The sequence below is a fragment of the Danio rerio genome, chromosome 4 (genome assembly GCF_049306965.1).
Source record: "Danio rerio strain Tuebingen ecotype United States chromosome 4, GRCz12tu, whole genome shotgun sequence".
Lineage (NCBI taxonomy): Eukaryota > Metazoa > Chordata > Actinopteri > Cypriniformes > Danionidae > Danio > Danio rerio.
In genome coordinates this window covers 61,900,944-62,045,122 of record NC_133179.1, presented here as the reverse complement: position 1 = coordinate 62,045,122, position 144,179 = coordinate 61,900,944, and the positions used below count along the sequence as shown (strand labels likewise).

At 38.4% G+C, this 144,179-nt stretch overlaps 7 protein-coding genes, 2 long non-coding RNA genes and 4 other non-coding genes across 27 annotated transcripts in view; 10 read left to right on the top strand and 3 right to left on the bottom strand.

The window, feature by feature from the left end:
- zgc:173615 overlaps positions 1 to 686 on the top strand; it is a 23,588-nt gene extending 22,902 nt beyond the window's left edge. Inside the window, exon 3 of the mRNA XM_073948752.1 lies at positions 1 to 686. This exon is cut by the window's left edge and continues 5,928 nt beyond it. The gene's annotated coding sequence lies outside the window, so the exon portion shown is untranslated.
- Positions 687 to 9,615: 8,929 nt separating this feature from the next.
- On the top strand, positions 9,616 to 29,288 carry LOC110438418 (NLR family CARD domain-containing protein 3-like). Of its 5 annotated transcripts, none has more exons than XM_073948235.1 (12): positions 9,616 to 10,121; positions 15,636 to 15,686; positions 16,017 to 16,121; positions 16,707 to 16,791; positions 19,242 to 19,437; positions 20,001 to 21,774; positions 23,609 to 23,782; positions 23,897 to 24,070; positions 26,379 to 26,552; positions 27,738 to 27,784; positions 28,282 to 28,485; positions 28,595 to 29,288. In XM_073948235.1, the coding sequence occupies exons 2-12, from the start codon at positions 15,643 to 15,645 to the stop codon at positions 28,636 to 28,638; spliced, it is 3,021 nt and encodes a 1,006-aa protein (XP_073804336.1). In that variant the 5' UTR covers positions 9,616 to 10,121; positions 15,636 to 15,642; the 3' UTR covers positions 28,639 to 29,288. The 5 variants fall into 5 exon arrangements, with proteins under 5 accessions (XP_073804336.1, XP_073804334.1, XP_073804337.1 ...); XM_073948236.1 differs by having other exon boundaries at positions 9,940 to 10,121; positions 15,575 to 15,686; positions 28,282 to 28,352; XM_073948234.1 differs by having other exon boundaries at positions 9,940 to 10,121; positions 15,575 to 15,686.
- A 6,301-nt stretch (positions 29,289 to 35,589) lies between these two features.
- Positions 35,590 to 43,393, top strand: LOC141381788 (uncharacterized). Of its 3 annotated transcripts, XR_012402446.1 has the most exons (3): positions 35,590 to 35,724; positions 36,055 to 42,684; positions 43,015 to 43,393. XR_012402446.1 is itself a non-coding variant. In XM_073948063.1 (2 exons), the coding sequence occupies exon 2, from the start codon at positions 36,563 to 36,565 to the stop codon at positions 42,413 to 42,415; it is 5,853 nt and encodes a 1,950-aa protein (XP_073804164.1). In that variant the 5' UTR covers positions 35,590 to 35,724; positions 36,055 to 36,562; the 3' UTR covers positions 42,416 to 43,393. The 3 variants fall into 3 exon arrangements, 1 of the variants encoding a protein (XP_073804164.1); XR_012402445.1 differs by having other exon boundaries at positions 35,590 to 42,684; XM_073948063.1 differs by having other exon boundaries at positions 36,055 to 43,393.
- Positions 43,394 to 56,190: 12,797 nt separating this feature from the next.
- Positions 56,191 to 67,045, bottom strand: LOC137489667 (uncharacterized). The gene is made up of 3 exons (XM_073948946.1): positions 67,006 to 67,045; positions 66,336 to 66,474; positions 56,191 to 60,148 (listed from the first exon to the last, which is right to left on the bottom strand). Exons 2-3 carry the CDS (start codon positions 66,418 to 66,420, stop codon positions 59,427 to 59,429), a joined length of 807 nt encoding a protein of 268 aa, XP_073805047.1. The 5' UTR covers positions 66,421 to 66,474; positions 67,006 to 67,045; the 3' UTR covers positions 56,191 to 59,426.
- A 2,327-nt stretch (positions 67,046 to 69,372) lies between these two features.
- Positions 69,373 to 79,251, bottom strand: LOC103909914 (uncharacterized). Of its 4 annotated transcripts, none has more exons than XM_073948539.1 (3): positions 79,036 to 79,251; positions 77,681 to 77,830; positions 69,373 to 73,560 (listed from the first exon to the last, which is right to left on the bottom strand). In XM_073948539.1, the coding sequence occupies exons 2-3, from the start codon at positions 77,763 to 77,765 to the stop codon at positions 72,329 to 72,331; spliced, it is 1,317 nt and encodes a 438-aa protein (XP_073804640.1). In that variant the 5' UTR covers positions 77,766 to 77,830; positions 79,036 to 79,251; the 3' UTR covers positions 69,373 to 72,328. The 4 variants fall into 4 exon arrangements, with proteins under 4 accessions (XP_073804640.1, XP_073804642.1, XP_073804641.1 ...); XM_073948541.1 differs by lacking the exon at positions 79,036 to 79,251 and adding an exon at positions 78,274 to 78,449; XM_073948540.1 differs by lacking the exon at positions 79,036 to 79,251 and adding an exon at positions 78,362 to 78,449.
- Positions 79,252 to 82,276: 3,025 nt separating this feature from the next.
- On the top strand, positions 82,277 to 114,578 carry LOC137487246 (uncharacterized). 6 transcript variants are annotated; one of them, XM_073948417.1, is made up of 4 exons: positions 82,277 to 82,319; positions 83,231 to 83,380; positions 105,729 to 105,875; positions 111,307 to 114,578. In XM_073948417.1, exons 2-4 carry the CDS (start codon positions 83,296 to 83,298, stop codon positions 112,761 to 112,763), a joined length of 1,689 nt encoding a protein of 562 aa, XP_073804518.1. In that variant the 5' UTR covers positions 82,277 to 82,319; positions 83,231 to 83,295; the 3' UTR covers positions 112,764 to 114,578. The 6 variants fall into 6 exon arrangements, with proteins under 6 accessions (XP_073804518.1, XP_073804517.1, XP_073804519.1 ...); XM_073948416.1 differs by lacking the exon at positions 83,231 to 83,380; XM_073948418.1 differs by lacking the exon at positions 105,729 to 105,875.
- A 4,021-nt stretch (positions 114,579 to 118,599) lies between these two features.
- Positions 118,600 to 123,403, top strand: LOC141381958 (uncharacterized). The gene is made up of 2 exons (XR_012402869.1): positions 118,600 to 121,292; positions 122,323 to 123,403. It is a non-coding gene; the product is annotated as an uncharacterized lncRNA (long non-coding RNA).
- trnak-uuu (transfer RNA lysine (anticodon UUU)) lies at positions 119,737 to 119,809 on the top strand. Its single transcript has one exon. It is a non-coding gene; the product is annotated as a tRNA-Lys (tRNA).
- Positions 119,928 to 120,009, top strand: trnas-cga (transfer RNA serine (anticodon CGA)). Its single transcript has one exon. It is a non-coding gene; the product is annotated as a tRNA-Ser (tRNA).
- trnas-uga (transfer RNA serine (anticodon UGA)) lies at positions 120,951 to 121,032 on the top strand. Its single transcript has one exon. It is a non-coding gene; the product is annotated as a tRNA-Ser (tRNA).
- Positions 121,980 to 122,061, top strand: trnas-uga (transfer RNA serine (anticodon UGA)). The gene has a single exon. It is a non-coding gene; the product is annotated as a tRNA-Ser (tRNA).
- Positions 123,404 to 136,165: 12,762 nt separating the features above from the next.
- The window catches only part of LOC110438419 (uncharacterized), an 11,570-nt gene continuing 3,556 nt past the window's right edge, over positions 136,166 to 144,179 (bottom strand). The window contains exon 3 of the mRNA XM_068217680.2: positions 136,166 to 139,279. Within this exon, the coding sequence (XP_068073781.1) occupies positions 138,054 to 139,279 (1,226 nt within the window). The 3' untranslated portion in view covers positions 136,166 to 138,053. The remainder of the gene's footprint in view (positions 139,280 to 144,179) is intronic.
- Positions 136,639 to 144,179, top strand: part of LOC141381913 (uncharacterized) — a 560,761-nt gene continuing 553,220 nt past the window's right edge. Inside the window, exons 1-2 of the long non-coding RNA XR_012402819.1 lie at positions 136,639 to 138,284; positions 138,621 to 138,912. This is a non-coding gene — a long non-coding RNA (uncharacterized lncRNA). The remainder of the gene's footprint in view (positions 138,285 to 138,620; positions 138,913 to 144,179) is intronic.

The window sequence follows — 144,179 nt, the reverse complement described above, 5'->3', positions numbered from 1 at the left end:
TCAAATGCATTACACGACATGTCTATGTAACCGGTTCAGTGTTGTGTTTTCTTATTTTTATGAAGGAATAACCAGTCGGAGATCTGCAGTTGTGACGGCTCTTTACTCACTGAGAATAAACCAAAAGCACAGCTTTTACAGTGTGTCTTCGCCCTTACAACTTTTCTCTCCCATGCGCAGTCAGTGCAGAAAGGGGAGAGATGGAGAGAGAGATAGAACAAAACTCCAAACAATATTAACAGAGTGACAACCCAGCTAGAAATTTTATGTTCCCTGAGCATTCTTAGAACGTCCCCGTCGGTGTTAAGGACGTTCTGAGAATGTCACAATGTTGAGTTCTTTTTAACGTCCAAGGTTTGGAGGACGTTATTTGGGAGACCTTTACAGAACATTCAGAACGTTCTCAGAATGTTTAGGGGACCAAACCTTATTGGAAAATTTGACATTCTCAAAATGTTCTCATAACTTGCTTGTTGGTGTTAGGGCCGTTGTCTAGTAACGTTCCCAGAAAGACAAGATGTGGAATTCTTTAAAGGTGTGAGGGACGTTATTTTGCGGACCTTCACAGAATGTTATTTTCTTGTCCTGAATGTTAGAGACAGAAAGAGCTCAATCAATAAAATGTTACTAAAATTGGCTTTATTGGCAGAAAACATAAAGCATTTGTCAAACAATTTAATTTTTAATATGCTGTGTCCGTGTGTGTTTGTGTGCGTGTCTTAGTCGGATTCTCTATCGTCCAGTTGTCTTTCTGCTGCCTGAAACAAAGCATAAATAACAATATTTACAAATAAGTTCACTTACTTTGTATTTATTTTATTTTTTTACTTTCAGGTGTACACAGTGGTGCTTGAGTCTTATAAAATAATTCAAAATTAATATATTTTAAATTTAAAAAAATATATAAATCTCCATATCTACATCCCACTTATATATTATTAAAGAACTGCCACTCAAATATCTTTTGATAAGAAAACGGTGTTACACACTCCACTGAAGATATCCATAAGCCTACATAGTTATTTTCGTTTGTGAAGCGCAAAAATTTGTTTCCAAACTACTTATAAATTTAATTCTAATTTCCAGCAAGTGAATAAATAAACAATAATATAGAAGTGTGGTCAGAAAACTGAGTTGTTATTTCACAAGGGGTTTTAATTCGTTTTTGACAGTACAGTGGATATTTTAGGCTATATACTACACTACCTCCTATTAAACGTTGACAAAATATATTGTCATTAAAAGCTAAAACTTTTATAAACAAAAGCTTCAGTTCTTTTTCCAGACTCTACACCAGGGGTCACCTATCTCGGTTCTGGAGGGCCGGTGTCCCTGCAGGGTTTAGCTCCAACTTGCTTCAACACACCTGCCTGGGTGATTCAAGTATACCAAGTAAGAGCTTGATTAGCTTGTTCAGGTGTGTTTGATTAGGGCTGGAGCTAAAATCTGCTGGACACCGGCCCTCCAGGAACAAGTTTGGTGACCACTGCTCTACACAGTAAAATCATCAGAGTTAAATTTACTCAGTTCAGCAGTACAGCAGTTAAAGTTAATGAGACAATGATGGGGTTAATTAAGTGATGATTGAGCACTGATGATGAACACCTGCTGTTAATAAGCACAAACAGAGAAGAGAAACACAGAACTACATCTACCTTCAGTCACAGCCGTATATTAGTGGTGGGCAAAGCGAGGCTTCGTGAAACACTGAAACAGTCGAAGCAAATGTGTCGAAGCTTCGAAACCTCACTCCACAGTGACATCTAGTGGTCATTTTTTATGTATTGCTTACATAAAAAACATACATATCCTTCAAGTAACATGGTACAGTGGTTAAGGTGTCAGACTTCCATGCGGGGTTAGTAGGTTTCGAATCCAGACTATTGCAGTTGTTTTGAAATGCTTTGATACCAATTGGTAATGCTTTGCTCTTGTATCGTTTTGTTTCAACATTGGTCTGATATCCGAATGAACAATTTGTGAATAAATATGTCGTTTTTGTCTTAAAACAGGGTTGTTGCTAGATCAAAAACGGTGGCCTGAAGTTATCAAGAATTATTTATATTATTCATTAAATTTCCTATTTATTGTATTTTATTAATGTCTACCTAAACCCAACCATACTGTAAAAATATTTATTATTGTTTTACAGTGTTACAAAAATGATGCTAAATCGATGGCGTAACTGCAGCTACATCCTATTTAGGCTACACAAAACAGAAACATGATTAAAATACATAAAACCATGATTTCAGAGTATTTGTACAAGTCGGGATTCGAACCCAAAACATCATGCAAAGTATAGAACCAATAAGCAAACACACAGTGCTCTAAGCCATATGAGACAGAGATTATTTAATAACCTTGGCAGTCAAATGAGGATTCGCCAGGTCTCGAAACGTTTCTAAGCTGATCGATGCTTTGAATCGCTTTAGTCACGTGACTAGGTGTTTCGAAACACTTTAGTCACGTGACTTGGGTGCTTCGGATCATGCTTCGGTGCAGTGTTTCGAAACACTTGCGCTTCAGGATCTCGACACTGTGTCGAAACATCAGTTTCACGTCAGCCATCCCTACCGTATATAAAATAAACTAAATAAAACACATCAAATTTTTCTAAATCTCAGCAGAGCATCATTAAACAACTCCACAAACAGCAGCTTTACTTTTTAACAACCTGTTTGGCCTTATTTCTGCCACACTCCACAAAATTACATATAGATAATATTAATAATTAACTAAGTCATTTTTTACAACAGCAATAAAAAAATAAAATAAAAACACTTTTTGTGTTTAAGCTGTCACCATTGAGGAGAACAGTAGCTGCTTTACTTGGACTCTGACTCGATTACTGCTGTTAGCTTCTCTTTGCTTGCCAAACAGTGTATTATGGCAAACATTGTATAAAGAGAGCAGTTGTGCTCTGGATAATTGATTCTGTGGTGGTTTAGTCACTGGTCAAATCAGTAAAATTGGTTTTGTCTTAATAAGTTTAAATAATGTTGTATCACAAAATGAGCACTGTATTAAGAAAACAGAGCTCACCAGTACTTTTCTTCAGGTCATAAAACACATTGAACATCTGACACACTTAAAACACACAGACATAAAGAATCAGAGTACGCTTCTCAACTATGGTGAATTTTTTTTTCTCCTCTACAGTGCATGCTGGGAACTATGGATGCATGTTGTATGATTGTCTTACCATGCACTGCAGCCAAAAATAAATAAAACTCTAACCACTGTTGAGATAGATACTCTGATTATTGATGTCTGTGTCTCTGAATTGATTCAGATGCTCAATGTGTTTCAATAAATCCAAAACCACAGCTGAGGTCCATTCTCCTGATAAAACGAGTAGGGGGTAACTGCAGCCTGGAGAAATGGGCGTGGTAAAAGGTAGGGGCGTGGCAAAAGGTTTTTCATTGGTCGGAAGTTTTTTCCGGTAGGGGCGTGGCAAAAGGTTTTTCATTGGTCAAAGTTTTTATTTCCGGTCAAATGCGTTGGCAAATTAGAAAAACATATTACTTAAGCTGCTTGTTTAGCTTAAGGGTGGATCATTCTACTTTATGCTACTGGTGTTGAGAATAAAGAATGAATTAAATGTAATCACAAGTTTCATTAAAATAATTGCTAAATCAGCATTCTTAAGGATACAAATGCTTAAATATCATTAGACAAATGATATGTTTTGGTTCTTTTTACTGGCTATTATAAATGCACTACTTAGAAAAGCATTTTATTCAATACTATTTTAAATTGTGACTTAGTTGTTTCCCAACTGTGTCACTGAAATTATTGCCTAAAATAATTTAAATTAAAAAGATTTTGAAAAATACATTTTATGTCGGGTAAATATATATTGTTCAAATATCACAGATTTATAACAAAGTTAACTCAATAATAAACTTATGTTAAGTGATATTAATCAGTTTAATTATCAAAAAACAAATAAAACAATTTCTTAAAAAACATGCCTTCCACTGACTAAAAATCCATACATACCTCAGTTCATGACAATCCATTAAGTACAAATCCATCCATTCATCGTGTAGTAGCAGTGCATAGAGCAGAAGCCATTAAACTCTTGTCTGAATGCTCTGTACATCCCTTTTCCTCCCATTGCCACAGTATCCAATGGTGTTTATGTAGAGCCAACCACAGGATTTACATCTGGAGAGCTTGAACTCCACTCTATATTTGACCAAGTAACAGTGATGAATGCTCCATCCCCTTCATCATAAACATCTAAACGAACCTTTCAGAACAGGTCTGATGGTAGCTGAATTAAAGACTAAAGACAAAACACACACACACACACACACACACACACACACACACACACACACACAAAATAATAAATGACAACTGTAAAAATGAAAACTAAAAAAAAAAAAAAACTATAAAATAAATTGAAAAAATAAAATAAATTTAAACATACATCACTAAGACCTCCTCTTGGATCCATAGCTGAAGGGAAATGCATGTATACATATTTTGTAAATATAAAATGAAATGTGTATGTATATACACATATATTTGATACTTACAAACATAAGCTGATTGTCAGGTTTTAAGCATTTAAGAGCCTTTATGACACTTGTGCTATTTAAGTCCCATCATTTAGAATGACACTAAAGAACAACTATGATGGAATGTAATTCCATAACTGGGAAAGTATAATGTGTAAATTAATTAGGTTGTAAGTTTGATTAAATAAGTAGTAAATTTCATTGCACAGCAATTTCAGTGTCTTTAAACTCTAAGAATAAAAAACAAGCCTACAACTGCAGCAATCCACAATAAATGGTATTGTGCTGCCATCTAGTGGAAAATTTAGTTTAAAAAGTGATTTCTGCTACATTGGTAGTTGTAAATTGAAAAGCAGTGTTTGAGACATTTTAAATATCATAATGCTCACATACAGTTATATATATATATTCAATTCAATTCAGCTTTATTTGTACAGCGCTTTTACAATGTAGATTGTGTCAAACAGCTTCACATAAATGGTCATAGTAACTGGATCAGGGTAGTTCAGTTTTTAGTGTTTAAGTTCAGTTCAGTTTAGCTCAGTTCAGTGTGGTTTGAAATCATTGCTGAGAGTCCAAACACTGAAGAGCAAATTCATCGATGCGTAGCTTTTCAGATCCTGAACCATGCAAGCAAGTGATGACAGCGGAGAGGGGAAAACAACTTTACAGATAGGAGGGTGAAGAAAAAAAAACCTTGAGAGAACCAGACTCAGTTCGGCATGACCATTTTAATTTCTCCGCTGGCCAAAAGTCTTGTGCAGAGCTGCAGTCTCAGCAGTGGAGGCTGGAAGCTGGCCTCAGCGAAGACTCGTCTGTCCCTGGAGCGTCACTGGAATCAGTCTCGTGCTCTCCACTCCCCTATGACCAACAGCGCAGCAGCAGCTCAGGATACAGCCTGGTCCCGTATATGGACACCTTGGGATCATCTCGTCGCTGGTCTTGGGTCCAATCAGTGACTCCGCATAATCTGAGAACCTCGGGATGAGTATCCCCAGGTGGAAATGGAGAATAAAGAGAATAATTAGCGTAGCTGCTATTCATAGTGTATATAAGCAAGATGTAGAAACTTGTGTGGAAACCCGCTAGGTGATGCATTGAGTGTATGCTTTACTAAACAGATAGGTCTTTAATCTAGTTTTGAACTGGGAGAGTGTGTCTGAGCCTCGGACGTTATCAGGAAGGCTATTCCAGAGTTAAGGAGCCATAAAGGAGAAGGCTCTACCTCCTTTACTCGACTTTGCTATTCTAGGTACTACCAGAAGCCCGGAGTTTTGAGATCTTAAAGAGCAAGCTGGATTGTAGCGAGACAGAAGGTTGGTTAGATAAACAGGAGCTAGATTATTTAGAGCTTTATTGGTGAGAAGTAATATTTTAAATTTAATACGAAACTTAACAGGCAGCCCATGTAAGGAGGATAAATTGGGGTGATTTGATCAGATATGATATAGTCAGATCTCAATCCAATAGAGCACCTTTGGGATGTGGTGGAACAGGAGATTCTGCAGAAACTTGCGTAATGCTATCATGTATATATGGACCAAAATCTCTAAGAAATTTTCCAGTACCTTGTTGAATCTATGCCACGAAGTATTATGGCAGTTCTGAAGGCAAATGGGGTCCAACCCGATACTAGTAAGGCATAGGTGTCAAAGTCAATTCTTGGAGTACCGCAGCTCTGCACAGTTTTGCTCCAACTGTAATCAAACAAATCTAAATATCTAAATCTAAATCTAAATAATCGAGGCATTCAAAAGAGTCTTGATCACCTTGATTATTTGGATCAGATGTGTTAGATTAGGGTTGGAGCAAAACTGTGCAGAGCTGCGGTCCTCCAAGAAATGACCTTGACACCTCTGTAATAAGGTGTACTTAATAAAGTGGCCAGTGTGTGTGTGTGTGTGTGCGTGTGTGTGTGTGTGTGTGTGTGTATATATATATATATATATATATATATATATATATATATATATATATATATATATATATATATATATATATATATATATAAATAATATAAATAACCAACTTGTTAACTTGCTATATTTGCATTAAACTTACAGATGCCCAAGATAAGCTCTATACATTTCTGGTTCTTTTTCGTTCTTAAGGAGACCTTGAGGGAAGACAAAAATTAATTGCAAAGTGCTAACTGACATCACTTTAATTGTATGAAAAGATTTTTTATTTACCCTGAGTCTTCAAGCAAGAACCCACACCACAATCTCCTTATGCAAGTCATATAGCCTGTTTTAAATAAAAAGACAATTACTAAAAAGATAAAAAATTCTTCTTCTATACTGGCTAACAAAGTGTTGAGCAAAGACTCACCTCAGAATAGTCAAACCCAACCTCAGGTGCAATGTACAAGGCTAAAAGTAAAAGATGTTATTTAGTTCTAAAATTATGCAGTTGTCATTGTACATTGTAAAACTTACCAAAAGCAAAGACTTCACAGTTATTGGAGAAACACTACATTGGAATGTCCTGGGTAATGTTATAAAATGTATATAAACATGTAAACAAATATAAAATATAAATGATAAATCTGCAAGAATCATCATCAAAAAGTCATGTATTAAAATCATTTAAAGTAAAGCATGTTTAAAATAAGAAGTTTCAAATGTAACAAAAAAGTAACATCCCTTATGCAAAGATGAAAAATATGAAATTACTTGACATACAAATTCATATTTGAATTTTACTTGCATAAAATGTGTCATATATGCAACAAATATTGTGAAATGTTGCAAAAAAGTCCACTTATGTTTTCAACCATTGGAATTACAAATATGTACATGCATGTTCCTAGCCTATATTTTATACTATGATTTTAGTGCACTTTTTTTTTCTCTAAGTGAACATATTTGTTATATTTCTAAATGCATGTTCATAAATGACAAGTGTTAGATGTAAAATAAACATGAATGTTATATATAAGGCTAATTTGCACGTACACATTGGCATGTGTCAGATTTCTATGAGCGATCGCTGTTCACGTATTCACATATGACCCAAACAAATTATATTAAAATGCATACCGCAAAATAACTAGTACTTACGTTTGTGATAAACTGTGCGAGGTTTGTGATTTTGCAGATGAGTGTTTATCATGTGTAAAGCTCTCAAAATATTCACACAAAACAGACACCTAAACATATTACCAACCTGTTTAAATCGTAAATCTTAATACACGTCTGTTTACAGCAGTCAGGTGATTGCTGATTGGCCAAAACATTTGACCGAAAAGAAAACCTGACCAATAAAAAACCTTTTGCCACGCCCCTACCGGAAAAAAATTTCGACCAATGAAAAACCTTTTGCCACGCCCCTACCTTGTGCCACGCCCATTTCTCCAGGCTGCAGTTACCCATACTAGTTATGACTTCGAGGCTGGATTACTGTAATGCTCTATTTGCTGGCTGCCCAGCATCCTCTATTAACAAACTTCAATTAGTACAAAATGCAGCAGCCAGAGTTCTTACCAGGTTTAGAAAATATGATCATATCACCCCAATTTTATCCTCCTTACACTGGCTGCCTGTTAAGTTTCGTATTGAATTTAAAATATTACTTCTCACCTATAAAGCTCTAAATAATCTAGCTCCTGTTTATCTAACCAACCTTCTGTCTCGCTACAATCCAACTCGCTCTTTAAGATCTCAAAATTCAGGGCTTCTGGTAGTACCTAGAATAGCAAAATCAAGTAAAGGAGGTCGAGCCTTCTCTTTCATGGCTCCTACACTCTGCAATAGCCTTCCTGATAACGTCCGAGGCTCAGACACACTCTCCCAGTTCAAAACTAGATTAAAGACCTATCTGTTTAGTAAAGCATACACTCAATGCATCACCTAGCGGGTTCCACACTGGCTTCTGCATCTTGCTTATATACACTATGAACAGCAGCTACGCTAATTATTCTCTTTATTCTCTATTTTCACCTGGGGATTCTCATCCCGAGGTCCTCAGATTATGCGGAGTCACTGATTGGATCCAAGACCAGCGACGAGATGATCCCAAGGTTTTCATATCCGTGACCAGGCCATATCCTGAGCTGCTGCGACTCTGATGGTCATGGGGAGTGGAGAACATGAGTCTGATTCCAGCGATGCTCCAGGGACAGACGAGTCTTCGCTGAGGCCATCTTCCAGCCTCCACCGCGGTGACTGAAGCTGTGCACAAGACTTTTGGCCTGCGGAGAAATTAAAATGGTCGTGCCGAACTGAGTCTGGTTCTCTCAAGGTTTTTTTTCTTCACTCCCATCAGGTAAAGTTTTTTTTCCCTCTCCGCTGTCGCTACTGCCTCGCATGGTTCAGGATTGGTAGAGCTACGCATCGATGAATTTGCTCTTCAGTGTTTGAACTCTCAGTAATGATTAAATCACACTGAACTGAGCTAAACTGAACTGAACTGAACTTAAACACTAAAACCTAAACCACACTGTTCCAGTTACTATGACCATTTATGTGAAGCTGCTTTGACACAATCTACATTCTAAAAGCGCTGTACAAATAAAGCTGAATTGAATTGAATTGAATTCAGTCTGTATCACCATATAACACGAGGGATTTTCTATCAAATAGAAACATTACTTCATTATACAAAATATTTCAATATATATTTCAATATATATATATATATATATATATATATATATATATATATATATATATAATATATATAATATTGAAATATTTTGTATTATGAAGTAATGTTTCTATTTGATAGAAAATCCCTCGTGTTATATGGTGATATAACACCATAATTTATAACACCATAATTTTTTGAAAGGAGAAGTCCACTATTTCAGTCCAAATAGTGGACTTCTCCTTTCAAAAAATTAACCGTCACTCTCGAGGCTCTTCACCACCAGTCCATGACGATGTCCTTGTCAATGACGTCACCAGAGGGCTTTTATTTATGATTATTAGTTTAAAATAAATTATTAAACCATAACAACATGTTAATGCACAGTCTAAATAAGTTGGTTATTTTATTTATTTCACAAAATAGTTTGTCAAAATTTTTAAACATTGAGTATGTATAAACTAGGCCCATAAGTTATATGCTAATAAACCTGCATGAAAAAAAATCCCATCATAATGTACACTGATTAAGTTTTTGACCACAGCATTCATTTTATTAGGTTTTGACTCAAAAAGACTTTGTCTCTCTGTGTTATCGCTTATAATTATTTTATAATCTTTACTAAATAATTATGTTATGATTCAAAAATTATAGAACCATTTTATTCAAAAATGTTCTTTGCACTCAAAGGGTTCTAAATGGAACCAATTTTTGGGTAAAAGGTTCTACTCGCCAAGTATAAAACCCCAAGGTTCTATATAGAACCTCAAGGAACCTTTTTTTTAAGAGTGTAGAAAAGGTTGTATTTATAAAACTGCAGTCTTTTTTAGATCTATATGGGTTTCAAGAAGTGTTCCAGTCTGGTTGTGGCAGTAATGCACCTTCCAAGTTGAGTTCCTGACAGGCAATAAACCAGGAAGAAGAAGAAAGGGAAGAAGAACTGAAACAGTCAAAGAGCTCAGATTGTGTTTCTTCTGGACAAGAGTGCCTGCACTTTTGCATGTAAGTTTGATACTTCTACCATTACGCTTATTTGTGGAAATGATGAAGGGATTTTAAACGTGTAAGTGTGATTTGATTTAAATGTTTGTCTGATCTTGATGCTCAAGCACTGTCTCAAAGCCTCAAACACTGTTTAATCAAAGTGTAAAAACATGGTCATTTCAACACTGTGTCTGAACACTTTATTTCTTAATGTTATGAAAGTGTTTTTAATCATTAATATCATGTTCACTCCATAAATCAGCACAAAATATAACTTTAAATTTACAGTTATGAAATTGAAAGAAAAGTTCAACCAGCCCTAACAGTTAAACAGGAAGAAAAACTGCTGGCGTTCCTTAAAATGTATTTTACTCTTAAATGTCAGCAGACATTTTTACTACCAACTAACAAACTAAATATATAAATGAGTAATTGGCTTAACCTGATCTTATCTTAATAAACTACATATCATACATCAAATGTGAAATATGAGGTGTCAGAGTTCCGTATAGATCCGTGTAACGCTTTGCAGTGCTTTGTTTAATTCACACCATCAAAATTAAACAAATGAAAAATGCATTTCAAACTTTCATTTTTCATTTTTCTGAGTACTTCAACAACGGATAATTGTCACTCGGTTTAATTTTCGATTCTACAAGTTTGTGTTGTTGCATTTGAATCTGATCTCAGAACAAACTTTAAATAATGACACATTATTGTGATTTTTCCATTTTACTTTTCTGCGCTCGTAGTCGGGCCATACCATTGCTGTTGGAAGGTTGTGGACTTCTGCATTAGTGCGCAAACCAGCAGATACCATAGTAAAATAGCACACTATCGTGTTATTTTTGAGATTTACGCTTTTGCATTGATTTTGTGTGTAATCTACTCACACGAATACTTAATTCATGCAGATAGTGTAAATCCAGCATAAGACCAGTCACCAGCAGAAAAAGAATCAATCTGACAATGAAATATGATGACTTTTCTAATCTGTCACTCATACTCACATAACATGTAGCAGGGTGTCCGCGGGGTCTTAAAAAGTATTAAAAATTAATCAATTAAGAGGAATTTAAGGGCCTTAAAAGTACTATATATGCTATTTTGCAAGGTACTACATTTTGTATAATTTTCAATTATATAACGTATGGCTGTACACAGCAAATTTTAGATAGTAGATTTAACTACCTTAGAGTTAAAATTAACACTCCCTCATAGTTTATATGGGAACCACTATAAGTGTTAAAAATAACACTTTTAAAAGTGTTAACATTGTCAACACCAAGAGAGTGTTAATTTGCAAACTCTTATTGTGTAAAATATCTGTTAAATTTCCGAAAAAATACCAGCAGCTGTGGTTGCCAGAATCTTTCTGTGAAAAACATGGAAGTTTTATATAACTGTACAAATTTACAAAAAAATAACCATATTTCATGAACTAATACAATGTTCAGTTTACAAAATCATAGCTTAGTGCACAAAAATGTAAAGTCTTTAGATGCAATAATGTTTTCATGTGTGATTGCAATTAGCAAACAGATTTTGACTGCATTAGTAACTACACAGTTACCTTTAAACAAAAGAAGATGCAGCATAACATCGAATACTCTCAGTTCATCTTGGACTTGAACAGAGACGCTATTATCCTCCACAATGGTGACACAAAAACCGTTTTGCTGTTTTTCTTTTTTTTTTTTCATTTTTAGATTTTACAGAAAAATACCAGCAGCTGTGTTTTCCAGTAATCTGCTGTTTTTAACATTCATAAATTCAGTTTACAGAATATTTCTGTTAAAAGCACATTCAACAGTTTGTATTTTTTATTGAACTCAAACTGCAAATTTTAGATTTGGTAGATTTAACTACCTTAGAGTTAAAATTAACACTCCCTCAGTGTTTATATGGGAACCACTATAAGTGTTAAAATAACATTTTTGAAAGTGTTAAAATTTTTAACACCCAGAGTGTTAATTAGCAAACTCTTATTGTGTAAAATATCTGTTAAATGTATGTCAAAATACTGGCAGCAGTGGTTGCCAGTAATCTGCTGTTTTCAACATTTTACATACGTAAATTCAGTTTCCAGAATATTTCTGTTAAAAATACATCCCATAGTCTGTATTTTTCATTCGAACACACGTAAGCCTTAAATTCCAGAGCAAAATCCTAACTAGTGTCCTCACTACAGAGGGCTGAACACTCAGACAGTGATGAAGTTAATGAGACAATTAAGTGTCTTATTAAAGGAGGATTGAGAATTGTTGATGAACAACAGTTAACAAGCAGAATCACTGAAGGACAGAAAAACACAAGCCAAAACCAAAGATGAAATCAACTGAGAAAAAAAAACTCTAAATAAAATAATAATCAATAAAAATAAAACAAATTACTCAATAAAAAAAAATATTTGTCAACATCTTTAAAAAAAAAAACTCATCACATTAAACAACTTATCATGGAGCTTCACCTATTACTGACGTTTGACTTTATTTCTGTCATGTGAACAAAAGTTCTGTTGTTCATTTGAAGTCACCATGATGGAGGACAGAGTCTACTTTAGTCAGGCTCTTCAACTTCTTACTTTAAATGTCTTTTATTTTGGCTGCTATAGTTAGTGTTAATCACACTTTTTAAACATATAGCATAGAAAGCCAAAAGAAATTAAAAGTGTCAGTCTGAAGAGATTATTTATGAAATCATAGCCATCCTTTCCTGCTTGTTTTTTAATTCAGTGTCATATTAATTATGTGTGAGAAATAAATAATATACATAAATGAAACCACTGAAGCTCCAACAATTAATGACTTTATAACAGGTTATTAAACACCATTTACAATAAGAATGTTTGATCTCTGGCAGAACTTAAAAACACCCAGACATCAACAATTAGTCTTTGAGTCTCAATGATGGTGACAAACAAAAAAATACAAATCAAGTAAAAAAAAAAACGCTACTGAAATATCACCTCCCAAAAACAACACAAAATAAAGGAAAAGAAAGAGATTGTAAGAACATAAAGCTGCATAATTTATTCATGCTGCAATGCATGCTGGGAGCTTTGTACTATGCTGGCACCCAGCATGCATTGCGGCATGAACTATGCAGCTTTTTTTTTTTTAGCAACCATGGTTGAGGTTCATGTCCTGATTCTTGATGTCTGTGTGTCATAATGCACAAGCTGGAGCTTGACTGTGTAGTGCATGACACTAATTATTAATTGCATCCTAATTGTTTGTTGAATTTTCTATGAAGAGCAGCAGACTGCCAGTAGTATTGTCCCATGCAGCTTTAATACAACTATATTTGAATATTTTCATGTATCAACTTAATAAACACCTGAAATTAAGTCTATAACAATTAAGCTTAAACAGTATAATTTCTCTTGACCTTTCTTGCTATAGCTGATGAGTTTTAGAAACACAGTTATAGCAGTCATAGAAACATTAGGATATAAGAGTAAAGCTTCAAGAGCTCAAATAAGCAGCCTCTGATCTCTATGATGGTGAGGTCAAATTAAATATTTTTAATAAAAAAAATATAAACCTCTGTTCATTGTCAAATATTCTTACAGAAATGAAGTCAAACTGTAATCAGTGAAGCTGCTTATGCTATTATTTAATGGAGTTGTTTAATCCTCTGTTTTAATTCAGTTGGTTTGGTGTGAGGCTGTGTCTGTAGTTTTATTTCTTCCTTCAATTTCTTATTCCTTCAGTGATTGTGCTTGTTAACAGCAGGTGTTCAACAGCAGGTGTCTGAATTCACTTATTTGTGGTCATTCCCTCTGTCTAGTGGACTAAACTAATTGACTAATTTAAGGGCCAGGTGAATGAGGGTGTGGCGAGATTTCAGACACTCTGATTAGTTTCTCAAATATAAGGGTTTTCTACAAAGGTAGATACATGTTACTCTGTGTGACAAGGAGGCAAATCAGCTTCTAACGCCGAGAGGGTTATTTTACCTTTATCTAATTCTAGAATTTTAACACTTTACTCTGAATTACCACAACACTTGAAATTTAACACCAATGAATTTGCTGTGTATGGGAGTGCCTGAACTTAATCTGCAAATATTGAGATGTATTTTATGAGATAGATAAAATCCTCCTGCGTTTCACTGTTTTGTTTACAGCAGTAACCAAGGCAACAGCCCTATTTCTGCGGGTCTACAGGCGCCCCTTGTTGAAAGACAGTCAATTAGCATTTTTATTCACTGATTAAACACAGAGCCAAAACACGGTCAATTTAACACACTGTCAAAAAAAAACTCACATTTTTTAATCCATTGAAAATTTTTGTGCTCTTCTATATGAGACTGACTCGATAATTTTAGCTCATTGAGCACAAAATAAGCTTTAAAAAGAGAGTCAAGAAATCGAAAGTGAAAGCACAGCTTTTCGTAAACAAAAGAAAAGCGGATGATCCTTAAACTGCATTTCACTGGTAATGTTTTAATAACTGCTAAGTCAGTAAACAAATAATTAGTACAATTTTGATAATTAGTTGGCTAAAATGGAAGTTATGGTGACAAATAATATGCACATATCAAATGTGAAATATATTTTTATCTTATCTAACGAATTCAGGGTTTAACGCTAAGTATTTTTTCTAGTCGGCCAGTGGTTTAGATTTTTATTTGCCCTGCCAGAATATTTTTGGCCACATAAATAAAAAAAAATAGCTATCCTTCAGCCACATGTTTTAAATAATGTGTCAAAAGCCAAACATACATACACTTTTCGATCAGCTGTATACATACACTTTTTTAAATTAAGCATAATGTTTCTTTAAATACTTTAAATAACGAACAATTAAAAAAAAAATACAATTTTGATGTTACTACATTTTTCAAAGATCTTGAAAAACAATTGTTAAATATTTTGAAATGTTGATAAATGTATAATGAGTAAAACTTGAATTGTTCTGCAAACAAAAAAATTGTGTTGAAAATGTGCAGGTATTTGATTATTATTTAACAAAAGGTGGCTCACTTAGCTGACTTTATTAATAAATTAATACAAATCAACATTCAGTCAGATAAGAGGAACCTGATAAGCAATATGATGTTCACAATTTCACAGAGAATGTAGCATTTAAAGGCTTAAAAGCACAAATGTTTCTTGATTCTAAGACTGTATGTGCACGCAACTGATGAATAATCACAGGCAAATTAAACTTCAGTGACAAGACAGCACTGTAATGATCAGTAATGATCCTGTCTACTGTGCTGAACATCTCGCATGCTGGCCCCAATCCTTATTGTTTCGCCCTGCAACTGCATTAGTGTTAAGAGTTTTTCCAGTAGAGTATATTTATCTGCTGTAAAATGACTGAAAGTCAGTTTGTTGTGTCCCTCATCATGTTGTCTGTTTCAGTGCGGTGTTGTAAGTGAAGTGAGCATTAATTATATGCTTTGTACTATACTCACTATAAAGTGTGCTGTTCTTCATCTCAGTATATTGTCATCTCCAGATGATGGTCAGCGGCTGATTGTTTCCTCAAAGCTCTGCTAATGTCTGCTTTGGTGTTTTAGCTGCAGTATGGCAGAGGAGCGAGTAAAGGACTCTCTCTCAGAGAAACACAGGTATTGACTCTGTTTTTACACCATTATTTCAACACTTTCTCTGAAGAACAAACACCAACAACAATGCACTTATTTGTGTTGCTATTGCCTGATCAAATGATGGAAAAAGCTTCAGTTTACAGCTTCAGCAAATGTGTTTAGATCATTCTAGATTACAGACAGCTCGATCTGGAGTCATATTTACCGAAGCTCAATATGTGTAATTTTTACCCATGATTCCTGTGTAGCAGACCTGATCAGACAGATCTTCAGCCAACAATTAGTTTGTGCTGAATTAAACTACACAAACTCATAAAACTCCTAATTCCTCTGGTGTGTTTGTGTGTTCAGTGTGAGATCAGGATCATGTGTGTCCAGCTCTGTGTCACTGAAGAGTGATTGGTCTAAAGGCTATCCACCAGAGTTCAGTGGGGAAACACCATCATCTGCACAAAGGTATTGTGTGTTTTACATTATTAGTCACATCAACAGTTTTGTGTAAACCAACAATTCAGTTAAGAGAATCATTCCTGAATTAATCATTTGTTTATATTATCCAAATGACTTTGTTGATTCATTAAGACATTTACAGACACCTGGCTTCTTATTCAGAGCATCTTTCAGTCAATATTAATATCAGATTTCTGTCAATTATTTCATTTGTGGAACATGAAAGATGTTTTGAAGTAGTTTATAACCATATTGTTTTGTAAGTATATCTAAATAAAGGTCAAACTTTTGAAGCAAAATGTAGCTGTGTAGTTTTGTAGCTAAAAGTTTGTGTATTAATGAACTGTAACTCAAATATTTCTTTTAAAGCTATTTTCTAATAATGACTTTGTGGTTAACAGGTCTTTCTAATGACAGTGGCAATTGTCTGTGATTTCTCAGCTAAACGTAACATGTAACAGAAAACTCAAGTAACAAATCTGTCCACTTGTCTCCTTATTATGAGCACTACATGTATTATTTTCAGTGTTTGTAAGATGTCTGTTTGTTTGCCTCTAAATGTATTGTTACAGTAGTTTTATTTTTTAACAGTGTTAAATATGAGTTACCAGATTCAGGAGATGAGACTTACAGGAGACACAACAATTTCACAGACAATCTCCAGTGGATCTTCCAGGTGTGAAAAATCTCATTTATAATAAACAAATTAAATAAAAAATAGTTAATTTAAAAAATATACTGCTTAATTAAAATGTTGAGCAGTTAATTTGTTAAGTAATCATTGACTCCAGTTCATTGAATTCTTATAAAATAATGCACAACTGTGATACTCGTGGAGTCTCCGTTACACCTCTGTGTGCATTATTTTCTAATAAATGAACGGATTAGCCAATTATTCTGCATATCCCACCATGTCATTGTTGTTTAATAGATGTCCAAATGAGGATGGCTTGACTAAAGGCTAAGTTTGAGCTTTGGTTAAATTCTAACAGTAGTCCAAATCTAGACTAGTCATCAATACAAAGATTAGACAGACTTCACACATGTAGTCTTTCATTTATGTGTATTTGACTAGTCTAGTTTGTGCTGTTCTTTTATGACTATTACATTTTCACTGACAGATAAATGTAAGCCTTGTTTTAGCCAAAACATCAATGTTTAGTTGTCTATTAGTGTTTAAACACACACAAATTATTAGTTATTTTAAACACACAAAAAACATGCTCTCTGAGATGCTGATGTTTCCACACTTAAAGCCACTGTTCAGATGTTGTATTACAGACATTTGACATATTTTTGTCCTCAAACAGCTTAAAACAAATCCTTATCTTACAAATCCACTGCACACCCTGAATTGTTGATCAGGCAATAAAATAAAGCACAGTCCCATAGTATGATGTATTATAATGTATTTTCAATTGTTCAGTAGTTTGTGCATGAAAAGCTTTATGCAAATGAATGTTTGGTAACGCTTTATAATAACTCCACACTATGAACCATTTATTAAGCATTGGCAAATAGTGAATTCATTATCTGTTAAGCATTAACTCTACATTACTAACATTAGTAAACAGTTTTTAACTGCAGCTACAAATTGTAACGACCGGGTGGAGTGACAGATACAACAGGAGGTAAGATCCAATTTGCAGGTTTATTCAGCGTCAGGCAAGCAGTGGTCAAATCAGGTACAAACAGGTATGTGCAGGCAAATCCAGAATCGTAGTCAATATACAAGCAATAGGTCATAAGGCAGGCGGCTAAACAGGATAACAAGGAATACCAGGCTAGGGTTTACACACGGAGAAACAAAACAGGGAGAAATGCGTTGTAATGTCACTGGTCAGTCTCTGACAAGGTGCAGCTGGTGAGTGCAATCAAGCTAGATGTGTGAGCATGGGTGTCTTGGAGCAAAGCATGTATGAAAATGTAGTCCTGGGAAATGCGGAAGTGTAGTACTGGTGTTCGTGTGAGAACCAGCGATCTCTAGAGAGAGCGATCGCTGGTTGTGTAACACAAATGCTCTACTCTTGACTTACAACCACATGTATAATGTGCTTAATACTTGTATTTTCAGACTTTGTAAATGATTTATTTTTAATTACTAAATTAAGTATTGCATTACTTACAAAACAGTAATTTAAGAGAAGTTTACGATCATTCAGAATGAGTTAGTAAATGATTAATAAACTATTGAAATTAACATTTATAATTCTTATTATTCAGGAATATAATAATGGTTCATTTATATGTTAATAAATGCTTTGTTTAACTCAATTTCATGCAGTTTTGTGACCTAATCTAAAGTGAGGACTATTTATGCTTTATAAATCCCTTATAAATGACAATTAAAGGCTGTTTAATTCTAAACAGGAAAAAAAGAAAATAAACGGCTTTATTAATTTCTATTTGTTTAAAAACACACAAATAAAACTGTACTTAAAAAAAAATCTTTGCAACCTTATCTAAAATAAAATTACTGTACAGTTTAAACATTGCATCCTAATATATTGTTAAATTATTAAATTGTTGTTGTTTTTCCCTATTTGATAGGGAACTTTACAGTAATTTTACTTTTTAGAGAAGATTGCAGATCTATTATTTATCTGATACCAACCCTTTAATGGTCATTTATTAGGGATTTATAAAGCATAACTAGTACTCACTTTAGATTAGGTCACAAAACTGCATGAAATTGAGTTAATAAAGCATTTATTAACATATAAATTAACTATTACTATATGCTTGAATAATAAAATATAGAAACGGTGATTTCAATAGTTTATAAATCATTTACTAACTCATTCTGAATGATCTTAAAAACCACCAACTACTTGTAAATACAAATGGTTTGTAAATAATGCGATACTTAATGAAAATAAATCATTAACAAATCATGAAAATACAATTATTAAGCACAATATAAATATGGTTGTAAGTCAAGAGTAGAGCATTTGTAGCTGCAGTTCTAAACTGCTTACTAACGCTTATTAATGTAGAGTTAATGCTTAACAGGTAATGAATTCATTAGATGCAAATGCTCAGTAAATGATTCATAGTGTGTAGTTATTATAAAGTGTTACCAAATGTTTTGGTTAAATGTTGTTCTTCTTGTTTCTTCACTCATAGAATCTTGAGAGCAAAATGTTCAGATTTCTGAAGAATGAACTGGAGAAGTTTAAGAAAATCTTACAAGACGAAAACAGTGAAGAGTTTGTAAAGGACTTTAATGGGAACAGAAGCAGAATCACAGAAGCAGCTCTTGATCTCACACTCTTCTTCCTGAGAGAGATGAAGCAAGATCAAGCTGCTGATACTCTCCAGGGTAAGAGACTCATGGATAGACCCACACAAAACCTGCAGATTTCCACAGATGTTTAGCCCATCATTGAGTTTATTTATTTACTTGTGTGCATTTTTATTTATTCAGTTTTTTTATTAATTTCAGTAATATTGTTGACTAATATGAAAATGTTCATATAATTTATTTACAGTGCAGTTTGTAAAGTCATATTTTCTGTCTTTTAGTAGATCTGTTATATGAGACACTTGCTTTGTTTAGCAATTAAGTGGATCTAATTGGATTTGTATTATAAACATTACATATTATTGAATATTCTTATTTTAAGTTTTATTCTTATTTAAGTTAAAATGGTGTTATTTTTTATTTATTATTTTATATATTTAGTTTTTATTCATGACAATCCCAAAGTTATGATATTCCCAAAATCATTCCGCAGTAATCTGCAGATATTTTACAAAATTCTCCACAGAAATATCAAAAAATGTCTGAAAGTTCTGTCTGGCCCTACTCATGGCGCTCTGTCAGACTGTCACTTACAATTAAGTCAAGACTAAATCTCTCTGTTTCTTTGCTCCTGTGTTTAGGTGAGCTGTTCTTCATTAATCAACTTAAATGTAGCCTGAAGAAGAAATATCAAAGTGTGTTTGAAGGAATTGCTCAGCAAGGAGACTCCACACTTCTGAATAACATCTACACAGATCTCTATATCACTCAGGGTGCGAGTGAACAGGTCAACACTGAACATGAGATCAGACAGATTGAAGCTGCTTCCAGACATCATCAGTCACTAGAGATACAGGTTGAATGCAAACATTTGTTTGAAGCAACTAAACAAGACAAACAGATCAGAACTGTCCTGACAAAAGGAGTTGCTGGCATCGGGAAATCAGTCTCAGTGCAAAAGTTTGTTCTGGATTGGGCTGATGGAAAAGAAAATCAAGACATCAGCTTCATATTTCCTCTTCCATTCAGAGAGATGAACTTAAAGGAGAAAGAAAGACAAAGTTTAAAAGACCTCATAACTCAGTTTTTCCCAGAGACTAAAGGACTGAACCTTACAAGAAGCACACGATTCAAAGTCCTGTTCATCCTTGATGGATTGGATGAATGTCGTCTTCCTCTGAACTTTGCTGGTAATGAGACGTGTCGTGATGTATCTTCAGCAGTCTCTCTGGATGTTCTCCTGACGAACCTCATCAAGGGAAATCTGCTTCCTTCTGCTCTCATCTGGATCACCAGCAGACCAGCAGCTGCCAGTAAGATTCCTGCTGACTGTATCGACCGGCTGACAGAGATACGAGGATTCAATGATGCCCAAAAGGAGGAGTACTTCAGAAAGAGACTCACAGATCAGAATCAGGCCAGAGAAGTCATTGATCACATTAAACAGTCAAAGAGTCTCTTTATTATGTGCCACATCCCAGTCTTCTGCTGGATTTCAGCCACTGTTCTTCAGAACATACTGAAACTGAAACACAGGGCTCATGCTGAAACACTGCAGGAATCTCCCAAGACTCTGACACAGATGTACACACACTTTCTCCGCTTTCAGATCCAGCAGAGCAGAAGAAAGTATGATGGAGAAAACACAGCAGATGTCTCCTGGGATCCAAAGCTCATCCTTTCGCTGGGGAAACTGGCCTACCAGCAGCTGGAAAGAAACAATGTGATCTTTTATGAGAGCGATCTGAAAGACTGTGGCATTGACGTCTATAAGGCATCGGTGTACTCAGGCATGTGTACCCAGATCTTTAAAGAGGGGACGGGAATCATTCTTGGTACCATGTACTGCTTTCTTCACTTGAGCATTCAGGAGTTCATTGCAGCCCTTTATCAACATCTGATTCTAAACAAGAAGCATGAATGGTTTTTTATACAGATAAGCAAAAATAAAGGCATGCTTGATTTTCTGAAGACTGCAGTGGACAAGGCTCTGGAAAGTGAGAATGGACATCTAGACCTTTACCTTCGCTTCCTTCTCGGTCTGTCACTCCAGTCCAATCGACAACTCTTACAAGGCCTGTTGACACAGCAGGATGACAGAGACCAGAGCAAAGAGGAAATAATTGCCTACATCAAGCAGAAACTTGAAGGGAATCTGTCTCCAGAGAGATCCATCAATCTGTTCTACTGTCTGAATGAACTGAACGACCAAACTCTGCTGAAAGAGATTCAGTCTCACCTCAGTAGAGGAAGTCTGTCATCTGCTCGCCTTTCACCTGCCCAGTGGTCTGCTCTGGTCTTTGTGTTGTTGACCTCAGAGGAGGAGCTGGAGGAGTTTGAGCTTCAGAAATTCCAGAGATCAGATGAGTGTCTCATCAGACTATCAGCAGTCATCAAAACCTCCAAAAGAGCTCTGTAAGTCCTTATTTCTTTCATCTAAGAAATAGACATTTGCTGATATTAAATAATACAATATATCATGTTAATGAACATACACAATATTGATATTGTCTGCACTGCAGAATACTGTGACTAATTGTTTATTATTTTATATTTAAAATTGTTTTTAATATTATTCAGATTAATATATTGGCAGTGGTTGTCTAAGTGATAGTTTACCAAACAATATAAATTTACTCATTTACTCACCCTCAAGGGGTTATAAACCTTTCTAAAAGTTGAACATGAAATAAAATATTTTGAAGAAAGCTGAAAATCTGTAACCATTGACTTACATAGCATTTGTTATCCTACTCTTTTACGAGAAGTGCCATGGGCTTTTTGATGACCACAGAGAGTCAGGACCTTGCTCAAAATAATTCCAAATTTCACTTTGAATCAGTTCTGTCCAAAACAACCCAAGCTCATTCTGGAAACATAGCCCCGCGGACGTTTCTGGAGACCGCGATTTACGTGGCCGGAGGTACGTAAGGCCGTGTTTAGTTTTTTTCCAGCGAACGCTGTGGGGCGGTGTGGAGCCGCTCCGCCCCTCCTCTTCGCGCTCGCCGGCCGACGGCTCGCCTCCGAGTGGAGGGCTTTCCCGATGCAACCAGTTTGTCCGCTTAGCTCACAGTGTTGCGTCGGCAGAGCGGAGGTCCCGGAGGAGGAGGAGCTGGCCGCGGGGACGACTACCGGGATCGAGTCCGGGGAACAGCAGGTTCCGGAAATCAGGTAAGACGAAAAACGAAATCCGAAAAATAAGGGCGAGAACGCGGCGGGATCCAAAAACGTGGTCGAAATCGAAGACGAGGGCTTTTGCTTTTTTTTTTTTTCTGGACGGCTTTTGCGAACCGTCGCTTGGGTTTAGGGAAGGAGGAGGAGGAGGAGGAAGAGGAGGGCGGCCGAGTCGGCCGATCCGGCGGCTTTTCGCGCGAGAACGGCGCGGGCGCGAATGGTGCGCGCTCCCGAGAGCATGTGTGTTTGGATATAGCTAAGTTTTCTGACCACACTTCATTATTATTGTTTATTTATTCGTTTGCTGGAAATTAGAACTGAATTTAGAAATAGTTTTGATACAAATCTGCGCCTAATAATGGAAATTAGTTAGATAGGCTAATCGATGTCTGTGCATACAACACGTTTCACTATCCATGAGAGTGAAAGTGAAAGTAAAGGCTGACTGGAGGAAGCTCATTCTCTCGGTGCAGATGCTCTGTTTAACTGTTTTCCCGCTAGTAACGCGTTCAGTTTTTCCACTTTCAAAGTCTGTCATGTAAAGATCAAATGCGCTATAGCACGATGCAACTAACTCTTAAAGGGAATGGGAGATGAGACTCTGATTGGTTTAGTCTCAAAACACACCTATAACTCATTAAGAGAATAAGCTCAACCTTGTTAGACCATGCACCATGGCGCAAGCTGGATTTCTTCATCTTTAAAATAGCAAAAGTGGATTCTGACACGCCCTTTATGCTTTGCACCCTGCACTTTGGACTTTGCACCTAGATTGTCAAAATAGAGCCCTCAGTTTGCTGTAGAAGAAGTGCTTGGCTCCCACACTGCCCCTATTGACGAGCACTCGTAAATACAGCTGTCATTTAAAAGTACTAAAGAAAAATTCTGAATTGTTTCATTTTGAGAGCTAGGGTGTCTCAAAACTTTTATAGTATCGGTATATCATACAACACTAGTGTTAGTATATACAACCATAAGGCTGAAAGCTGGTGTACACATTGTTTTTATGAGTAAGCATTGTTAATTAATGAGGTCCTAGGTGACAACATACATATTGTGTTTGTCCTTTAAACAGGCTACAGTGCTGTAATCTCACTGTTCAGTCCTGTGAGAGTTTGTCTTCAGCTCTTCATTTCTCAAACTGTGTGCTGAGAGAGCTGGACCTGAGTAACAATGACCTGCAGGATTTAGGAGTGAAGCTTCTCTCTGATGGACTGAAGTCTGTAAACTGTAAACTGGAGACACTGAGGTCTGAGTTTGAGCATCTGATTTATTGATTTGTTTCTGTTTGTTAATTTATTTTACATCAGATCAGTTACTTAAAATTCACACTGTTAATGCAATCTGTGTTCTTCTTTCTCAGATTTGCCATGTGTAATCTCACTGTTCATTCCTGTGAGAGTTTGTCTTCAGTTCTACAATTCTCAAACTGTGTCCTGAGAGAGCTGAACCTGAGTAACAATGACCTGCAGGATTCAGGAGTGAAGCTTCTCTCTGATGGACTGAAGTCTGTAAACTGTAAACTGGAGATACTGAGGTTAATTCCTTTCGCTAAACAGCAACTACAAAAAGTTACATATTGGGTTAACAAATATGGGATCCCTTTTCCACACTCATGAATACAAATGTATGTGTATAGACAAGGCATTTGCAATTTCGGTCCTGGAGGGCCAGTGTCCTGCAAAGTTTAGTTCCAACCCCAATCAGACACACCTGGGCTAGCTAATCAAGCTCTTACTAGGCTTTCTAGAAACATCCTCGCAGGTGTGTTGAGGCATGTTGGAGCTAAAATTTGCTGGGACACCGGCCCCCCAGGACTGAGTTTGGACACCCCTGGTATAGACAAATGTAATAAACCTTTTCACACATGTACAATCACACCAGTGTGATTGGCGTGTTCAGAACACACATTATCAACAGCTAAACTCAAATCTGACTGCACACGCTGCGGCACAGAAAGAGGTTTGCTGTGCTTGTCAAAAATCATAATTTATCTGTGCTTTCAAACCATCTAGGTTTCAGACATTAAAATACACACAACTACAAGCAAAACATACCATTTAAGGCTTGTAAAATACACGTGCAATAATACTTATTTTTCAATATAACTGGACGATGTGCTTTATTTACAAAAGATACACATTGTTTATGCTGATAAAATATTTTTTCTGTTCCTCTCCTGGATAAACAGTTTCTTACCTTCATGTATTTTGGAAGAAAATTAAGAATAAACATGTAGTAAATCCAGCAGCTCAGATCTCCCCTGCGGTTGTTGCTATAAGGGATATAGCTGAGATCGAAAGTTAACGAAAAGTATTTATATTATTTATTTAAATTATGCATTAATTGTATTTTATTAGCATCTACCCTTACCACAACCTAAACCCAACCCTCACAGTAATGTAATAATATTATTTATTGTACAGTGTCACAAAAATTATGCTATATTGATGCAAGTATCCTCAGCTGTATCCCATCTAGCCTTCACCATGCTGCAGGAGAGGGTGAAGTCTAGATGGGATACAGCAGAGGATACTTGCCTTAATATAGCATCATTTTATAGCATAATTTTTCTAGCAACAACAACGGCACCATTAAGAATACTAATATGATCATTAAGCTGTTTAAAAGACAATATATATGTTCTGCCACATATTTGGGAATAAGAGTAACAGAAATTTCACAATATAAATAAAACATTTGTCAATATTAAAAGAAAAAGGCAAAAAGAAACAAAATATGATATATCTATGATAGATGTTGGGGGCTGGAGGGTCACGTGATGAACTTGACGCGTCGTCATGGGAACTTGAGTACTTAAACTCACGTGTGAAAGGGTTGAAGTGTACAAGTGCGCATCAATCATTTTCATTCAGAAACATGAGTGACAATGTTCTGTTCCTGCAGACACCTGGGTGCTAAGGCAGAACTAATACAGGTAATGCTAAGCTGGAGCTAGCTAATGTTAACTTAGTATGTTTCATCCCAAACATAAGAGTTAGCATTGGTTATAATGTAATGTAAATGATATGACATAGTAACATATCTGATATTTGCACATTTAGGGAGCGTTACTAAAGTAAAGATACCTGATTAAACATTTTTAAACATTGATAGTATTTGAGTAAACAGCTGACAGTCATATAGCCAGCTGTAAACATGCATGTCGCTGCCAATTACCTAAAACATTTTTAAAGTTTTAATCTCTGTTAAAGTCAACTTAAATCATATTAAGATAAAACAGTATTAATGGGTTTGTGCACAAAATAACTTTGTTAATACCATTGAGGATTTTAACACACATCAACATCTAAAAGGTGTGCAATTTAGCTGACACTTAGATGAAGACTTCAGCTGGATTGATTAGTCTGCTATTCTGTTCAGATTCCGCTAAATGTTAAACTGCAGTGTCACATGTAACTTCACTTTCAATTTCTAAATGTCCACAACTTTATGCGATCTGTTGAAAATGATCTTTTGGATTATTATCCATCCTAAATTATTCAGTGGATTCTTTACAAAAGTACAACGTTAAAGATTGGAAAAATTAGTTTTAAGAATGCTTAATTCTCAATCCAAATCAATTACAGTTTTAAATGAATAATGTGTAGGATTATTTAGTCTTATTTAGTCTATTACTTAAGATCAAATCTATTTGCACTCTGTCTTGTCTTGGACTCAAACCTCATTAGAACTCATTTTGAGAACTCATTTTGAGAGCAAATCAGGATGTGTGTGTTCATCACTGCTGTTGACATGAGCCGAAACAGCAGTCAGCATCTTCACAACACAAAGAGATGTGTGATTGTCCAACTGTGTGATGTGGACTATTGCTGTGTTTGTAGATTGTCTGGCTGTATGGTGACAGAGGAAGGCTGTGGTTTTCTGTCTTCAGCTCTGACTTCAAACCCCTCACACCTGAGAGAGCTGGATCTGAGCTACAATCATCCAGGAGATTCAGGAGTCAAGCTGCTCTCTGAACAACTGGAGGATCCAAACTACACACTGGACAAACTCAAGTATGTGGAGCAGCACTGCCTTTTTTATTTTGAATACACTTTGATACTTTACTCCTTTTCTAGTCTCCAGATGTTACTCAAACCTGTTAAAATATTTCAGTGCACTGGGGCAGTTCTCACATTAACTGTGATATTATATCTCATATTAACACTGTACAGCTTTCGCATTTTAGTTGAGCAGTGAAACTAGTGCTGAAGAACTGGACAATATCAGGTCAGGTTTGTGTGTGAGAGAGAGAGAGAAAGGCTTTCAAGCAGGTATTGTGTAGTGATGGGAAGTTCGGATTATTTTACTGACTCGGATCTTTGAGTCTCGTTCATCAAGATGAATGAATCTTTTTTTGAGTCATTTCGTTCATTTGGTTCAATTTGCCAAAATGTTATTAAAATGTTACGAATTGCTTCCAAACATTGCTACAACTAGCCCAAAAGGTTGATTGCACGACAAATAAGTCATAAATAGATTACTATAAGGAGCCAGCACAAAATAGCACCTGCACAAATGTGCGCACGCGCGGATGAACAAATCACTCCCTGAGAGCACTCATAGTTCCTTTGACCAGTGTTTACTTGACCAGTGGTTCCCAAAGTGTGTAAAAACTGACCAGTGGTTCCTAAACTCAAGATGCACTTTTTCTGAAATCCTGGCTTTCTTAATACTACTTGTCCAATACTCCTCTGATCTGAGTCTTATAGTGTGGTGAAAGCCGCTTTGTGTGTGTGTGTGTGTGTGTGTGTGTGTGCGTGTGTGTAAATGTGTGTGTGTGTGTGTGTGTGATAAGCTGATTGTAATGAAGTTTACGGCCCTTTGGCCGCCGGGAAGAAGGAGGCGGAGAACCGACGGAGTTTTAAAATGATTTATTAAGAACTGTGACGGCAGCTCCTCACAGAGACTGCCGTCTCTAAACCAAAACAAACGGACGGCAGCTCCTCACGGAGACTGCCGTCAAACTGAAAGCAAAAGTAAAATAACATGCCCGGGCCCGGTCCTCTCTCGGCTTCCTCTGCCATCGGTCCTCCTTTTATGGTCCAGAGCTCCTTCCGTGGGATCCGAGGCAGGTGCGCACCGCACATGTATCCACTCACGCGGTGGCCTCACCCCGTTCCCACGGCTCTCGGCCACGCCCCCTTGCCACACTGATGTTTGTGTACTGACTGAATGTAAATCTGTGTGTGTGTTTACAGTCTGGATCATGGAGTACGCATGAGGATTACAGCAGGACCACGCAAATGTAGGACCACACACACACACACACTCTTACACACTCTCTCAAACACACAAACGCATGCACACGATCACACAATTAGACACACACACGCTCCCTTCTGTCTCTCTCAAATGCACACACACACACACACACTCAGACATCCACACACATGGATGCACCCTCTCTCACACGCACACACACTCACGCACACACACACTTTCTATCTCTCACACTCACACACACACACAGAGCAGTGAACACATGCGTGCACACACACACACACACACACCCTTTCTCTCTCATACAATCAGACACACACACTCACTCACTCAGACACACACACAGCAGTGAACACATGCACATACACACACACCCACACACACAGCAGTGAACACATGCACACACATACACTCTCTCACACACACACACCCTCTCTCTCTCTCTCTGACACACGCGCACACACATACACAATCAGACACACACACAGCTGTGGTTGTAAATGTGTGTGTTCTTGTGTTCAGATGTCTGTTTCCTCACTCTGGATCCAAACACAGCACACACTCGTCTCATTCTGTCTGAGAAGAACAGAAAGGTGAAGTGTGTGTGGGAGAAACAGCCGTATCCTGATCATCCCGACAGATTTAATTATTATCCTCAGGTGTTGTGCAGAGAGAGTGTGTGTGGTCCCTGTTACTGGGAGATTGACTGGAGTGGAGATGATCATGGTGTGTGTATATCAGTGTCATATAAGAGCATCAAGAGGAAGGGATATGGCGATGATTGTTGGTTTGGACGTAATGATCAGTCCTGGAGTTTGTTCTGCTTTCCCTCCAGATTCACATTCTGGCACAATAACACATGCACTGATCTCCCAGTGAAGCCGCTCAGCAGGAGAATAGGAGTGTTTGTGGATCACAGTGCAGGAACTCTGATCTTCTACAACATCTATAGAGACACAATGAGCCTCATCCACTCAGTCCAGACCACATTCACTGAGCCGCTCTGGCCTGGGTTTGGCTTTTATTCTGGATCATCAGTGAAACTGAGCTAAAGACTGACAAGAGATTTACCCAGAATCCTCTGTTGGAACAGTCAGTAGCAGTGTGTGTGTGTGTGTATGTGTGTGTGTGTGTGTGTGTGTGTGTGTGCGAGTGTGCATGTGTTCACTGCTCTGTGTGTGAATATATTGCTGTGTGTACGCGTGTGTGCATGTGTAGTGTGGGAGTAACTATGTTTGTGTATGTGTGTGTGTGAGAGAGAGTCTGTATTTGTTTGTGTGTACGCGACAGACAGTGTGTGTGTCCATCTGTGAAAGTCTGTCTGTGTGTGTGTGCGTGTCTCAGTCTTCATTAGTCTCATCATTGATGTTTATGAAGTGTCCTCTAGGATTGTTAGTTCTTGTTGACTCTCAGTGCATTAACTGATGTTCACAAGCACAACTGTGGATTAATAATGCTTCAGTAAATGTCTAATCACTGTCGTTCATCAGGAGTCATTAACTAGGATTAATAAATGCTCTACAAGATTGGTTCACTGTTATGAATTAACATTAACAACACCTTAATGTAGAATTTGAGCATAATAACACAAATACACCAATAGTGTAATAAATCCTTATCACATGTTGAGTTTTTCCATCACTAACACACAATTCATCACACAATTCCTCGTCTTCTCCGTCTCCTCTTTCTGTTTCTGCTTTGAGATTCTCATGAGGGTTTCAGCAGTTTTGCTGCAGAATTATGAGGTGTTGCTTCTCTTAATACTAAAGTTTCTGCAGGAAATCATAAAGAAATGTACTGAGTGACTAAAGATCAAGTATTAGTGTGAGTGAGCGTTTTAAAACAGCTGAAATAAAGTCTTAAACACACAAGACTGCTGCTCTCACATTCTCTTACTGTAATTATGCTCAATTTGTAGGTAAACTGTGAACTTTAAGCTTTACTAAGTAAAAATACTCTTTAAAAAAATGATAATAATCTCCCACATTCTGCTCCTGTACAGTATTGAACTCTTAAATCATGCTCAGTAATATTTGTGTCCAGTAGGGTTGGGCATCTAAGCTATAATGCCGATCCGATACGCATCTCGATACAAAGAATACGATCCGATATATTAGCGATACATTTGTGACATATTGCGATGCAACACGATACGATTCACACCCATATCACGATACGATGCGATATTTCAGCACTAATTAGATCAAGTTTATGAGATGATGTGAAAGAGGATGCTGTGCCATTGAATGAGTTTGATTATTTATAAACCAATAAAACCAAGACTTTTTTTTACAAACTGGCTCTTCTCTCAGAGCCAGAGTGTCAGTTTACAGTAGAGGGCCATTTTAGAACATATAGCACATATTATTTAAGTATTTTCAAGATAAACAGAATGTATAAGTGCAATATCAATTAAAAAAATATGTATATATTTGCACTCTTTCAACATAAATAAATTTAGCATTGCACAACAAGAATTGTGATTTAACTTTTCAACTATGAAAACAAGTTTTACAAAGATATTTTGCCACTGATTATTCAAAACTTAAGGTTGTGAACTAGCAGTGTTATGCTGCTTTGAAACATCACTGTCACTGTAAACAACAGGCTAATAAAAATATAACAAACCAGCAATCTTCTTGCTGTGAGGTGGTCAAACTACCCACTGTGCCACCGTGACACCCAATTATTTTTATCATTATTATTATTAATATTATTAATATTATAATTAAATAAAAATTAACAGGAGGAGGTGTTTAAAACCTTCGTTCTCCGTGACACTAGGCTGAATATCTTTGCAGATGAACAATGCAATAGCATTCGTTATTGGCGTAGAGCGAGCAGAAATGTTGCGCACGGAAAAAAAACTTGCAATGCTTTTCTCACCACTTTTGGAGCTGGTTGAAGCAGTGCGAAAGCCGGGGATGCAGAAACACTAGAAGATGCTTTCACAACACCGTGGCGCTGCTTCAAGTGAGATTTCAGATTAGTCATACTGCCCGCGTATTTTACAGATGCGCGGCACATTTTGCAAATTGCATCTGTCCTGTCATGTCATCCATCCTTAAATCCATAATGTTGCTTGCCATACTTTAGATTTAAAACTCAGTGGGGAATAAAATGTTTGTTTTGCTTCTCGCACTTTCTGAGGGCGCTCCACTAGCTTCATCCGCACACCTGATACACCGAGTTGTAGTGTGTGCACATCCGCAAATCCGTTGCTAAGGCTTACTTTATGTAGGTCGATTAAATTATGCGCCAAAAACAGGTTGACAACACTTGTTAATAAATAAAAAATACATTCTATATTAAAAATATAAGCTGTATCTCGGAAAAATCGATGCATCTCGCAAAAACCGGTGCATCTCGATTTGCTTCCAAAATTTCATTCATCCTCTGCTGCTCAACCGATGCACTCGCATCGTGCACGCGCATGACCGCGTATCGATACATATCGGTTAATCTTCCCATCCCTAGTGTCCAGTAATAAGCCTGTTACTCTTGACTGGATGAGGAGTTTCTCAGTGTTGGATTGACTAAAGTAGGAAAACACACAGTTTAGCTAAACCTTTCCTGCTGCGCTCAGAGAAATAAAGGCTTCTGCTCCATCAAGACCAACACAGAGACACTGAGGAGGAGCTTCTGAACACAGACCAGACGCTCTCTCAATCACAACACACACAGCACACACACACATTCAGCACGTCTGTGGTCACATCTGCACATTCAGGCACAGTTACACACACACACATCTCTGTGTGTATTCTAGTTCAGTTCAGTTATGGTGTCAATGTACATGGAGTCAGTCTACAGCAAAAGTTCTCTACAGTTGTATAGCCGCTGGGTTTTTAATGTGTTTATTTTACAGCTGTATTTCCTAGAACTAAAGTGTGTCTATATTTTATTTCTTATTTTATTCAGTAATTTATTTCTCATCTATAATCTTGTTGTTTTTTAAGGTCATGGGTGGTCGTATAAGCATTTCACTGGATGTTGTCGTGATGAAGAAAACTGAATTTTAATGTAAAGTCAAATAAGATATTGAAATAAAACATTTGAACTGAAGTTAAAGTCTTATTTTTTCTTGATTTTTCATCTTTATTAACACTTGATGTGATTCTCCCTTGTATATTCACTGGGTTCAGCTAATTTTGTATCTAACAGTAATATTCTGTGCTAGTTTTAGCATCCACTTTATTCAAACAATAGCCCTTGGTTAATGAGAATAAAATAGTACTACGCTGTATAAAGGGTTAAAATAATATTTCCAACAGCAGGAACATAATTTAGCATCGTATAAAAAAACCTAAAACTTTAGAACTTTAACTTTAAATCGGTTTATATCTGTAAACGTTTTAAAACAAACCTTTCTCCAGTTGAATCACAGCGCTGAAGCGGCACCGCCTGATGACGTCACATGCCGCGCCAAAATAAGTCTATTTTGTTTTGCTTTTTTGTCACTATTTGTTGCAGTCATGACTTATTGATACATTTTTCTCATGGTTTTCACTTTAACTATATCAGCTCTCTCTCACACAAACCATCTAAACAGTTTCTTAGATTTTTAAAGGTGTTAATAGATTATGGCAAGAGAAATGGGATAAAGATGAGAAAGGCAGACATTTATTTGAAATTCTAAAGGAGGTAGAAGTCAAAAAGAACAATTTTCTAACACGGCAGGAGGAAACATGGTTTACAAGATTAAGAATAGGGCATATTCTCTAATGGGTTGCCTATTATGTGGTGAATATACTCCTGTAATGCATACTGCAGTCCTTTTGTTTGGCTTTCTCGGATATCTCACCTGTTTGCCAAAAATGACATTATATCCCTGGCAATGTCTGAAACCAGCGCACACACATTGATAAAGCCGTGCCAGGCATAAAAGCTTGACAGGCTTAGCAACAGTAACTAAGGAGGGCGGGGCTTAGCGAAGGGTCTGTGTATACTTTCATGAGTGACTAAAATATATTACTGAAAAGTAAACTAAAATATATTACAGAACCATTAATAAGGATGGTGTTAAATTGTTTACGATGCTACTGTTATAAATTGTCCCGCTAAAAAAAGTGTAAAATATTGGCAGCTGCAGTTGCCAGCAATGTACTGTTATTTTACAGTATGTTTCTGTAAAAATACATGGACTACATTAATATACACAATACTCAAGTGAACTCATTTTGTTCACTGAAAGCAACTGCCTCAAAATTGCCAACTGCTGTATGAGTTTATGAAGTAAAGTGCTATATATGCTTAGAAGCATACTTATAATAATTACTTATTTTAGTTAATTAGAAATGTTCTGTTTAACTCAAATGTCTTAAATTTCACATCAGCACACATACATGTAAAGTTGGATTTAACACAGAGAGATTCTGACTGCATCAGCAACTAAACAGCCGCTGTCTATAAATAAAGAAACATGCAGCATAACATCAGCAGTTCATTGTTCATCTTTAACTCATACACTGACTCTACTCTCCTCCACAACGGTGACACACAGAAGAAATTTGCTTCAGGTTTTACAGTAAAATACAGTTTTTTCCTTGATTTAACTGCAAACTACTGGCAGCTGTGGTCAAGTACACCCGTCTGCAGCCCGCAGATCGGGGCGGGGCTGAATACGGGGCGGGGCTGCATATTCAGCCCCGCCCATAAGTGGGCGGGACTGAACATGTCACTCCGCCTACAAGTCTTTCATTGGTTCACGGAAACATATTGACGTTGATGTAATATATGCTTTCGATTCCGGTTTTCATCTCTGCATGGTAAGTACACGTCTTCTGTCATGTAGCCTAAATGGTTAAATTATATGTGCAGTACACCTCACGGGCTACGTATTATGTGTAATTTATTTAATTAAAGGCCTTTAAGGAGATATGAAGTTTTAAAGCCTTTAAAAAATGTTTTCTGTGTTAGGGTTGGCGTTTTCCAGGTTGATCGTACAGTTAGTGGTCTTATTCACTTAAAAGAATAATGTAAACTTTAAAGAGTGTCGAGCCACACAGTCCATTACATGAAGTTTATTGATATCAAAGATAACAAAATATATTTTTCTTTGTGGCTTGTTCTCTAATTTACATATTCTGGTAATGTTAATGCTAAATATGTACAATATAAAACTTGATTCTTAACTTACTGATCTATACTACATTCTGTTTGCAGATCATTGGCATTGATATATATTCATCACTATGATTCTTGTGGAGCATATTCTCTGTTTTATTTTATTTTACCTCAGTTCTTTCTCTCTTTTTGCTTTAATAGATTTTTGCTTTTTTTTTTTTATATATTTATTTACACTTCATGTTCTCTTTTTTTTGTTTACTTTATAACCCATGAATGAAACTTATGCAAAGGGGAATGTGAGGAGGAGGCATGCCTAGTACAAACATATTTAATTCTTTGAGTTTAACTTTAATATACTGTATGTTAAGCGACATGTTGATGATTGTTGGTTATTTTGTACAGATGCCGCCTGAGATCCTGCAGTGTATCCTACTGAGAGTTGTCACACAGGATAGTGATGGGACATTTCTGCAACTCTCACTGACATCCAGGACCTGCTGAGACATTGTCATTCATTCATTCATTTACTTGTAGGCCTTGTCCCTTTATTAATCCGGGGTCGCCACAGCAGAATAAACCACCAACTTATCCAGCAAGTTTTTACGCAGCGGATGCCCTTCCAGCCGCAACCCATCTCTGGGAAACATCCACACACACATTCACACACACTATGTACAATTTAGCCTACCCAATTTACCTGTACCGCATGTCTTTGGACTGTGGGGGAAACCGGAGCACCCGGAGGAAACCCACGTGAAGGCAGGGAGAACATGCAAACTCCACACAGAAACGGCAACTGAGCCGAGGTTCGAATCAGTGACCCAGCGACCTTCTTGTTGTGAGTTGACAGCACTAACTACTGCGCCACTGCCTCGCCGAGCCATTGTCAGTAATCCAAAATTCAAGAAGCTGGCTGTGTGTGTGTGTGTGTGTGTGTGTGTGTGTGTGTGTGTGTGTGTGTGTGTGTGTGTGTGTGTGTGTGTGTGTTTTAAGGCATGGAAAAAAATTGTTTTTACAATGTAGCCTTTAAACCTTTGGAAACGCTTGATGTTCTTTAATATTGAAACAATTACGAATACATTTGTATTATTAGAGTTGCAAACTGCATTGTACTTAAATCCAATTAACATTTTCATATTAGTCAATAATATTACTGTAATTAATTTTAAAACTGAATAAATTTAGATTTACACACATTTACTTAAAGTAAATAAACAGAATTAATAAAGGGCTAAAAATCTGCTGAATTCTGTGGAAAATCTGCCGAATTCTGCGAGCGCAGATTCTGTGTGGGCCTAGTCATGACACATCCGTGTTTATACAAAATACATGTTTACTCGGCCTAAAATGTACATTCTTAAATGTTATTAAATGCAGAAATTCACACATAGATTAAGGTACATCTGAACAGTGATTTCCAATAATACAATCCAAATGTCTAAAAATGGCGTTTATCGCGTTTTGCAACCAAACTCTTCATATACATACTGTTGAAGTCAGAATTATTAGCCCCCCTGAATTATTAGCCCCTCTGTTTATTTCCACAATTTCTGTTTAACAGAGAGAAGTTTTTTTTTCAACACATTTATGAAATAATATTTTACTAGATGTTATTCAAGACACTTCTAAACAGCTTACAGTGACATGTGAAGGCTTAACTGGGTTAACTAGTGTGCAAAAGGCTGTTGAGCAATGTTGACTCTCAGAGACTTTTATTCTGAAATCGCGTCACAAACCGAAACCGGAATAGGCGCTACTGAATACAGAGTGAACTGTTGCTGCACGAGACTTTGCCGAGCGCGGCTCGTTAACTAAAGTGGCGCTGGAAACGTGTATTGCTGCTATAATGAGTGTCTGACTGGATGTAATTGTGCTTCTGTGCGTGTTATGAAAGTGAGTACAGTTCCGGTTATAACAATTATTTAGAAGTTATACTTATTAGTCCCAGTCATCACAGAGATACCTGATGTGTCATAGTGCTAATTAGCATGCGTTAGCATCGCGATCGCGATGCTATTCACTGTTTGTTCAGCTGAAGTGATTCAAAGGCATAATGTTTGTTAGTAAATGTGGATGTTAGAGTGTGATTACATCCAATTATGTTCATTTTGTGAGGGAAGAGCCTATAATGTATATGTTAGTGCTGTCATGTGTAAGTTTGTTAAAGTAATGATGTATATTACTGATTGCTGATGCTGGAGTGTTATTATTTGTCTGTTACAGAGAAACCACAACTTTCATAAGCACAACTCATCGGCTACACGCTCATTTAATCAGGAAATCACCAATAACCAGCTAAGCAAGTGCAATCTTCAGTATATTGTGAGGAAAGGGCTGTTATGCGTCAATGGCCAAGTGATAGACTCATAGCACTCTGAAGGCTCATTGGACCACAGTATTCATACACATACTTCGGACCAATCACAAGGCTGGGCCTAAACGTCACGTCTGTGTGCGACTAATAATTGTGCTTTATAAATCATCCTCTGAACCTGTGCACCGGAACCAATTGGACACTTCATTGTACATCTGCTAATATTCACAGTTGGCTCTTCTCTCTCATGTTCATACTTACTTGCCACAATAAATCAGTTTGATTTCATCCTTCCCTCTGTCGTGTTCTAACAGACACACCTGGTTCACTGCTATACACAACGAGTTAGCCTCTGCTATCAGGTAGCCTTCGCTACAATTTTGGTCCTTCGAGCCGGAGAGCAGCTGTGCTGGGAGTATGGAACAGAGTGGTGAAGGATTCTGGGCCCCACAGACTCGGCCCAAAAGGCAAATAAGACAGCCATCCTACTTGAGAGACTATGAAGTCGGTGCAGTGCGAACAAAGGTGTGTGAGCCCATACATAACAGCCCAGCACACCACACATATAGAGAGGAACATTGGAGCCCACAGCCTCATGTTAGGTGGAGTGGTGCACCAACTGAGCATGACGATTACTCCTTTAACCAGGATGAGAGCCTTGGAGCTATGAGCTTAAGAGGGCCATGCACCCCAATGCCCTATACTGAAGAGGTTATTGAACAGATTGTGTCACATAGAGAGAGCATGCCAAGACAAAGGGCTGATGAGAGTTTACAGCATAGTTATACATCACTTCCTGATACTAGAAGGGTAGGACACCCAGAGAAATCCTCAGACAGGGGGCGCACAGTAGATCAACAGGAACTTATTACAGAACACTGGCCATTGCCGCCACCTCCATTATCTGATGATTTCGCTCTGCTAAGGGAAGAGGAATGTGATGATAGACTGCCACCACCACCCTGGCCTTCCTCACAATATCCACCAGCATCCATAGTAGGGGAGGAGTTAAGAGTAGTCACTGTTATAGATAGGATGATGGGTGAGTTGCAGCTCATGCGGGACAATGCAACATCTAGCATTACAGCACATTCACGTTTGCACTCCACACCTCATGACTCAGGTCGCCCTATGCCTAGCCGACATCATGAACAATACGGAGCACAGTCCAGGTTACAGCAGCCAGAATCTTTCCCACCCATCATTAATTCACAACGTCGAACTACTCATATTGAAGAACCTGTTTCTCACTACCAACCCAGGCCCCACCAACACCGTCCAAACTCTTACCAAGGTAGACAGTTCCCGCCAGTATTAACCACTTTAAGTGGAGGGGATTACAAAGGGCCAACACCTAAAATACCTCTCTTTGTTAATAAAGACCCGATGGAGTTCTCTAGGCTGAAATTAGCCTTAACAAACTTGTTGCCCGCTGATGCTACTGAGCTCTTTAAATATCAGGTTCTTGTGGATCATTTAAGACTTGAGGAAGCTTGTCTTATTGCCGACTCGTATATAAACTCCCCCCTGCCTTATTCAGACACTATGGCGGCCTTAAATGAAAAGTTTGGTCAACCGCATCATGTAGCTTTGAAACGGATTGCAGCAGTAATGGATTCACCTGAGGTCCGAAGGGGAGACACAGTTGGCTTTGAGCGATTCTCCCTGCACGTACAGTCACTTGTAGGCATGCTGCAGACCCTGGGCCCCGATGGGGAAGTGGAGCTGAGATGTGGCTCACATGTTGCCAGGCTCCTCACTAAGCTTCCCATAGAGATGAGAGCAAACTTTCGACGTCAGATGTTTAATCGCCATGGGCATACACACACACTACTGGATCTGGCAGAATGGCTGAGATATGAGTCATGGTGCCAGGGCTATGACAACCCCACAGAGGTTCGCTTCCAAAGGCCACCTAGCTACCGGGTTGAAAAACGCCACAGTAAGCCAGCAGCCACTGTGCTACATGGATCAGAGAGCTATATGCCAAATCAAGCAATCAGACCCGAAAGTCAGAGCTCATGTGTGGAAAAGGGAAAAGTCAAGGCGAAATCCTACTGCCCATATTGCGACTGTACGGAGCACTTTTTAAATAAGTGTCCCAAGATTCAGAATCTCACTAGTGAGGAAGTGAGAGAGTGGATAAGAGCTAAGAAAAGATGTTGGAGATGTGGGAGATCACATCAGGCTGCTCAGTGTGACCTTAAGAGGCTCTGCAGTGTATGTCAAGGCAAGCATCTGAAAGTTCTGCATGATGTCAACACACTTCCCAAACATGAGCATCCAAAGGCAGAGAGCTGTCTTGTTAGCACTAGTACAGAGGTGCTTTATCTTGACAGGCCCACAACAACCTCTCGAGTTCTGCTAAAAGTCGTCAGAGTTTTCTTGCAAAATAAAGACAAGATACTCGACACGTACGCTATTCTAGATGATGGGTCGGAGCGTACAATGCTCCTCACAGAAGCTGCCGAGAAGCTTGGCCTACAGAAGAAGCCTGAAGACATCGCTCTTCGTACCATACGGCAAGAGGTCCAAACACTTAAGGGATCCTCTGTTTCATTCAGTATCTCATCTCCCATCAATCCCAGGAAAAATTTCCGGATAGTAAAAGCATTCACTTCTCCACGCCTTGATCTAGCTGACCACTCATACCCCATCATGAGTCTGAAGAGGAAATATAAGCACTTAGCAAACATCCCCCTCCATCCATTCAGCCGTGTCAAGCCACTTGTTCTAATCGGAGCTGATTACCCCCACCTACTTACTCCAATTGAACCAGTAAGACTGGGCCCTTCAGGAGGACCGGCAGCTATTCACACCAGACTTGGATGGACTCTCCAAGGACCCACACCCTTTGCTCATTGGGTGTCGGACACCAGTCTGTGTCTTCTCACAAGCGTTTCACCTGAGACAACAGAACTGATGCGGAATGTGGAGAAGCTCTGGAGGATGGACACTCTACCATGTCAGAGTGATAAACAGGCAATGCGATCAAGGCAGGATAAGGAAGCAGTTGAGCTCCTAGAGGCTGAGACAAGACGAGTCAACGTTGCAGGCGTTCTCAGGTATGCCACACCCCTACTTCGGAAACGAGACATACCTCCTCTCAAATCTAGCAAAGAAGCTGTTCTCCCAAGCCTTAGGAGTACAGAGAGAAGGTTGAGCCGGGACCCTCAACGAGCTGATGAATATGGAGCAGCTATCCGCAAGCTGGTAGAAACTGGAGCAGTGAAGAGGATTGACCCAAGTGAAGCCTACAGCACTGAAGAATCATGGTATATACCCCACCACTTGGTGAGCCACAACGGAAAGAACCGTTTGGTCTTCAATTGTTCTTACCAACATCAAGGTCAGAATCTAAATGACACTCTCCTTCCTGGGCCAACACTGGGAGCTTCCCTTTTGGGTGTCTTACTGAGATTCAGGCAACATGCAGTGGCAGTCAGTGGAGACATCAAGAGCATGTTCCATCAGGTTCAGCTTTTGCCAAGGGATCGGCCCCTCCTCAGGTTCATTTGGCGAGACATGAGGCGGATGGAACCACCGGATATCTATGAATGGCAGGTCTTACCATTTGGGACTGCATGCTCACCCTGCTGCGCCACCTTTGCCCTCCAACTGCATGCGAGGACTCACAGCAAGGAAGGAGATGGAGTCAGGCATTCAGTTGAACAATGCTTTTATGTGGATAACTGCCTCCAAAGTGTGGATACTGCAGATGAGGCCAGGAAACTAGTGGACCAAATCAGGGAAGTTCTCGCATCTGGAGGGTTTGAGATTCGGCAGTGGGCCTGTAACTTACCTGACGTCATCAAGCATCTGCCTGCGGAAGCGAGGTCTGACAGTATGGAGCGATGGCTCTCCTACGATGAGCCTGATCTGCTGGAACCTGCCCTTGGACTCAGCTGGCACTGGGGGACAGATACTTTAAGATACAGAAGCCGACCTCTGGAGTATGGAGCTTTGACACTGAGGAATATCTACAAAGTGTTAGCACGACAATACGACCCCTTGGGATTTATCTTGCCTTACACGACTCGCGCAAAGCTGATAGTGCAGCGCATGTGGGACAAACCGAGGGACTGGGATGACCCACATATTCCCCAAGATCTGCAGGAGGCATGGAAAGAGTGGGAGTCAGAGCTACACTTGTTGCCTCACATTTCATTTCCTCGACCGTACGCTTCAACTCCTCATAGTCAGATGATTGTCTCCAGGCAGATTCACGTATTTAGTGATGCCTCCGAAAAGGCCTATGGAGCTGTCTCTTACCTTCGAACTGAGGACAGCCAGGGACAGGTGTCTTTAGCATTCCTGGCGGCCAGGTCCAGGGTGGCACCTCGTCGTCAGCATTCAATTCCCCGACTTGAGCTCTGTGGTGCTCTGACAGCTGCCCAACTAGCAAAGACAATTGCACGAGAATTAACAGTGGCCATAGATCAGACAATACTGTGGAGTGACTCTACAACAGTGCTAACTTGGTTGAAGTCAGAGTCATGTCGCTACAAAGTCTTTGTGGGCACTCGGGTCGCTGAAATCCAGGAGCTTACAGGAGGGAGTTCCTGGCGTTATATTGACTCGTTGCAAAACCCAGCTGATGATGTTACCCGCGGAAAGACCTTAGCAGAGTTAGCAGGACAGAACCGGTGGAGTCAAGGGCCACCCTTCCTCCTTAAAGGGCCTGAAGAATGGCCATCATCACCAGGAAAGCAACCTGACTTAGATACTACTGAGTTCAGGAAGCTTACTTCATGTGGAATGATAGCAAGAGCGGAGAGACAAGAAACATCACAAGAGCAGTCTTTTGCATCTTGGAAGGAAATGGTTGAGGCCACAGCCCAGGAGCTGCATGGGGCGGCAGATGGACCCCCAAATGCAGCAGACTACAGAAAGGCAGAGATGATGATCTTCCAAAAGATTCAGTCAGATTGCTTCCCAGAGGAATTGTGTCGCCTTCGCACTGGAAAGGAAGTGCTCCAAAGCAGTCGTTTATTGACCCTGTCCCCAGAGCTTGATTCGGATGAGGGAATTATACGAGTCGGAGGGAGGCTTAGACGGGCCGAAGGGTTGGATCCTGCCCTGAAGCATCCTATAGTCTTGGATCCAGCACATACTGCCACAAAGCTTCTTATTCAGGACTATGATGCTCGTCTTTGTCATCCAGGCCCTGAGCGAGTGTTCGCAGAGATGCGCCGCAATCTTTGGATCATTCGTGGAAGGGAGGCAATCCGAAAGCTGCAACAGCAGTGTCAAGAATGCCGCAGGTGGAAATCCAAGCCATTAGTGCCAAAGTTAGCAGACTTACCTTTAGCCCGCCTACGTCTACACAAGCCAGCATTCTACTCCACTGGGGTCGATTGCTTCGGACCCTTCCAAATAAGAATCGGACGGCGTTCAGAAAAGAGATGGGGAATCATCTATAAATGCTTGACCACACGCGCAGTTCACCTGGATCTTCTGCACAATATGGATACAGACTCTTTCCTTATGAGTCTTAGACGATTCATTGCTCGCAGAGGGACTCCAGCTGAACTTCTTTCTGATCAGGGCACGAACTTTAAAGGAGGAGAAAAAGAGCTTCGTGACTCCTTCAACAGCATGTCCTTGGACCTCCAACAGCTCCTAGCTAAACAGAAGATTGACTTTCGCTTTAATCCCCCTGCAGCTCCTCACTTTGGGGGTACTTGGGAGAGGGAGATCAAGTCAGTCAAGTCTGCTTTACATACCGTGATGGGTGTCCAATCAGTCTCAGAAGAGGTACTGTACACTGTTTTACTCGAGGTTGAAGCCATTTTGAATACGAAACCACTGGGTTACACTTCATCCAGTGTTTTTGACTTGGATGCTATAACCCCGAATGTTCTTCTGATGGGGCGGCTCGATGGAGCACTACCTCCTGTAGTATACAGTAAAGAAGAGGGCCTAAGCAAGCGGAGATGGCGGTACTGTCAAGTTTTGGCAGATCACTTTTGGTCCCGATTCATTAAGTATTACCTACCATCCTTGCAGTGCCGACAGAAGTGGCATGGCACCCCAGCTGACCTCACAGTGGGTACAGTAGTCTTGATGATGGACCCCCAGTTCCCCAGAGCTTTCTGGCCAATTGGTAGAGTGATAAAAGTGCATCATAGCGCAGATGGTCACGTGAGATCGGCAGACATTAAGGTCAAAGACAAGATCTACACCCGTCCGGCAGTCCGACTAATTGTTCTCCCAGAAATCCCAGAGTCTGAGGAGGATGAGCAATGCCCTCCACCAACTTCAGATTAACAATTGAGCCTTTTACATGAGCAAATTGCACACAATTTGGGGGCGGCTGTGCAAAAGGCTGTTGAGCAATGTTGACTCTCAGAGACTTTTATTCTGAAATCGCGTCACAAACCGAAACCGGAATAGGCGCTACTGAATACAGAGTGAACTGTTGCTGCACGAGACTTTGCCGAGCGCGGCTCGTTAACTAAAGTGGCGCTGGAAACGTGTATTGCTGCTATAATGAGTGTCTGACTGGATGTAATTGTGCTTCTGTGCGTGTTATGAAAGTGAGTACAGTTCCGGTTATAACAATTATTTAGAAGTTATACTTATTAGTCCCAGTCATCACAGAGATACCTGATGTGTCATAGTGCTAATTAGCATGCGTTAGCATCGCGATCGCGATGCTATTCACTGTTTGTTCAGCTGAAGTGATTCAAAGGCATAATGTTTGTTAGTAAATGTGGATGTTAGAGTGTGATTACATCCAATTATGTTCATTTTGTGAGGGAAGAGCCTATAATGTATATGTTAGTGCTGTCATGTGTAAGTTTGTTAAAGTAATGATGTATATTACTGATTGCTGATGCTGGAGTGTTATTATTTGTCTGTTACAGAGAAACCACAACTTTCATAAGCACAACTCATCGGCTACACGCTCATTTAATCAGGAAATCACCAATAACCAGCTAAGCAAGTGCAATCTTCAGTATATTGTGAGGAAAGGGCTGTTATGCGTCAATGGCCAAGTGATAGACTCATAGCACTCTGAAGGCTCATTGGACCACAGTATTCATACACATACTTCGGACCAATCACAAGGCTGGGCCTAAACGTCACGTCTGTGTGCGACTAATAATTGTGCTTTATAAATCATCCTCTGAACCTGTGCACCGGAACCAATTGGACACTTCATTGTACATCTGCTAATATTCACAGTTGGCTCTTCTCTCTCATGTTCATACTTACTTGCCACAATAAATCAGTTTGATTTCATCCTTCCCTCTGTCGTGTTCTAACAGACACACCTGGTTCACTGCTATACACAACGAGTTAGCCTCTGCTATCAGGTAGCCTTCGCTACAACTAGGTTAGCTAAACAGGTAAGAGTAATGTATTAGGGCTCATAATTCTGACTACAACTGTACTTGCTTGTTTTCTACTAAGTTACTTTTGTATTTGCATTTTAATTTATTTTGAAAATAGTTTATAATTTATAGAATAGAATAAAATTAAAATAGAATATAATTTTATTTATATTTATATATAGTCCTTTTATTTATGTAATATGCTTGCTGTGTTTACATAAGAATCCTCTGCCTTTTATACTTTAGTTTAAATTCATTTAAAATTGTATTTTATTTATAATTGTTGTAACTGCTGTCATAAAGCAGTGGTATTTTGTTTCCACTAGATGGCGCTAGTGTACTTTAAACGTGTTTTCTTCAATAACTTGTGATTAGTTTAATATGTATAATTTTTCATTTTTGATAATTTTAAACTGCTTATTGTTGACTTATTTACCGATCTATGGCTTATTTGAGCAAAAGTTATTCATTCTGACGGTTTTGGACATTTTTTTATTTCATTCCCATCTTGCCCAGCTACAATACTACTTCCGGGTTTGGCACTCGCATGAAAGTGAAAGAGGAAAGTAACGCAAAGATTTAAGGACGTTTCTTTTGTAAGTCATAAGTGCTATAATCAAGATTTCGAAGGATGTATCCCTCCTCTCTTAGTTTACAAGCAGGCAAAGTGGTATGTGAATGTATTTTTGTTCATTAATTATTTTAAAGTTGTATGCTTAATCCTTATGTTTGTGAATGTATCTGATGTTGTTATTGTAATCATTTATACAGTTCTATGGTGTTGATGTCGGCATCTGTGCCGATAAGTGCATTAAACATCTGTGAAAAAGGAACCTCAGCCTTCGCGTTGTGACTAAGGGAGGCATAGTAGAACACTTCACTGCATCGGTGAAGGCAAGGACCATCAGATGATACCTGCACGTGGATGTTGACCAGCAAGAGGTAAAGGATGGTGGATAGGAGAGGTTTATCTTCAAGAGGATTGCTACAGAGTGGTTGACGCAGCAGTCGGAAAAGGGCTGAAGAAAGCAAGCACATATAAGATAGTGCTTGGAAGCAGCACAAGGGTTTGTGAACTGCTGTTGAAGTTTAACTAACGCTGGTATTTCCATCATCTTCATTTAAGGATAAAAGTGGACATTTTTCTATAATTGTTGGATTATTGAACTTTATGGACTAAAGGGACAAACGAATGCATCATTTATATTATTGAAAGACTGAATTAGACAGTTCTGGGTTGTCATATACATTATAATTTTTCATTGATCATATTTTACAAGCTGTATTCATATTTTTGGTACTTCCAATACAATAGTTTAAATTTATATGGTTAAGATATAAGCCTACTTGAAATAGCTTCGCTATTAAATTTGAATTTGAAGATTTGAAGATTAGATAAAGGTTAGCTTTATTGAAAATTAGGATACACTCCTTTGAATATCATATTATATGAAATACAGAATTGTCATGTCAGAAACAAGTGAAAAAACGGTAATGTCCACTAAAGAAGCTGTGTGTGCAGATCCAGTAGCAAAGAAAGGGATGATGCAGAACAGACTCTACCATTACAACAGGGTGAAATGGCTGAGCAGGATAAAGTAGCTGCACAAGTACAACAACTTCAGGTCAGTGCAGATAAAACACAGACCTCAGATGTTAGAAGAAGCCAACGTGTGCGTATACTCACTGATAAGGGTAAAACGTTGCAAGAAGCTAGACTGAACAATCTAAAAGGAAGCTTTGAGCAGAAGTATAAAAGATGGAAGTATCACATTAATGGTTTGAAAAGAGCCATGAAGGATAATGATGATATGGATTTGATTTTTGAGGTTGTGAGCACCATTAATGCCCTTCAGTCTGAGGTTGACAAACTTTATGATGAAATAAGAAACATCACAAGCCCTGAGCCAGAAATTCGAAGGAAAAACGATACCTGTCTTGCCATTACTACTGCTGCAAATAAAAAGGCTCAATGTTTTCTCAATGGAGAAGCTGAGAATTCACCTTGGCCTGATTCAGATTCAGTGTTTGAAGCCACTGTGTCCAGCATAATTTCAGCAACTTCCAATATGTCAAGGTCTGTTTCTAAGTTGTTCAGCCAGACTTCCCATGATTCTTTGCAGAAAAGACAGGAAGCAGCAGCTGAAGTAGCAGCTACACAAGAAGTGCTTAAAATAATGAAGACTCAGCATCAATACGAAGAGGAAATTAAGATACTTGAGTCAGAAGATGAAAGAATAACTGCTGAAAGAGAAGCTCTAGAAAGAGAAATGGATGCTGAGAAGGCGAGAAGAAAGGCTCAATTTATCTCAGAAAGTACAACCAGAAAAATAAGGTTGGAAGAGAAGAAAAAGGAAGTGGAACGATTGGAAGAACTAAAAAGACATAATGCAGCACAAGCAAGACTACAGGTTTATGCTGAAAGCATCAATGATGAAGTAAAATCGCATTCTTCCCCTTTTTTACAGAAACAAGGAGATTATGTTTCTCCACCAAACCTTCATGCTCCTCCCTTACAACCATTAATGCTCACTCAAGACACTACTTCTTTTAATCAACCTTCCCAAGCTCACATAGCACAGTCCGACACATCTGCTGCTCCCAATGGAGTCTCTGACCTTGTTAAGGCTCTTGCTGAAGCAATTACAGCCAATAGAATTCCAATTCCTGAACCTGTTGTTTTCTCAGGAGACCCTTTGACGTATAATGACTGGAAACTGTCCTTTCAGACTTTAATTGATCGTAAGAACTTGCCGGCTCAAGAAAAACTTTTCTTTTTACGCAAGTATGTAAGTGGCTCAGCCAAGAAAGCTATAGAAGGGCACTTCCTGATTGGGACAGAAGCAGCCTACATAGCAGCATGGAAAGTACTGGAGGACAGGTTTGGCAATCCGTTTGTAGTTGGCAAGTTGTATCGTGACAAAATACAGTCATGGCACAAGATTGGTAATAAGGACAACAAAGACCTTCAGGAATTTGTCGATTTCCTGAGCAGCGTTGAAGCAGCAATGCCTTATCTTCAAGGTTTACAAGCTCTGAATGACTGTGTTGAAAACCAAAGGATATCTGCTAAGTTGCCAGAGTGGTTAAGTTCACGCTGGAACAGAGCAGTTACTAAGTTCCCAGATGAGTACAACAGATTTCCAGACTTCAAATTCTTTGTTGAATTTCTCAATAAGGAAGCTAGAATCGCATGCAATCCTATTACTTCACTGCAAGCAATAAAACCAGCAGAACAAGAAAGATTTAAACAGTTTGACCAACATCACCCTAAGCTTCAAAGGAATCGCAATTCAAGTGCCAAGACATTCACTATTAGTTCCAGTGAAAAAACTAGCATCTTGTGTATCTTTTGCAAGCGGTATGGCCACAGTCTTCATGAGTGTCGTAAGGTTATGGAAAGACCAATTGAAGAAAGATTAAAGTTTGTGCAAGCAGAGAAGTTGTGTTTTGGCTGCCTCAGGGCAGGTCATAACTCTAAGGGATGTACCTCTAAGAGTGTGTGTGGAAAATGTGAAGGACATCATCCAACATGCTTACATCAAGATAGAGTGAGTAAGGATTCAGCACAAACAACTAGAATCAATCAAGATCGGTTAAGGGGTAACCCAAAGTCGGCAAGCAAAACATCTGAATCACAGAGGGTACAAGAATCTGAGTCTGCGACATCAAACAGAGTAATCCAAGAAAGGAGTGGCACTTATACTTCATCCATTGTTCCAGTATATGTTTCGACAATAACTGAACCAATGAAGGAGACTTTAGTGTACGCCTTGCTTGATACTCAAAGTGATACCACTTTCATTCTGAAGGACACTGCTGAGTTACTTGGAGCAAAGGGAGAATCAGTTAAACTCAAGATTTCTACAATAATTTCTAAAACGAAGGTTGTGTCTAGTTGCAAATTGAATGGACTGCAAGTAAGAGGAATCAATTCAAAACTGAAAATCCAACTCCCAGCAACGTATACAAGAGATTACATACCTGCAAATAGGTCCCATATACCCACCTGTGAAACAGCAAATAACTGGCCTCATTTAGAGCATCTGGCAGGTGAAATGGCTCCTGCACTTGACTGTGAAATAGGCTTGTTAATAGGCTATAACTGTCCTCAAGCCTTACTTCCTAGAGAAGTTCTCAGAGGTGATGAAGATCAGCCATTTGCTCAAAGATCGGTGTTGGGCTGGACCATAATCGGATATGTAGGGTCCAGCCAGTTAGTCCAATGACGGTATCCAATGGTGGATGAAGGTTCACTGCATGTTCGGTCTTTCCAGTGCACAATGTTGATTTATATTAAACTTAACTCATATCTGACTCCAATTTTAGTATGAGATGGTTTAGAATATTAATATGTTTATCCTCGTTTTATCTGACTCCAATTATAAAACATTGATAAGATTATTTTGTTTTCTTTCACATTATTTTAGATTATGATTGAATATTCTTTTGATTTGTTATTATACGTTATTCTCATTTACTCAGATTCCGATAGCATCTCGAGTCTTGCACCGGCCGGGTATACAATCTCTTAATACAAGCTTGTCAGTCTTGGTCATTAAACAGAGGCAATTAACCACTCTCCTAAAAAGGCAGAACACTACTTACTCAATTTAGGAGATTTTTATGTGGTCCCCATGGATCTGTTATCTACTTAATCAAGACAAAGTATTTTAATAATAATCGCGCAGGATTATACTATTGTAGATGAAGGCCTAAATATCCACATTTAAAGTAGTTTCAACAATATTTTGTTGTTCTAAATAGTTGGCCTTTTACAGTCCAAGTATACATGAAATAATGCCAATTTGTTAGTCGGATCTCTAACAACATTGAATAGCGTGCCACGCTGCTCCGTCTAACATGTTTTAGTCCGTTACTAACCTGTACAGTGGCTTGTAGTGCTATGGACAACAACATTTATCAGTGATAATAACACGAACTCTGTTTGAATCATTCAAAACATAACAATTTATTAGTCAGGTAAATGTATTATGCCAATTCAATCAGTCAATTCATAAACGATCAATACAAAACATCAAATTATCAAAGATAAATCCAAGATGAAAAAGATGCATTCCTGACTTTGAAATATACATAACATGGAGCTAGCCATGTTATGGGCTGATCTGGTTAGGCAGAATCGCCCTGAGCTTTTCTTAGACCTTACCTTAAATAATCCAAGAATTCCCTCAAGGAAGGGGGTGTGAATAACAAAGAAGGCATTCACACTTAGTGTAAAAGTCACACCCCTCACAGTGGTTCAAAAGATGCCTGAAGTTATATATTTATTGTTCTGATTATGTCTATTTCTGAGAGAATGAGACCATTGTACCAATCGCACTGAGACATTTCAAATGATATCAAACATGATAATTAAAGTCAGTTTGGTTAATCTAAAACATTCAAACATTGGAATGACCATATGCGTGAGTTGGGGGGATGAAGCTGAGTCTCAGCATAGTCAGATGCAAATGCAGCAGGAACTGGTTTTTCCCGCATTCCTCCCTGGTGGGTTGTGAAGTCACCAGTCTCTGTTTTCAGCTCATGTTTTGAATTGTCAAAGATATCAGAATATTTGCAATATTTCAATTCTTACAGATAACCCCCATTTGATCCCTTGGGTCAGATATAAATGTGCCCATGGGGTCACTATGTATCCTTGTTGAGGTCGTTCAGGGGCAATTCAAGACAGTCTCTGCAGCATTTTCAGTTGTAGGTCGTGTTCAGCAGGTAGCTAAACAGGTCCAGGCTCGTTTTCACCTCTTTTGATGAGCCTGACCCGAATGCACTGCTCATTCAGTCCATACAGGCCTTCATAGCTTCCACTGAGTCCTTCCCCTGACAAAAGTGTCCACGTCGTGTGGGCTTCTCATAGTCTGCTTCTTCTGATGAATCTGGTCACCTCCAGATATGCAGACATTGGCATGTGGGGGTCTACAGTGTGTATACACTGCCTTCTCCCGGACACCTAAACAGCAACTTGATGGCTCAGCGATTGAACAGTTATGAACTTGTGTCATTCTGCATTGGAGAAAGTCATGAGGTTAAGCATAAAATATATGATCAAAACATAAAAGTCAGCAAGTGCGAGTCGTACAACTGGTCTCAGGTCTCTTTCAATCTGTTTAAATGGTCCAATCAAAAACAGATAAGTCTTTGTCACCACTGAGATAGGGTATAATGATAGGGAGAATATTAAATATTCTTGGTTTGAATTACTCAAGGTAAAGCTATCAAAAGGTCAGTGCAACTTATTAAAACAGTATAACAGGCAGTATGCATCATAAAACATATCATCATGACAATACATTCAAATAAATGACATTCATTTTCAAAATGAAAAAACGTGAAGATATTTGTCATACATGATAGTAATCACATTATTTAACCATAATTATGAAGGTATATCTATAATAATGTGTGTGTGTGTGTGTGTGTGTGTGTGTGTGTGTGTGTGTGTGTGTGTGTGTGTATTTGTGTGTGTATTTGTGTGTGTGTGTGTGTGTGTGTGTGTTTGTGTGTGTGTGTGGGGGCTTGAACACAATTGATGGTATTTGTCAAATTTAAAATGTCCTAGTGATTATTAGAAGAGTCCTCACTTCGGTTTAATTTTAATCACTTTAGCACTTATACCTGTTATTGGTGATAGATTGGAAAACCAGGGGCCCTCTGGTTTGTCAACCATCCCCACAACAGTCAGTGTATCTATCCTTAAATTTATCGGCAAGTTCGCCTCTATTGAAGTTTTATACCATCAATTTGTTGTCGAAGCCATGCAAATGTGTAATTTCTTTTCAGCTGGCAGAGGGTGTCAGAGGGTGTTTGTTGTCTCGTCTGTCATCAGATTAATTATTCTGTTCTATGTGTGTGAGGCTAATGTGTTTTGTTTGTATAAACATGGACAAAAGATCTTAATTAAGGAAATTTGGCTTCTGGGTCTTTGAAGACTAAGGTGTTATCTATGTGCCTGGGTTTACCTGTGGCTGTGTGTCCGTGTAATGCTCCGAACAATGGTAATCAACTTTTATAATTGTGTTGCAAAATTTTAGTCCTGTTTTAACAGGGAGCCAGCATAAGAATGTGAACATGAGGTGTGTTCCGGCTCAAATTGATTCCATATAATATCTTTTACGGAGCATGTTAAGGTGCAATGTTCAAAGCTGGATCCTGTAAAAAATGCATTTTCATGGTTAATTTAATTATCACACTCTATACTCCTGTTTGTAGTTCAAACTGCAGCTATACAGGGGATAGCAGAGTTTTCTACTTTTGGAGATCAAAGAAACAAGTATCATGAATTTCAACATAGTTAATTCCATTTTCATACAGGACATGTGGTTTAACATGTGTATAGTATAAAAACAAATTTAAAAATGCCGCCAGGATTCTTAACAATAGAGTCTGTTGCTATTGGTCTTTGCAGGAACAATGCAGTAAAGTTCATTTTGCCTCTAGGTAACCAGGGTTTTAGTCCCATTGCTATTAAGCAATTTGGGAAGATTTTAACTATGAGATCTTTCGTGCCTCTGTTTCATTTAACATGTAATAATTTACATCTTAGTTGAAGAAAGATGTTTTGTGAAATCACAAAGCCTCCTACAATGCTGAATCCATTGATAAGATTAGCTGTGGATAATTGTTATTCTGATGACTGATCAAAGACTTTTTCAGAGGACTCACTGCAGGACGTCGTTAGATTGCACCAAAGTGTGAGGTGTTCGCATCACAGGGGTTCTTGCTTTGAGATGCAAGATGGAAGACTTTTGGCCTCTCAGGTTATGGCCTAACCTTTTGTCGCCCTCACTTGTATTTGTTTGATGTGGACCTGATCTGGAGTGTTCTTTGTTATTGGTCCGCCTAAGATGAGAACAAAAGCAGAGAGAACCATAGTTAATTTTAGAATTTCAAATTCAATCATGTGGAATTAATGTTAATGCATCATCTTGCAATATTAATTCTGGAAGCCACATGATGTTGTTGGTCAGATCTGAATTGCTGTTGTTGATTTCAGCACATTTTAAGTGTGTAACACCTGAAAACTGCTCTCGCATTTCACCCTTTTGGTGTTCTCTGCTTAACAGTTGTCATTTTATGGTGTGACTCACAGATTCTTAGATCTTTTGACCCATAAAACTTTGGTAACTCTGAATGTTATCATATCCATCCCTCTTTCATTATTTTTCTGGTGAGTTTAACTCTCTGATCAAATTTTAATTGTAGGTGGTGTTTTTCAGCGAGGATTTATTTGGTTTACAATCAGTTATGCTATAGTAGTTCTGTCAGTGTTTTCATTAAGCATAAAGAAAGCAAACCTCCTCAAGATGAATGTTTCATCTTTAGTCTTTAGTGCCATGATTGGCGGCTATAATATAATGTACATTATTGTTTATTCCTAATGTAATTATATTATATTAAAAATAGTATGTATTAAATATAATTATATCTGGTCTCTGGAGAGTGTTTTAGAACAACAGTGCATTTTAGCTTAATGCTTTTATCTTGTGATCAGGGCTGTGTTTGCCTGTAGGTTGCATGGAGAACAAAGGGTCAGCAAGGGCTTATGGCCAACTGGAAGAATGAAATTGTTTTATGCAATTACAGCAAACACATTCTGAGCATCTTATTATCACTGAGGTGAGATTTCTCTGCTCTCTGTCAGGCCATTTGAATATGAAAAGGTTTGAGCAATCAGGAGGTCTAAGGGCTTATTTAAAGCTAAAATCTTTTATATTTAGTCTGTTTCGAGATTTAATTAAAGTATAGTGGATATTTTAGTTGATCAGCATCATATTTGAATTTATCCCCATTAAATTTAAATGGCAAATTCTGATTTGTAAAAGCAGAGTTTTCATTAGAGCTTATTTGTCTTTTTTGCAATCAAATCATTCTGTTCTGCTCACCTTTATTTTTCACATGCAAATGCCTTTAAACTGTTGTTATTAATCCAGTTTAAAAGTTTACAATTGTTTTTAAATCTTAAACCATTTTTTCTTGTTTTCCTTTTTTCCATTTTTCTCTTTTTTTTTTTATAAAACAGTAGATTAAAAACAATGGATATTTTTGATTCAAACTTTTAGGATCTAATTTGTGACTCTCCACTGAGTTCCAGAATATAATTTGGATGATGTTATTCCAATTTTAAGCTTCAACTCTTGCTGCCTAGCAGACAAAGAGATTTCAGAGCAAGGGATGGCATTTATCTATACTGCTGCTATCATGTCCCTGATAATCAAAGTGGTTTTGTCTAATTCTCAACCCCACCGGATAACGCATTCCAGTCTAACATTTTTGAGCATTTCCGACTCATTCTATCAATGTGTTTATATAGGGTGCGTCCAGCTTTCCCTCAACATTTCTAATAGGCAAAGAAGAATTGACTTACCACAGCAGCTGAAGATAGAATAGAAGATCCAAACCTCTTGCTTGGTATAAATCCATTTTGTGCTGGAAAGACGTAACTCGCCTGAGTTGGGAGATCACGGAGATGGGTCACCATTTTGTAAGGTCCACCCAGTTGGCCCAATGCCGGTGTCCACTGGTGGATGAAGGTTCACTGCATGTTCGGTCTTTCCAGTGCACAATGTTGATTTATATTAAACTTAACTCATATCTGACTCCAATTTTAGTATGAGGTGGTTTAGAATATTAATATATTTATCCTCGTTTTATCTGACTCCAATTATAAAACATTAAGAAGATTATATCAATATGTAATTTAGATAAATGTTTGAACCGTTTGTCTTCACTAGTAACTATTACATCCGTTCATTCGGGTGCTCATGTCGCTCAGAGAAATCGCCTCGGCCGAAGGCGTCCCTCACGGTCACACTCCGGTCAGTCTTGAATATTAAACAGAGGTAAATTGACTAATACTTTAGATGGCCGCTACCAGCGCGCTCGTTCTAAAATACTTTAGTTAGTCCCGCTTAGATGTACACCTTTGAGTTAAGACAATCATCATTTCTAATTAGAGGTTAGGGCATTAATATAAATGTACCCGACTACTGGACTCTATAGTAACTTTGGTTTTCACCAAGCCCATAGTTTCCCATATGAACTTAATTTAGAATAATATTACCTTCAAACAAAGGTCGGGTACCCAATCTAGGTTAGTCGTGCAACACCTTGTTGACCTAGACGGAAGTTATCGCCCTTTCCACCTAAGTACACATGAATCAATATCAAGAGTCAGCCGGATCGCTAAAACACAATTAGAGTGCCAATGCTCCATCTCAATTGGATTTTAGTCCGTCTACTGACCTGACGAAAGACGTGCGGAAACAAGGATACATCGTAATCTACTTGAATTAATAATTACAGAGTGAGCAAAATATGGTCAAACATTACAATTCATTAGTCAGGTAAATGTATTATGCCAATTCAATCAGTCAATTCATAAATGATCAATACAAAACATCGAATTATCAAAGATAAATCCAAGATGAAAAAGATGCATTCCTGACTTTGTAATATACATAACATGGAACAAGCCATGTTATGGGCTGATGTGGTTAGGCAGAATCGCCCTGAGCTTTTCTTAGTCCTTACCTTAAATAATCCAAGAATTCCCTCAAGGAAGGGGGTGTGAATAACAAAGAAGGCATTCATACTTAGTGTAAAAGTCACACCCCTCACAGTGGTTCAAAAGATGCCTGAAGTTATATATTTATTGTTCTGATTATGTCTATTTCTGAGAGAATGAGACCATTGTACCAATCACACTGAGACATTTCAAATGATATCAAACATGATAGTTAAAGTCAGTTTGGTTAATCTAAAACATTGGAATGACCATATGCGTGAGTTAGGGGGATGAAGCTGAGTCTCAGCATAGTCAGATGCAAATGCAGCAGGAACTGGTTTTTCCCGCATTCCTCCCTGGTGGGTTGTGAAGTCACCAGTCTCTGTTTTCAGCTCATGTTTTGAATTGTCAAAGATATCAGAATATTTGCAATATTTCAATTCTTACAGTGTAGATGTTGCTAAAACACGACAGGTTACTTTAAGGTTGGGTTTATGGTTGTTGTAGGTGTAGACATCAGTACAACACAATAGTTTGGACTCCATGTCATGTAGGAGACATTAAATAGATCAATGATAACTGCAGAAGGTCTTTCTGCTGTTGTGGCAATGAATGGACACTCAACAATTGAAAAGATTCCTTCCATGCCTTAGAAGCGTGACTTGATCAGTACTTATCTACACAGCATACTGGCATCATAGATCCTGTTTCTCATATCGAATCCCTAGTCTTCCACACTTTAGGAAACGTAAACATTCAGGACGTGCCATTAGCACAGCCTGCACTAAAAGGTGGCTGGAGATTACGAATGGCAACACAGAGTGCAAATCCAATACCACCTTGAAAAACCTGCCGTGATCCCGATTCGAACCGGGGTTACTGTGGCTACAACACAGAGTAATAACCACTATACGATCACAGCGAGCTACGGGACAGCCACTGTGGCTCTTGTGTGGTATGTTCCTCCATGTGATATGCCCCTCTCTCTTCAGTGAGAACACACTGTTGTCTTTCTCCTCCTACCAGCACAACGCTTTTCCCAAGAAACAATGGAAATGCAAACAATTGATGACTGCTGCAATTTTAAAAAGGAACAGGATGTGGGTATAGTTGGCAGAACTTGAACCTGCGGGAGAATACCCCAACGGATTTCTAGTCGATCGCCTTAACCACTTAGCCATGACTACAAGACTGCCTGTTCTCCCATGTCCTCATGCCTAGTACACGTGTTGTGCATTCAGATGAAACTTTCAGCAAGCGATAGCTCAACGGCAAAAGCTGTGGCTCCACAAAGAGTCTCTCATGCCCGAACACGGACTTGAACCCTGGACCCTCTACCGACTCTGCTAAAGCTGGGGAACAATAGTCTGTTTTGGAAGGGGAAGAAAAAAGCACAAGAAAAATAAGAAAATTTGAGAAATTGAGAAAGAAAGAAGCGAAATTAAGGTTATATTTTGTATTTTTGCCCACCAGAAACTACTCAATGCATATATAACAGTACTGGTTCAAGAAATATGTCCATAAATAACACTTTGGGTAGATCACAAGGTTCAATCCCCGACTGGAGCAGGTATCTAACCAGGTTTAGTAATGGGTCGATCATGAACATTTCGTTCATTTTAAACGAATCTTCAATATGATTTGGGAACTAACTGGTTGACCTGGAGCGGATTAATTCGCTTCGGTCAAAAACAGGGGACTGAAGGAGTTGCAGTTCTACCTTTAAATTCATCTCAACAAATCAACGTTAATCCTTTTTCTCAACATCCTGTTTCTCATCACTTTTTATTAAATATAATTATTTAATTACTTTTATTAAATTTAATTATTAATTATAGAACTTTGAATTGATTTAACTAATGTATAAATTCACGCTTCTTAATGTAAGAATGTTCAGTGTACTTGTTTCTCTTTTTGCCTGTCTTTTTAAAATTTGTTTTCAGGAGACACACAAAAAACAGGTCATAGGTCATGGAGATCTCTCTCTCCCTCTGTCCCAGAGGAGAAGAAAATCACCTGTTCTAGTTGTCCAAATGTGGCAGGGGGGACAAGAAATTTAATTAAACACCTTAAACGACAACGTCACCCGGTTAAGCCGGGAATAATAATTATTATTATTATATTTAACAGGCACCTATAGGTTCGTAGCCAAAGTAGGGTGAGCATGGAGACGTAAAATCAGAAAAAAAGCACTTTATTGAAATACAAAAGTTAAAATAATTAAAAATTCTTTTTAACATGAGCCTATTACAAAACAACAACAAAAAAGACAACAATAATCCAAAACAATAGAGTGGGGTACCAGCGGAAGTTTGCAAGTGTCCACAACACCAAGGAATACAAACACACACGCACACACACAGCCCCTATGAAAACACAGCAAACTTATTTTACACAGCAATATCTGTTTAGCACAGCACTCGGTGTATATATACACCCACACACTAATACAATGCACCCAAGCTGGGTCTCCCCCACCCCCCTATAACCAAATAGGTTTCAAAGAAAATACACAGAAGACAGTTACAAAACAAAGAGAAACTATTAAAGAAAAATATGAAAATCACAACCAAAAAGTAACAATTTAGAATAGACCTGAACAGAAAGGGAAAATTTGCAAAAATCACTCGAATGCATAACAAAAACAAAAATCACAATACAAATATAACAATTCAAACAAAAACTATAAAAATCATAATATACAAAAGAAACAAAAATCACAAAATAAAGCTCCGGCAAAACAGCAGCGCTGCCACCACAGTTGTCAGACTTGGTCACCAGTCATTATAGAAACCCTTGTGCACACAGTCACCTGTTGTCACAAAGCCACGATTTACAATTAAAAAAAAAATTTAAACAAACAAATGCTCTGCCATACATACCGTACAGATGTTAGAACATGGCCTCACTCTGCAAACATAGGAAGTTATTGGTAACCACTAAATCGGACGCCACCAACGCACAAAGCACACATCAAAGCGCCAGGAACCAGAGCAGGCAGAAAGCACGCCGAACGAACAGCGTCTGGTGCAGAGCAGCTGAGGACCAAACCAGTCAATCCTGGCAACACTTATGGTACAGTTACTACCCAAATATACGGAAGTGTACACAAACCGTTACTTTCAACCGGAAGGGTTTACCCATCAGAAAAAAAGACGGCAACACTGATGACACATACAGAGTTACCAAATGTGCTCAACTTTTAGCTTTTCACTGGTCGGAGATCAGCTCATAAAAACTTAGGGTCGACCTAACCCCCAGAAATCATGTCGCCATCCATATCTGAAGTTAGATACAATTCTTTCTTAACGCACGCATTGAGGCCATCCATATCTGGAGCTAGATACAATACTTCATAGACGCACACATTTAAAATTTTATTATTATTATTTTTTGATGCAACCAATGAGAAATGTTTACCTGGATCCCACCTTTTCTGGACTTGTGTAGAGTATAATTATTGCATTGTTGTACTGTAAGTCAGAGCGGCCTAGGAACTCATTGCGAGTGTTGAAGCTGGCTTCTGCTGTTGAAACTGCAAACTATCTTCAGTAAACTTCATTTATTTATTTGAATCTCTGACTCCAGCTCTTCTTCATCTGACAAACTGGTCATTCTTTGGGTTAAACTGTATACCATCTCTACCGTAGTAAACTAGAACCTAAAAGTAAAGAAACTTTACTAATAAAAGATGCAACAGGACAACTGAATGGGCTTTCTAAAACTTTCTAAACTTGAGGCCCTGGTATTATGCAAACTAACTGTCCTGGAGCTCCACCTTATTTGATGTGCAGTGTTTTCCCAGTGATTTGTTTCTCATTCAGGGAGTCAGACAGAGAACATCATCCAAAACAAAACTAGCTACATGAATACACAGGAGAGTGAGAGAAACGCGACACATTTACAACCCCAGTGTAGGAGTGTTGGAAAACAGTATACCGTCCCTCAGCCTTTTTAAACATTATTCAGACATGAAAAATCCTGTGCACATGAGAAAATGTTTTGCTGCATTCATGTCATGTGCGCAACTTTTTGTCCATGTGGTTCTTAATCTGAACGGTTTCTCTCCAGTGTGAATCCTCTTCTGTTTTCAGATGTGTTAACTGATTAAACCTCTTGTCACAGTGCAGTTCTGGTGCAGCTTAAATTTTGGAGCTGTTAGAAAAGTCTTCTCACACTCAAGCACATATACTCTTTCACACCAGTGTGAATCTTCATGTGTTCATTAAGGTTTTCTGATCGGTTGAAACTTTTCACACTGAGTGCTTGTGAATGGTTTCTCTCCAGTGTAGGTCTTTATGTGTTTATTAAAGATTCAGGACACCCTGGAGAACTTTTTTTTTTTATATTAACAGATTTGTGTGTGTTGAGCATCAGTTAAGACAATGTTAGCACCTGTCAGCTTTAATTGTGGGGAAAACTGGATAATTTTGAGCTTTTGTCAGCTAATTTCAGCTTCCGGGTTTAAAATGATTTTTGGGGCGGGATCAAAATCGGCGACGTAGCGCAGAACTGCAAGTGCAATGATGACGCGTCAGTTTCTCATTATTTTTCATGGCGTAGATTTCTTATCCTATGAGAAGAGCCGGCTGCTTAATTATTCATGAGAGCACGTGCTTTCCGAAGGCAGACCTGCCAGTTTCAAGCAAGCTGTGAGTGAGACACAGACCAACGGCACGCAGTAGCCGTTCATGAAGGCTCGTATGTGTTTGTTTCCATGATCCACGGGGTTTCTTGCATGTTTTTTTCACCAAGATCCTGTCAGGGCCGATCATACAGCAAAGCTGTGTGTGCTGCAAGCATGTTTGTCGGGAGAGCAGTGCGAGAATTGAAGAATGGCGGACGTTGACTTTTATCAGGAGTTCGTTCACATTCAGACACATCACCGTGCTGCTGTGTTTGCCTAAATCCTCTATATTACCAGCAGGGCTAATGGTTAAAATAGACAGGTCAGGAGACCTGCTGCACTGAGTCTGCATTTAAGATCTATAATTTAGACCTGGGGATCAAGGTAGAATTCTCATTTATAGTATTTATATGAACACGATTGTCTTTATAATGATATAAATTGTGGTTTTGTGTAAATGAAATTACGAATAACAAATGTAGCAGGGCATTAAATTACTGTTTATTTCTTTGCATTTTAACTTTGTGAACTATAAACTCATGCGTCTCCTCACGGTTTGTGTCTTAGTTTGTGAGCTAACTGACATCAACAGTTGTTCGCTCCCCTTCTCCCCTGCTGGCCACGCCCACTCCTGCCCGATGCTCGTGGAGCTCTGCGCCCTTTAATCATGCATCTTTTAAAAAAAATTCTGAAGTAGACTTTAACCGAAAGTGGGGGGTGTCATGGCCCTTTAAGGTCTGAGTAGTTGCTGAAACTCATCCCACACCGAAGCTGCAGTCACACTAGAGTTTAAGCATGCAAAATTCTGTTTTTTGGTTTCTCTCTAGTGTGGATCCTCATGTGTTTATTAAGATGTGATGATTGGCTGAAACTCTTCCCACACTGAGGGCATGTGAATGGTTTCACTCCAGTGTGGATCATCATGTGATGATTAAGGTGTGATGAGCAGCTGAAACTCTTCCCACACTGAGGGCAACTGAATGGTTTCTCTCCAGTGTGGATCCTCATGTGTTTATTAAGGTTTGATGATAGGCTGAAACTCTTACCACACTGAGTACATGTGAATGGTTTCTCTCCAGTGTGGATCCTCATGTGTAGATTAAGGGATGATGATTGGCTGAAACTCTTCCCACACTGGGTGCATGTGAATGGTTTCTCTCCAGTGTGGATCCTCACGTGTTTATTAAGGTTTGATGATTGGCTGAAACTCTTCCCACACTGAGTGCATGTGAATGGTTTCTCTCCAGTGTGGGTCATCATGTGTTTATTAAGGTGTGATGATTGGTTGAAACTCTTCCCACACTGAGTGCATGTGAATGGTTTCTCTCCAGTGTGGATCATCATGTGAATCTTAAGTTTGCTTTTGGTTGCAAAACTCTTTCCACACTGAGTGCAGGTGAAACAATTCTTGTCTCTCCTTTTCAAAATACCATCAGTCTGTAAATTAGTGTTTTCCTCAATTTTGACATGATGTTCCTCCTCTTTACTCCCCTCATTCTCTTCAATTAGGTCTGAAATATATATATATAAAAAACATTAGTTTTCATTAAGCCTTAAAAACTCTCATCAAAAGCTGAAAAGTGAAAAGACACTGGAAACATTGGATTCACACACTGTAATTTTGGATGCACATTAAATGTAAAATAAATCAGATAATATTTTGTTAGGTGCATTCATGTGTACACATTTAAACAGATTTAATTCAATTCATCTTCATTTATCTAGTGCTATTACAATGTAAAATGTGTCAAAGCCACTTAACAGAATTTATTGTAAATTGAAACTGTCAGTCCAGTTTTCAGAGTTTCTTACGTAATCGATCATAAGTAATATTGGTCATATTGAAAAAAAAGATTTGAAAGCTGTAAATGGCCTGTTTTTATTCGTATTTATTCATAATTACAACAAAATGTTTTTCTAAAATGTGTAAAGCAGACGAGGGCTCAAAATTAACCTTTTTGACTGGTAGCACCAATGCTCCTAATTAAAAAAATATAGGCGCATCAACCAAAATTTTGTCGCACCCACCAATTATAAGCACCGTTACAACAAGTTTTATACAAAAAAGATTTATTTATCTGATCAAACATGATTTATTTGAAATCAACACTAATCAAACTAACAAGCAAAAATATTTAAGCATGCGTGATAAAAAATGTCTCAACGAAATCCCGGTATCACAAATAAATACGTTTTTATAACATAAATGATGGACCAAAAGATACACGGACCGTTCACCAGCCGGTCTTTCATGAGCAGCGATAATAGTTTACTCGGTGCAAGCCCGTTTGTGATGGTTTACTTGGTGTTAAATTTTACATTTAACTGCCACTTGCACGGCGGACAGCATCTGGCGATTATATGAAGGATTAAACAGAAGCTCTCGCGCTAGATGTGGCAAACAGTTAGCTGAAAATTGACTTTTCATAGCAGACTTGAAGCCAATGGAAGCCTTTATCTACTCTTCGAAAAGTGTAGATGGTGGAGTAACATTCAGCACATGATCACTACTAAGATGTGTCGTTATTTGTAACTTTAGATGCCATGGTGACATGGACAGTGCTTTACAATTTTTCGGGGTAGTAGCTCTCCATGTCATCCCAAGCCAGAAGGCGTTGAGTGATTGTGATTGACAGCTGATATTAACCAATCCATTTGCATTCAGTTCTAGAGCAGTGGGCCAATAATAAGAGGGCAAAGGCGGGGCAAGCATTACAAACTTGGCTTTGTTTACTGCAGCGAGTTGACATGACAACTGTTTTAAACCATTCCTGAGCGCTCCGTTTCAAGTGCAAACATGCATTCTGCGTGAATATCTCCCGAATCTGCGCATGTGCTGAACATTTTGCAGTAAAAACTGGTCACACACAACAATTTTTTGCACTCGCACAAATGCTCACAAACATTTTAAGGTCGCATAGAGAAAATTTTGGGCGCATATGCGACCAAAACGGTTGTAATTTCGAGCCCTGAAGACAGTGAATACTTGTTCATTTTGTGCCTGACTAGTAAGCGCATCAGAAAAAAGTTCTGGATTCACAGCTGAACAAACAGCTGAATATTTGCCTCGCAAACATGAGTCATACCTGTACAGCATCTACATAAAGGCTGGATTGTACACCTTTCCCTTGTGCGCTGTTGGGTCGTCTTCATCATTTCTGGGGTGATTTTGAGGCTTAATTTGACCAAAACATTCTCTGCGTTTCAGCAAACGGACTGATATTTGGGGACATCTTATTTTGACACATTCTGGGTAAATGCTTTGAAATAAAAAATAAAAAAAACTCAATACACTCTGGGCAAATTTACTCCATTTTCATTATATTCATGGCTGTTTTTTTTCTCCATTGGGCTCTATTGTAACAATTTTCTTTTGATTGCAAAGCCATGACAGCATATAATCATTCATTTATGATTGTTGGTGTTTTCTGTGACGACAGTCAACATTGTTTAATTGGTCTCCACTCATGGGATGGCAAAAAGGAAATGGGTGAGAGTATAAAGGAAGAGGAGGAATGTTTAATTGGGCAGCATTATATGGTGTGTGGAAGAAAGAAAAGTTGACTGAACTGTTCCAGCGCGGGGAAACGAGTAGAGAAACGGGGTCGAGACGAGCATTGTAAACTTAACGATTGGCTTTGAGAAACAAAAAGCGAAAGTATGTATTGAAGCAACAGAGCAAAGATTGCCGTCTTGTTACTGAAGTGCTCGTGACGTCTGTGAACGAGTGCGTCACCAAAGACTTCAGTGCAGTGTGTCCTGAAAAAAAACTTATCGATTTATCTCGCTGGCATGGAGTCAGCTGCCGAAAGCCTTCATCCCACAGTCGACAGTGTCAGAGTTTCCTGTTAGGCACCCGTGGCTGCCACTCACCGGCTGGGTTCGTCGATGCCCTCAATCTACACATCCACACCTCCACATACGCCATTCCCCTCTCATTTCCCTTTACCCCTCCGCTCAATGGGTAAGAACCAAGTTTTTGTTTTCTTTACCCAAATTCTTATATTATTTCTCTTGTTTTGTTTTCTCCCCGTACTATTACTATCATTATTACTTTTCCCTGTTTTCAAATCTGATGAATCTGCTGGCCTAAAATCATTTGCATTTTTACCTTTCACTTTCAGTTGAGTTATAAGTGCTGAGGGTTTTGCGTTTCATTATGATTATTTTTATATTGTTTGTTTTGGACTACCGGCCATGTAAAGACGCAAACTGTTGAGGTTCTCACGTGAAACTTAATTTTGTTCAATATTGCTCTTATCCTAAATTCTATTACCTTAAACATACCTGTACTGGAAAATAAGCGTTTAAGTGTCAGAGTCTAGCTGCTCTGAGCGTAATTCAACTTGAATCAGAATGAATAAAGGCTGAAGCAACCATTGAGAGGCGGAATCCGCTACTAGCCTCCATGCTAATGCTAACCCCGAAGTGCAAGCTGCATCTAAGAAAGAGATGGCGCGGGCGAGTGATAACAGTGCAGTACTTTAAGCTATTGATGCACTAAAGGCCAATTTGATTGCTAAAATTGAAGAAAAGGCCATTGCACAGTCAAATGAACTTTGCAATCAAATTGACCAGCTTCGGACAGTTACGCAATGCTGGAACACGTTCAAAGTCAAGTCAAAGTCAGCTTTATTGTCAATTCAGCCACATGTACAGGACATACAGAGAATTGAAATTACGTTACTCTCAGACCCTAGGTGCCTAACATATATTATTAATATAAAAAGTAGAGTTTTAAGAAAAAGAAAATCTAAATTTACAATATATACAAAATGTGGTCTAAAAATATATTTAATGTGTAGTCTAAAAATATACATACGGAATAAAAAATTGTAAACCAGAGTTGTGCTGATAAAGAACAGTATATAGTGCAAAAAGACTTGTGCACATGATGATTATGATAAAGTGACAGTTTCATAATATATGTGAATGTAGTATGATGTGTCTAACTGGTAGACCAATGTTACATAAAATTACATAAAGTGCAGATGAATGTGTGCATGTGTGTGTGTTTTCATGTGTGTCAGAGTCCAAATGTGCGTGTGGAGGGAGAGGGGAGTGGTGGCAGAGTTGGGAGAGGGTTCAGCTTCCTGACAGCCTGATGGATGAAGCTGTCTTTCAGCTAGACAGCTAATCTTGCTTCTGTAGTTTTTCCTCATCGTTTTTGTTGATGAGACCCACCACAGTTTCAGTCAGAGTCTGTTTTGTCCAGATGTGTGAGCGCTGAGTGAAGTGCAGTGGAGATGGCGTCATCAGTCGAGTGGTAGGACCAATATGTAAACTGAAAAGGGTCCAAGGAAGGGGGCAAGACAGACTTAATGTGCTGCATCACAAACTGTAAGCTCCTCTCGGTGTGGTGTAAACAAAGCCCAGGTACAGGTCTTTCAGTGCCTCTCTCATGTTGTTGGGATTGGAGCTGGGAGGGATGTAAACGGAGAAAAGCAGTATGGCTGTTTATTCCCTCTGTAGATAAAACGGCCGGCACTTTAAAACCATAAACTTCACCAGTGGCAAGCAGTTTTTGCAGACTACAATGGTATCATGGCCAGAACCGAAATGTCTAGAACGTAGTCACTGAGCCAAGTTTCCGTAAACACAAATGCACAACAGTTCTTTACAGTCTTTTAAGATGAACGAAGTAGACGGCTATAGTCCAGTTTGTTGTCTAGCGAACGTACGCTCGCTGGAGGAGGGGATGATGGAGGGGATAGCAGGTTTGTGTGGGTTAGCCGCTAGCCTAGTTCAGATCCCCCCACGCTTGCCCCTCTTCTGTTTTCTCTTGCCTCTATTGTGGGCGAGGTGTTGAGGTGGGGGTCGGAGGATGAGTAGGCCTCTGGAGCAAACGGAGATCTTGCAGCTCCTCAGTGTCTGCGGAGTTTAACTTGTAAAGTTTGGTTCTGCCGATGTCGAGCAAAAATTTTAGACTATATGTGCGCTTAAGCACAGATAAACGGGGCGAGGACGTACATAACAAAGAACACAAAAACAATGTCTTGTCGGGAAAGAGAGAAGCCACAGCGTGTGCACGTACCTCCATCTTGAAAAAAGCAAGAAAGGAACTGGAAGAGTGGTTAACGCCAGAGTGGAAGCAGCAAAAGAGCGAGTGACTGGTCTGGAGCCTGTGTTGGGTGGATACTCCAGCTCTTTTACTACCCTGGAAAAAGAGTTTAGTATTGTGAAAAAAGAGGCTGGCTCTGCTGAGACCAAAGCCAAGATCTTGAGGAAAGGTCTACCCGCTCAAATCAATCTCTATGCAACAAACCAGTGGACGACAAGGAACCGTCACGCGCCTTCGTGATTAAATCCCACAACTTTTCCGAAAAAGAGAATATTTTGAAGAAAGCCATTGAAATGAATGCAATCACGACAGTACACTGAGCTGTCAAAGACAATACAAATGTTAATGTCACTCTCCGGTTAACTTTTAAATAACCACTATAGCACATGTTCGTTGTTATTTCTAGCTCTCGGAAGTATGTTTTGTCAATAATGGTGTAGCTTCGTAGTAAAACATTAAAAGCTGTTTAAATGGTTTTGTTTTATGCGTGAGATCCCACATGGTCAGCTAGTTAAGAGTGGGAGTAGCTAGAAGTGTGTGCAAGTTTACGTGCAAGGTTTCAATATTGTGTTGTTTCGTGTTTATAAGTGTTTGTGTGATCACTCTTTTTTTTTCTTTTCCTCTCTCAAAGTGTTGGCAATCAGAGTGGAGTCAGTCAGAGTCAGAAAGATAATTCACCCAGATCAAACTGGTTTTATTGTTGGGAGACAGTTATCTTACAACCTTCATCGCTTATTTAAATATTATTTATTCACCAAAAAATAATACCAATCCAGAGGTCCTAATTTCCTTAGATGCCCATAAGGCATTTGATAGAATAGAGTAGATCTATTTTTTTACAGCGCTTAAAAAAAAAATGGTTTTGATCCTGGATTCTGTTCCTTGGTTAAAATGTTATATTCCAGGCCCCAAGCATCCATTCAAACAAATAATATAATTTCCAAAGGCTTTCCACTCTCTAGAAGAACGAGACATGGCTACCCTCTGTTTTTTGACATTGCCATTGAACCTCTTGCAACCGTATTAAGCAAGGAATTGCAAGGAATTTTCAGAGAGCGACACGAACATAAGTTCCTGCTATATGCGGATGATCTTCTTTTTCTGTCAAATCCAGATACATGTATTCCAAAAGCTCTTACAATAATTTCAGAATTTGGAAATGTTTCTGGAGACAAAGTCAATCTAGCAAAGAGTCTCCTTTTCCCTATTAATGATAGAGCACAGCAAATTTCCTTCCAATCCTTTCCATTTTCAGTAAGTCCTGATAAATATGTATAGTGAGTGTGACACGCAAATACAAGGATTTGTTCAATAATAATTTTAAAAGGACATTAGTGCCCAAGGACGTTTTTAGTACTCAAGGACACCTTACAAACAGTAGGAGAACAAGAAAAGCAACAACCTTAAGAAAGTAGAGAAAATGGGAGACTAATAATACATAAAATAATGACAAAAGACATGAGAACAAGCAACAAGAAAGAAACTCATTCCTGTCTTTCAATGAGTGCTTATGTGCATTTAGGAGAACTAGACAGCACACTCAGGGCTGCAAGATGGATTTAATTTAGTATTCTTATTATTAAAATATCTGAATGAGGAACAAATGACTGAGTTGGTCTTTGAAAATGAAAATTAACCTGTTTGTTCCTGCAGATCTTCCTGTTTGACTGTGAATGTTTCTTCAATCTTCACATCTTCACTCTCCTCTTTAATAAACGCCATCTTTATAACAGTGTGGAGATCAGTCGCTTTTTCTCTGTGTTTGGACACTTTATCCTGTTTAAAATAAACAAAACAATGAACATAAACAAAATAACTTCTCTTCAACACTTGCTTCAACAGTTTCTTTATATGAGAGTCATTAACAAACAGAAATCAGATAAGTTGGATCAAGAAACAATAGCCACAAATCAGCTGATTACAACTAGTACTCGATTTCTTATATATAGTGATGTATACTTCAAATAGAATGACATTATGCTATTTAATCAATTAAACTTTCATTAAAACACTTGTTACACACTTTTACTTTATTCAAGTATGTTCTTAATTGTTTTGTTTGTTTTATTCATCTTATTGTCTGTTTATAGCACTTTTTTGCACAAGATAAATTTCCTCTCGGGAACAAAAAGTTTATCCTATCTTTATTAAAAACAATAGACCTCATTATTGTGAGTTTTAGTAAATAATACTACGTTGTATAAGGGTTAAAATAATATTGTCAACAGGTACATAAGTTAGCACTGAATGAAAACACTGAAACTTTAATCAATCGCTTTATATAAGGGTAAACGCTTTAAAACAAACCTTTTTCCAGTTGAATCACAGCGCGGGAGCGGCGCAGGCCTATGACGTCACAAGTCATGCCAAAATAAAAGTCTTTTTTTGTACCTTTTTTGCCACTTACTCTTAGTCATGAGTCATGACTTATTATATATAGTTTTTCTCTGCGTTTGGGCATTTTATCCTGTTAAAAATCAACAAAGCAATAAAAATGTTCAGTTTAAAATAAATTAAACTATGAATAGAAACAAAATTACTTCTCTTCAACAGTTTCTTTATATGAGAGTAATTAACAAAAATAAATCCGGTAAGTCCGAGCAAGAAACAACAGCCACAAATGAGCTGATTAAAACTAGTACTCCATTTCTTAAATATGGTGATGTAAACTTAGAATGAAGTGAAATTTTGCTATTTAATAAATTAAACCTTCAGTAAGACACTTAATACCTGCATGTTGTTCAATAGTCCTCTTTACTTTGAGTAAAATAGTTTTAAGTTGTATAAAAGTTTAAAATAATATTTTCAACAGCAGGTACATCATTTAGTATTGGATGAAAAACCTGAAACTTTAATCAATCGCTTTATATCTGTGTAAAAGCTTTAAAACAAACCTTTCTCCAGTTGAATAACTTTTTTTCAATTAATGCTTGAACTGACAATACAAGAACATCATAACAAAGTCACACAGATCTTTAAAAAGTGCAATAATTTACATAGTCATAAGAAAAAATATCTAAAACCACATACAAATACAAATAATACCATTAGAAAGAAAGGGAAAAATATTAATACAATTAAAGTATTATTATTATTAATAATAATAATAATAAAATTACTAAATTAAACAAATAAATGAAATTAGAATGACACATTAACAAATAACTGTAAGGAAAGGAACTAAAATCGAAAATCTTCTTTAAATACATCTGCATAATATTTCAGGAATCTTAGATTTTTTTAATTCTTAATAAGATAAAGTGATTTTAGGAGGGAAATAAATTCTATTCTAAAAATGAACAAAGGATGGGTAATTATTTGTGAATTTTTGTTTGTGAATGTAAAATTTGCCATATAAGATAAAAAAAAATGTATGATGCGTTCCAGATATTTAGCTTTTGGGTTATTATAATAAAAATTGTCTTTTAGATTAAAGCAATTCACAGCATTGGCAGAAGCAGATATATGAGAATTTAGAAGTAACCAAAATTGCTTGGATATTGGACAATCAAAAAACATATGTAGTAGTGCAGGGGTGGCCAACCCTGTTCCTGGAGAGCCACCTTCCTGCATATATTGCCTTAACAACTTTATTAAATTCATTAGGAGAAGTTGGAAAAAAGTGCTTGTTTGATGATGCAGGAAACATTCTTTCGTGAACCATTTATAACCTACCAAAGGATCCAATTAATATTATTTTTAAACCAACTTTGGAAAAATAATTATTTGTTTTTGTTTGTAATATCTCGGTTATTCCATAAGAATAATCGGTAGGGAGAAAAATTGTGAACATAACCAAGCTTCCAAACAAGCAGACATTGCTGGTGGAATTTAGACAAAGCTAAAGATAGCTTGTAGGGAAGACATTTAAGAAGAAACAAAAGACTACAGATTTTGTCAAAAAAATTGTTGGGAATAAAAAAAACAAATAGAAATTGGATTGGTTAGGCATCTCTTAATCCAATTAATTTAAAAATGTTTATGGTGTCAGAAAAATCTAACAAATTTACACTCCCTCTGCTTTACTATTAGAATTAACTTCCTTTTTCAATTTATGAGGTTTGTTCTTCCAGATAAATTTTAGGAAAACAGTGTTAATTTATTTGCCCACTTTGTTTTCAACAAATAAAGATAAAGTCGGATATACAAAATGAGAAAGACCCTCTGCCTTGAACTCTTCCATATAATGACAGGTACCATTGTAGCCAGCAATTAAGAATATTTTTAATTTTGCTGATCCTAGACACAAAAATTCAAGTGCTGTCTCACTAAAAGATTTTTAATAACAAAAACACATAAATATTTAATTGTGGATTTATCAGGAATATCTTCTATATATTCATAATTCAAATTATGAACAGGCATTATCTCACATTTGGAGATATTCAGCTTTAGACCAGAAACACTTGAGATGTCAGAAATTAAATTTAAAGCCTTTGATACGTTTGAGTCATCTTTTAGAAATAAAGTGGTGTCATCTGCCAATTGTGAAATCTTAATCTTCCTCTCAAAAACAGAAATTTCTTACAAATCTTGATTTTGCACAATGCTTAAGGATAGAAACTCTGTAACTAATAAAAATAAAAAGGAAGAGATTGGACAGTCCTGCCTAATACCACACAAAATATCAAATCCATTAGAAGTGTCACGGGTAGAAGAAGGAGTGAACTCAAGTGCAGAATACAAAGTGTTTATTAAGGAGAAAGTCTTTGCAAAGGAACAAAAAACCCAATCGGGTGAGTGCCGGGGGAGTGCCGTGGAAAAACAGTCCAGAAACAAACGGGAGACTCGTTCACTGGCAGCCCTGGACACAAATATGGGGTGAGTAACAGACCGTTATACACACACACCAACGAAAACAGACTGACAAACATGAAGGGAAATGACGTGCTATAAATAGGAACAAAGGGATGAGAAACAGGTGGAGCGAATTACTCCGATGACTTGTGAATACTAGAAAAGCAGGTGACTGAAGGTAATCTGTAACATTGAACTGGAGAGAGTGAGAACACAAGGTACGGTGACAAGAAGTATTAAAATTAACAATCACTTAACTATTGATTCCTTTATAAAACAAAGCCATAGTGTTAACAAAAGTTTCCCCAAATCCAAATAACCTCAATGCTTTAAACAGAAACGTGCTCAACCGTATCAAAGGCTTTATAAAAATCAAGAAAAAGAATGAGACCATCTGAATGAATAGAATCAGCATAATCGAGCAAATCCAAAACTAATCTTATGTTATTAGAAACATGGCGGCCTTTTATAAACCCAGACTGAGTTTCAGAAATAATAGAATCAAGATTTGTTTTTAATCTGTTGGCAAAGTCTTTTTTTGTTTAGTTTTTTTGCTACTCACATTTGCAGTCATGACATGAGACATTTCTCCTTCGTTTTCCACTTCACACAACATCTGCTATCTCTCTCACATACAAAGACATTCAGTATTTGAAGTTGATCAAAACTTTTAATATGAACATTTGAACACAATTTTAAAATTTATATAATAAACTAAGACTAAGTGTTTAAAGCAGAAAATCCCAAAATTCTAAAATGTATAACAAATAATCTGATGAGTGTTTTGAGCTAAAACTTTACAGACACATTCTGGAAACACAAAAGACTCATCTTAAATCTTGAAAAGGGGTAAAATAGGTGCCCTTTAAGTAAAAAGTACCCATTACTACTACATGTTTTAGTTTCACTAACTGGGTCATTATCACTATAAAGTGCCTTTGATGTCCCACAAGATTGAAGCAGTCCTATATGAACATAATGCGAAATAACATTCTGATGTTTTTGATTAATTGATAGAGTTTACATACATATCAAAATCTCTGGATGCCAAATGTAGAAAGACGCTATAAATGCATGTATAGTAAGAAGGCTAGTTTCAAAGACTAACTAAAAATACAATTTTAAAGGATACAAAAGTTTGGATAAAAGCATTTTTAGGAGAACTGGTACAGTCAATGCAAAACACTTCATAAGTATACTTCATGGCAGTGGATTCAGACTGAATACAGAAAAGAGCAGTTGGGGAAATATTATTATTAGGCTGAGCAAGTTTGTGATTTAGTGGAGAACCGTTATTAGTAGAGACTTCACCAACTTTATTATAAGAGGAATGTATTTAAAACTTCTAGCATTCTGTCACTTAAATATATTCCAAAAACTCACGCATACAGGTAAAGAAATCCGAGATCTATTAGTAATTGAGGGAATGTCTTTGTTTGACATGTACTGAGAAGATTTGAGCAGTCGAATATAAAATAATGTAAAAAAAAAAAAACTTCTGGGCCAGGCTTGACTGAAGGTATTATACAATCAGGGATTGCACAGAAACAATGTTATATTCCTCTGAAGAGACTGAAGAAGACAAATGAATCTTCTGTCCAGAAATGTTTCCCTCTGTTGTCAAGAGACTGTTTAAGGAACAGGCAGCCAATCAGCTATCGCCGAGCGCCTACAGGCAGTCAATCAGCTTTCTCTAAGCCACATACAGGCAGCCAATCAGCTTTCGCTGATCAGCGTTCAGGCAAATATCCCGCTCATGGTGCTCTGTCCGGGGCGGAGAGAGGTTAAAGAATTTAAATATCTAGCAGGTACACATGGAAAAATCATATTGAGAAAGTGGAAAAGAAGTGAAGGAAAACTTTAAATGCAATGAGGGCATTAGCAGGCAAAGAATGGGGAGCAGAGAGATCATTATTGCTCACAGTGTATAAGGCTTTTAAGATTGGTACTTAATTTTGGGTGTATGATATATGCGGCAGCATCAAAGACCATTTTCAAAAGACTATATAGGATTCAATATAGAGCACTTCGAATGTGTATAGGAGCTGTAAAATCAACACCGATTAATGCTTTGATTGTGGAAACAAATGAATTACCATTATATCTGCGTAGGGAGAAATTGGCGCTGGCGTATTGGTCATCTATTAAAAGCTATACTGGAGAGAACATTGTAAAATAATCTTTAATAGATTGTTGGGAGTATACTAATAATAGAGGAAGAGGATTTGGATGGAATATACATAATATAGCAAAAAAAAATAAAAATAAAACACCAAGTATTAAATATAGTGGGTAATAAAAGCCCAGTATGGAGTGAAGTCCCCTTATGGATAATACCTGAAGTTGAAATCAATCTTGAGATCTTGGACAAAAGAAATGAATGGGAGGAATCAGGTACTATAAGCCAAATGTGTATAAGCTTATAGCTGGAAAATACACAAATGTATACTGATGGATCTAAAGACCCAGATAAGGGGTTACAAGAATAGGAGCCTGTGTTCCTGATTTGGAAGTATTTTCTAAAAAAATAACAACATCAGAACTGTCAATATATTCTGCTGAACAGGTTACTATCATTGTGGGACTTGTGTGGATAGATAAACTTATCCACTTGTGTGGATAGGTGGAAAATAACTAAGATAAGAAACTTTGGTTATTTATAGTGGTTTAGAAATCATCTGGTTGGTGTGTTAGCTAATGCAGGACCAGCTGTGGACAATCATAGCACATGATCCTCTCAAAAGTAGTTTATAAATAAACCATGTCAATGAACAGCCAAACTACATGAACAAGCTGCCGTTTAGAATATACCCGTGTTTGTGTGGGCAAGGCCTCAATGTTGAGGACTCTGCTCTCCATTGTGAAGCTTCATGTGAGTGTTGAGGCTTCTTTTACAATTAAAGCCCTTTCCACACTCACTGCATCTTAAACGCTCTACCAAATGAGTCTTCATGTGGTTCTTAATGGAGTCTTTGTGTGTGAGACTCTTTCCACACTGATCACATGTGAACACTATAGTTCCAGTGTGACCATTCATGTGATTCATGAGGCTAGCTTTGGCTCTGAAGCTCTTTCCACACTGAGCACATGCAAACGGCTTCTCTCCAGTGTGAGTTCTCATGTGGTTATTGAATGTGCTTTTATATGGGAAACATTTACCACAATCAGTGCATCTGTAAGGTTTCTCTCCAGTGTGAGTTCTCTTATGGTTATCGAGTGTGTTTTTATGCGTAAAGCTTTTACCACATTCTGTGCATGTGTAAGGTTTCTCTCCATTGTGACTTCTCCTGTGGTTATTGAATGTGCTTTTATGTGTGAAACTTTTACCACACTCTGTGCATCTGTAAGGTTTCTCTCCAGTGTGAATTCTCCTGTGGCTATTGAATGTGGTTTTATATGGGAAACATTTACCACAATCAGTGCATCTGTAAGGTTTCTCTCCAGTGTGAGTTCTCTTATGGTTATCGAGTGTGTTTTTATGCGTAAAGCTTTTACCACATTCTGTGCATGTGTAAGGTTTCTCTCCAGTGTGAATTCTCCTGTGGTTATTGAATGTGCTTTTATGTGGGAAACTTTGACCACATTCTGTGCATGTGTAAGGTTTCTCTCCAGCGTGAATCCTCATGTGGATGTTAAGGTTGTGTTTTTTAGCAAAACCTTTCCCACACTGTGTGCAAGTAAAAATTCTTCCTTCATTGTGAGTTCTCATGTGAACTTCAAGGTTGCTATTTTGCGTAAAACTCTTTCCACACTGTTGGCATTTGTACGGCCTCACTCCAATGTGAATTCTCATGTGGGCTTTAAAGCCATGAATTTTAGGAAAACTCTTTCCACACTGTTTGCAGGTGTAAAGTTTCTCCCTATTGTGAACATCAAGCTTTGGCTTTTGACTGAAACTCTTTCTACACTGGTTACTGCTGAAATTACACATAGATTTGGATTTCCGAGGTCTTCCGTGTGATGAAGTCTTTTTAGTCAGTGTGGGTTTTTCATCAGTCGTTATGTCTTGATGTTTCTCTTCCATTTCATTCCATTGATGAGTCTCTTCTTTCAGCACCATCAGGTCTTAAAAAACAAAAACAAATGAACTTTTAGAATGAAGCCACAAAGCGACAAGCATGAAGTGGATGTTTCACCCACAAATAAAAATGACCTTACCATTTACTCTGTGTCATGTGGTTTTAAACATTTCCTTTCTTCTGGAACACAAAGAAAGCCAGAGTTTTTTCCATAAGATCTTCTTTTGTGTTTAACAGGACCAAGAAACTCGTAAAGATTTAAAACCACACGAGGGACAATAAATAGTAAGGCTATTTTAATTTCTGCATCAACAATCCCTTTAAAGGATTCCTATTATAAAACCTTTTTTACAAGATGTAAAATAAGTCTTCCCAGAATGTGTCTGAGGTTTCAGCTCAAAATCAGATCATATACCTTACAGAAGATTTAATTTTGGGGGTCAGAGGAAAACCAAGCTGTATTTGTGCCTGTGGCTTTAAATGTAAATGATCAAATGCACTCGCTCTGGATTACTCATGCTGTGGGTTGTGCATTTTCCACTGGATTTAAACATTTGTAACTTGCTTGGAAGACCCGATTGAGACAATTCCTGCATGTTCATGGCAAGTACGCATAAATTACGCTTATTTTTGTGAGTTTGCATTCTTGTATATAACTTATATAACAAATATTTCCCAGTACTGGGTTGCCGCTGGAGGGGCATCCACTGTTTAAAATAAATGCTGGATAAGTTGGTTGGTCATTCCGCTGTGGTGACCCCTAACGAATAAAGGGACTAAGCCGAAGGAAAATTAATAAATGGACATATGCAAATGATTAATGTCAGGTTTGCTGTAAACTGGAGTGATGAGGAGATGGCAAGATGACATACTTTGCAACTTGTTTTCATTCATTTCAAGTGTTTACACTTAATGATCCTCGAGCCTGAGGCTCTCTCCCATTTGCAAGGCGAAAGGGAAGTTTGAGCTCGGGTAGATCTTGAGAACTCGTCTGCTGTAGTAGCTAATAAACAGAAAGTGATTGCTCTTAGTAAGATAATTACTTACTAAGAGCATGTCTATGGTGCCGATTTGGATTAGTCAATTAACTTAAGTTGCATGTTTTTTGACAGTGAAAGGAAACCGGGGAACCTGGAAGAAACCCACGTGAGCACCAGGAGAATGTGTAAACTCTGCACAGAAACGTCAGCTGGCTTGGTAACGACTAGTAACCTTCTTGCTATGAGGCAACAGTGCTAACCTCTGGGCTTTTGTGCCACCGACCTAGAAAAGGAGAAGGAGTAGGGGTGGAAGGGGGGATTTTTCTAAACGAAGATGGCTGTGATATGGAATTTAGGGTATTTATGTGGTTTAGGAATCGTCTGATTGATGAATCCTAAATTAAATAATGCGAGATCAACCGCAAGCAATCATAAGCACGTGAAATAAGTTTATAAACAAACTTCACTTGTACTTGTCTTTGTTTTCTTGGCTTTGTGCAAGTTCCTGATGCTTAGTTGAAGACCTACGTTATTACATTTTATATACCCGACAAGATGCAGAAATGACATCTAAAAAGGTGACCTTATGTTTGTCCAATCAGGGACAGTGACAACGGAAATATACAAATAATAATTTTAACCCGGGGATTTGCGAATATGAAACGTCTGGTAATTAACACCCAGGTATAGCATGAGCAGTGTGGATGGTGACTACAGACAACCCAGGATTGTTTAACTAGGGTTAGAATGACCCAGGGTTAACAATTTCAAGTAAGAAAATGCCTAAGAATACTCAGCATCAGCTCTCAGGATAACAGGAGTACATGGACATGTACAGTGACATACAAAAATTGTCATTCGTAGCGGTGACCTGGGGTCTGTTCTTCGTACCGCACTTAAATAATCTTAGATAATTTGGCAGATCCTGGATCTTTTAATCTTGATAACTGATCTCTGGCTAATTTGGTTCTGTAAACAAGTTTGTGAATCAGGTTAAAATGTCTGTATGAACTGATCTGAGATGGCTGCATGTGTTGAGAAGGACAGATCTATCGATCCTCGAAATCATGATCAACAAAGTAACGATTGGCTGATGGCACAGCAGCGTAATGACATCATCTGATTAATATTCAATTATCCAAGTGAGCAAAATTACATAAAATTAGCAGTAAATGGTTTGTTAAACATGACATGCAATAACTTTACACATTTGTTATAAGCTGCAGGCTTTTATGAGTCAAGAGTATTCATCATGTATTTCAATGCATATCAATGTATTTAGGTCTACATTTAGAGAAAACTTTATTAATTATAGTAGCCTATGCCTACTTATTTTTTTTAATCAGCGTAAAGAATAACTGTATAAATTAATTTTGCATGAAAAAAGCATTTTCATATCGGTAATGGTGTCAATCACCGGCATATTAGTGGTCAAAACACGTGCATGACTGCATAAATTATTACCCCTTTTTAAAAAAAAAGTCAAATATTGTGCATGTACACGTTTGTATCTACAAAGATTATATTTTAAAAAAATCTATTTGAACCCTTAGGTGGCAGTCTTTCTACTTTAATTTTGGAGAGCAGATTGCATAAGTTTTATTAGTATATATTTTTTTCTAATCCCAGGTAGGTTTGAGCTACCAGAACTGTTGCCATGACAAGTCTCAGATGAGTTTTAAAGATTGAAACAATCATTGATAACCAAAACCAAAGCCAAAAATAACCAAATCCAGCTAATTGAGTAATCCACGTATGAAGAACGGACCCCAGATCTCATGCTATCATTTTGGAACTTTCAATTCAGTTGCCTTTTGGAGAATTGACCATGAATAATAAATAGCAGAAAACGGCCACACTACTCTACAAACTAGTGTGTTCATGACTATAAAAAAAAAGTCTCATGTGCACGGGACTTTACACTATTTTTAGGATCTAAAAATTCATTCTTTAAAAAAAAGTCTCTAGCAAAAAGATTCCAATGGCAGCGCCTGCTGGTACGTGAAGAATGATCAATACTGACAAACTTCACACTCAAATTTTTGCATATCATCAGCATGCTGTACTCCATTTCTTAATCAGCAAAATACATTTTTAAACTAGTTTGTTGGCCAGTTGTAGTCAGTGCAATGCTAAACGGTATTGTTCCACTATAATTTGTTTGTTTTGCCTCACTTCGTCCCACAGCAACATCATTGAGTTTAGAAAACTGTACAATGTTTTATAATAATTCATTTTTTTGTGTCCATTGTATCCAGCATATTTAAAGTTAGGGCATCCACAATTTCTGACATACTTTGAACCAGGGTTAAATTTTTGACTTATGAAGGGCTAAAAGGCTAAGGAATTTTTCAAATACCCCAGATGGAAAAGAGTTTTATTTGCCCTGTATATAATTATATTATTTAATAGTTATTATATTATTTAATAATATATTATATAATTATATTATTTAATATTATTAAAAATAAATAAATACATTTAATAATAAAATAATAAATTAATATAAAAAATACAGTATTTTATATATTTCTTAGTAAAAGTTTTTAATAAAAGTTTTATTCAAAAGAAAAAGTTTTATTCAAATGAATTGTTGGTGATTGTATGAGTTTTAACCAGATTGGGTAGCAGAACATGCACAAAGGAAAATTAAGGCTTCTGTAAAAAGATTTTAAGACCTACAACACAATATTTCAGTAAATTTAAGATTTTTTTGGCCTAAAATATAGATTTGGGAAAAATAAGGGAATTGTGATCAATGTGACATATGCAAATTAAAAGTACTAAGCCAACACCATCACCGTAATAGCAGATATCTTCTATGAGAATACTGTAGGTCAAATATCGTCATCTCAGTTAAACTTTTTTCATTTATTGTTTTTATTTATTTTATATAGCGCCAGTTCTCAAGGACACTTCACAAACAGTAGAAGAACAAGAAAAGCAATAACCTTAAAAAGGTAGAGAAAATGGGAGACTAATAATACATAAAATAATGAAAAAAGACATGAGAACAAGTGACGAAAGAAACTCATTCCTGTCTTTCAATGAGTGCTTATGTGCATTTAGGAGAACTAGGCAGCACACTCAGGGCTGCAAGATGGATTTAATTTAATATTCTTATTATTAAAATATATCTGAATAAGGATCAAATGACTGAGTTGGTCTTTGAGAATGAAAACCAACCTGTTTGTTCCTGCAGATCTTCCTGTTTGACTGTGAATGTTTCTTCAATCCTCACATCTTCACTCTCCTCTTTAATAAACGCCATCTTTATAACAGTGTGGAGATCAGTCGCTTCAGCAGGAGTTTTTCTCTGTGTTTGGACACTTTATCCTGTTTAAAATGAACAAAACAATAAAAATGTCCCGTTTAAAATAAATAAAACAATAAACAGAAACAAAATAACTTCTCTTCAACACTTGCTTCAACAGTTTCTTTATATGAGAGTCATTAACAAACAGAAATCAGATAAGTCTGAGCAAGAAACAATAGACACAAATGAGCCGATTAAGACTAGTACTCCATTTCTTATATATAGTGATGTATACTTTGAATAGAATGACATTATGCTATTTAATAAATTTTACTAAAACACTTATTACACACTTTACTGTTGCTGTATTCAAACTTTAACAAATGTTGTTAATTATTTTCTTTGTTTTATTTATTTAATTGTCTGCTTACAGCAACGCTGTAGCACTTATTTGCACAAGACAAGAATTTCCTCTTGGAAACAAATAAAGTTTATCCTATCTTATTCAAACAATAGACCTTACTGTGAGTAAAATAATACTTCTTCGTATTAACGGTTAAAATAATATTGTCAACAGCAGGTACATCTAGTATTAAACGAACACACTGAACTTTTAATCAGTTGGTTTATATCTGTGTACAAGCTTTAAAACAAACCTTTCTCCAGTAGAATCACAGTGTGGGAGCGGCGCTGCCTTATGACGTCACACCACCATGCCACAATAAAAGTCTCCCACCCCCCCCCCCCCCCCCATTTATTCGTTTTCGTGACTTATTGATACATATCTCCCTCGTTTTCCACTTTATACTTTATCTGCTTTCTGTTTTGTACTTGTAAGACCATTATTTATGTTCATTGAATAAACCCATTTACCCCCACTAGATCTTTGCCTTCAGATAGGTTGGTAAAAGGTTGCATTTTCTTTAAATGATTGCATTTCTTCATCCATAGCTTTAACCCACATTCACTTGCATTCACTGATGTTACCACCTCTTTGTATGTTTGAATGGGGAAACATCAAATTCTCCAAAATTACCTGCCAGGTTCCAACCTATATATGTAATAGGTTGAAACTTATTTGGGCTACAGTCCATTTGTCAGGATAAAAACAATATTTATAACCAAATAAACAAACAAACAAACAAAAAAACTAAACAGTTGTAAAGAAACTTTTTAAAATGACTGAAGAACTTAATACAACATTAATGTTCCTGCATCCACACCTATTTACATTTTATAATGTTAGCATTCAGATATTAGTGTAAATTCAGAATGTGCAACTTACCTTTTCAGTCTTCAATGAAGAAGTTGGATGAGAAATTGCCTCAGTGGGTTTTTCTTTGTAGGTTGTTGTTGGTAATAATCCCAATGTAGGAATCTAAAATTGTAGTTTGTCCTCCAAAGTTGTTTTCTTATAGAAAAATAAGCCAATGAAGATTCTTTTAGGAACCCAGAATATATAGATACAACCCTGCTGAGCTACTGGATCTGGAATGTGATTGGATAAGACTCAATTGGCCCCCATTAATGCTAGTATAAAGATGCAAATGAGCAGTGGAGAGCAGTGAAGACTCAAGACACATTACTGTAGAGGATGGGAAGTTCAGCAGCTTTACAAACCAGTTTTACAGAGAAATAATGTTGTATTGGGAAAATAAGTTGACTTTAGCCATCTTCATTTGTTTTGTTGCTGTTGTTTTATAGGACTTTTGATGAAAGCTTTTTTTTATTTTGGCTGCTGCATTTTGTAGTTAATGTCGATACACTTATGATATGTAACACATTTCAATTTATTTTTTCCCAAGCCTGGTTAAAAGGTAATGCAAGAGTTGTGTGTTGTTTTTGCAGAAGCTTCTCAGAGTCTCTTGGCTGAATATTTGTTTAAAGATGCAAATGAGCATTGAAGACTCAGTCCATACCGATTTATCAATACACACAACTATATTCACTTATATAATAGTTATAGAAGATTTATACTATTAAACTGTGATATATTATCCTTCGTTGAAAGAAACAATTTCTAAACTTCACAGTGAAGTTTTATTCATGTTAAGTTTAGTCAATATATTGACATGAGCTAACTATTAGCAGTGTTTTAGTTATTTATTTATCACTGAACTTGTTCTTTATGTGAGTTTAGAGTCCTTTATTTCTCTTAAAGCACATGCAGCTCATTACTGACTTTTGTAATAGTCAACACACTCTTAACAGATCAATTATTTCCTTTCAAAAATGTCTCTAGATTTTAACTATTAAAATGTAACTTGTTTCTGTGCCAATTTTTTTCTTTTTTTGCCTCTTATTCACCTGGTATGTATTAAAGATGTTTTTCCCTTTATTTATTACTTGTGTTTGTGCACACAAATATGCATAGACATTCACAAAAGCATATATAAGATACCATGTGACAAAACTTTTTCCTTTTAACACAGTAAAGCTATCAGATACTGTGATGCATCTAAATATTTATAATCAGAAAATAATTACATCTCAAGTTAAATTATTGTATAGGCAGTTTATACAGAATAATTCAATGACAAGAGTTCACTTTCATATCTACACAATGTAGAACTTTTAATGTGATTAACTTGCTCCACCTACACCAATTACAACACTTCTCAGACTTCTTTTTTCACTATGGTGTAATTACAGTGGTGAACATGACATACAACAACAACTGCACTTACTCCTGTAACCTGTTTGCAACAATGAATTTTAAATATCTGTGTCACATATTCATTTAAATAAATGGCTCATCATTGTGTGCATTCATCTTTAGTAATAGCTGCCTGACCATTAACTGAATAGGACCATTTTACATATAAGAAACCCGTTAACATGTATAGCTGTTCATGCCAATACCAACTTGATAGACTATTACATGAACATATTACATGAACAGGACCTGCCTAACATCTCTTAAGACATATAAGCATAGTGTCTATATCAATACATGCTTGATTCTCCAGATCGCTACATCTGAATGGTGCCTTTTGACCTGTTTTAAAAATTACAACCATTTGTAAGCATAGTTCTTCACTAATACCAGTTTACCTCAAATAATTACACATGTAAGTGCAGTGGGTAGCTCGATTGCCTCACAGCAAGAAGGTCGCATGTTCAAGCCTCAGCTGGGTCAGTTGGCATTTCTGTGTGGAGTTTGCATGTTCTTCCCGTGTTTGTGTGAGTTTCCTTCGGATACTCTGGTTTCCCCGAAGTCCATAGACATGCGGTATGCATGCAGTGTGAATGAGTGTGTATGCATGTTTCCCAGTAATGGGTAGCAGCTTGAAGAGCATTCGCTGTGTCAAGCATGTGCTGCATAAGTTGGCGGTCCATTCCACTATGGTGACTCCTGATTGATAAAAATAATAAAAATAAATGAATACATGAGTAATATCACACGAGTAGCAGTGCGATGTTGCCTTCTATCTGTTTTTGTATTTCTATTTGTTGTAATGGCCAGTTGTTATTGCAATAAAAAATGAATAAATACATTTTTAAAAAGCAGTGCAATGTGGCTGTAGGCTGTATATCAGCACTGATGGGAGGCGTGTGTTACAGTGTACACTAAGCACTCAAGAACGATTGTCCCTCTACCTGTTGTTTAATCCCCTGAGAACTATGCTCATCTTCAGAACTCAAATGAAGACACTTTAGATGAAGTCAGAGAGCTCCTTCATCTGTCATAGACAGCAAAAGTCCCGAGATGCTCAAAGTCCAGAAAAGGAACCAAAAACATTTTTAAAACATGTGACATATGACTTTAGTGGTTCAATTGTAATCGAGTTCCAAGAACATTTTGTGTGCAAGAAAATGTTGAAAAAAGCAGCCAGGTCCAAAATGAGAACAGATGAACCATGTCTGTTTTTGCCTCCGTATTCTCTTCATTTTCATTCAGCAGACGAAACTCAAACAGGTTTGGCTCAAGTAGAGGATGAGTAAATGACAAAATTGTAATTTTTATGTGAACTGCCCCTTTAATGCTTCTGTAAGTAAAGGTAAATTAAATATTATTACTGCATATATTGCTAAAGAATGGCAGGAAACGTGGAACACAGATAACAAGAGACGACAATTCATGTGGAAAAAAGGAAATTCTATATAGGCCTATGAAGTTGTAGAAATAGAAAAGAAGAGGTTATAATTATAAGGATGAGATTTGGACTCAGATATTATTTATTCATTTTTTTGACAGCTTAGTTCCTTTATTAATCTGGGGTCGCCACAGCGGAATGAACCGCCAACTTATCCAGCAAGTTTTTACACAGCGGATGCCCTTCCAGCCGTAACCCATCTCTGGGAAAACTCAGATATTAATAGGAAGTAATGTGTTGCAGACATACAAGTCATCATAAGTGGATTAAAAAAGTTAAGAAAATGTTTAGATTTAAGGTTTGTGTGAGAGAAAGCAGATATAGTGTAAAGTGAAAAACATGGGAGACATGTATCAATAAGTCATGACTGCAAAAGTAAGTGGCAAGAAAGCTAAACAAGAAAAGACTTTTATTTTGGTGTGTGACGTCATCAGGCGGCGCCGCTTCAGCGCTGTGATTCAACTGGAGAAAGGTTTGTTGTAAAATGTTTACACAGATATAAACCCATTTAAAGTTAAAGTTCGAAGGTTTTAGTTTTTTATACGATGCTAAATTATGTTCCTACTGTTGGAAATATTTTAATCCTTTATTCAACGTAGTACTATTTTATTCTATAGAGGTAAAGTTGGTTTTATATTCGCACATTCAGACTTTCTCCTTAATAATATAATTTCATAAAAGTATTATTTGCAAACTCTAAACAGTGAAATCATATTAGCAGCCAATGACTATCAAAAGTACAACATTGTTCAGAGTCAAATAAACAATGTTAATGCTGTTATCAAGTCATGCTTGCATACTAATTCCGATCGAATATTCAAAGTAACATGGTAAACAATATATAGACTGCTAAATGAACGAATGTGCGAATATAAAACCAACTTTACCTCTATTTTTATTCTTAGTAACCGAGGGCTATTGTTTGAATAAAGTAACAGAAAAGTGTGTAATAAGTGTTTTAAAGAAACGTTTTGTTTATTACTCTCATATAAAGAAATTGTTGAAGCAAGTGTTGAAGAGAAGTTATTTTGTTTCTGTTCATTGTTTTATCTATTTTAAACAATAGAGGTAAAGTTGGTTTTATATTCACACATTCGTTCATTTAGCAGTGTATATATTGTTTAACATGTTACTTTGAATATTCGAGTGGAATTAGCATGCAAGTATGACTTGAAAACAACATTAGCACTGTTTATTTGACTGTGAACAATGTTGTACTTTGATAGTCATTAGCTGCTTATATGATTTCACTATTTAGATTTTGCAAATAATACTTTTATGAAATTATATTATTAAGGGGAAAGTCTGAATGTGTAATTATAAAACCAACTTTACCTCTATTTTTAAACAGGACATTTTTATTGTTTTATTCGTTTTAAACAGAATAAAGTGTCCAAACACAGAGGAAAACTCCTGCTGAAGTGACTGATCTCCACACTGGTATAAAGATGGCGTTTATTAAAGAGGAGAGTGAAGATGTGAAGATCGAAGAGACATTCTCTGTCAAACATGAAGATCTGCAGGAACAAACAGGTTAGTTTTCATTCTCAAAGTCCAACTCAGTCATATAGAGGTAAAGTTGGTTTTACACATTCGTTCATTTAGAAGTCTCTATATTATTTACCATGTTACTTTGAATATTTGATCGGAAATAGCATGCAAGTATGACTTGAAATCACAGCATTTGACTGTGAACAATGTTGTACTTAGATAGCCATTGACGGCTAATTTGATTTCGCTATTTATAGTTTGCAAAAATAATTTTATGAAATTAGATTATTAAGGGGAAAGTTTGAATGTGCGAATATAAAACCTACTTTACCTCTATAATTGAATCCATCTTGCAGCCTCGAGTTTTCTGCCTGGTGGTCCTAAATGCACATTTAACTGAGATGAGGGCGAGGCAGTGGCGCAGTAGGTAGTGCTGTCGCCTCACAGCAAGAAGGTCGCTGGTTCAAACCTCAGCTCAGCTGGCGTTTCTGTGTGGAGTTTGCATGTTCTCCCTGCCTTCGTGTGGGTTTCCTCCGGGTGCTCCGGTTTCCCCACAGTTCAAAGACATGCGGTACAGGTGAATTGGGTAGGCTAAGGGCCTACTCACATTATGCTATCTGTACCGGGTGCTCCGGTTTCCCCTGCAGTCCAAATACATGTGGTAAAGGTGTATTGGGTAGGCTAAATTGTCCGTAGTGTATGTGTGTGTGGATGTTTCCTAGAGATAGGTTGCGGCTGGAAGGGCATCTGGAATAATAAAGGGACTGAGCTGACAAGAAAATGAATGAATGAATGAATGAATGAATGAATAACTGAGCTGTCGATATTTGACCTACAGTATTCTCATAGAAGATATCTGCTATTACAGTGATAGTGTTGGTTTAGTACTTTCCATTTGCATGTCACATTGATCACAATTCCCTTTTTTCATCAACTTCTTTATGGGTTTAAACTGTTAGAACTACATCATTATTACAATACCTAATTACCAGGGCTATTGTGTTTAAACAGGATTTCTGTGGGGTCTTAAAATGTCTTAAATTCCAAAATAAAAAATTTAGGCCTTAAAAAGTCTTACATTTACTAAAGTATTGTGTTGTAGGTCTTTATTTTTATTTATTTTAACAAGTCTACATTTTCCTCTATTCATGTTTTGCTACTCAGCCTGTCCAAAACATATACAATCACCAACAATCCATCTCAATAAAACTTTTTAGTCAAAAAAGTCATTTTAACTCTATTTATCATAATAGTTTAATTAATTAAATATCACAATAACTTTTTGTTTAAACAAGCTCCATGTATTTACTGCTGAGGATATCGACTTGCATAGATTTATTTTATTATAGTTTTTAAAACTTTTCAAAATATTTGTTAATTTTTTTACAATTTTTTTAAAGGTTATTTTAAAAACAATTACAAAACAATACAACTAGAGCTTTTGTTAAGAAATATCTAAAATATTGTATTTTATTTTTCATTATTCATTTATTATTGCATTATTAAATAAAAATATATTTTTTTATAGGGCAAATTAAAATCTTTTCCATTTGGGCCATTTGAAAAATTTCTTTATGTCAGAAAGCTTGGATGCCCCCAATATTAAATATGCTGAATGAAATGGACACTAAAATAATTAACTGTTATAAAACATTGTACAGTATTCTAAACTATATGATGTTGTTGAGGGACGACATGAAGCAAAACTAACAATTTATAGTTGAACAATAACGTTTAGCATTGCACTGACTACAACTGGCCAACAAACTAGTCTAAAATGACTTTTGCTGTTTAAGAAATGGATTACAGCATGCTGATGATATGCAGAGATTTGGTTTAAAAAAAAGTTTTAAAAACAATATTTTTGCTGTACCATCCCTACGTTTTTTACATTTTGTTTGAAGATTTTCAGGACAACAGTGTCTCCAGGAGAAAATATATCCAAAGATGTTGTTTTAAATAGTAAAAAAAAAATCATTTGAATTATTTAGCCTGACATGTTTACAGCTCCAAAATACTTTCAAAGTTTCTCAAGTGAAAATATGTTGTGTTCAAAGGGGAAAAAAAAGTTTAGGTTTTTTAACCAGACATTTAAAAAGAATATATTTATAAATGGTAATCACAGTACTGAGAAATCATGATATTTTTAGTCAAGGTTATCATACCGTCAGAATCTTATACTGGTCTGTGAGCCAGCACATATAGTAAGGGGCATACAAAAAGTAGATTTCCAAAATAATTATTTTTAATAAAGTCAAAAAATTTCTCAAAAACTCAAAAAATAAATAAATGAAACAATTAAATCAATTGAAAAATCAATAAACTAAACAAAGAAAACAAAACTGAGTTCAAACCAAACTAATCATGAATAAATCAAAAACAGAACTCCTTGAAATGACAAGACTGACCACATTTATACCAGAGGGACTAGTCCACAGTAAACAAGAAGGGGGAGACAAAAACAGACAATTTACAACAACAATAAACTAAGTCAAATATCTAAATACAAATCTAAATATTAGTTAAATAAATTCTAAATGAAAAACTAAATATAAATCTGAACAAACACTGCAAATCATTAATGAACTTAAACTAAAGATCAGCTCTCCCTCCAAGCCCTTAAGCCAATGGTATCGGCTAGCGGAACCAATAGGTGCCACTTGGCGGCACGTCGGCCCTTTAGTTTGTCGGACCACACCCAGAAACTCCGTTCCTCATCGGCACTGCAGCATGGTAACTTAAACTCAAAACAAAACTAAATAAAAAAAACATACACCACACTGGCCATCACATGGTCCATGTTTAATGCTGCTTGATGTTGCAAAGTCATTCATTCATTTTCTTTTCGGCTAAGTCCCTTTATTAATCCGGAGTCGCCACAGCGGAATGAACCGCCAACTTATCCAGCAAGTTTTTACGTAGCGGATGCCCTTCCAGCCGCAACCCATCCCTGGCAAACATCCACACACTCAATCACACACACACTCATATACTACGGACAATTTAGCCTACCCAATTCACCTGTACCGCATGTCTTTGGACTGTGGGGGAAACCGGAGCACCCGGAGGAAACCCTTGCCAATGCAGGGAGAACATGCAAACTCCACACAGAAACGCTAACTGAGCCGAGGCTCGAACCAGCGACCTTCTTGCGGTGAGGCGACAGCACTACCTACTGTGCCTCTGCTTCGCCCCTGTTGCAAAGTCATATTTTCTAATTTAATCATTTTTCTTTGTATGTATAGACATGAACACATTTGTTTGTGGAGAAAGTAGCCGTTTATTAGTCCTAGTCATTTTTCCAATAGGCAACTGAAGCTTTAAAACAATAGCATATAAGATCAAGGCCCCATTTCAGAAAGGAGGTTGAGTGAAAACTCAGAGCATTTTAACCCTGAAATGAGAGAAACTCTGGTATTTGCGTTTCAAAATGGCAAGTTTGTGAAATTCGAGAAAGCAGGGTAAGTCAAGCCTGTTTCTGAAAGAAAGGTAACTTGGTAACATACTCTGTGAACCTAACCTGGTCAGCAGGTTTTATTCTCTTAACTCTGTTTTGAGTTTCTGTCGGTCTCCTTTTCTTTTTTTTTTTAAATGAAGCAGTATTTCTCACTTAGCCTTATATATTCAGCCACCTATTTTTATGTGCATATTGGATAGGCTAAAAAACAGTTGATGGAAACATCATGATGCACATAACTTTTGAAATATAGGCATAAAAAAACATGCGCTAAATCTTCACCACATGTTCATTGTGTGCTGACATTGTCCTCTGAGGTGAAAGTCATTTATTAAACACAGAAAAGATTCATGTAGCTTCTCCTACCGCAGTAAATTCTGTTTTTACTGTTGAGATTTGGCGCCAGTTAATCAGGAAGTGACGATTTTGTTCTTTTTAAGTCATTAAATGGAAACGCTGATTCATTCATTCATTTTTTTTGGCTTAGTCCCTTTATTAATTGGGGGTCGTCACAGCAGAATGGACTGTGTACGTTTTGTTCATTTGTTTTCCATTTTTAAACGGAATAAAGGAAAGGAAAAAAATGGCCGTTTTTCCATTTTTCTTTTGCTCACAAGAAAACGAAAAAACGACATTTTGGCTGGATTTTCGTTTTTTGGTTTAAAGTAGGAAAACGGATAAACGACTTTAATATTCATTTTACACATGTAGGTGGTGCTGAAATGCCCACTTTCCTCTAATTAGTCAACTATTATTATTATTATTATTATTATTATTATTATTATTATTATAACCTTTATTTTACCAGGAAAGACACATTGAGATTAAAAATCTCTTTTACAAGAGCGTCCTGGCCAAGATTAGGCAGTACACAAGTCACATGAGTCCAACAGACAACAAACAAAAAACAATTTACAGTTAACATGAATCACACTGACATCTATTCAAAACATCTACAAACCTGTTTCAACTTCTAAAACTTTTTAAAAGCTTGTAGTGAAATCAAGTCTTTGAACTGCAACTGTGTTTGCAGATTAATCCAAGCAAAAGGTGCTGCGTACTTAAAAGCCTTTTTTCCCATCTCAGTCCGCACTTTAGGGACAAAGAGTAAATAAATATCCTGTGAGCGAAGACCATAGTTAAGAACAGGCTTTTTACAAATATAATTCTGGAGATATGATGGGAGTAAACCCAGTATAGATTTAAACTAAATCTGAGCTTGTGACGTCGTCCTCAAAATAAAAGCCTTACACGCAGGCTTTTAATTATTATTATTTAATTATATATAAACAAAGTTTACATATTCTATCATTTGAACCACACACAGTTAGCAGGCTTACATTCATTGCACATGTATAAATTAAATAAAAATGTAAATTAGCAGTATTCTTAGACATTTTGTCATTAAAATAAGGTCATAGTTCACAGCCAAGTTTCTTGCTGCTGTGCACCTGATGCTGAGCAAAGATGGCCATTTCCGAGCAGCACCTGGTTTGTATGATTGTTTCAGAGCAAGGGCTTTATAATAATAATAATAATAATAACAATAATAATAATAATAATTATTATTATTATTATTATTATCACTTAGTAGTGTTTTTATTGTTTAGTTTTTTTTTCTTTTTAATAAATGTTAACAGAACAAAAATAAGAACACATTGGGCCCTGCTATAAAAACAGGTTACCATTTGTTTTTGTTTTATTTCTTCCTATTTTAATTATATATTGAAATTATTTCTTTGATAATTAATACTGTTTTATTGCAACGCCAAAGTAGGCTTGTCTTATTATTTTTTGTAATTTGCTGTTATTGTTATTGTAGGCTACATGGCAGGCTTTGCGAAATTTTTTAAAATAATATATACTCATAACCTTACTAATTCGAGAGCCGAACCTAAAAAAGTTTAAGTGCAATGAGCCTGTACAATAAAGTGAGCCGCAATGCATATTTGCATATATGAATGTCTTATCTGCCTAGCTAATCCATTGCAATATTGCATGTTCCACTATTGCACTGTGTTGCCATTTGGCAACACACACATTTGATCGATTTACAAAAAAATTATTTGATAAAAAAAAATTTGAGTTGTGAATGTCATCATATCTTACTGGAGGTGATGTTTCATGAGGAGGTGATTTTTTTTGTGGATCTAACATAATTTGATACTTTGTTTTTATTGACGTTTGCATTTGCATTTAGCAACTACTCACAATAAACGCCAGTCTGTCAGAAATCGCGCTACAGAAAAACACTGGATGTCATGTGACTTAACCAAAGCACATCATTGGCTACACAAAGGTATTCTCTTTCAAACAAAAAAAATTATGTTGGTCTTAAAGAAATAGTGGCAGGGAAATGAACATAAGTATCATATTGCCATATGGTTACACCGTGCAGTAGAGGGCTAGTACTTGTGTGTATTTGCATGTCTAAAATATAAAATAAGCATTAGACAGTTAAAACACTGCATAATTGTGATGATATGATGAGCTAACTTGTCATGCTTGTCACGCTGGATAATGAGTAAAACACCAGCACCAGGGACAACAACATGGTCCTCACTTCAAATTGAAACATAAGTAGGAATTTGTAGTGATTTACCCTGATCTCCCTTCCTCCTCATCCCTGTCTTTGAGGCGCTGAACTCATTATCAGTGCGAGAGATAAGTAGAGAGAGACTGTGTTCACTCCTCTCCACGCTGAACTGAAGTGTTTTTTTAAACATTCAAATGTCTGTGTCGCGCGACACAACGAATCGATTATGAAATTTGTTGCCAACGCTTTTAGTAACTGATTTTTATTGGTTTTGTTGTTGCAGCCCTACTAAAAATATTGTTATGCTGTTTAGGCATGGAACGATAACCACTTTTAATGTATAAAACCGCCAAGTGGTAGTTTTTTAGGACAACAGTATCTCCAGCAGAAAAGATATCCAAAAATGCCTTTTTAGATGGTATTTCTGCATATTGTCTGGTATATAAATTGTCACCACGTAGGTCTTCAGTAAAGCCTCAGGACATGCACAAAGGCAAGAAAACAAAGGAAAAAGTACAAATGAATGAAAACAAGTAGCAAAGTATGTCATCTTGCAATCTTATCACTTCAGTTTACAGCAAACGTGGCATTAAGCATTTGCATAAGTTCATTAATTTTCCTTCAGCCCAGTACCTTTAATTATCAGCAGTTGCCACAGCGGATTGAACCACCAACTTATCTAGCATATGTTTTAAACAGCGGATGCCCTTCCAGCTTCAACCCAGTACTGGGAAGCAATAGCATAATTTAAATACAATAATGCAGCCTCACTAATATAAGCGTGAATTATGCGTACTTGCAAGCAAGTCACAAATGTTTTTAATCGAGTGGAAGATGTACATGAGGGAACACAACACGAGTAATCTAGAGCGAGTGCATTTGATCATTTGCATTTGAAGCCACAGGCACAAAAAAAACTTGGTTTTCCTCTGACCCCCAAAATGAAATATTCTGCAAGGTATATGATCTGATTTTGAGCTGAAACCTCAGACACATTCTGGGAACACCAAAGACTTATTTTACATTTTGTTAAAAAAAAGGATTAATTAAAGGAACCCTGTAAAGGGATAGTTGACGCCAAAATGAAAATAGCCTCACCGTTTACTCTTCCTCATGTGGTTTTAAACCTTTATGAGTTTCTTGATTCAGCTGAACATAGAAAAAAAGATATTGTGAAAAACGTTCGAGGTTACTAAAGTAACCCTTCGTTCCCCGAGGAGGGGAACGGAAGCACTATAAGTGGATTTGATTGTAAAATCCACGCATTGGGAGGTTCGGTTCAGAAGCTACTCGTCTGAAAGAGTATTGAACGGGCCAATTAAGAATGAATTGGCAGCGCAAGCCTGCGCAGGTGAGCGGCATAAGCAATCAACTGAGTATATAAGCTCACCTGGCGCAGCAGACGCTATCCTTTTTAAGCTGAAGAGACTTTCAACAGCTAAGGGACAGTCATTATGGCGACGGAGTATAGTGCTTCCGTTCCCCTCCTCGGGGAACGAAGGGTTACTTTAGTAACCTCGAACGTTCCCCTTCGGGGGGAACTTCAGCACTATAAGTGGATTTGATTGTAAAATCCACGCATTGGGAGCCCATTGAAAGCGCCATAATGACTGCACCTTACCAACACCCCCGATGAGGAGATAGTCAAGCAAGCGTGACGCACCCACATCATGGGGGGCGCGGTCCTCCAACGTGTCCCTGGCCCTAATTTATCCTACTTCAACAGAAGTTTTACGGATTTATATATATTTTTTGGGGTGTCGTGAGCATCTAGATAATTCTAGGAAATACGACAGTACGTTGGGAAGCGTGCAATCCCGATAGGGAGGACGCTGCGGAGGCCATCCGTTACCCAAGGGGGGATAGATGGCAGAATTTACATATGGACTAGCCCTAAAAAGGGGGAGTACGCATAGCAAAAGAGTGGTTAGCGGGGAGGGAAGACACGGGTCCGCCCAGGGGGGGGGGGGACTTAACCGTGGCTGAATAAGCATATGGGATCGCCTAGTGGGGACCACGCATAGCAGACACCTTTACCCAAAACGCGGGCTGACCAGCGGGCAGACCTACAACGTAGTGGGCCAGCAAGTGACTCCTCCGCTGAGTCAGTGCTGGGGGCCACGGAGGAATCTGCAGGGCTCACCTGACGGGGAACTTTACTGACAGATAAAAAGGCGCACGTATCTCCGTGTTAGGGAAAATGGCGCAGCAAGCGTGTTTCAACACCCTACCGAGTTGTTTCCTCAATCACCAAGGGTTACCTAATACCCTTGAGGAAACCGGCTCCACTCGCAGATTGTAAAACCTTGCAAATGTGTTGGGTGTCACCCAGCCCGCAGCTCTACAGATGTCTGTTAGAGGGGCGCCGCGTGCGCGCGCTCGAGAGGATGCGAAGCTCCGAGTGGAGTGCGCACGCGCTCTCGGGGGACGCGGCTCATCTCGGCTCTGATAGTGAAAGAAAGGCATCCACAATCTAGTGGGAACTTATTTCGGTACGGCACTTCCCTGCTGCCGACCGCTATAACAGACGAAGAGCTGCTCAGATGATCTAAACTCTGAGTGCGGTCCGGATAATACGCAAAACGCGAACTGGACAATAAATAAGGGCTGGGTCTGCCTCCTCCGAGGGCAGCGCTTGCAGGCTCACTACCTCGTATTAAAACGGAGTGGTAGGAACCTTGGGCACATATCGCGGGCGGGGTCTCATACGTGAGAGAAGCCAGCCCAATTACAGGCACGAGTCACTGACCGAAAAATGCCTCCGGGTCCCCGACCCTCTAATCGATATCAACGCGACCAGCAGAGCTGTCTTCAGGGACAGAAATATACTGAGTCGAGGATCGAAGGGATCTGACGCGGCTTGTGTAGCGAGGGCGAGATCCTAAGAGGGCATGAAGGGGGGCGGGGTGGATTAATTCGCTTAACGCCCCTGAGGAACCGGATGATGAGGTTATGCGTTCCCACGGTGCCGCCAGACACCGCGTTATGAGAGCGGAGATGGCAGCCACGTAACCTTGAGTGTGGAGGGCGACAGCCTGCTCTCCAACTTCTCTCGGCGTAAAGAAAGCACAACGCTGATCTGGCAAATTACGGGGGTCTTCTCAGCGAGAGACACACCATTCAGTGAATAGACTTCACGTCAGGGCATAGGCGCGCTCGGGGAGGGGGCTCTAGCCCGAGTGACGGTATTAGCGCAATCGGAGGTTACCTAAGTCTTCCTCGCGTCTAAAAATCTCTTCAAAGATCGGCGAGGGTGCCAGGTGGTGCCCTGTCCCTGAGAGAGTAGGTGCTCTCTCGAAGGGACTGCCAGGGGAGGGCTATCGCGAGGGAGAGCTCTGACATCCAGGTCCGGTTGAGCCAGAGGGGCGCAACCAGCAACCTGTTCCTCGTCCTCCCTGACCATGCACAGTAACTGCGCGAGCAGGCTCACTGGGGGAAACGCGTATTGCGCGTGCCCCGAGGCCAGCTGTAAGCCAGTGCATCCGTGCCGAGAGCACTCGGTCAGGGAAAGAACAACTGGCAATGAGCGATCTCGGGGGAAGCAACAGATCGATCTGGGCTTCCCCGAATCGCGCCCATATCAGCTGAACAGACTCGGGGTGGAGTCTCCATGCTCCAGGACGCAAGGCTGCCGTGAGAGCGCATCGGCTGCACGGTTGAGCTTGCCTGAATATGAATGGCGTGCAGCGATTTCAGCCGCGGATGACTCCAGAGGAGCAGACGGCGGGCGAGCTGAGACATGCGGCGAGAGCGCATACCCCCTATACGGCTGATATACGCCACCGCCGCCGTACTGTCCGTCCTGACCAGCACGTGTTGCCGCTCCAACACCGGAAAAAAACGGTGGAGAGCGGGGAACACTGCCAACAGCTCCAGGCGATATGCCAATGCAACTGGGTACCTTTCCACAGGTCCGCAGCCGCATGCCCGCAACGCACAGCCCCCCAGCCCGTGTTGGAAGCGTCTGCTGAAACGACAACAAGACTGGACGCCTGTTCTAGAGACACCCAGGCCTGTAGGAACGAGGGGTCGCTCCAAGGGCTGAGGGCGCGGCGACACAGCGCAGTAACAGAGACTCGGTGTGCGCGCGCGTGCCATGCGCGTCTGGGGACTCGATCGTGAAGCCAGTGCTGAAGTGGTCTCATATAGAATAATCCGAGCGGCATGAAGCGGCTGCGGATGCCATATGCCCCAGGAGCCTCTGAAATTGTTTCAGTGGGACCACTATTTTACTGTCGAGCTCTCTCAGACAGTACAGCATCAGCTGAGCGCGCTCTCCGGAGAGGCGCGCTGCCATGGTGACCGAGTCCAGCTCCAGCCCGAGAGAAGAGATCCTCTGCACGGGGGCGAGTTTGCTCTTTTCTCGGTTGACCTGAAACCCCCACAGGTGGAAGTGCCAGAGCACTTTGTCTCTGTGCATAATCAACTCTGTGCATAATCAAAAGAGAGGGCAATTCAGCCAGTCGTAAAGAAATTGAGTATGCAGATGCCCGCGAGCCGAAGGGGCGCTGAGGCACCCTCCGCGGGCTTGGTGAGGACCCGCGGAGACAGAGAGAGCCCGAAGGGGAGGGCTTTGTATTGCCAAGCTCGACCTTCAAACGCAAACCGCAGAAACTGTCGGTGGCGAGGAAGAGTGGAGACATGGAAATACGCGTCCATCAGGTCTAATGCTGCAGACCAACCCAGAGGACGAACGCACCGGAGGATGCGCTTCTGCGTGAGCATTCTGAACGGCAGCTGGTGCAGGCAGCGGTTCAAAACGCGCAGATCTAGGATTGGCCGTGACCCACCGCTCTTTTTGGGCACGATGAAGCGTGGGCTGTAAAACCCGCTCTCCATCTCGGCTGGAGGGAGCGGCTCGATTGCATCCTTCGCCAGGAGGACAGCAATCTCCTCTCGCAAGACAGGGGCGGACAGGGGGCTGACCCTGGTGAATACACACCCGTGACTTGGGGGGCCGTTTCGCGAACTGAATCGCATAGCCGAGTCTGATTGTGCGTATGAGCCACCGCGAAGAGCTGGCCCGCGCTAACCAGGCAGGCAGAGCTCTCGCTAATGGACTCATCGCTACAATCGCTGACGTACCAGCAGTGGGGCAGCGCGGAGTGGGTGTGCTGATCCGGGAAGCTCGCGGGTCCCACGGAAAAGCTGGAGGTGGGATATTTGCTCTCACTCCAAACCCGAGCTCCGGAGGGGAGGCTCGAGGGGTGGGAGAAAGGAGACCGTCCTCCCAGCGCTCGTGAGCCACTGGCGAAACGCACCGAATCTGCAAGCTAGAAAGCATAGCGTCCCAGACTGGCAGATTTCGGGCTGTCACATCTGGGGAAGTGAAAAGTGCCCTTTCATAATGTTTTCATGGCAGTAAAAAGTGCCGTTGGAAATGGGGCCCCGCCCTCCAGCGGGGAAAGAGCAAGTTCCCTCTTCTCCAGATGGCCTGTCCCAGGGGCGCTTCGCGGTCCGTTGCCGGACTTAGCGGCGTTCTGGGCAGGGGGGCTGCCTGCTTCCGAGGTGCCCGACGCGCTCGCTTCGCCTTAGGCGTGTGCGGGGGCGGAGCAGCTCTCGTAGGCGGACGCCTTCGGCGAGGAGCAGGTATGAATGGCACGGCGGGCGGAGCGGGCTACGGACCGCCGATAAGACATCACCCACCAACTGCTCTCTCACCGCCTTGAATTCCTGGGTGAATTCACAGACAGTGTCGCCGAACCTGGCTGGGGATATGGGGAAGTCAAGAAAGCGGACTTTGTCGACTTTGCGCATATCAGCCAGGGGTGGCGCTCCTGGACCACTAATGTGGACATCGTCCTCCCCAACGCACACGCAGCGGACTCAGTAGTCCGAAGAGCTAAGTCGGCGGCGGTGCGAAGCTCGTAAGCCTGGGTTGGACCCACCCTCGTGCAGCTCGGCCAGCGCCTGCGCTTGGTAGCGCTGGTAGGTGGCTATCGCATGCAAGGCGGAAGCAGCCTGGCCCGCAGCTATGTAAGCTCTAGCTCCGAGGGAGGTAGATAACTTACAGGCTTTGGATGGGAGACGAGGCGGACCCCGCCAAGAAGAGGCGCCGCGCGGATTTACCGCCATCGCGCACTCAACCTGAGGAATCGCCACATACCCCCTGGCTGTTTCACCGTCAAGAGTGGTTAGGGTGGAGGAACACGCAGCACGAGCAGAAAAAAGTGCTTTACAAGACCGCGTGAGCCTACTGTGCACCTCCGGGAAGAAGGGAACGCCCCTCTAGTCGGTCCGGCCGCGGAGCTGGGGGATAAACCATCTCCAACCCACGGCCGAAGCAGCCCGGGAAAGCACGGCTAACATGTCCGTTTCAGGATCCGTAGTGACAGCGCTCACCAGCCCGAAGGGGGCGAGCGGGTCTGGATCATCATCGGACAATGAAAGCCCACCCTCCGATGCCGCGGTGGACATCTGGTCTCCGGTGTCATCGGGCGTAAGGGCTACCATCTGTTAGACGGATCGCTTCCTCCGCCCGAAGCTTGGATGGAGCGCTTAGAGGAGCGGGAGGTCCGCGGGCCCGTGGGCGACGGATTATCTCTCGCTGAAACCCTCAGATCTGCCCGAGTGCCCGCTGCAGAGCAGGGGACAACTGGGGTGGTTCGCCTTTTTGCAAAGGCTAACCGCGATCTTGCGCAACAGTCATGGCATCGCAATGACGACATGAACTGCCCGCGAGCAGCGCATTAACATGCTGGACCCCCAGACATGTAACACAGTGCCCGCGCCCATCATCCGAGGACAGGAAACCACCGCATCCAGAAACGCACAGTCGGAGCGCCGTCCTGATAAGGACGTGCTGCACGACTGTGTTGCTCTTTCTGTGAAGTTTGCAACTTTATACGCACCGCTCTGGAGGACCGGACCCAAAGAACGCCAGGCAAGGGAGAAACCCAGCTCGACCGTCTGCCACTGCGTGTACACACTCTGGACCGGGAGAATGCTCTCGTTCGCTCAGAATCGCTGGTCACAGCAGGAGGAACCCTCATCGACTCGATCAGAAAGTCTCTGAAGCGAAAAGGATAGCGTCTGCTGCGCCAGGTGAGCTTATATACTCAGTTGATTGCTTATGCCGCTCACCTGCGCAGGCTTGCGCTGCCAATTCATTCTTAATTGGCCCGTTCAATACTCTTTCAGACGAGTAGCTTCTGAACCGAACCTCCCAATGCGTGGATTTTACAATCAAATCCACTTATAGTGCTGAAGTTCCCCCCGAAGGGGAACCCTAGTTTTCTTTGTGTTTCAGAAGAAAGGGAATGTTTAAAACTGCAAGATGGAGAGTAAATGGTAATTGATCATTTTCATTTTTGGGTGAAACATCCATTTCATGCTTCTCGCTTTGAGCTTTCATTCTTTTCTTTTAAAGACCTGATGGTGCTGAAAGAAGAGACTCATCAACTGAATGTAATGGAAGAGAAACAGCAGTTTGAGAAACACCAAGTAATAACGACTGATGAAAAAACCACACTGACTAAAAAGGCTTCATCACGCGGAAGACCTCGGAAATCCAAGTCTATGTGTAATTACAGCTGTACATGGTGTAGAAAGAGTTTCAGTAAAAAGTCAAACCTTGATATTCACATGAGAGTTCACACTAAAGAGAAACCTTACACCTGCAAACAGTGTGGAAAGAGGTTTGGTTATATACAAGGCTTTAAAAACCACATGAGAATTCACACTGGAGAGAGGCCGTACACATGCCAACAGTGTGGAAAAAGCTTCTATCATGCAGGAAATTTTGCAGCGCACCAGAAAATTCACACTGGGGAGAGGAAGTATACATGCCAACATTGTGGAAAAAGCTTCTCTAAAACAGGAAACTTGGCAGTACACATGAGAATTCACACTGGGGAGAAGCCTTACTCTTGCTCTCAGTGTGGAAAGAGTTTTAAGCAAAATGTCACCCTTAAAATCCACATGAGAACTCACAATGAAGAAAGAATTTTTACCTGCACACAGTGTGGGAAAAGTATTTCTCAAAAGCACTACCTTGACATCCACATGAGGATTCACACTGGAGAGAAACCTTACACATGCACAGAGTGTGGTAAAAGTTTCCCATATAAAGGCTCACTCAATCACCACATGATAAGTCACACCGGAGAGAAGCCGTTTACATGTGCTCAGTGTGGAAAGAGCTTCACAACCAAAGCTAGCTTCATGAACCACATGGATGGTCACACTGGAACCATAGTGTTCACATGTGATCAGTGTGGAAAGAGTCTCACACGCAAAGACTCTATGAAGCAACACATGAAGACTCACTCAGGAGAGGATCGTTTTAGATGCAGTGAGTGTGGAAAGGGCTTTAAATGTAAAAGAAGTCTCAGCACTCACCTGAAGCTTCACAATCGAGAGCAAAAATGAGGCCTTGTCCAGCGGAGCTTGGGGCTCTCTCCCAGGACAGCATGTCAAACAAGTGTGAACTCTTGAATACATATCAAGTTACTGATAATGAAACCCTTGGAACATCTGGAGATTTAAACTCAATAATGAAGAGGGGTAAAGATGTACCAGGTTGTGAGAGTTTCTACAGGGCTGCATAAAAAGCTAAATACCTTTATATGTGTTTCAAGTTATTATGAACTGATTATTTTATTTTGTGCAAATTGCACACTTCAAACTAATTTTCGGCTCTTAATATAGAATTAGAAAGATTAGGGAGGAGAAAGTGTTAAGGGAGATGCAGGGAACACTGTCCTACACGCTTAAGCTTGGTTTATAATTGATGCGTCCGCTTGTTTGCTTGAGTGCGTGCAGCAAATGTGATGTCATCGCGGAGTTTGCAGAGGTTTGCTTTGGGTAAACGCGACATAATTTCGGCCGGCGGAGTGTATGTTTTTTTTTTTTTTTGAGACTCAAGCAAACAGTGCGCGCGGCGCCAGATTTTGATTTGAGTTGAATATGAATCACTTTGAGCATCTGAAGACATCTTTATCAGCAAACAGTACGCAATGGTGCCGCATTTGAGACTTTGCCTGAAACGTACGCCTGCACAGACATCCTTATGATCCATGATCATAGAGATCACCAGATGACCAATAATTCTTGGCTAGAAATTGCACCAGCCATGGGAAAGAGGACAGTTTTTGTTAAAAGTTTGTAAAAACCTGAGGGATGTTCTTTAAAAGTCAAAGAGGCCATGGCAAAAGTGGAGACCCAGGTACATAATTACAGACAGGCCCGGATTGGCTAATCGGGAGGACCGGGAGAATTCCCGGTGGGCCGATCTGTTTTTTGGCCGCCAGGGCCGGTGTCCCTAGCTCCAGAATCTGTTGCTCTCAGCAGTCACACTTTTTAAAAATAATTTATTTATTTACTTGACCACAGCCTTCTTATTATTTTACCGCAGCTCTGCTCTTTTTATCTATTTTCTCGTAGCCTCATGAGCAGGATGCAGCCTGCAGGTTAATGATGATATAACTAGATAAGTCACCATTCACCATACAGCTGTTGTGGTACAGTGGTTAGTATGGTTAGATAAAGACGCGGCCAACCTGGGTTTGGTCCTTGTCTGAGTAACATTTTTTTTTTTTTTCATTTTTATTGTTAAGACATAATACTGTAAGGGTTGTTGAACATTTGAAGTTCTAAAAGAGCTGTTTTCTCAAAAAAAAGACGTGATAGTGTAATTAGAAACTGAATTGGAAATAACCTTATTTTAATATAGTCAGTGGTGAACTGAGGTGGGCCGGTCTGAGGCTTGAAACTCCAGGGCTGAAAAAGAGTCCCACTCCGGCCCTGATTACAGAATATGTTTTTCCGTTAGTCGTAGGTTTTACACTGATTTATACGTTACAATTTTGAATTTAAAACAATTTGATATCAAAACTATAATTAAGGAACAAATTATTTTTTTGATAACCGGAAAGGAATATTTGACCCTATTGGTTTACAATACACTGATGCCATGTTTTTCTAGGCTTTATTGGTGATCATGGTCAGAAGTGTTGGACCATTATTGCCTTTTTAGCATAAGTATAGGACAGAAACTAGCCAGACAGTAATGTGTGAATTGTAGAGTGGGCTAAATCTAAAAAAAAAACATGTACTTTTTAGTAAGTGTACTTTTTTGCTTTTATTCTTGCCATAATAAAATATATTTGTTGAGCAGCCCATGTTCTCTTGTCATGAATATTTTAATAAACTTCAATGGGTAAAACTGTCTGAGATATGAACAAAAGAAAGTGATGCATCAAAGTTTGATTAAAAAATCTTGAATGGTTATAAAAATGCTTATAATAATTAAAATAACTTATAAAAAACAATAAAAATAATTAGCTTAAAAATCTTGAATGATGATAATGACTTGAATGATGATAATGAAATTTTCTACTTCTTTGTTTATCCATCTGACTTTACGGTCAGATTCTTTTGACCGCCCCCTGTCTTTTTAAAGAATATCACAACGACGAATGCGGTGAGTATAAAAGCCTTGTCCGCGTCGTGAGATGCGCGCAGTCAAAGGAGGTGTGCAATGTGGTGCCAGGTGAAGGTATAAATCCAGCTTTAGATTGTGTTTTCGATCATTCACATTGTCTGATTTCACTCATGTGAACAAACAACCATTTGCCTCAAGTTTTGGGCTTTTGTCTGCAATTTCTTGTTGGCGAATGAAAGTCCGGCTAAACTCGTGCGGTGTAAACTTGCCATAAGGCAATGTCTGTGAGCAACTGATGCAGACTTCCTAAAGCCCTGTTCAGACTACACAATGCCATTTGCCTGTTAAGACAGATCAGATTTGTGTCAGATTATGAGATTTTGACTTGATCAAATCTTGATGTGTTGTGGGTAACAAATGAAGACTTCAGGTTTCAAAACACTACAAGTTTATTTTGATGGACTGATTTGAGAAAAGAAACAAGTTTTCTTCATGGAGACAGTTACACTTTCTATACATGGTTGCCCTAAAATATATGTTCATGTGAAAACTCCCACATTACTACAAATAAAGTGTTGTATGGGAAACCCAGTGTCACTATTGTGAATGAGAACATGAGTCATTTGTTGTAATTTCAGTACTCAACAGACTACTGAAGCACTTCATTTATGAATGAACTATTTTATAAAGCTAAAAAGGTTATTAACCAGGTAATGCTGTGTACAATTTCTCTTTACTTTTACCAAATTTAACTAGTTTATAGCAAAAAAAGAGGTTTACATGGATATTGACGAGACATTCTGTAATGTACATGAGTATATGCAATTGAAAATATGCTCAGTGTTTTCAATATGACTTTCACAAAGTTGACAAAAGTTATCCTCAGTATTAAATATTAATCTCAGAAATTATTTTGATGGATACATATCATTAATCATTTTAAACTGAAGCTCTTTATTTTGGGCAGAATTGAATAAGAAATGTAACTTGTTCTTATTTTTTCTAATTCCTGTGAATTAAAATCTTTAAAAATGAAATGACGTCTGAGCTGATTAGGATGAAGCCTTTGAATAAGAATATTCCTTAAAAACGTACTACATTTTGGATCTCTAAAACATAAAGTGACCAAAAACAGAGATAAAAGAGAAAACATTACAGAATAGTGTAAAAAGAATACCTCTGATCAATACTATGATGTTTTTAGGAATAACATTAACAATTGTGTAAAACTCTTTAGAATGACAAAAAAAATGTAATTAAGAATGTCACCATGGCTATCCTTCCTATCCAATAAAGAAAAAAAATCCTAAAATAAAGACTTATTTTGATATAAAATAAAATGATTGTTCGATAAACAAGTTTTATGAGGACTGAAATTGTGAAAGAAATCTAGTCAAATCTTAGCACAATAGGACCTGCTGGTGAAACAAAGACCAAATTTAAGGTTTATTTGGGCTAGAAGTGGGTTATCATTATTTCACTGCTGTCAGAGTCAGGGATAATTCTATACATTATTATTTTGTGTTCTCTAGAATTCTCATGAAACTCGTGAAATTAAAATTCATGCAAAATATTTTTATAAGATCTTATTTCGCTGATTGATTTCTGTTATTTATTTAAAATAATATTTGCATAATAATAATAGTTTTATAATAATAATAATACTTTTATTTATTTGTAATATAATTATAATTAAAATGACAACTTTGCGAGCCTTGACCAATGCATTTACCAAGCCGCTTTCAGCAAGACTCACTGTGACACTTCTCTGCAGCAAGTGAGCGACACAGTTTATATGAACACATGAACTGTCGCTCACATGGGTTAAAGCTGTGAATGAAGACATGCAATCGTTAAAAGAAATTGTAACATTTACTCTTACCAACCTAACTAAAGGCAAAGAAAAAGGGGGTAAATTGTTTTTTTACAATTGAGAGAGATAGTGATGGTCTGACAAATACAAAACATGGTATTTTGCCAAATGGTACAGCCAGCAAAAAGGTGTGAACTATGACAAGATTTTTTCTCCAACTGCTAACATGACTAGTATAAGAGTGTTCATGCAAAAGCTGTGCAAGAAAATCTGATTGTTCACCATTTATTCATTTTCTTTTCGGCTTAGTCTCTATTAATGTGGGGTCACCACAGCGGAATGAGCAGCCAACTTATCCAGGACATGTTTTACACAGCAAAGGCCCTCCCAGCTGCAACCCATCCCTGGGAAACATCCACTCACACACACAAACACACTCACACTAGAGTCAATTTGAGCTTTTACCCAATTCACCTATACCACATGTCTTTGGACTTGGAGAAACCGGAGCAAACACATTGAGAACATGCAAACTCCACACAAAAATGCCAACCGACCCAGCCGAGGCTCAAACCAGTGACCTTCTTGCTGTGAGGCGAACATGCTATCCATGGGCCACCGCATTGCCCCTGATTGCTCACCTGATGGATGTAAAAGCAGCATATTTATAGAATGTGACATTTTTTATAGAAACGCCAGAAGGTTATGAGTAGGCCCACATAAAATCTGTGTGCACAGAAATCCGCAGAATTTTAGCCAATCATTGAGTCTATTTATTTACTTGTATAAATGTGTGTACATTTATTTATTTATTTTTTCAGTTTTTTTAATTAATTTCAGTAATATTATTAACTAATATGAAAATGTTTATTTAATTTATCTACAATACAGTGTGTAAAGTAATATTTTCTGTCTTTTAGTAGAGATATTATAGAAGAGACTTGCTTTGTTTACCTAACAAGTGGATCTAGATAGATTTGCATTGTAAAAAGTTTTTAGTTAAAATACTCCCAAAATAAAACCACATAAATCCGCAGTTTTTATTTATTTATTTATTTTTTATACTAAATTCTCAGAAGAAATAGCAAAAAAGGTCAAGATTCTGTTTGGCCCTAATTATGAGGTAAAATTTAAAAGAAAAGAGAAACCAGTGTGTAAATTGAAAATAATCACTTTATGGACTTAAGCAATCAGGCAGGAACTAAAACAAAATGTTGATCACTTGGGTGAAGACGTGTTTGCCCCTCGTATTCTTCAGTATATCTTCATTTGCATTCAGCAGAAGAAACTCAAACAGGTTTGGAACTGGTAGAGATGAGTAAATGACAGAATTGTAATTTTTGTGAACTACCCCTTTAATGCTTCTTTGAGTTAAAGTTAATATGATTCCAGAAGATAAAGAATGACAAGAAACAGACACTAAGAGACAACAATTCATATATAAAAACTCAGGAAGTTGTAGAAATAGGAAAGACCTTAATCACAAGTATGAGATTTAGTAATGTGTTCTAGACATGCAAGTCATCATAAAGTAAATTAAAAAGGTTTTTCAAAATGATCTTTAAAATGTTTTGATCAGCTTCAAATACTAAATATGTCTGTGTGTGTGAGAGAGAAAGCTGATATAGTGTAAAGTGAAAACGAGGGAGAAATTTATCAATAAGTCATGACTCATGACAGTAGCAAAAAAAAAAAAGCTGAACAAAAAGACTTTTATTTTGGCGGGGTGCTGTGACGTCATAAGGCGGCGCCGCTTTTGCGCTTTATTTCAACAGGAGAAAGGTTTGTTTTCAAGCTTTTACACTTATATAAACCGATTGATTAAAGTTTAAGGTTTTTTCATCCGATGCTAAATTATGTACCTGCTGTTGACAATATTATTTTAACCCTTTATACCAGTGGTTCCCAACCTTTTTCTTAGGGCCCCCCCCAAGAACATATACCAACATTGGAGCACCCCCACCATATAAATACACACGCACGCACACACATATGTACTGTATATATATATATATATATATATATATATATATATATATATATATATATATATATACATACATACATACAGTATGTGTGTGTGGTTGTGTAATATTAATATATAATATGTATACAAAATCTAAAATAATCAGTTTTAACTTGTCTTGGCCTTCAACAAAACCAAAATTTAGGTAGGCTTTGACATACTGTCTAATCTTTTTCTTCACCTCTGAAGAATCATTGCATTTACGTTACGTTCTCTGCCATTTTTGTTTTGATTTCGCCTTTACGAGAAGTTGGACAACCACATTGCGCAAGTGAGCAAAATTTAAATAATTATTTAAAGTTATTTATTTTAATTATTTTTACTATTATGTTGGAATTTTAAGCATGTGTTTTGATTTTTTTTGGTACTTAAAAATACATATATAATAGTAGGGCTGCTCGATATTGGGAAAAATCATAATCACAATTATTTTGGTCATAATTGTAATCACGATTATTCAAAACGAGTATCAGAAAAAATACAATAAAATTATTAGCGCTCCTGAGAATTTTTAAAAAAAAAATATTTCCCAAATTATGTTTAACAGAACAAGGAATTTTAACAGTATTTCCTCCAATATTTTTCTTCTAGGCTTATTTGTTTTATTTTAGCTAGAATAAAAGCAAGTTTAAATATTTTGAAAGCTATTTTAAGGTCAATATTATTAGCCCCCTTAAGCAATAAATATTTTTGATGACTTGCCTAAATTAACCTAATTAAGCCTTTGAACTGCACTTTAATCTGAATGCTTGTATTTTGAAAAATATCTAGTAAAATATTATGTGCTGTCATCACAGCAAAGATAAAATAAATCAGTAATTAGAAATGATATATCAAAACTATTATGTTCAGAAAAAAAAACTTCTTTCTATGAAACAGAAATTGGGCAGGAAAAGTTAATATTCAGCTAATATTCAGGAGGGCTAATAATTCTGACTTCAAGTGTATACATACAGTTATTTTCCAGCCTGCAAAGGAAAGAGAAATAAATACAATTAAATAAAAATATTAAACAAACTGCTTTAAGCATCTTCACTGTAAGAAAAACACTTTAGCTACAAAAATCCTTCAGAGAAACATTTTCTCGTTATGTTTGATTAATGATAAAACAGGCGGCAGCAGGAATATTTCGCGCTGTCTCTTTAATGGTTTCTCTTTCACGTCTTTTGATTCTCAACTTGTTTGTTTATTACACAAATGGGGGCTAATATAAATAATCACGAAACACCGCGTTTTGACACCTATTTGACCATTAAAGCGCTCACGTTAATGACTTTAGATGTCTGCGCTCCTCTGCTCGTCTCAGTGTGCGAATGAGAGCGAAAGCTGACTGGCCGCATGCTTCTGGCTGCGTGTGCGTGCTGCACACACACATTCGCGCTTTTAAGAGCAACGCGTGCACAGCTGGAAAGGTGGCGGTATATGATGCAATAATCGTTTATCTTGATTAATGCTTTTTTATAATCGTTTGAAATCGAAATCGGATTTTCGATTAATTGTACAGCCCTATATAATAGTGGAGCATTTTTATGCCTTTTTCTACCTCAATACTTATCCTCTCCCGCGCCCCCCTTGTGAACTCTGGCGCCCCCCTTAGGGGGGCGCGGACCCCAGGTTGGGAACCACTGCTTTATACAACGTTACTATTTTACATAGAGGTAAAGTTGGTTTTATATTTGCACATTCTGACTTCCACTTAATATAATTTCCTAAAAGTATTATTTGCAAACTCTAAATATTGAAATTATATTAGCAGCAAATGACTATCAAAGTACAACAGTGTCAAATAAACAGTGTTAATGTTGTTTTTAATTCACACTTGCATCGAATATTCAAAGTAACATGGTAAATAATATAGAGACTTCTAAATGAACGAGTGTGTAAATATAAAACTAACTTTATGGTTTATATTACCTATATTGTTTGAATAAAGCAACAGAAAAGTGTGTAATAAGTGTCTTAATGATGAATGTTTACTTGATTCAATAGCGTAATATCACTCCATTCTAAGTATACATCATAAACGGAGTACTACTTTTAATCAGCTCATTGTTTCTTGCTCGGACTCACTCTTTTACCTGATTTCTTTTTAAATACTCTCATATAAAGAAACTGTTGTAGCAAGTGTTGAAGTTATTTTTTTTTCTGTTCATTGTTTTATTCATTTTAAACAGGAAGTGTCCAAACAAAGAGAAAAACTCCTGCTGAAGTGACTGATCTCCACACTGTTATAAAGATGGCGTTTATTAAAGAGGAGAGTGAAGATGTGAAGATTGAAGAAACATTCACAGTCAAACAGGAAGATCTGCAGGAACAAACAGGTTGATTTTCATTCTCAAAGAACAACTCAGTCATTTGATCTTCAGATATATTTTAATAATAAGAATACTAAATTAAATCCATCTTGTAGCCCTGAGTGTGCTGCCTAGTTCTCCTAAATGCACATAAGCACTTATTGAAAGATAGTAACAAGTTTCTTTTGTTACTTGTTCTCGTGTCTTTTGTCATTCTTTTATGTATTATTAGTCTCCCATTTTCTCTACCTTCTTAAGGTTATTGCTTTTCTTGTTCTACTGTTTGTAAAGAGTTCTTGAACACAGGCGCTATATAAAATTTATTAAAAATAATAAATTAAAGTTTAACTGAGCTGACGATATTTGACCTACAGTATTCTCATAGAAGATATCTGCTATTACGGTGATAGTGTTGGCTTAGTAATTTCCATTTGCATATGTCACGTTGATCACAATTCCCTTTTTCCCCTCAACTTCTTTATGGGTTTATACTTGTTTCTAGTAGTTGTTACTAGTTCTTACAGATTTTATCTGAGTTAGAACACACGAGACTCACACATGAACATTTACTCAAAGGAGAAGAACCACCAAAATGCCTTTATTGCAACAGAAACCAAACAGTTAAACATATTCTTGTGGAATGCCCCATTTTTAATGTTATCAGACAACAATATTTATCTGGAGAGACTTTAAAGGAAATATTTTTAAACGTGAATCCATCTAAAGTTGTAGAATTTTTATCAAAAGGAAATCCTAAAAAACTGTTTTAGATTTTTATCTTATATATTATCATTATTATTATTATTATTATTTATATGTTTTACCTTGTACATTATTTATTGCTGTTGATGACTTTTAATTGTTAGAATATTTTTACTTGATCTATTTTCCTTTTGCCATGACATAGCCATAGACGCTGAAATGGCAATAAACTCTCTCTCTCTCTCTCTCTCTCTCTCTCTCTCTCTCTCTGAGTTAGAACTAAATTAATGTTATAAAAACTAATTACCAGGGCTATTGTGTTTAAACAGGGTTTATGCGGGGTTGTAAATTACAAAATCAAAATTTTAGGCCTTAAAGTCTTAAATTTACTGAAATGTTGTATTGTAGGTCTTAAATCTTTTTTAGACAAGTCTTCATTTTCCTTTGTTCATGTTTTGCTGCTCAATCTGGTCAAACCCCATACAATCACCAACAATCCATCTCAATAAAACAGTAAACTTTTTATTCAAAAAGGTCATTTTAACTCTATTTATCATAATGCTTTAATTGTTTTCCTTACAATAACATATGTTTAAACGTGCTCCATGTATTTACTGCTGAGGACAGACTGTTGTGCATATTTTTTTTTTTAATTTTTAAAAAACTTTTAATGCACTTGTTAATTGTTTTTTTGTTTTTTTTTTTTAAGAAAATTTATGTTGGAAAAAAGTGAAGTAGAGCTTGCTTGTTTTTACACAATATTTAAGATCTTTTGCTAAGAAATATCTAAAATATTAAATGTTTTATTATTCATTTATTATTGTATAATTAAATGTATAAAATTATTATTATTTATTTTTTGATAGGGAAAATAAAATCCTTTCTATCTGGGCCATTTGAAAAAATCTTTAGCCCTTTATGTGTCTAAAATTTCATTCATAATGGTCTTAAAAATGTCTTAATGTCTTAAATTTAACTTGGTGAAACCTGCAGAAACTCTGGTTTAAAGTATGTCAGAAAACGTGGATGCCCCAAATATTAAATATGCTGAATGAAATGGACACTAAAATAATTAATTATTATAAAAAATTGCACAGTATTCTAAACTATATGATGTTGCTGTGGAATGACATGAGACAAAACAAACACATTATAGTGGAACAATAACGTTTAGCATTGCACTGACTACAACTGGCCAACAAACTAGTCTAAAACTAGTCTAAAAATGACTTTTGCTGTTTAAGAAATGGATTACAGCATGCTGATGATATGCAAACATTTGAGCGTAAAGTTTGTCAGTATTGACCAAATTCTTCACGTACCAGCAGGCGCCGCCATTGAAATCTTTTTGCTTGAGACTTTTTTTTTAAAGGATGAATTTTTAGATCCTAAAAACCATGTCATGCTGCTTAGGCAAGGGACAGTTTACAAGGTATACCTCGGTTTGAGAAAAGTCAAGGTTTTAAAACCGCCAATATTTTCTGCTGTATTGTTCCTACAGTATATACTTTTTAAAAATGTTTTATTTTAAGTTTTTTAGGACAACAGTATCTCCAGGAGAAAATGTATCCAAATTATGAGGTTTTAAATTGTAAAGAAATCTGTATTTTTAAAACAAATGAAGACAGCAGTTGTCAATTATTCATTTGAATGATTTTGCCAGACATGTTCACATACATGTTCACATACTGCTCCAAGATATTGTAAAAGTTTCTCCAATGAAAATATTTTGTTCAAAGATAAAAAGTACAGTTAAACCATGATATTTTTATTCAAGCTTATCATACCGTCAGAATCTTATACTGGCCCATGCCTAATGCTGCTTGATGTTGCAAAGTCATATTTTCTTATTTTATTGTTTTTTGTATGTATAGTCATGAACACATTTGTTTGTGGAGCAAGTTTATTAATCCTGGTCATTTCTCCAATAGGCAATTGAAGTTCTAAAACAATAGCATATGAGTTCAGGGCACTGTTTTGAAAGGAGGTCAAGTGAAAACTCAAGAGTATTTTAATCCGGAAATGAGAGAAAGTCTGGGTTATCATTTCAAAATGGCAGGTTTGTCAAACTTGAGAAAGCAGGGTAAGCCAGTTTCTGAAAGAGATCTAACTTTAACTGCGAGTCAGTTACCGTGGTAACTTACTCTGTGAACCTACCTGGTCAGTAGCAGGTTTTATTCTCTAAACTCGTGAGTTTTTGTCAGTCTCCTTTCCTTTTTCTCGCTTAGCCTTACGTTTCCAGCCACCTATTTTTAAGTGCATTTTGGATGGGCTATGAGCATAAAAAATTGGTTGATGGAAATGTCATGATGCACATAACTTTTGAAATATTGGCATAAAAAACATGCGCATAACTGAGTAGGATAAACTTTTTATTTAATAAGAAAAGATAAACTTACGTAAACTACGCAAGCACCTTTACTGAACAAATTCCAGTTTGTGCATTAAAAAAGGTTGGTTATAAGAGATTATATGATACAAATGTGTGTGAATGCACAAACCAGCAGGCTGAGCACTCTGCAGAGCGTCTAAAATGTTGTTTTGGTCATTCTAAAACACCTGAACCATTTCAGTATTCATGTTATTGTATTATTAATGATCTCCAGAGCGTCTGGAGTGTGTCAAGAGTGTCTGTTCTCTGCATCTCATGGCTTCAAACGCCACCACATGTTCATTGTCCTCTGAGGGGAAAGTCATTTATTAAATAAGCAAAAGATTCATGTAACTTCTTCTACCATAATAAATTCTGTTTTTACTGTTGATACTTGGAACCAGTTAATCAGGAAGTGACGATTTTGTTCTTTTTGATTCATTGGATGGAAACGCTGATTTATTTGTGTATTTTTCATGCAATATTCCAGTTTTGCAAATAAATTTAGTTCTCATTTTTGGATGGAAACACAGCTATTACCAACATTTCAGTCTCACAAAGAACAGTACGTCACGTATGAGAATGGCTTGGCCTTTAATGAATAATTAGCTTAACATTACAGACCTTCGACAGGGACATGTACTGTATCTATGAAAGCCTTCTCACATTCTTCGGTCCATGGAATCGGATTCTTTATGGCTTTAGCCATGTCTTCTAAAGACATTCCTCTCAGACTTCCCTCACATAAATTGGGACCCAACTTCATTGGACCATTTCCCATTATCAAGGTGCTCAGTCTAGTGTTGGTTCAACTCAAATTAAGTCTAAGTTTAAAAACATTCATCCAGTCTTTTTTTCAGGTGTCTAAGATCAAACCCATGCTTCTCTCCCCACTGCACCCCATAACCTCTGCTCCTCTGCCTCCCAGACTGGTTGAGGGTGCACTCACATACACAGTGCACTGGCCCCTGCATGTGAGGAGGAGAGGTAGAGAGGTTATCAGTATCGGGTAGACTGGAAAGGTTATGGTCCACAGGAAAGATGTTGGATTCCGGCTCTGGATATTCTGGACCGCTCTCTCATTGATCAGTTTCATTAGTTCCATAGTGAGTCTTAAGGGAATGCCAGGGGCCGTTCTTGAGAGAGGGGGTACTGTCACCGTACCTCACACTTTTGCTCTCTTCTCCTGTTCTGGGTTACAGATTATCTCATGTCATCTGCTTTTATTTGCAGTCACAGAAGCTCTCGTTTCCCTTTTTTCCTGTTTATACCACATCATTCCCTTCATGTTTTTCAGTATGTTATCGATCATTTGTGTGTATATTATTTTATTACTCACCCTGTATTTGTGTCCAGGACCGCTAGTGAGTGAGTGTCTGGTTGTTTTTTCCCATGAAACTTTATCAGCGCTCACCCGACCGGGTGTTTACTTTGATTTTTGCTTTTTCCGTTTCTCACTCCTTAATAAACCCTTGTTGTTTTTCTGCATTTGATTCAGTTTTTTTTGTTTTTTGTTTTTTTTTACTTATGACACAAGAATTTTCTTTTTCATTTGTGTTTACATGTCTTTAGATTTTGGCATGATGTCTAGCTTTTGAGGCTCTTTTTGTCTACTTCAGACAGGTCCTATTTAGGTAATTTCTTGATTGAGAACGTGTGGTAGTTATCAGGTCTGGGTGTGGCTAGAGAACTTGAACCCGGTGTGATAAATAAAGTTATGTTTAATGGGGAAAAACATTTTCACACAAGTCTGTGTAGTTCAGTGTTTTGTCCTCCTTTTAAGAATAAAATTCTTCATTTAAAAACTGCACAATGCATTTAGTTATGTTATCTTTGTCTAATATTTACATTTGTTTGATGATCTGAAACAGTTAAGTGTTAGTATTCTGCATTGCATTCGTTACATGCAGATTACTAAACCAGAGAACATTTGTCATCTAAAGGTGCAGGTTTAAGGCTTTATGCAGATGTTATGCAGATATGTCTCATGTCTGTGGGGCAAATATTCTCAGAGATTCAGCTGCTTTTTTTTCTGACAGGTTTACCAGTCAGGCACAGAATGAAAAAGCATTCCCTATCTGCTTTACAAGTTTTACAAAAACATGTTGTTTTGTGTGATTACGAATATATACAAATAGAAACTGGCCATTTACAGCTTTCAAATTTATGTCTCATCAATATGACCAAAATGCTCTGGGATTAATCATATAAGTATCTGCTTAAATGTGTTTGTGTGTAATGGACACTAGGAGGTTAATATGACAAGATCAATCTAAATATGATCTGCTGTTTTTACATTTAATGTGCATCAAAATTAAAGTTTTCACTTCCTTTTCACTGAGAGTTTTAATGATTTACTAAAAGCTGAACTTTTTATTATTTCAGATCTAGTTAAAGAGTATGAGAGGAGTAAAGAGGAGGAACATCATGTCAAAATTGAAGACAAAACTCATTTAGAGACTGATGATATTTTAAAAATGAGAGACAAGCGTTGTTTTACCTGCAATCAGTGTGGGAAGAGTTTGGCAAACAAAAGCAAACTAAAGATCCACATGAGGATCCACAATAGGGAGAAACTATTCACATGCACTCAGTGTGGGAAGAATTTCAACCAATCATCAAACCTTAATCAACACATGAGGATCCACACTGGGGAGAAACTATTCACATGCACCCAGTGTGGGAAGAGTTTCAGCAACTCAGCAAACCTTAATATACACATGAGGATTCACACTGGAGAGAAACCATTCACATGCACCCAGTGTGGGAAGAGTTTCAGCAACTCAGCAAACCTTAATCAACACATGAGGATTCACACTGGAGAGAAACCATTCACATGTACTCAGTGTGGGAAGAGTTTCAGCCAATCATCAAACCTTAACCTACACATGAGGATCCACACTGGAGAGAAACCATTCACATGCAGTCAGTGTGGGAAGAGTTTCAGCCAATCATCATCCCTTAATCTACACATGAGGATACACACTGGAGAGAAACCATTCACATGTACTCAGTGTGGTAAGAGTTTCAGCCAATCATCAATCCTTAATATACACATGAGGAACCACACTGGAGAGAAACCATTCACATGCCTTCAGTGTGGGAAGAGTTTTAGCCAATCAACATACCTTAATCAACACATGAGGATCCACACTGGGGAGAACCTATTCACATGCACCCATTGTGGGAAGAGTTTCAGCAACTCAGCAAACCTTAATCTACACATGAGGATTCACACTGGAGAGAAACCATTCACATGTACTCAGTGTGGGAAGAGTTTCAGCCAATCATCAAACCTTAATATACACATGAGGATTCACACTGGAGAGAAACCATTCACATGCAGTCAGTGTGGGAAGAGTTTCAGCCAATCACCATACCTTAATCATCACATGAGGATCCACACTGGAGAGAAACCATTCACATGCAGTCAGTGTGGGAAGAGTTTCAGCAAATCATCAAACCTTAATCTACACTTGAGGATCCACACTGGAGAGAAACCATTCACATGTACTCAGTGTGGTACGAGTTTCAGCCAATCATCAAACCTTAATATACACATGAGGAACCACACTGGAGAGAAACCATTCACATGCCTTCAGTGTGGGAAGAGCTTTAGCCGATCAACATCCCTTAATCGACACATGATGATCCACACTGGAGAGAAAGAGTTTATGTGCTTGAAGTGTGAGAATACTTTTATTACAGCTGCAGAATTGAAACGCCACCAGAGGGTTCACACTGGAGAAAAACCGTACAAGTGTTCACAGTGCAGTAAGAGGTTTGCTCGCTCAGGAACCCTGAAAACACATGAGAGGATTCACACTGGAGAGAAACTGTAGACATGATCAGTGTGTACAAAGTTTCACTTAATCAGGGCAGCTTAAGAAACACATGGGATGGTTTTTGGTAAGGCGCCGACACATGTAGCAGCATAGAAAGAGCGCTTCCATACACACTGGTATTAATCCTCCTTTTTACATCATATATAATAACCTAAACCATATTTAAATGACATGGAGGAGGGACAAAAACAAAAAGGCTAGGACAAAACAACCAGTTAATCCTGAAAAAAATGAGAAATCAACAGATGAAAAATCCAAGACAGACGGAATAGCTGATAGCCTGTCACCTATCATTGCAGCAATATTTACAGACATCAAAGCTTTCCAGAAGAATATTAAATCTGATTTAACCGCCTTCCAAGATTCTCTCGCAAAAGATGTGAAAATGGAATTAAGTAACTGTAAACAAGAAGTCAATCAACAACTGGATGACCTTATCACGGACCTAAATGCAACGACAGAAAAGGTCAACGAAGTGGAGCAGCGAGTTGGAGAATTTTGGAGAACATTGCAGAGATGAAAGAAATGCTCAATCAATCCATTCAAGTACAAGAAAATTTAAAAGAGAAACTGTGAGATATAGAAAAACGCTCCCGTAGAAATAATAATCAGATTTTTGGAATCCCGGAAGAAAGCATTCTGAATGAAAAGGGAATTAAGTTCTAAACACCACCGCCGGCAAGACTTAAAATCTTTTTGGAAAACAAAGGACCTGGTCCTCCGCTTTGCATGGAGAAAAAAAGTAATACACTGAAATAAAAAAAGAATTTTCTTTGACCAAGACTACCCACCTGAGATCCAACAGAAAAGACGGGCTTTTGCTCCGATAAGAAAAATTCTGAATGAAAAGGGGATTAAGTTCCAAACACCGAATCTTTCTGGAAAACAGGGCAGTCATGTACAATTTGATGACGGAGGCATCAAGAGAAAGTCTGAAAGAAAAAGGACTGATAAACAGCGAAGAAGAAACTATTATAGGAATCCCTGGGAAAGAGAAACAAAGACCTTGGCAAAAGGTTGGAGTGACATGGAAGAAAAGTAAGGAAAAACATCAAACGAAGATCCGGGAAAAACTATGTGAATTTCAAAGGGACAACACTAGCTTTGTTTGGAAGAAGGGTAAAACCTGACAGATCCTAACAAAGAACTCTGAGAGACTGGTAAAACTTCTTGACTTGATTCACCGATAATGGACCAAGGTTATAATAGTTTTGGATTTTTCATTAGTTTTAGTTTCTATTTCGTTTTGACTTTTTATTTTCAAATTCAGTTAGTTTTAATTAGTTTTAGAGGCAGATTTCTTAGTTTTTATTAGTTTCTATATTTTAAAAATGTCTTTTTATTAGTTTCAGTATTAGTTTCAGTTTTTTTAAATGAGGATATTTGTTAGATGCAAAATTCTAAATCAACAATATAAATATTGTATAATAAAAACTCAACCACACATTTTTTGAAACATGTATTCAAAGAATATGAACACTATCATCCACCACAACCATCTACCCATCCTCAAGTTAGACACCCAGTAGTGATGGACAGGGCCGGATAAAACTATGGGCATTATGGGCACAGGCCCAGGGGCCCGTCTGCACTTAGATTTTGCCTACTTTTCATCACCAGAAAGACAAGTGGGAATTATTGATAAGTGTGTGTATTATGGAGGACTCCGACTCCTAGAACTGGATTGGAGAGGTGTTATCCAAATCATGTGCAGTATAAGTTTGTAGAAGTTATACATTAAAATACCCTAAATATACATTTTAATACTGCTTCAGTGAACTTGAACAAGTACATTAAAATCCATTAATTTCCCCTAGTTGTATTAGTATTTTTTTCTTTCAAATTAAATGCTTTAAAAATAAGTTAAATCTTTGTAGAATAGAAATATATGTACTGTATATCAATTATTTAAAAAATGTGGGCAATACATTATAGATAATTTTTTTATCAAATATTATATTAATCTTATTTTTTAATTCAACTATAGGGTGCGGCTATAGTGAGCCTTCAAGACATTGTGCCCAATGGGCTCTGAATTATTAATCCGGGCCTGCTGATGGGTAATTCAGATTTTTAACGTGGATGCTAGGACTCAACATTATGTAGTCAGCAATAGTAATTTAAGTCAATTAAAATGATCAGAAAAGTCTTTCAGTAAAGTTTTGCAACCCAACTGAATCATGATTCACTCATTTAAATTCCATTATGATTGTCTGCTATGAAATAAACTTGCGTTTTTTCACCAGATCCTCTCATTTAAGCCTTAGTTTACCCGTGCTTCAGTTCTTCCAGTTCAGTTCAGTGGTTCAGTTCAGTCACACAGCAGGCTGAGGGCTGTACTGTTTTTGTTTGGTTCACTGAATCACGCATGCGCAGTATTAACGGTTCACCGCTTCTCAATGTAAAGTTGCTGTTCTAATAACTGAATGAGAGTATATATTGGCTTATTTAGAGTCAGAGGGGTAGTAGACTTGTTATAAAGTAAGTAGTTGGTGGATAAGTTCTTACTGGAGACGCGAATCGTTTCAAATGATTTAGTTCGATTTAGTGAACTAGTTCAACTGGTTCAGTTAGAAGATCCGGTTAAAAAGATTTGTTCGCGATCGCGATACAGAAATAAAACCCATTATTGGGCATAAACGTGTTAAAGTAATACTTTTAAGTATCTTTATTTAATGCTGTCGTCGTGATGCTGTCATGTCCTCTCATTGCTTTTGTCGCGGGAGCAACAGCGAGGATGACTGGAGGAGAGCCGGCTCGATCTGGCCAATGGCAGCAGGAGACACTGAGGTGCGGCAGGATCAAACACAAACACCTGCAGCGCGGAATATATTTACTTCTAAAAGGCTTACAGTAAGATTATGTATTAAATACATTTACAAACACGAAAACGAGGTTTTTGCTATCATTTTAGTTCGTTTCAGTTAGTTTTGTATCTACACAACACAGTTTCAGTTAGTTCTAGTTTTTAAAAGAACTAGTTTTTATTTTTATTACAGTTAACGACAATTATTTTACATTTTAGTTTTAATTTTTCGTTTTCGTTAACTATAATAACCTTGTAATGGACATTTAAATAGTTTAAAGGAAGAATGGTATTTAAACAGTCTGACCAACGACACAAGATGAACAAATAAAGCACACCAAGACTCAAGCCATTGAGTAACATACTGGTAGGAAGACATAAAAGGATTCGAATTTATACACTTAAAATCCCTTGCTATAATTAGTATAAATATTAATTTGAAAACCTAGCCAGAAATACAAGAATATTCCCAGACATGGGAGCTGAATATATTCGTTAACATTTTTTGTGCAATAGGCACAGCAAGGAGAAGCCCTTTAGAGAAGGAAGACTTTCCCCTCACGTTAAGAAGTTATTTAAGACTTTAAGGGTTGAAGACCGTTTTCGTTATTTTTTGTATGTGTTCAAGATTTTCTTGTTTGTGTTTTTCATGTTCCGGTCACAGTGATCTTCGCAATAACATCTGATTATAGTATATGCAAAAACAGAAATATAGAGTAATTACTTTCAATATTAATGGGTTAGTAAATCCGATTAAAAGAAGCAAACTCAAGGCTAAAATAAAAAGAGAAAAGCAACAGATAATCTTCTGGCAAGAGAAACATCTTTCTGATACAGAACATAAGAAATTGGAAAAAAAATGGGATTTAAGGTTTTCTTTTTATTTTATTATCTTTCTCATATAATAATGGTCGTAAATAAGGAGTAATGACATTAATCTTAAATAAAATCTAATTTCAGTTAATTTCTGAAATTACTGATAAAAAAGGATGAAGGAACTATCGACCAAAAAGTTGCGTTAGTTAATATATTTAGACCTCCTGAAAAAGACAAAGCATTTCTCAAAAAAAAAAAAAGTATTATAGCTAAGGAGGTGTCAGGTATGTTGATCTGTGGGGGAGACTGGAATGTACAACTTCAGCCTAAATTGGACTCGTCCTCTAATAAGCAAATTAGTCAGAAAACTAAATAAATAAAATATCTGATGAAAGAATTAGGCTTAATAGATGTTTGGAGAGACATTTACCCTCTTAAAAAATAATGTACTTTCTTTTCTACCGCCCACATGTATCATTCTAGAATTTATCTTTTTACTTTAGGTCTGATCAACATAAAATAAAAGACTGTAAAATAGGAACAAAGGACATCTCAGACCAAGCAGGAGCTTATTTAACAGTGTACCTGGACAATAAAGCCAAAAAGACATTTTGGCGATTTAAAGAGCCCATATTATACATGAAATAGGGCCATATCCTGGTTGTAAGGGTCTCCAACAACAGTCTAATATGCATGCAAGGTCAAAAAACACTTTCATGGTCTTATAATCTGCATTTATTTTTACCTAATTATCCCAGCGACTCCTGTATGAATCGTCCAGTGATTCATTTGTTCCCAAACCCCTCCTTAGCGCGGAGCTAATCTGCGCTGATTGGACCGATGACAGTCTGTCGCGATTGGTCGACTGCCTTCAGTCAGAGAGGGAAATGGCCAATAGCTAATCAGCAATTTAAAAAGTAATCACAGTTCATACACGCTCGATAGTGTAGACGTGGATTTTAGCTGCCACACTATGGCGAGTGGATAGTGCCACGGATAACCGAACGAAGGAGACAGTCGTGTACTCGCCATACCACACACACACAAAAACACACACACACACCTCCGGATGACAACGCTCCCGCTTCCGCCCGCACCCACCAGGTTTTAGCCTGAGAAACCGCTCCGTTTTCTGCCCGCCGCGCCCGATCCCGCTAGAGCGGAGGAGAACACAACCAAAAATCACCCAGTATACAGTCCAGACAGCCAAGCTGTCTGTATAAACACACACACACACACAGCACAAAGCACACAAAGCTCGTTCGCGCTCTCTCTCGCTCTCTCTCTCTCTCTATCTATCTATCTCTCTCGCTCTCTCTCATACGCGCGCGTGCGCACCAACACACACACAAGCACCAAGCAGACTCTCTCTTTCTAATTCGCATAGTAATATCCGTGATATTGCTAGACAGCCCGCTCCCGTCCCAAATTAAACCCGTTACCGACTTTATAAATTTCCGAATAAATCGCAGGAGCAGAACTCTAGCACGGAGCTCCATAAACAAAGCAGCACGCGTCGCGTTTTTAACGTGACTTTGCACGCGATAAGAGAATATAGCCAGTTAACCTGATACAGTACACGCGGTTACAAGTAACAAATCACAACTAAATACATTTGCAAGCTAGAGTAAACGAGGCAACAACTTTAACCGCATGTACTTACACTTGAGAAATGGAAGAAACCCATCCTGACGTCCATCAGTTACTCTTTACTGATCCTTCCTTTAACAAACTCAGATGAAGTATTCTTTGTAGCATGTAGCTTCCAGAAGTTTCCAACTGCTTGGTTATAATGCTGATGTTTCATCTTTGGGTAGAGACTCAATATAATATCCATCTGCAGTGTGACTTCAATCGACCGGCATGTTTGTGTGCGTGTGTTTGTGGGTGTGCGTGTGTTTGTGGGTGTGCGTGTGTGTCTGGGTTTCTGCGTCAGAGGGCGGGGCCTCAGGTTTGAAATCTCCCGGGTTTGCGCGTGCACGTGAATAACTTGGTTTTGTTCGTACGTCATGGCGAAACACCTTATGAATCGGTTTTTAGGCGACTCGTTTGAAGCACTATGAGTCGACTCTTTTATAGATGAATCAACAGTTTTAAACACTGTATTCTTACAGATTTAAGCCTTAGCTGGATACTTCACTTCACTTAGAGCTGTGTTACACACTACATGGAGGGGAATTTTCAAAAACCCATAATATGGGCTCTTTAAACTGGACTTTTCCACCAAGCTCTCAAATTTTGCCATATTTCCTTCTTTTCGATATTGGAATATAAACTTTTCCAGTACTCTTCTGCTTTGGGTGTTACAAACACGTCTTTAGATAAGCAAAAATAAAACATTTTCAGTATACCATCTTTAAAAGCATATTGATTTTCTTTAAAGTTAATCACCCTTCCTTCATCGCTGTGCATTTCCAATTTATTTTTTATCATTTCTTTCCATTCTTTTGGTGTTGTTAAATTGATTTTCAATAACTCTTTTAGTTTCATTTTCATAGTTTTCTATTATTGTACCTATTATTACTTGCGCCTGTACATAACCAGGTATCACTTCATATAAAATATCTTTAATTTGCTTTATTCTTGCATTAAACCATTTCTTATAAAAAATAGTGTTATTCCCTTCTTTAATGTATTCATTTAAAAACAGCGGCTGCTTTAAAATCTCTTCTTTACTAAAAGTACAATCAATATGCTTTCTAAAATCTCCCCATGCTTTGATAACCTTTTTATAGAATTCTGGAACTTTATTCATCATATTCTCTTTGGGTTTCATCCATAATATATATTCTTGTATTTCCCCTCATTTATTTAAAAAAATATCTTTATCTTCCTCCCACACTAAATTCCTTGTTTCATTTTCATTTTTACCAGCCCTTATACCTAAAATTTTCATATCGATTTTCTCCTCTTTAAATTAGATTTTTTCTGGTAAAACATTTATTTTTCCCATTCTCATGTATTTAGGATTCGATATGAGCAACAGGACCTTTGATGCCAGCATACTGTGTAGATAAGCATTGATCAAGTCACGCTTCTAAGGCATGGAAGGAATCTTTTCAATTGTTAAGTCTCCATTCATTGCCACAACTACAGATAGACCTTCTGCAGTTGTCATCAATCTATTTATTGTCTCCTACATGACATGGAGTCCAAACTATTGTGTTGTACTGATGTCTACACCTACAACAACCATTAACCAAAACCTCACAGTAAACTGTTGTGTTTTAGCAACATCTACACCAACCATAAACCTAAACCCCACCTCACGGTAAACTTTTGTGTGCTGTAAAGGTCTGCGCCGACCACAACCCTACACTTTGCCTGCTTGTAAAGCCAAGCCATGGAGCCCGGATAGCTCAGTCGGTAGAGCATCACACTTTTAATGTGAGGGTCCAGGGATCAAGTCCCTGTTTGGGCGTGTAAGGCTCTTTTTGTGGAGCCACAGCTTATGCCGTTGAGCTGTCGCTTGCCGAAAGATTTATCTGCATGCACAACAAGTGTACTAGACAAGAGGACATGGAAGGCCAAGCAGTCTTGTAGTCGTGGCCGAGTGGTTAAGGCGATGGACTCGAAATCCATTGGGGTCTCCCCGCGCAGGTTCGAACCCTGCCGACTACGTCCAGGCAGTGCGCAGGATTTAGTTTGCGACATTCCATGATTGTTTGTAACTCCATTCTTTCTTGGGAAAAGGGTTGTGCTGGAAGGGAAAAGCACCAAAGATAAAATGGCAGCGCATGCTAACTGACTGCTCTGGGGGCCTTCCGTTTTTAAAGACATATGACAGAGAGTGAAGGCCCAGTGGCTTTCCCGTAGCTCGTCGTGATCGTATAGTGGTTAGTACTCTGCGTTGTGGCCGCAGCAACTCCGGGTCACGGCAGGTTTTTCAAGGTGACATTGGCATTGCACTCTGTGTTGCCATCCGTAATCTCCAACCTCCTTTTAGTGCAGGCTGTGGTAATGGCACTTCCTGAATGTTTACGTTTCCTAAAGTGTGGAAGACTAGGGATTAGATATAAGAGAAATAGGATACGTTGAAGGCAGCATGCTGTGTAGATAAGTACTGATCTAAGTCACGCTTCTCAATTGTTGAGTGTCCATTCATTGCCAAAACAGCAGAAAGACCTTCTGCAGTTATCATTGATCTCTTTAATGTCTCCTACATGACATGGAGTTCAAACTATTGTGTTGTACTAATGTCTACATCTACAACAACCATAAACCCAACCTTAAAGTAACCTGTCGTGTTTTAGCAACATCCACACCAACCATAAGCTTAAAACCCCATCTCACGGTAAACTGGAGTGTTCTGTAAAGGTCTGCGCTGACCACAACACTAAACCTTGCCTACTTGTAAATTACTATTGTAGAGCTTGGATAGCTCAGTCAGTAGAGCATCAGACTTTTAATCTGAGGGTACAGGGTTCAAGCCCATGTTTGGGTTTGTGAGGCTCATTTTGTGGAGCCACAGCTTTTGCCGTTGAGCTATCACTTGATGAAAGTTTCATCTGGATGCACAATACGTGTACTAGTCATGAAGACATGGCATTTCAGACAATCTTGTAGTCGTGGCCGAGTGGTTAAGGCGATGGACTTGAAATCCATTGGGGTCTCCCCGCGCAGGTTCGAATCCTGCTGACTACGTCCTCTCTCTTTTTAAAATTGCAGCAGTCATCAATTGTTTGCATTTCCATTGTTTCCTGGGAAAAGCGTTGTGCTGGTAGGAGGAGAAAAACAACAGCGTGTTCTCACTGAACAGAAAGGGGCATATCACAGGCAGGAACATACCACAAAACGGCCACAAACGCTGTCTCGTAGCTTGCCATGATCGTATAGTGGTTAGTACTCTGCGTTGTGGCCGCAGCAACCTCGGTTTGAATCCGGGTCACGGCAAGTTTTTCAAGGTGACATTGGCGTTGCACTCTGTGTTGCCATCCGTAATCTCCAGCCACCTTTTAGTGCAGGCTGTGCTAATGGCACGTCCTGAATGTTTACGTTTCCTAAAGTGTGGAAGACTAAGGATTCGATATGAAAAACAGGATCTTTGATGCCAGCATGCTGTGTAGATAAGTAGTGATCAAGTCACGCTTCTAAGGCATGGAAGGAATCTTTTCAATTGTTGACTGACCATTCATTGCCACAACAGCAGAAAGACCTTCTGCAGTTATCATTGATCTATTTAATGTCTCCTACATGACATGGAGTCCAAACTATTGTGTTGTACTGATGTCTACATCTACAACAACCATAAACCCAACATCAAAGTAACCTGTCCTGTTTTAGCAACATCCACACCAACCATAAGCTTAAACCTCATCTCACGGTAAACTTTAGAGTTCTGTAAAGGTCTGCGCCGACCACAACCGTAAACTTTGCCTACTTGTAAATTGCTGTTGTAGAGCCCGGATAGCTCAGTCAGTAGAGCATCAGACTTTTAATCTGAGGGTCCAGGGTTCAAGTCCGTGTTCAGCCGTGTAAGACTCATTTTGTGGAGCCACAGCTTTTGCCGTTGAGCTATCACTTGATGAAAGTTTTATCTGGATGCACAGTACGTGTACTAGTCATGAAGACATGGCATTTCAGACAATCTTGTAGTCGTGGCCGAGTGGTTAAGGCGATGGACTTGAAATCCGTTGGGGTCTCCCTGCGCAGGTTCGAACCCTGCCAACTACGTCCTGTAACTTTTTAAAATTGCAGCAGTCATCAATTGTTTGCATTTCCATTGTTTCTTGGGAAAAGCGTTGTGCTGGTAGGAGGAGAAAAACAACAGTGTGTTCTCACTGAACAGAAAGGGGGCATATCACAGGGAGGAACATGCCACACAAGAGCTACAACGGCTGTCCCGTAGCTCGCCGTGATCGTATAGTGGTTAGTACTCTGCATTGTGGCCGCAGCAACCCCGGTTCGAATCTGGGTCACGGCAGGTTTTTCAAGGTGACATTGGTGTTGCCATCAATAATCTCCAACCACATTTTAGTGCAGGCTGTGCTAATGGCACGTCCTGAATGTTTACGTTTCCTAAAGTGTGGAAGACTAGGGATTCGATATGAGAAACAGGATCTTTGATGCCAGCATGCTGTGTAGATAAGTACTGATCAAGTCACGCTTCTAAGGCATGGAAGGAATCTTTTCAATTGTTGACTTGTGGCAATTCATTGCCACAACAGCAGAAAGACCTTCTGCAGTTATCATTGATCTATTTAATGTCTCCTATGAAGGATTCGGATTTCTGTTTTCCAGTCCATCTCATCATGGACCAACGTTTATCCTTTTCATCATCCTGTTTCTCAGTATTTAACTGTGAATTGATTTTAATTAATGAATAAGTTAACACATTGCTTAATATAAGAATGTTCAGTGCATTTGCCTGTCTCTTTATACCTATTTTCAGGAGCCAGCAAACTAGGTCAGAGGTCATGGAGACCTTGAGTGGAACTGAGAGCTGAGGACTGGAAACAACTGTTTCTATTGTTATTTCTAGGAGTCAATACTGTCTAAAATGTCTAAAGTGATTTTGCCATTTTTACGGTTAAATCTTTTAAAGTTATTCTACTTTTTATTCAAGATAGACTTTGTGTAGTAAGAATTTAACTGCCTGAATGTAGATTATACCAGTTTTTAACCAGTTCGATAAAGACGGCTTACAGTACAGTCAGCCTTGGATAAGAAACAGATTATACTTTGTGTGTGTGTGTTCTATTTGATTGTTGATCCATTTCACAGGTCTGGAGTCAGCTCTAATCAGTCTAAAGGATGTCTGACATTTATGTTTAGATATTGTTCAGAATTGTACGCACAAACCCCACGTAGAAATGTTCCTAGTTTATCTGTGTTTTAACCAATCAGGTTAGAACACCAAATATGTATGACACAATTAATGACGTTATGTGAGAGTATAATTGTTATTGATTGGTGATTGTAAGCAGAGCGGCCTAGGAACTCATTGCGAGTGTTGAAGCTGGCTTCTGCGAATAAAACTGCAAACTATCTTCAGTAAACTTGATTTATTTATTTAAATCTCTGACTCCGGCTCTTCTTCATCTACCAGACTGGTCATTCTTTGGGTTAAACTGTAAACTATCCCTAGAGTTTTGGTGGAGGATGCAGGCACTTGTTTACTGGTAACACCATTGATCAATCAACAAAATTAAGGTAGGAAGATTTAAAAATTATAGACTAGGGATTGTCTGTGAAGTAGTGGGTAGTAACGGAACGCTGCTGGTTTTTTCATTCAGACGTGAATGAAAGTGTTGGTTTCTCATTTAGACGTAAATGAAAGTGATGGTTTCTCATTCAGCCGTGAATGAAAGTGTTGGTTTCTCATTCAGCTGTGAATGAAAGTGTTGGTTTCTCATTCAGACGTGAATGAAAGGCACCGGTGGATTCACAGTAATTTGTGGTAGATTTGTGTGGAATCCCTTAGCGAGCTGGTGCATTTTTGCGGTACACCTATAGTGATAAGTTATAAGTGTAACAGTAGTTAAGGGGTGTACCTCGTCCTTCACCCAGAGTTAAAATACTCAGTTGATGGGTGTGTTTTAAGACATTCTCGGGGATAAAACTTGGACTGGTTTTTATTTAGTAGTGGACTAAATTAACCCCAGAGTGTAATAAAGTTCCACCACTGATATCTAACTACATCACAGACAAAAAGGCATGCCATAAGAATAGTGTAGGTCAGATTATTAGGGAAAGAAATAATTGAATAAAAATAACATATAACATTATAATAGAGCTCCATATAGATAGTAGTGGCCACAAAAGTCAGACAAGATACCTAGAAATATCAGGGTGAGGTCGATTGATCAATGATGCACCAGGAGCAATCCCAAGAAAATTATGACCCTAACTGGATTGGACCGGTCTGGACAGTTTGCACTTCTTGGGATGGTTTGCAGATTCATCAAGCAGAAGCCAAGCACTGTTGGTAAGATTGCCCTCTCAATTTCTTCTTGCTTTTGGTGTTGAACTCTGATATAAAAAGAAATAGGTGAGAGCAGAATGCAGTAAATGGCTCAGCTAAGCTCTCGGGTATAAAATTATTTTAGAACTGATTTTAAGAAAAAAAAAAGTATTCCTTTGGCATTTAATGGTCATTGAAAAGCTAAAATCTAAATATTGAGGGGCTAGTAGCAAAAACTAAGCACAGAAACTGACAGTAACATTATGGGAATAAAGAATAGCTTATGTTTTGTCTTAGAAGATACGATTCTGTGTGACTGCACTGCTATCTTGGTTTAGCCCTCACCATGAGCTTGGTTTTGGCTGTAAAAATAACAGACACATGTCTGAATAAAAATGTGCCATGTAAGTCTGTGCAAACAAGCAGCTTTATGGTTGGATATATATATTTTTAATAATATATATGTAACATAAATGGGGGTTTCAAATAATACTTTGATGGATGCAGTTAACCCCTGAAAGATCTAAAACTATTGTTGACTGTAACAGCATTACTTTGAAAATGCATTTCAACTCTGTTTTATATGTTTTAGGACGGGCTTGAGTAAAAAGATTACAATAAAATTATGTTATTGAGGTTAATGTTATGTTTAATTTATGTTTTAATCTAGTAAACAAGCATTAACTGTTCTGGATTGCTCAAAACTGTCTTTTCTCTCTCATTAGATGTCAGCTAACGTCTGTTTCACACCGCAAGCATCAGCGGCGCGTGAGCAGCGCCTGTGTTTTCGGCATCCATGTTAACAGATTAGAGCTTTCATACCGCACGCAGCGAGTAGGGGGTAACTGGTCGGAAGTTTTTTCCGGTAGGGGCGTGGCAAAAGGTTTTTCATTGGTCAAAGGTTTTATTTCCGGTCAAATGCGTTGGCCAATTAGAATAACATATTACTTAAGCTGCTTGTTTAGCTTAAGGGTGGATCATTCTACTTTATGCTACTGGTGTTAAGAATAAAGAATGAATTAAATGTAATCACAAGTTTCATTAAAATAATTGCTAAATCAGCATTCTTAAGGATACAAATGCTTAAATATCATTAGACAAATGATATGTGTTTTTTTTTTTTTACTGGCTATTATAAATGCACTACTTAGAAAAGCATTTTATTTAATACTATTTTAAATTGTGACTTAGTTGTTTCCCAACTGTGTCACTGAAATGATTGCCTAAAATAATTTAAATAAAAAAGATTTTGAAAAAATACATTTTATGTCAGGTAAATATATATTGTTCAAATATCACAGATTTATAACAAAGTTAACTCAATAATAAACTTATGTTAAGTGATATTAATCAGTTTAATTAGAACACAGACACAAGTTCATTAAACATTTCAGTTTAATTATCAAAAAACAAATAAAACAATCTCTTAAAAAATATGCCTTACACTGACTAAAAATTCATACATCCGTCAGTTCACAACAATCCATTAAGTACAAATCCATCCATTCATCATGTAGTAGCAGTGCATAGAGCAGAAGCCATTAAACTCTTGTCTGAATGCTCTGTACATCTCTTTTCCTCCCATTGCCACAGTATCCAATGGTGTTTTTGTAGAGCCAACCACAGGATTAACATCTGGAGAGCTTGAACTCCACTCTATATTTGACCAAGTAACAGTGAGGAATGCTCCATCCCCTTCATCATAAACATCTAAACCAGGGTTTTTCAAAGTCTTAAGACAGTGGGCCTCCCTTTTGACACAACTTATCCATTGGCGCCCCCCCTCCTCCCAAACACACATGCGCACACACACACACAGTATATACACAGTATATATATAAAGACACAGACAGATGTCAGACTGTTAACTCACTTGTATCATCATTTGCATGAAAGTGCAATTATTTACAGAGTAAAAGGTATTTTTAAATATAAAGTTTTTAAAACTAGGATGATGGTTCAAAATGAATAGAACAGATCCAATAACTGTCCATCCCAGTCAAAACAGTAGAAGTTTAGCGGGTCTCATGCTGTCATTAGCCAAAATATCTTGACAAACCACACATAAAAGTCGTGGTTCATCAGCTGGTCCGGTCCACGTAAATCCTAAACTCAAATACTGATCATCATATCGTCGTCTTTTGGGTTTAAGCCCTGAACCTGAAGGCTTTGAATACCAGTATTGGCGGGCTTGCCAAACAGAAGCGAATTCACAGCTATGGCCTTCTGGGTAAAAAAGGTTTTCTTATTTTTGACATATTATTTTTTTTTAGCGTTGTTTAATTCAAAAGTTTAAATATACTAAAAAATACATATAATTATTAAACTTAATAATTATATTTTTATTATATAACATTTTTTCCCGCGCCTCCCCTGACATGCTCTGGCGCCCCCCAGGGGAGGCCCGCCTCACACTTTGAAAACCCCTGATCTAAACGAACCTTTCAGAACAGGTCTGATGGTAGCTGAATTAAAGACTAAAGACTAAAGACAAAACACACACACACACACACACAAAATAATAAATGACAACTGTAAAAATGAAAACTAAAAAAAAAAAACTATAAAATAAATTGAAAAAATAAAATAAATTTAAACATACATCACTAAGACCTTCTCTGGGATCCATAGCTGAAGGGAAATGCATGTATACATATTTTGTAAATATAAAATGAAATGTGTATGTATATACACATACACACATATATTTGATAATTACAAACACAAGCTGATTGGCAGGTTTTAAGCATTTAAGAGCCTTTGTGACACTTGTGCTATTTAAGTCCCATCATTTAGGATGACACTAAAGCACAACTATGATGGAATGTAATAACTGGGAAAGTATAATGTGTAAATTAATTAGGTTGTAAGTTTGATTAAATAATTAGTAAATTTGATTGCACTGCAATTTCAGTGTCTTTAAACTAAGAATAAAAAACAAGCCTACAAGTGCAGCAATCCACAATAAATGGTATTGTGCTGCCACCTAGTGGAAAAATTTACTTTAAAAAAGTGATTTCTGCTACATTGGTAGTTGTAAATTGAAAAGCAGTGTTTGAGACATTTTAAATATCGTAATGCTCACATACAGTTATATATATATATATATATATATATATATATATATATATATATATATATATATATATATATATATATATATATATATAGTCAGATCTCAATCCAATATAGCACCTTTGGGATGTGGTGGAACAGGAGATTCTGCAGAAACTTGCGTAATGCTATCATGTAAATATGGACCAAAATCTCTAAGAAATTTTCCAGTACCTTGCAAGAACTCACACCACAATCTCCTTATGCAAGTCATATAGCCAGTTTTAAATAAAAAGACAATTACTACAATGCTAAAATTCTTCTTTTATACTGGCTGACAAAGTGTTGAGCAAAGACTCATCTCAGAATAATCAAACCCAACCTCAGGAGCAATGTACAAGGCTAAAAGTAAAAGATGTTATTTAGTTCTAAAATTATGCAGTTGTCATTGTACATTGTAAAACTTACCATGAGCAAAGACTTCACAGTTATTGGAGAAACACTACATTGGAATGTCCTAGGTAATGTTATAAAATGTATATAAACATGTAAACAAATATAAAATATAAATGATAAATCTGCAAGAATCATCATCAAAAAGTCATGTACTAAAATCATTTAAAGTAAAGCATGTTTAAAATAAGAAGTTTCAAATGTAACAAAAAAGTAACATCCCTTATGCATAGATGAAAAATATGAAATTACTTGTTGACATACAAATTCATATTTGGATTTTACTTGCATAAAATGTGTCATATATGCAACAAATATTGTGAAATGTTGCAAAAAAAGTCCACTTATGTTTTCAACCATTGGAATTACAAATATGTACATGCATGTTCCTAGCCTATATTTTATACTATGATTTTAGTGCACTTTTTTTCTCTAAGTGAACATATTTGCTATATTTCTAAATGCATGTTCATAAATGACAAGTTTTAGATGTAAAATAAACATGAATGTAGGCTAATTTGCACATACACATTGGCATGTGTCAGATTTCTATGAGAGATCACTGTTCACGTCATCACATATGACCCAAACAAATTATAGCCTATTAAAATGCATACCGCAAAATAACTAGTACTTACATTCGTGATAAACTGTGCGAGGTTTGTGACTTTGCAGATGAGTGTGTATCATGTGTAAAGCTCTCAAAATATTCACACAAAACGGACACCTAAACATATTACCAAACTGTTTTAATTGTAAATCTTAATACAGGTCTGTTTACAGCAGTCAACATCACGTCTTTACCGACGCCATTGTGCAAGCGTTTGGTGATTGCTGATTGGCCAACACATTTGACCGAAAAGAAAACCTGACCAATAAAAAACCTTTTGCCACGCCTCTACCGGAAAAAACTTTTGACCAATGAAAAACCTTTTGCCACGCCCCTACCTTTTACCACGTCCATTTGTCCAGGCTGCAGTTACCCATACTAGCATCCTTTTAAACTTTTTTTTTTTTTTTTTTTACCTACCCCTGGTACTCTCTGACATCTCGCTGTATGTCTTTCAAAGTCAAGCCATCTTCTCATGCAAATTTCAGTCGCCGGAGAACAGACACCTTTGTCCCAGACTTGACCAACAAATCATTGGTGTTGTTGTGTTGTTTTGAGGGGGGATGCTCCACAAAAGAAAACTTGACTGGTGAGCTGCAGAAAACGCAACATCTTCAGTTATTGTTATCACTGAAAATGCACTGTGTACCCTCTTTCCTCGATAAGACCTAGCACTTTAATATAGAACGACAAATGACCATGTGACAATCTTGGCAACATTTAAAAAGACAAAAAAAAACATTGTTCATTGCCTTTCCTTTTTCCCCATCCAGATGAAGCTCCAAACATAATTATAACAGATGGATTAATGGTTACAAATATTCAACTTTTCTATGCCACAAGATTATTATTATTTTTTTAAACTATAAATATTCCTTTTAAAATTATGACATTTAATCACTTTTAAACCCATTGAACAACACTTTTTCAATTACAACTATATTGTAACACTTTTTTACTGCACTTCAAATGTTGTTTACACACAGACTTTTCTATTCTTACAGACTTGCATGTACCACTAAAACAATAAAAATTAAAACAATCATGCAATTTTTTTACTAAATGCAAAAATTACAAAAAAAAAAAAAAAACAATTGTACATAAATCCACAAAAACCAAACCTGAAAACAATTGCCCTTAAAAACGAAAAACTACACATTGTCAACGGTTACTTATCCCCTTGGCACAAACCTATTTGACTTAAGCAAATGAAAAAAAAATAAATAAAAATAAACATTTACCAGATAGTAACCATTCACTTTATTCTCCAACTACGAAAGTAAATGGCTATATGGTTCTAACATTTTAAATATTATTTTCTCTTTAACAGAAAAAAATATAATAAAGATTTAGAACCACTTAAGAGTAATTAAACAATAATGAATAAATAAATAAATAAAAACTTTACTACAATTTTCTGTTTTGCTGAATGATCCTTTAAAAGCTACTCACCGGTCTCTTGCAGCACACTGAAAACTGTTGTGCTTTTGCACGTCAAACTCAACGACTCTGCTGTTGTGGTTGGCCTCCTGCGGCAAGGCCGTAAAATAACGCACATTGCTCGATTTTCCTTGTAGCACTTCAGACACGTCATGTACGCAACCCCCTACTTCCAAACACTTTCTCTTTGACTCAGCCATTACTCTGTGGAACATACGAACACACATCATATCTTGCCCATATCCCTCCATTGCCAGCACGTTATTCTTATAGGTCGCCATTTGCAATGGCTTCTTCAGCTAAACTACAACATGCACCATTGCAAATAATTCTGTACTATACAACTACACGCCATTTTACACTGTACGTCGCTCCTATACAACTGCTGGATAAACCAGCGGTTTAAAATTTCAATTAGCTACACATAACTCGCAAAACAGGAAGGAACAGCAAGGAACACGGCAACATCCATTAATTACACATTCACAACAAGGTCTCAAACATTGTTATTTCAAATATACATTACACAACATTTTGCCACCACCGAAACAAGACTTATAGTATAAAAACATACCGCACTAAGGTCTCATAATGTTGCCGATGTTGTACTTTCTTCTCCTCAAGTCCAACGACGATCGAAACTCCAACGCCAACCGCAACTTCAAACACTTATACCTTTACCAGGATCGTTCAAAGCCACCATCGCGCCCTCCTATTGGCTCACCACATATACGCGTCGACGTCTGCGTCTGCGCTGTGCGCATCTTCTTCTTTAGGTTTTAACGGCAGCTGGCATCCTGTTTGTTGTATTACTACCCCCTTTTGTACTATTTTTCTATTACTCTATATTCTTTTTTCCAATCCAGTTTCCCTTAGAAGATTCATCTAGCATGTAGACCTAAACTGCTTTTAACCATTAAATGTTCAAACTTCAACTAAAGCTGTAAACAAACACTTTGAACACCTATAGTAGCTACTATAAGGGACAATTTTACAATTTTCATTTTAGGGGGGCTCAGCTCCTTATGACATTAAATAAATAAATAAGCCTTATATATATATATATATATATATATATATATATATATATATATATATATATATATATATATATATATATATATATATATATAACAACCACTTTTCTAGTTAAATGACATTTTTTTTTAAAACCTACAGGCTAATTCACATATTTCACAATCTAAAGCATAATTTATGAACTTTTTCTTTAAAAACAAGACAACACATGGTGTTTTTACCTCTGTCAGTGTTCTTTTAATATGTTTAATCCTTTCTGTGCAAACCATAGGCTATATTCTAGGCTATAGTCAATGCCACATGCACTGTAATGTGTTTTATATTGACAGTTCATTTTGACATAAAAATAGCTAAATGTTTGTGACATTTAAAGAGTTGCATTTTTGCTGAAGGAAGCTTTGTATTTGAGGCAAGGAGCCCGAGGAGCAATCAGATAAGTAGAAATATAAAGGGACTAAAGCCCACCTAAAATAGGCCAAGGCCATAGCTACTATTATTTTTCTTTTTGCACTTCACAGCACAAAAGGTAAAAATAGCCTACTTCAAGAACCAACACATATAATAACATGTACACATTGACACAAAATACATCATTTATTTGATGTAGTTACTATCAAAAACTTAAATTATACCAAACAATCGTCTTGCATAGGGCTGTCAAATGATTAAAATTTTTAATCAGATTAATCAGAATTTTCAGTGGATTAATCAGGATTTTTCACTATTTGCAACTACACCTGAATCGTAACCATTTTTTTCCTGAAATGCATACCAAAAGATAAAAAATAGAACACAGATACATAATTTTCATATTATGTCTGTTTATTAATACAGCCAAATAATTGTGGTTTAAATCAAGCTGAAACATTCTACACACCGTAATATTAGTTTTTGCTATGTCCCACCGCTTCCTCTGGCATTCCTTTTAACCAGGATGCACAATTTACAGTATTCAATTGAACAGTAAGCAATAAATGTAGTAAAATCATAACAGTGGCCTACCACATTTTTATCACGCAAAGTTTGAGTCATCTGTTGGAAAAAATAACTGTTGTGTGTTTGTGTGGAAAAAATATTTTCAATAAACTTTTGAATCAAACCAAAAGAACAATCTTTTACATTTACCTCCATTTTTTAATCTAGTTGCCCTACCAAGCCTAACTACAATAACATGTTGCACTGAAACTGGTCTTTTTGTTTGCACGTAACTTTTCAAATCTACTGAGCTTTCTCATCTTTCAGCCAGTTGCTGAGGCAAACTAACTTGCTCTCATTTTCCTTCAACTGCAACCCAGTACTGGGAAACATCCATACACTCTCATCCACACATATACACAACAGACAATTTAGCCTACCTTATTCACTTATAACGCATGTCATTGGACTCCCAGAAAGCGCCACCTTTTGGTCAAAAGTGCTTGGCCCCTTAATTGCTGCTTGCAGCTATATTATCATTACTGATTGTATAAGCAAAATATCAAACATTAGAGAAATCAATAATGCTGAGTGATGAAAAGATGATGCAGACCATGACATGAGCTTTAAATGGATGAGTTATCCGGCTCTGTTTTCAATGGTTAATGATCAGTCTCTGTTACTGCGCTGTGTCGCCACACCCTCAGCCCCTGGAACGACCCCTCATTCCTGCAGGCCGGTGTGCCTCTGGGACAGGCGTCCAGTCACGTTGTTGTCTCAACAGATGCTTCCAGCACAGGCTGGGCAGCCGTGTGTCGCAGGCATGCAGCTGCGGGCCTGTGGGTAGGTGCCCAGCTGCATTGGCATATCGATCGCCTAGAGCTGTTGGCAGTGTTCCTTGCTCTCCGCCGTTTTTCTCCGGTGCTGGACTCGCCGCATGTCTCAGCTCGCCTGCCGTCTGCTCCTCTGGAGTCACCCGTGGCTGAAGTCGCTGCGCGCCATTCACATCCCAGGTATGCTCAACCGTGCAGCCGATGTGCTCTCACGGCAGCAGATTCACTCTGGAGAATGGAGACTCCACCCCGAGTCTGTCCAGCTGATATGGGCGCGATTCGGGGAGGCCCAGATCGATCTGTTTGCTTCCCCCGAGAACGCTCATTGCTAGTTGTTTTATTCCCTGACCGAGGGCTCTCTCGGCACGGATGCACTGGCCCACAGCTGGCCTCGGGGCATACGCAAGTATGCGTTTCCCCCAGTGAGCCTGATCGTGCAGTTACTGTGCAAGGTCAGAGAGGACGAGGAACAGGTTCTGTTAGTTGCGCCCCTCTGGCCCAACCGGACCTGGATATCAGAGCTCTCCCTCCTCGCGACGACCCTCCCATGGCAGATCCCTTTGAGAGAGGACCTACTTTCTCAGGGACAAGGCACCGTCTGGCACCCTCGCCCCGATCTCTGGAACCTCCATGTGTGGTCCATAGACGCGAGGAAGACTTAGGTAACCTGCCGCCCGCGGTGGTCGTTACCATCACTCAGGCTAGAGCCCCCTCCACGAGGCGCGCCTACGCCCTGAAGTGGAGTCTATTCACTGAATGGTGTGTCTCTCGCAGAGAAGACCCCCGATCTTGCCAGATCAGTGTTGTGCTCTCTTTCCTTCAAGAGAAGCTGGATAGCAGGCTGTCGCCCTCCACTCTCAAGGTTTACGTAACCGCCATCTCCGCTCACCATGATGCGGTGGCTGGCGGCACCGTGGGAAAGCATAACCTCATCATCCGGTTCCTCAGAGGCGTTAGGCGAATTAATCCAACTCGCCCCCCCTCTCACGCCCTCTTGGGATCTCGCCCTCGTTCTCACGAGCTTGCGATTTGATCCCTTCGAGCAGCTCGACTCAGTATCCTTAAGATTTCTGTACCTGAAGACCTGAAGGCCTCCATTAAGAGGGTCGGGGACCTGGAGGCATTTTCGCGTGGTTACCTCAAGGGTGTTAGGGACCTTTGGTGATTGAGGAAACAACTCGGTGGGTGTTGTAGCACGCTTGCGGTGCCTTTTTTCCCTAACACGAAGAGATGTGCACCCTCCTGTCTGTCAGTAAAGTTCCCCATTCGGTGAGCCCTGCAGATTCCTCCGAGGCCCCCAGCACTGACTTAGCGGAGGAGTCACTCGCTGGCACACTACGTTAGGTCTGCCCGCTGGTCAGCCCGCGTTTTTGGGTACAGGTGCCTGCTATGGCCGATCCCCGCTGGTAATCCCCATATGCTTTTCCGCCACGGTTAAGTTTCCCCCCTTGGGTGGACCTGTGCCTTCCCTATCCGCTAACCACCTTCTTATGTGCACTCCCCCTTCTCAGGGTTAGTCCATATGTAACTCCATTTGTCTCCCTATTGGGTGCGGATGGTCTCCGCAGCGTCCTCCCTACTGGGATGGCATGCTTCCCAACATACTCTCGTATATTCCTAGAAATTATCTAGACGCTAGCGACTCCCAAAAAAATATACCTATTCCGTAAAGCTTCTTTTGAAGTGGGGATAAGTTAGGGCCAAGGGCACGTTGGAGGACAGCGCCTCCCATGATTTGGGTGCGTCACGCTTGCCTGACTGCCCTCTCATGGTGGGTTTTGGTAAGATGCAATTATGGCATTATGGCGCTTTCAATGGGCTCCCATACGTGGATTTAGAACATCAAATCCACTTATACTGCGAAGTTCCCCCCGAAGGGGAACGTTCGAGGTTACTAAAGTAACCCTTCGTTCCCCGAGAAGGGGAACGGAAGCACTATACTCCGTCGCCATAATGACTGTCCCTTAGCTGTTAAAAGTCTCTTCAGCTTAAAAAGGATAGCGTTTGCTGGCGCTAGGTGTGCTTATATGCTCAGTTAATTGGCGATGCAGCACACCTGCGTAAGCTTGCGCTGCCAATTCATTGCTTTCATTGACCCGTTCATTACTCTTTCAGTCGAGCAGCTTCTGAACCGAATCCTCCCATACGTGGATTTAGAACATCAAATCCACTTATAGTGCTTCCGTTCCCCTCCTCGGGGAACGAAGGGTTACTTTAGTAACCTCGAATGTTCTCTTGCAACAGAAACATTTAGTCAATCAGAACACATTGAAAATAAAAACACGATCATCAGCTGACATTACAGAAACAGCACTATTTTAGCTATTCAGCTCTGCCCTTATATTTGAAGCCTCTCTAAATGTTTGTGTTATGGGTTTAGTACAGTAAATTCATGCATTTTGTTTCTTATGCTGCAGAAATTCAATACAAAAAATTAACGACCATCCCAGAGTAGCTTTAAAAAAATTTACAGTTTACTGTATGTAAAAAAAAAAAAAAATACAGACACAGAATTGCTGCAGTACAGACTTTATATGCAAAAGAATATTACTGCAAGATATACAAACAGAAAAAGCACCGCAATTACATTAAAAAAAACTAAGTAATTTTCAATTCTGCCTTGTCTTCTGCATTTGCCTGACTTATTCTTCTCTGGCTCGGCCTGGTAATGGTGGCCCTTTGGCCTATTATGTTTCTCCTAAGACGCAATTTCACCAAGTTGAAGCCAGCCTCGTCAACATAGATAATTTCATGTGGGAATATTCAATTTGAATCCTGTGTGGCTTAGGTTGAGTGGATGACCTTTTGTGTCTGATCAGAGGAAATCTTGAGTCTTAGAATTACCCTGGATGTTAGGATTTAGATTTGGAGTAAGTTGTAAATGCATCAGAGGATGTATCGATGAAAGTATGTGTTGTTTACTTCTGGATGACTATTAGGGCTTGCGCATTTGTGTTCATATTCTGGACTTTGGTCCGCTGTTTAGTTTTTTCGTATATTTCCACTTCTGCTTGCAGGACCGTCAATACTACTGAGGATGAGAAACGTCTACTGATACTGACGAACTGTCTTCAAAACCGAATAGCTTGATGAATACAAGGATGAAGCCCATTGTGAGTAGAAGGTGGAAGAGCCCTTAGCTTGGGGACTGGAATTTTTAGGTTCCAGCATGTCCAAGAAAGGTCAAAGAAACTCTGTAACCTAAGTAGGGAGCACGAGTCATTACTTCCACTTTCTTTAGTGACCTCACTGGTTGACCTGGAGCGGATTAATTCGCTTCGGTCAAAAACAGGGGACTGAAGGAGTTGGAGTTCTACCTTCAAATTCATCTCAACAAATCAACGTTAATCCTTTTTCTCAACATCCTGTTTCTCATCACTTTTTATTAAATATAATTATTTAATTAATTTTATTCAATTTAATTATTAATTATAGAACTTTGAATTGATTTTAACTAATATATATATATATTACATACGTTCACACTGAATGTAAGAATGTTCAGTGTCCTTGTTTCCCTGTCTATTTTAATTTTGTATTCAGGAGACACAAAAAACAGGTCATAGGCCATGGAGATCTCTCTCTCTCTCTCTCTGTCCCTCTGAACAAAGTATCGATGCAGAGGAGAAAAAAAAACACCTGTTCTAGTTGTCCTGATATTGTCTACAATATCTGTTTGATTAATCTGTTTTGATTGTAAGTCTTATTAAAGTAATTCCTTTTGTATGGAGATAGACACTGTGTGTAGTAAGGATATTGTAGCAGACTGTTGATGGAACCAGTTTCATAACACAGCTGAACGTACAAGAAACATTAATTCATTTACTTGTCGGCTTAGTCCCTTGCCTCAGTGGAATTAACCGCCAACTTATCCAGCAAGTTTTTACGCAGCGGATGCCCTTCCAGCCGCAACCCATCTGTGGGAAACATCCACACTCACATTCACACCCACACTCATACACTATAGTCAATTTAGCCTACCTGTAACCACATGTCTTTGGACTGTGGGAGAAACCAGAACACCCAGAGGAAACCCACGCAAAGGCAGGGAGAACATGCAAACTCCACACAGAAACACCAACTGAGCCGAGGTTCTAACCAGCGACCTTCTTGCTGTGAGACGACAGCACTACCTGCTGCGCCACTGCCTCACCGTACAAGGTCCATCCTTGAGATTTTAACACAGATGGTCTCTTGTGTCTATTGTGACCCTGATTTAGCTTTTCACAGGTCGGAGATCAGCTCTTAATAACTTAGGGTGGACCTAACCCCCAGGAACCATGTCGCTATCCATATCTGGAGTTAGATACAATTCTTTCTTAACGCACGCATTAAGGCCATACATATCTGGAGCTAGATACAATACTTCATTGACACAAGCATTTAGAATTGTCTATTTTTGCTGTAACCAATGAGAACTGTTTACCTGGATCCCACCTTTTCTGGACTTGTGTAGAGTATAATTACTGCATTGTTGTACTGTAAGTCAGAGCGGCCTAGGAACTCATTGCAAATGTTGAGCTGGCTTCTGCTGATGAAACTGCAAACTATCTTCAGTAAACTTCATTTATTTATTTTAATCTTTGACTCCGGCTCTTCTTCATCTGACAGACTGGTCATTCTTTGGGTTAAACTTTATACCATCCCTACCGTAGTAAACTAGAACTTACAAATAAAGATCCTTTACTAATAAAAGATGCAACACAGGACAATTGAATGGGCTTTCTAAACTTGATGCCCTGCTATACTGCAAACTAACCGTCCTGGAGCTCCACCTTATTTGATGTGCGGCGTCTTCCCAGTGATTTGTTTCTCATTCAGGGAGTCAGACAGAGAACATCATCCAAAACAACACTAGCTACATGAATACACTGGAGAGTGGGAGAAACGTGACACATTTACAACCCCACCAACAACCCCAGTGTAGGAGTGTTAGAAAAGAGTATACCGTCCCTCAGCCTTTTTAAACATTATTCAGACATGAAAAATCTTGTGCATATGAAAAATGTTGTGCTGCATTCATATCATGTGTGCAACTTCTTGTCCATGTGTTTCTTAAGCTGCGGCGATTGAGCGAAACTCTGTGGACACTGATCAGATCTGTACGGTTTCTCTCCAGTGTGAATCCTCTTCTGTTTTCAGATGTGTTAACCAATAACACTTCTTGTAACAGTGTGAATCGTCTGGTGCAGTTTCAAATTTGGAGCTCTAAGAAAAGTCTTCTCACACTCAAGCACATATACTCTTTCACACCAGTGTGGATCTTCATGTGTTCATTAAGGTTTGCTGATCGGTTGAAACTCTTTTCACACTGAGTGCATGTAAATGGTTTCTCTCCAGTGTGAGTCTTCATGTGTTTATTAAGGTCTGAGGAGTTGCTGAAACTCATCCCACACCGAAGCTGCGGTCATACTAGAGTTTAAGCATGCGAAATTCTGTTGTTTGATTTCTCTCCAGTGTGGATCCTCAAGTGTAGATTACAGGATGATGACTGGCTGAAACTCTTCCCACACTGAATGCACATGAATGGTTTCTCTCCAGTGTGGATCCTCATGTGTTTAATAAGGTGTGATGATTGGCTGAAACTCTTCCCACACTGAGTGCACATGAATGGTTTCTCTCCAGTGTGGATCCTCATGTGTTTAATAAGGTGTGATGATTGGCTGAAACTCTTCCCACACTGAGTGCATGTGAATGGTTTCTCTCCAGTGTGGATCATCATGTGTATATTAAGGGATGATAATAGGCTGAAACTCTTCCCACACTGAGTGCATGTGAATGGTTTCTCTCCAGTGTGGATCCTCATGTGTAGATTAAGGTTCGATGATTGGCTGAAACTCTTCCCACACTGAGTGCATGTGAATGGTTTCTCTCCAGTGTGGTTCATCATGTGTAGATTAAGGTGTGATGATTGGCTGAAACTCTTCCCACACTGAGTGCATGTGAATGGTTTCTCTCCAGTGTGGATCATCATGTGTAGATTAAGGTGTGATGATTGGCTGAAACTCTTCCCACACTGAGCGCATGTGAATGGTTTCTCTCCAGTGTGGATCTTCATGTGTTTATTATGGTTTGATGATAGGCTGAAACTCTTACCACACTGAGTGCATGTGAATGGTTTCTCTCCAGTGTGGATCATCATGTGTAGATTAAGGGATGATAATAGGCTGAAACTCTTCCCACACTGAGTGCATGTGAATGGTTTCTCTCCAGTGTGTATCATCATGTGTAGATTAAGGTGTGACGATTGGCTGAAACTCTTCCCACACTGAGCGCACGTGAATGGTTTCTCTCCAGTGTGGATCCTCATGTGTTTATTACGGTTTGATGATAGGCTGAAACTCTTACCACACTGAGTGCATGTGAATGGTTTCTCTCCAGTGTGGATTCTCATGTGATGTTTAAGGTGTGATGATTGGCTGAAACTCTTCCCACACTGAGTGCATGTGAATGGTTTCTCTCCAGTGTGGATCCTCATGTGAATCTTAAGTTTGCTTTTTTTTGCCAAACTCTTTCCACACTCAGTGCAGGTGAAACAATTCTTGTCTCTCCTTTTCAAAATACCATCAGTCTGTAAATTAGTTTTTTCCTCACTTTTGACATGATGTTCCTCCTCTTTACTCCCCTCATTCTGTTCAATTAGGTCTGAAAAATATAAAAAATAAAAAAAAAAAACATTCGTTTTCATTAAGTCTATAAAACTCTGCATGAAAATCTTCATCAAAAGCTGAAAATTGAAAAGACACTGGAAACATTGGCTACACACACTGTAATTTTGATGCACATTAAATGTAAAATTTATCAGGTCATATTTTGTTCTGTCCATTAATGTGTACACATTTAAACAGATTTAATTCAATTAATGTTTATTTAGTGCTTTTACAATGTAAAATGTGTCAACGCCGCTTAACATAGAAGTTATAGTAAATTGAATCTGTCAGTCCAGTTTTCAGAGTTTCTTACATAATTGATCATAAAAGTAATTTTGTTCATATTGATAAGACAGATTTGAAAGCTGTAAATGACCTGTTTTTATTTGTATTTATTCATAATTAAAACAAAATGTTTTTCTAAAATTTGTAAAGTAGACCAGGGCTCAAAATTAACCTTTTTGCTTGGTAGCACCAGTGCTCCTAATTTAAAAAATGTAGGCGCATCAACCAAAATTTTGTCGCACCCACCAATTATAAGCACCGTTACCACAAGTTTTATACAAACAAATTTATTGCATTTGAAATCAATACGAATCAAACTAACAAGCAAAAAAATATATGCATGCATGAGGAAAATATGTCTCAACGAAATCCCATTATCACAAAAAAATACCATAAATGAGGGACCAAAAGATACTCAGACCACTCACCAGCCCTTTACGCACTGCTTGACACAACTGAATCTGTTAACGCTTGCTGTGCTGTTCTACATTTACATTTACATTTAGTCATTTAGCAGACGCTTTTATCCAAAGCGACTTACAAATGAGGACAAGGAAGCAATTTACACAACTAAGAGCAACAATGAATAAGTACTAAAGGCAAGTTTCAGGTCTGTAAAGTCTAAGAAGGGAAGTGTTAGTAGTTTTTTTTTTTTTTTTTTTTTTTTTTTTTTTTTTTTTTGTACAATTAGTGTGATATTCAAAGAGGCAATTGCAGCTTAGGAAGTGAAGTGGAGACTAAATAGTTGAGTTTTTAGTCGTTTCTTGAAAATAGCGAGTGACTCTGCTGTTCTGATGCAGTTAGGGAGTTCATTCCACCAACTGGGCAGATTGAGCGTGAGCGTTCGCGAAAGTGATTTTTTCCCTCTTTGGGATGGAACCACGAGGCGACGTTCATTCACAGAACGCAAGTTTCTGGAGGGCACATAGATCTGCAGAAGTGAGTGCAGATAAGAAGGTGCTAGGCCAGAAGTCACTTTGTAGGCAAACATCAGAGTTTTGAATTTGATGCGAGCAGCAACTGGCAGCCAGTGCAAACGGACTAGCAGCGGAGTGACATGTGCTCGTTTAGGTTCATTGAAGACAACTCGTGCTGCTGCATTCTGGAGCAGTTGAAGAGGCTTGATAGAGTTAGCTGGAAGCCCAGCTAGTAGAGAGTTGCAGTAATCCAGTTTGGAGAGAACAAGAGCTTGAACAAGGAGTTGAGCTGCATGTTCAGATAAGAAGGGTCGGATCTTTCTGATGTTATAGAGTGCAAATCTGCACGATCGAGCAGTTCTAGAAATGTGGTCAGAGAAGTTTAGTTGGTCATCAATCGTTACTCCAAGGCTTTTCACCATTTTGGATGTAGTAATGGTTGCCCCATCCATCTGGATTGAAAAGTTATGGTGTAGAGTCGGGTTGGCAGAAACTACAAGCATTTCCGTTTTTGCGAGGTTCAGCTGAAGATGATGATCTTTCATCCAGTGTGAAATATCCAACAGGCAGGCTGAGATACGAGCTGGAACCGAGGGATCATCAGGATGAAAAGAGAGGTATAGCTGGGTGTCATCAGCATAGCAGTGGTAGGAGAATCCATGTCTCTGGATGACTGGTCCTAGAGATGATGTGTAGATGGAGAAGAGAAGTGGCCCAAGAACAGAGCCTTGAGGTACCCCAGTGTTTAGATGCTGTAGGTTGGACACCTCTCCCCTCCAAGACACCCTGAATGACCTGTCAGAGAGGTAAGATCTAAACCATTGTATAACAGTGCCCGCAACGCCCAGTGACTCAAGCGTAGATAGCAGGATCTGGTGGTTGACAGTGTCAAAAGCAGCTGACAAGTCCAGCAAAATGAGGACTGATGATTTAGAGTCTGCTTTAGCCAGTCTGAGATCCTCCACGACCGAGAGCAGGGCAGTCTCAGTTGAGTGGCCTTTCTTAAAGCCGGATTGCTTGTTGTCCATGAGATTGTTTTGAGTAAGAAAGTCCAGGACTTGATTGAACACTACTTTCTCCAGAATCTTGGCCATGAATGGAAGCAGGGATACTGGTCTGTAGTTTTCAAGTAGCGTATGGTCCAGGTTGGGTTTCTTTAGCAGTGGGGTTACCCTAGCCTGCTTAAATGTAGTGGGGAATAAACCAGAGTCAAGAGATGTGTTAATTATGTGAGTCAGTGTTGGTATGACTGCAGGAGAGATGGCTTGCAAGAGATGAGAGGGAATGGGATCGAGTGGACAAGTGGTTGCATGGCTAGATAGCACAAGTTTGGACACCTCAGACTCAGAGAGCTGAGAAAAAGAGGTGAGTGTGTGTGGTGTTGGTGTTGTATCTTGCGTGTTTGTTGTAGGTGCAGCAAATTGAGCACTGATTTTTGCAGTTTTGGTGCAGAAGAATGTAGCAAAGTCATCAGTAGTAAGTGTGGAGGATGCGGGTGGAGGAGGAGGATAGAGGAGGGAGGAAAATGTTTTAAAAAGTAGGCGAGGATTAGTGGCATTGTTGATTTTTAGACGGTTCTCACGGGTGCTGTCTGATACTGCACTGATTTTGACATATACTGTACCTTATTATATGCATACGTCATGTTAATAGCAATACCGGTCTTTTCATGAGCAGCGATATTAGTTTAATCAGTGCAAGCCCGCTTGCGATGGTTTAATCTAAATTTACAAAATATACAGTTGTACATAAAATGTGGTCTAAAAATATATTTAATGTGTAGTCTAAAAATATACATACAATAAAAAATTATAAACCAGAGTTGTGCAGATAAAGAACAGTATATAGTGCAAAAAGGCTCGTGCACATGATGATTATGATAAAGTGACAGTTTCATAATATATGTGAATGTAGTATGATGTGTCTAACTGGTAGACCAATGTTACATAAAGTGACCAGTGCAGATGAATGTGTGCATGTGTGTTTGTTTTCATGTGTGTCAGAGTCCAAAAATGCATGTGGAGGGAGAGGGGAGTGGTGGCAGAGTTGGGAGAGGGTTCAGCTTCCTGACAGCCTGATGGATGAAGCTGTCTTGCAGTCTGTTGGTCCTGGCCTGGAGACTTCGCATTCTCCACCCTGATGGCAGCAGACTGAAGAAGCTATGCATTGGGTAAGTGAGGTCTGCTTTTATGCAGAGGGCTTTTCGGGTGAGACGGGTGCTGTAAATGTCCTGGAGGAAGGGTAGAGGGACACCAATGATCTTCTCAGCTGTTCTCACTATGCGCTGAAGAGTTTTCCTGCAGGATGCATTGCAGGCTCCAAACCACACAGTGATGCAGCTGGTCAGGATGCTCTCAATTGTGCCTCTGTAGAAGGTCTGCATGATTGAGGCTGGTGCTCTTGCTCTTTTAAGTTTGTGGAGGAAGTAGCTGTGATTTTTTGTCCAGGAGAGATCCTCAGTGATTTGTACACCCAGGAACTTAGTGCTGCTCACATGCTCCACAGACGCACTGTTAATGGTCATTGAAGCATGCAGAGTGTGCACTTTCTTGAAGTCAATAACTATCTCCTTTGTCTTTTCCACATTTAAGAAGAGATTGTTGTCTCTGCACCACTCGGCCAGATGGCTCACCTTGCTTCTGTAGTTTTTCTAATCGTTTTTGTTGATGAGACCTACCACAGTTGTGTCATCCGCAAACATCATGAAAAGATTGGAGTTGTGAGATGGTGCACAGTCATGAATCAGAAAAGTGAAGAGGATAGGGCTCAGCATCCCTGAGAGGCCCCAGTGTTTAGAGTGATGGTGCTGGATGTGTTACTGTCGGCCAGTACTGCTTGTGGTCTTCCGCTGAGAAAATCCAGCAGCTAGTTACACAGAGAGGTGTTACTCTGACAGCTGGACCAGTTTTTGAGTGAGCTGTTGGGGGATGATAGTGTTAATTGCTGAACTGAAGTCTATGAACAGCATTCGGATGTAGGAGTCTGTTTTGTCCAGATGTGTGAGCGCTGAGTGAAGTGCAGTGGAGATGGCGTCATCAGTCGAGTGGTAGGACCGATATGTAAACTGAAAGGGGTCCAAGGAGGGGGCAGGACAGACTTAATATGCTGCATCACAAGCTGGAAGCTCCTCTCTGTGTGGTGTAAACAAAGACCAGTGTGTTATTGCCCGTGTTGGAAAGTCTGTGTGTTGGTGTATTTTTGGAAACACACTTTTTAGGTCTGCATGGTTAAAGTCCCCAGCCAGGATGAGAAAAGCATCTGGGTGGGCTGTAGGCTGCTCACTGATGTGCAGGTACAGGTCTTTCAGTGCCTCAGTCATGTTGTTGGCATTGGAGCTGGGAGGGATGTAAACAGAAAAAAGCAGTATGGCTGTTTATTCCCTCTGTAGATAAAACGGCTGGCACTTTAAAACCATAAACTTCACCAGTGGCAAGCAGTTTTTGCAGACTACAATGGTATCACGACTGGAACCGCAATGTCCAGAACATAGTCACTGAGCCAAGTTTCTGTAAACACAAATGCACAACAGTTCTTTACAGTCTTTTAAGATGAACGAAGTAGACGGCTATAGTCCAGTTTGTTGTCTAGCAAGCGTACGTTCGCTAGAATGATGAAGGGAATAGCAGGTTTGTGTGGGTTAGTCGCTAGCCTAGTTCAGATCCCCCAACGCTTGCCCCTCTTCTGCTTTCTCTT

Coding starts and splice junctions, on each gene's coding strand:
- LOC110438418 (XM_073948233.1), top strand. CDS start 15,643: ATGGCAGAGGAGCGAGTAAAGGACTCTCTCTCAGAGAAACACAG. Junction 23,783..23,896: donor TGTAAACTGGAGACACTGAG/GTCTGAGTTTGA, acceptor CTTCTTTCTCAG/ATTTGCCATGTGTAATCTCA. Junction 24,071..26,378: donor TGTAAACTGGAGATACTGAG/GTTAATTCCTTT, acceptor CTGTGTTTGTAG/ATTGTCTGGCTGTATGGTGA.
- LOC141381788 (XM_073948063.1), top strand. CDS start 36,563: ATGGAACAGAGTGGTGAAGGATTCTGGGCCCCACAGACTCGGCCCAAA.
- LOC137489667 (XM_073948946.1), bottom strand. CDS start 66,420: ATGGCGTTTATTAAAGAGGAGAGTGAAGATGTGAAGATTGAAGAAACA. Junction 60,149..66,335: donor AGATCTGCAGGAACAAACAG/GTTAATTTTCAT, acceptor TATATATTTCAG/ACCTAATTGAAGAGAATGAG.
- LOC103909914 (XM_073948539.1), bottom strand. CDS start 77,765: ATGGCGTTTATTAAAGAGGAGAGTGAAGATGTGAGGATTGAAGAAACA. Junction 73,561..77,680: donor AGATCTGCAGGAACAAACAG/GTTGGTTTTCAT, acceptor TTGTTTTTTAAG/ACCTGATGGTGCTGAAAGAA.
- LOC137487246 (XM_073948417.1), top strand. CDS start 83,296: ATGGCGTTTATTAAAGAGGAGAGTGAAGATGTGAAGATCGAAGAGACA. Junction 83,381..105,728: donor AGATCTGCAGGAACAAACAG/GTTAGTTTTCAT, acceptor CATTTTAAACAG/GAAGTGTCCAAACAAAGAGA. Junction 105,876..111,306: donor AGATCTGCAGGAACAAACAG/GTTGATTTTCAT, acceptor TTATTATTTCAG/ATCTAGTTAAAGAGTATGAG.